The sequence below is a fragment of the Oryctolagus cuniculus genome, chromosome X (genome assembly GCF_051225735.1).
Source record: "Oryctolagus cuniculus isolate XC-2025 breed Fujian yellow rabbit chromosome X, ASM5122573v1, whole genome shotgun sequence".
Lineage (NCBI taxonomy): Eukaryota > Metazoa > Chordata > Mammalia > Lagomorpha > Leporidae > Oryctolagus > Oryctolagus cuniculus.
In genome coordinates, this window is record NC_142888.1 from 119,584,239 (window position 1) to 119,728,417 (window position 144,179).

The following is a 144,179-nucleotide window of genomic DNA, read 5'->3' on the forward strand; positions in this document are numbered from 1 at the left end:
TTCATTTACATTTATATAATGTTTATTATGATTCATGGAACACGGCCCAAGAAGAGGAAGAGGCAGGGATGGGAGCTCAAGGAAACATAATATCTCAAGTACCATATAAGAAGAAAAAAATGTATCCCACTCCATATGTGAATTTGGAAAGTCACAAATGTGATGGAAAGTATGAAAACTCTACAAGGAACAGGATTTGAGACTAAGTCCAGGAAAAGCTCATTAGGCTTCTTTGTTGCATTCTATTTCTACTCATTGGGTCCATTCTCTGTGCAGATAGTTCTGACTGCAAACATGACCATGAACCTCAGGCAGAAAAGTGATCTACCATGGCACAGACTCGTATGCAGGTTGTCTGCGTTAAGCTGGCCTGTTATGCTTCAACCTTGTGCTCATTTATCTATACAAGTTTATAATGCTTTCTAACAAAATCAGATACTACAATTGAAGAGCAGCCCTAGTCTATCTATTCTGTTGATTAGTAATTCATTGTAACGAAAATTTTCTCAACAAGGTTACTGATGAAAGTCTTTTGGCTCCACTTCTTTATCTTTATTTATAGAAAAAAGATTCCAAAAAAATCACTGTTTAGCATATGTCACATATAAATATATATGTAACAGGGGCCAACACCATGGCAGAGTAGGTTAATCTTCTACCTGCTGTGTCAGCATCCCATATGGCCACCGGTACTAGTCCCGGTTGCTCCTCTTGCAGTCCAGCTCTCTGCTGTGGCCCAGGAAGGCAGTGGAGGATGGCCCAAATGCTTGGGCCCTGCACCCCCTGGGAGACCAGGAAGAAACACCTGGTTCCTGGCTTCGGATCAGTGCAGCTCCGGCCGTTGGGGCCATTTGGGGAGTGAACCAATGAAAGGAAGACCTTTGTCTCTCCCTCTCACTGTCAAATAAATAAAGTCTTTAATATATATATATATATATGTAACAAACATATGCACATATACACACAAGGGACTTCAAAAAGCTTGTGGAAAATGAAATTTAAAGATATGATTTGAAATCACTGTATAGGTTTTTCACAATGTGAATTTTCCATTAACTATTTGAAAATCCACTTTATTAATATATTTTAAGAAAATTTTGCATGAAAATACATTTATTTTAATGGCATTTTCTATGAATTCTTTTGAAGTACGCTCAAATGACTATGAATATGATTGGCATCTTGGACTATCCCATTTACTAGCCTCCTAAATTCCTGAACAACATTGCTCACTTGCTACTTATCCAATTTTCTGATAGGGAACCAGAAATCTGCATATAAATTTCAGATCTTACAATAAATAGCATGGTAAACCCTTTAATCATTAGTGCAAACAGCATTTGTCTGTTTTAGTTTTTTTGCAATTGTTTGGTTCTTGTTTTTTTTTTTTTTTTTATATATCCTATTTATGAGGTCCTTAGGTAAGTACTGATCTCCAAAACTTCTCTTGGCACCAATGCTACTCTCCGTGTAATTGAATTCCCATTCTTGCATGCGTGTTTATTCCTATTTTATAATTCTCATTGTAAGCCTGTGAAGTTGTGTTCACTATGCTGCTTCTATGAGTGTGAGTCAAAGAAGTTAAGTGACCTTCCCAAGATAGCAGCCAGGATTTATAATAAGGGTGGAATTGCAATCATATTGGTTTGACTGTCCCACTGGAGGCATGCCTTTCCATCTTAAACAGTATCTAGATTTATCATGGCATTGATTTCATGTCATATTGTATCTCTGCTATCACAGTTTATTCTATTAAATGTCCTCAATGAGGCATTTCTCTTTCTACAGTCTGGAGGAATGCACGGTGTTAAACCTCAAGGGCTCTCTCCCTCTCTCTCTCTCTCTCTCTCTCTCTCTATATATATATATATATATATACATGTACACTCATTCATTACATTTTATTAAAATTTTAAAATGGAAACAAAACTTATCTAACTCAAATTCAGCACAGGATTGTGCAGCATTTTGGGATTTGGAAACAAGCAAACTCTCAAACTATGATTTGTCAAGTATCGTGTATCTTTCCCTAACTGTGTTCTTTTCAGCTACATGCTGAGTATTGTGAACAAAATATGTGACTCTGTACCAGATGCTAATAAATAAGTGGTTTCATTAAAACTGTGTCTGGAAAATTTTGAGGCAGATTATACTTAATAATGCTATTGGTAATAATATCAAGTACTACTTAATTTGTTTTATGAAAAATAAGTTTAAACAAGATATTTTCCAATTCCCAAAAGTACGTGTTATTTTTTCAAGGTGCTTGATATAGGTGAATATATTGTTTAGTAACATTTTTTCTGATTGCACTTATTTATTTGAAAGAACCACAGTTCCTAACCACAACTTAAATTCAAGATATTTTGTATAGGGGCAGGATTTGTGAGACAGCAGGTTACGCCACCTACTTGAGATGTCCACATCCCATGTTGGAGTTTCAGTTTGAGTCCCAGCTGCTCTCTGTCTGATACAGTTTCCTGATAATGCTTCCTGGGAGGCATGTGATGAGTTCAAGTGCTTGACTTCTGCCATCCACTTGGGAGACCCACATGGAGTTCCTGGCTCCTAGCTTTGGCCTGACCTGGATTTTCTTGGCATTTGTAGAGTGAACCAGTAAATGAAAGATCTGTCTCTCCCTCTCTCTGCCACTCTGCCTTTCAAATAAGTAAACAAATCTTTAAAAAAAAAAAAACAGCTATTCTGCATAGTAAATTCAGTAACCTCCCTACTTCAGACAGAATGATATTTTATAAAGCTGAATCACTTTTTAAAAACTGTATAACAATCTCCATAAACCAAAAATGAAACAGAGTATATAGCCCACTAGGCTCTGGGTATAGAAACAGGCAAATTCACCTTCCTGCCTACCTTTTCTATCAGCAAAATAGCTGATAAAAAGCATGATTATAGCCCATAGCTACAAGTGTAACTGAAGGAAGCAGTTGTACTACCAGAAACTAGGGCAAACCCCTGTCCAACAGGCTAAAGGAATGTGCTTGTACCACCCTCAAAATTGCAGTACAATAGGACTATCAAGTTGCAAACCTCAGGCCTATCTCTGGAAATGGGGTTCCAAGGAGTCAAAGTGAAGGCAACCACAAAACTGTAATGCAGAGAAAGAGCAGAAGAATGAATACATTTCAACTGGAGGAAGGAACATATTGTGAGAAACTATGATATATAAATAAAATGGTTAAGTATTAAGGTGATAATAATTATGGATTATATCATAAAGAAATAGTATTTTTCTGCCAAAAAATGTTGAACTTTAACTCAGATAAAAATAAGGAATATGATGGAGAATGGAGTGGCATTCAGTGAGTGGGCAATGAGTTCTAAGTTATTCAGGGGAGAACAGAGATACTGTGACACAGTAGATTTTAGTAGAAAAAGATACAATTATGCATACATACTCATCTACATAATATGTTCATGTTGTAAAAGTAATTACACAAGGTCATCATGGCAGTGGTTGCTTTAGGAAAGTGAGGGAAAGAAATGAGAATACTGTGGGGAAAAATTAGTTCAACCTATAATGTTTTACTTCTCTAAGAATCAAGCATAATTCAAAACTAATTTTTTTAAAAAAGCATAAAAAGTGCCAGCGCTGTGGCGTAGCGGGTGAAGCCACCGCCTGCAGTGCTGGCATCCCATGTGGGCACTGGTTCGAGTCCCAGCTGCTCCACTTCTCATCCAGCTCTCTGCTATGACCTGAGAAAGCAGTAGAAGATGGCCCCTGCACCTGCATGGGAGACCCGGAGGAGGCTCCTGGCTCCTGGTTTCAGATCGGCACAGCTCCGGCCATTGTGGCCAACTGGGGAGTGAGCCAGCAGATGGAAGACCTCTCTGTCTCTGCCTCTCCTTCTCCTTCTGTGTGACTCTTTCAAATAAATAAATAAATAAATCTTTTAAAAAAATAAATAAAAAAGCATAAAAAGCAAAATAAAGAACAAGAATATGGAAGAAAAGAGAAAAAGGTACCAGAAACAACTCAAGAAGATCTTGACCGTCAAAATTCTAACAAAATTCTTGCATGGAATCATGAATGCATGTGAAACATGGCAGCCAGCATTTTCTTCCATGACAATTGAAGTCTCACCATATAACACAAAAGTAATGAAGGCTGACCAGTTATCAGTACAATGGAGAGCTCTGACAAAAACAGTCAGGACTGGATCTACCTAACCCTTGTGGAAGATTCTAGACCAAAAATCTGTGTCTAGAGAAAGGCAAGAGATTCCTCTGAGGAAAACTGAAGGAGGGCTTTGAACATATAGGAGAGCATTAGACCTGAGTGTGCATAATGTGATTTTCTTTTAGTTATTCAAGGGAAATCAAGGGTATTTAGCATTCAGAGCAGATCATTTTTAAATAATGCCTTCTCTATTTGATAAAATTATTTTATTACTACACATGCACAAATCAGTAATATGTACTTGATTTTTCCTTTAGTATTAGACACACTTTTGAAAACTTCAAATAGAAGAATGAGTTTTCATTTAAAGATGCTGTTCAAATACATTAAAATATTTCATTCATGATGTAAACTGTGTACTTACCACACAATAAAATATTTATAATTGTTAGTACATGTGCTGTTTTACTACTTGGAAATTTTTTTAAAAATTTTATTTAGTAAATATAAATTTCCAAAGTATAGTTTATGGATTGCAATGGCTTTCCCCCCCATAACTTCCCTCCAACCCGCACCCCTACCATGTCCTGCTCCCCTCCCATCTCCTGCTCCCTCTCTCATTCCACTCACATCAAGATTCATTTTCAATTACTTTATATACAGAAGATCGATTTAGTACATATTAAGTAAGGATTTCATCAGTTGCCCCCACACAGAACATAAAGTGTAAAATACTGTTTCAATATTAGTTATAGCATTACTTCACATTGGACAACACACTAAGGACAGATCCCACATGAAAGTAATTACACAGTGACTCCTGTTGTTGACTTAACAATTTGACACTCTTGTTTATGGCATCAGTAATCTCCCTAGGCTCTAGTCATGAGTTGCCAAGGCTATGGAAGTCTTTTGAGTTCGCCAACTCTAATCTTATTTAGACAAGGTCATAGTCAAAGTGGAAGTTCTCTCTTCCCTTCAGAGAAAGGTACCTCCTTCTTTGATGGCCCCATTCTTTCCACTGGGATCTCACTTGCAGAGATCTTTCATTTATTTTTTTTCCAGAGTGTCTTGGCTTTCCATGCCTAAAATACTCTCATGGACTCTTCAGCCAGATCCGGATGCCTTAATGGCTGATTCTGAGGCCAGAGTGCTATTTAGGACATCTGCCATTCTAGTGAGTCTGCTGTGTATCTCACTTCCCATGTTGGATCGTTCTCTCCCTTTTTTATTCTATCAGCTAGTATTAGCAGACACTAGTCTTGTTTGTGGGATCCCTTTGACTCTTGGACCTATCAGTGTGATCAACTGTGAACTGAAATTGATCACTGGGACTAGTGAGATGGCATTGGTACATGCCACCTTGTTGGGATTGTATTGGAATCACCTGGCACATTTCTAACTCCACCATGTGGGGCAAGTCCGATTGAGCATATCCCAAATTGTACATCTCCTCCCTTTCTTATTCCCACTCTTATATTTAACAGGGATCACTTTTCAGTTAAATTTCAACACCTGAGAATAATTGTGTGTTAATTAAAGAGTTCAACCAATAGTATTAACTAGAACAAAAAAAATACTAAAAGGTATAAAGTATTAAATTGTACATCAACAGTCAGGACAAGGGCTGATCAAGTCACTGTTTTGCATAGTGTCCCTTCTCTAAGTGGTCACATGGAAGGATAATATTGAAATAGCTCAAGATCCATTTCCTGTTTCTGAAATCACTATGTAGAATTTCCAATCCACTTCCTAGAGGAGTCTGAGACTGGCCAGTGCAGGATTATAGTAAAAGGAACCTTGATGGTTAGGCAAATTTATTGATTTTAAATTCTCTACAGAAAACACATCCCATATTGCCTGAAGCCTAGACAATCATTCCAACTGCTACCATTTTCCGAATTCTACCATCATTGATATTTTCTTTTAACTATATCATTTTTGACAATCCAGGAAAAATATTTACCTTTTTTTCAGGGGCCTTTTGCTGTTCACTTGTGATTACAAGAGATTTAGCCTCAGTGTGATGCTCAACACCCTCTACATAATCTCTAGTGGATCTCCTCCATTCTTCTGGCTGTAATCACCACCCATCTATTGGATCCTTAATCTATAACCAGAGATTATATTATCTGAGACCTCACACATAACAAAGCCCATTAGAAATCTTTATCTAGAAGCCTTATAATCAAAGAGTGTTACAAATACTGGAGCTAAAGCAAGTTAGAAAATCTAACACTGTAATAGTCTCCTCCATGTTTACTACCAGGAGCCTTATTACTCCCCACTCAGAAACCTAAGAAAAAGTCCAGTCTGAGATGTAATCTCATCTTCAGAAGGATTCTTCACAGGAAGTTGAGAAAGAGGGTCATAAACATAAGAACAAAATCTGAGAATAAATCATAGATGTCAAAGATGGGTGTGCTTTGAGAAGAAGTTAAGCAATAGTCTGAAGAGGTCAAGCATATATACTGTTTGAAAATTGTCACTGAGATTGGGGTTTGGTTTTCATTAGCAAGGGCACTTTTAGAAAATTGGGCTAATTTGTTGGGAGTAGTATATGGATATATTATAGATTATCTAATGTAATAACGTTGTGAAATAGGTATAATGTATTGACATTTAAATAAATTATATAGTTTTCCTAATACACACACACAGAGGGAGAATAAAAATGCAATAGTCACTTATGTTTTGTCAGGAAACTATCCAACATCGGGGCAACTATAGCTCATTTGATAGTCAATAGAGGACATAAGTCATGACTCCTGTATATAAAGGTGCAGAAACCTGACATGAAATGTCCTAAGCATGAAAAGGAATTCCTTGATTGATAGAATTGAAATGTACAGGAGTGCTTATAACTGCATATACAGACATTGACGTATCCAGGGGCTCATTAATGCCATTTGGGACCCATTTTTCACCCTCCTGCACTTACCTGTTTCGTAGAAACCACACACTTTTTTGTTTTAACCAAGTTAATTTAAGACTGATAACCACACAATTACCTGTACATGAATGTGTATAGCATTTTTATTCAGAATCACCAACACATGCTTCTGTAGGTGGAAAGATAAGCAAATTATGGTATATTCACACAATGGAATATTATTCAATGACAAAAAGAAATGAACTTTCAAGACACATTATGACAAGTAAAATCACTAAAAGTCTGTCACTAAGTTAAAGAAGCCAACTTGAGAAGGCTACATACTACATGATTCCAATTATATATAACATCTGGAAAAAGCCAGACTACAGTGATGGTATGAAATCAGTGGTTGCCAGGAGTTCAGGATGTGAGGGTGAGTAAGTGGAGCACAGAACGATATTAGGGCAATGAAACTATTGTGTCTGATATATTAATTTTGGATTCGTGACATTACATATTAGTTAAAACCCATTGAAAAGGGGCCAGCACTATGGCGTAGTGGGTAAAGCTGCTGCTGGTAGCGTCGGCATCCCATATGGGAGCTGGTTCAAGTGCTGGATGCTCCACTTCCGTTCCAGTTCTATGCTTATGTTCCTGGAAAAGCAGAAGGCGGCCCAAACCATTGGGAACCTGCACCCACATGGGAGACCCATAAGAAGCTCCTGGATCCTGGCTTTAGATGAGTCCAGATCTGGATGTTGCAGGCATTTGAAGAATGAATCAGCGGATGGAAGATTTTTCTGTCTCTTCCCGACTCTCTCTGTCTGCAATTATTCATTGCAAATAAATAAATACATCTTTAAAAAAATCGAAGATACTACACAAAGATTGAACCCTAATATAGGCTATGGATTTTAGTTAAAAAGCAAGGTGTTAATAATAGGAGAAAATGTGGACAGGTTTAGGAAGGAATATACAAGAAATAATCAAAAAGTGAAAATGTGCATTAGGAAAAATTATGTATGAATTTCAATATTATTTCACAATTTTTTACACCAAGATAATCCTTTTTTAACTTTTATATAATATAAATTTCCAAAGTACAGTTTATGGATTACAATAGCTTTCCCACCCTAAAATTCCCTCCCACTCGCACCCCTCCCATCTGCCGCTCCCTCCCCCATTCCATTCGCATAAACGTTCATTTTCAATTCTCTTTATATACAGAAGATCTATTTAGTATATATTAAGTAAAAATTTCATCAGTTTCCACCCACACAGAAACACAAAGTGTAAAATACTGTTTCAGTACTAGTTATAGCATTACTTCACATTGGACAACACACTAAGGACAGAGATCCCAGATGAGGAGTAAGTACACAGTGACTCCTGTTGTTGACTTAACAATTTGACACTCTTGTTTATGGCGTCAGTAATCTCCCTAGACTCTAGTCATGAGCTGCCAAGCTATGGAAGCCTTTTGAGTTCGCCAACTTCGATATTATTCCAACAGGGTCATAGTCAAAGCGGAAGTTCTCTCCTCCCTTCAGAGAAAGGTACCTCCTTCTTTGATGGCCCATTCTTTCCACTGGGATCTCACTCACAGAGATCTTTCATTTAGGTCCCGCCCTTTTTTTTCCCAGATTGTCTTGGCTTTCCATGCCTAAAATACTCTCATGGGCTCTTCAGCCATATCCACATGCCTTAGGGGCTGATTCTGAGGCCAGAGTGCTATTTAGGACATCTGCCATTCTATGAGTCTGCTATGTATCCCACTTCCCATGTTGGATGGTTCTATCCCTTTTTGATTCTATTAGTTAGTATTAGCATAAGCTAGTCTTGTTTGTGTGATCCCTTTGAATCTTAACCTATCAGTGAGATCAACTGTGAACTGAAATTGATCACTTGGACTAGTGAGATGGCATTGGTGCATTCCACCTTGATGGGATTGAATTGGAATCCCCTGGCATGTTTCTAACTCCACCATTTGAGCATATCCCAAATTGTACATCTCCTCCCTCTCTTATTCCCACTCTTATATTTAACAGGGATCACTTTTCAGTTAAAATTTAAACACCTAAGAATAATCGTGTGTTAATTACAGAGTTCAACCAATAGTACTGGAACAAAAAAATACTAAAAGGTATAAAGTATTAAATTGTAGATCAACAATCAGGACAAGGGCTGATCAAGTCAATGTTTCTCATAGTGTCCATTTCACTTCAAAATGTTGCCCCTTTGGTGCTCAGTTAGTTGTCGCCAATCAGGGTGAGCATATGATATTTTTCCCTTTGGGACTGGCTTAATTTACTCAGCATAATGTTTTCCAGATTCCTCCATCTTGTTGCAAATGACCGCATTTCATTGTTTTTGACTACTGCATAGTATTCTATAGAGTACATGTCCCATATTTTTTTTATCCAGTCTACTGTTGATGGGCATTTGGATTGGTTCCAGGTCTTAGCTATTGTGAATTGAGATGCAATAAACATTAAGATGCAGACAGCTTTTTTTTTTGCCATTTTCATTTCCTTTGGGTAAATTCCAAGGAGTGGTATAGCTGGGTTGTATGGTAGGGTGGTTATATTCAGGTTTCTGAGGAATCTCCAGACTGACTTCCATAGTGGCTTAACCAGTTTGCATTCCCACCAACAGTGGGTTAGTGGTATAGCACTGAATCTATAAATCTATAAATTGCTTTTGGGAGAATGGACATTTTGATGATTCTTCCAATCCATGTGCATGGAAGATATTGGTCTGTAATTCTCTTTGAATGCTGCATCTTTTTCTGGCTTAGGGATTACAGTGATGCTGGCTTCATAAAAAGAATTTGGGAGGATTCCCTCTTCTTCGATTGTTCTGAATAGTTTGAGAAGAATTGGAGTTAGTTCTTCTTTAAATGTCTGGTAGAATTCAGCAGTGAATCCATCTGTTCCTGGGCTTTCTTTGTTGGGAGGGCCTTTATTACTGTTTCAATTTCTGTCTCAGTTATGGGTCTGTTTAGGTTTTCGATGTCTACCTGGTTCAATTTATGTAGGTTGCATGTGTCCAGGAATCTATCCATTTCTGATAGATTTTCCTGTTTGCTGGCATACAAGTCCTTGTAGTAATTTCTAATGATTCTTTTTATTTATGTGGTGTCTGTTGTTATGTTTTCTTTTTCATCTCTGATTTTATTGATTTGGGTCTTTTCTCTTCTTTGGGCCAGTGGGTTGTCAATTTCGTTTATTTTTTCAAAAAACCAGCTCCTCATTTGGTTGATTTTTTGTAATTTTTTTGGATTCATTCCTATTGATTTCTTCTCTAATTTTAATTATTTCTCTTCTCCTACCTGATTTGGGTCTGGTTTGCTGCAGATTTTCTATATCCTTGAGATGAATTGAAAGCTCATTTATTTGGTGCCTTTCCAATTTCTTGATGTAGGCACCCATTGATATAAACTTTCCTCTTAACACTGCTTTTGCTGTATCCCATACGTTTTGGTATGTTGTGCTGTTATCCTCATTTACTTCCAGAAAGTTTTTGATTTCTCTTTTGATTTCTTCTATGACCCATTGTTCATTCAGGAGCATGTTGTTCAATCTCCATGTGTTTGCATATGCTCTAGGGATTCCTGAGTTGCTAATTTCCAACTTCATTCCTCTGTGGTCTGAGAACCTGCATCCTATGATTCTAATTCTTTTGAATTTGCTGAGACTTGCTTTATGGCCTAGTATGTGGTCAATCCTAGAGAAGGTTCCATGTACTGCTGAGAAGAATGTAAATTCTTTATGTGTAGGATGAAAAGTTCTGTATATATCAGTTAGATCCATTTGGGCTATAGTCGTTTAAATCTATGGTCTCCTTGTTGATCTTCTGTCCTGTTGATCTGTCTATTTCTGAGAGTGGAGTATTGAAGTCCGCCAACACTATTGTATTGGAATCTAAGTCTCCCTTTAAGTTCCTTAACAAACACTTTAAATAAACCGGTGCCCTGTAATTAGGTGCATATACATTGATAATCATTTATTTTCCTATTGAATTGATCCCTTAATCATTATATAGTGCCCCTCTTTGTCTCTCTTAACAGTTTTTGTGTTAAAGTTTATGTTGTCTGATATTAAGATGGCTACGCCCGCTCTTTTTTCATTTCTGTTGGCATGGTATATCTTTTTCCAGCCTTTCACTTTCAGTCTGCATGCATCTTTGATGGAAAGATGTGTTTCTTGTAAGCAGAAAATAGATGGGGTTTACACTTTAAACCAATCAGCCAATGGGTGTCTTTTAACTGGACAGTTCAGGCCATTAACATTCAATGTGACTATTGATAAGTAGTAACTTTGCCCTGCAATTTTTCCAAAGATATTTCTAATATATGCTTTGAACTTCCTGTGATCTTTTGCTGTGAGGTTTCCTTCCTTTACTTTCTTTCATATTGATGACCGTGTTTCTGTGTTTCTGTGTGTAACACAACTTTAAGCTTCTTTTGCAGGGCTGGATGACTGGCGACAGATTCTTTCAATTTCTTTTTGCTATGGAAGGTCTTTATTTCACCTTCATTCACAAATGAGAGCTTTGCAGGATATAATATTGTGGGCTGGCAGTTTTTCTTCTTAGTACCTGGGCTATGTCTAACCATTCCCTTCTCGCTTGTAGGGTTTCTTGTGAGAAGTCTGCTGTGAGTCTAATTGGAGATCCTCTGAGAGTAATCTGATGTTTCTCTCTTGCACATTTTAGAATTTTTTCTTTATGCTTCACTGCGGTGAGTTTGATTACAACGTGTCGTGGTGAGGATCCCTTTTGGTCATGTTTATTAGGGGTTCTATGAGCTTCCTGTACTAGGATGTCTCTGTCCTTCTCCAAACCCGGCAAGTTCTCTGCAAGTATCTCACTAAAAAGACTTTCTAATCCTTTCTCTCTCTCCATGCCTTCAGGAACTCCTAGAACCTGAATGTTGGGTTTTTTAATAGTAGATTCCCAACAGTATTTTTTAGATTTCTAATTTCCTCTTCTTTTCTTTGGTTTGACTGTATCCTTTCCTGTGCTCTGTCTTCTAAGTCCCATATTCTCTCTTCTGTTTCACTGACTCTGTTTTTAAGGCTCTCTAATCTGTTTGTCATTTGATCTATTGAGTTCTTCATTTCATTTTGATTTCTCTTCACTATCACACTTTCCTGTTCTTAGTTTCTGTGTTTCATTTTGATACCTCCTTAAGATTTCATTTTCTCAAAGGAGAATTGCTATCCTGTCCAGTAAGGAATTCCGTAGCTCAAGCATTTGTTTTTGAGAACTTCTAATTGTTCTTATCATAAATTTTTTGAAATCAATCTTGCATTTCTTCTGTCTCATCATCTTCATAATCTTGGCTTGGGGTGCCCTGTTCATTTGGGAATGTCATAATGTCTTCCTTGTTCTTGTTACCTCGGTTTCTGCATTTGTTGCTTGGCATTGTGGAGATATTCTTTGGATTCTTCTTCCCTTGCTGTGGTGTTTTTTCTTGTTATACTATGACTGTATTAAGTGGACTATCTGCTTTTGATGGAGCCTTAGAGGCTTGAGATGGGTGTGGCCTGAGAGCTCTGTTTAGTTCCTCAGGGTTAAGGGTGTGCCAAAGGTGACACTCCCAGTTTAGGCGTGGTAAATCTCTCTTTCTTCCTTTTTTTGATTCAAAAGGGTAGTAATTCCTCACAGTTGAGAGGAATTGAAGGTAGTTAGCAGGCAAATGATATATCCACAGGAGCCAGAGATCTGAAGCTCTTTCCCAAGGACCACACAGGGAATCTGTTCTGCCCTCAGTGTGGGCTCAAATTCTCCTGCAATCTCCCTCTGGGTTGCCAAGGTTACCGAATTGTAGCATCTCTGGAGAGTACTCTAGTGAATTCCATGAGTTCTCTCACCCACCGTTTCTTTTTTCACAGTCTCAGTTCATTAGCACCACATATTAACTAGGTCCTAATCTCTTGTTATTTCACCCCCCCCCCACCAGAGTCAGGTTTTTCTGCTTGGCTGAGGGCTGGTGGAGACCTGAGGTCACCCCGCTTATGACGTATGTCCAAGATGGTGCCTGCTCTTTGTCTTGCTCACCTTTGAGAGGTGAGCAGAGAGAGAGAAACTCGTGTCTATATCGGTCGCTTTTTTTTTTCCTCTCTCTTCTAGTTAGCCTGGTGAACTTTTCCCCATGGGGTTTCAAGCCTCGTTCCCTCTAGTCTCCTCTTTCTGCTTTCTCGCCTGTGTCTTGGGCTATTGAGGTTCGGCTCACCTCGCATTCCAGCACTGATGCCTTGATTCTGCCACTGGTGTCCCAAGCCATGGGCTCCCATGCTCTCCACACAGGTCCACTGTGAATCACTAGTTCCGGAAGAGTTTCCTCTGCTGTCTCTTCCCCTACTGTTCCTTGAACCTGCAGTATCTCCACTTTTATTAAACTGCCTCTTCCCGGACTATCAGTGTACTCCCTTTCTATTCCTCCATCTTGCCACTCTCCCGAAGATAATCCTTTAAGTTCATATTCTAAGACCTCTCTAAAGTCTCCTCATAGAGTAACTATCTGTATTTTCAACACATTTACTCTGTAAATCCAACATTTCTCTAAAAGTAAATTTTGCCAATTTAAATTGGATTTGAAATAAGATTTTAAAAAGGAAATGAAATAATTTTATTAATAAACTTATTCATTAATGTTTTCAATAAATAATTTAAAATATTTTAATTTATTGGAAATGGAAAGAAAGTGGGAAGAGGGTGAGAGAGCAAAGTGAGAGAGAGAGAGAGAGAGATCTTCTATCCACTGGTTCAATCCCCAAATGCATGCAACAGCTGAGACCAGGGTGAAGCCAAAAGCATGGAATGCTGTCTGGGCTGCCATACTGATGGCAAGGACCCATGTACCTGAATTATCACCTAATATCTGCAACAGGTGCACCATTAACAGGAAATTGGAATCAGAAACAGAACATGTACTGTAACACAGACAATCTGGTATGAGATGCTAACGTTCCAAAGGGCATCTTAAGCACTGTACCAAACACATGCCCTCAGTAAATATTTTTAGTAAATACTATTTACTAGACACTGTAGCTGTATTTTGGGATTATGTAAGAAAATAATTACATGGTGCTTGTTCTGCAATACCTTATATTGTATTGTTTGATGTTGTCTATTAAGCATGTTTTCTGGTTCGTGCTACATAGGAGTGAGTACAGAGTGATATAGGGCCACATACAAAAAACAGCTAATTTCTTATATGCATATCAGGAAAGCCTTTCCATATGGAACAATTTCAGGGAACCATTTCAAAGCTAAATTAATTTATCTCTTTCCCCATACATATTCTCTAACTAGCTAACAATTTTCTTTAAGGCACTTAAATTTTGCCTAAAGCAAGATATGATGTGGTATGTTGTGGGTGATCTGTACCTGGCAGGGAGTCTGCCTGCCCTGCCCATGCAGGAGGTAGAGAGGGCGTGGCACACCATGCCTCCCGGGAAGGACCCCACAACCTGACTGCTGGCAGGGGGTAGGAGCCCCAGGCACCTTTTCCCACCCTCGCTCCCTGTTAAAAGGCCCTGTAATTGCCAATGAAGTAAACAGCTCCTGGGTGTGGCCCAGGCCCACCTGGAAAGCTACCCTAGCTAAGTGGCCTTCAAGCTGATTGGAGAGGCATATTGGTGCCACCTTTGGTTCTGTCCTATAGAGTTAGTGTTGCCCTGAATTAGTTATGCCCCTTCTGCCTGCCCTTTAAAAGTGTACATGGTCCTTAATAAAAGCAGACATGTTCACCAAAACTTGTCTCCGATGCTTCTTGTGGAAGAACACTGTCCTCTATATAAAAATAATACTTTCTTTTGCTCACTTTATGATAATTGTCATGAATCCCACACTATATGATATTAATATCCCTACTTTCAAGGAAAATAGTATGTATGTGTATGTATATAATATCTACATAAGAAATGAATTGGTAAAATGATAAAAGGTTACATGTTAAAAATAAATAAATATAATTTAGAAAATGATGTCTAAAATAAGTATTTGGAGAACTATAAAAAATTGAATACAAGACACAGTTTAGAGATTAGGGAAAAACAAAAGTGAAGAACAGTGAAGCATAACAGGACAGTGGACACCCTAGGGAAATAGCATTGGCATAAAATTATTACTGCCTATTACTGATCTTTGCAGAATTTCTGATGATGATCTTGTGCCAAGGGGCATCATCCATTTAAAGAAACCTATAGTGAACAGACAACATGATAAAATATCAGAACTAGCCATAAAGATCTTTCAATCTATCCAGCATCTGCCATTTCTATAGCAGTAATAACTTAGTGTGCAGGACCTAGTGCAAAATGAAAAATAGAGGCTCTTTGTTCAGAAATTAATAACAATTTCAAGTTGATGACAGCAGATATTTATACCAATTGCAAGTTTTTTATAGGAGCAGAACCTTGTGCAACTGTGTCAGTCCACTCATGAAGCCTTTCCTGCTCCCACTACGTCCTTACACAGTCATGTTCCAAATATTTCATCTCCACTAATGAAAATCTTAAAATTTTTAGCTTCTCTGGAACTTTGACAAAACCGGAGGGAAATCAAGGTTTATTCATCTAGATTGCAAATGTTCACTCTTCACATTGTACTAATTAAGTGAGAACGTCTCCCATGGGAACAGATAGTCTTTGACATTTTTATAACCTGAATTTTGAAGCTACATTTAATTTTTCCATGCACATATATTTACAGGAAGACAGACTCCTCCAATATCTTGGGAATAAATAATATAATAACAGTGCTTGGCACATACTGGATATCCAATTAAACCTACGTTGAGTGAATAACTGAAAGAAATTTTCTATTTTATAAACTTTACACCTTACAGTCTAGTATCTCCACTCTAGGAATGCTTCTTAAGAAAATAGGACAGCATGCATAGAAATGATTATCTATGAAGATATTTACAGGGGCCAGCACCGTGGCTCACTTGGTTAATCCTCCACCTGTGGTGCCAGCATTCCATATGGGCGCCGGGTTTTAGTCTCGGTTGCTCCTCTTCTGGTCCAGCTCTCTGCTGTGGCCCAGGAAGGCAGTGGAGGATGGCCCAGGTATTTGGGCCTCTGCACCTGCGTGGGAGACCAGTGGGAGACACCTGGCTCCTGGCTTCAGATCGGCGCAGCTCCGGCCATAGTGGCCATTTGCGGGGTGAACCAACGGAAGGAAGACCTTTCTCTCTGTCTCTCTCTCTCACTGTCTAACTCTGCCTGTCCAAAAAAAAAAGATATTTACAAACAATATTTATAATTACCCAAATTTTATAATAACCTAGCACTTCTATAGTTTTAAGTGACACGAGAAAATAATCTGTTATAATTTTAGCTGAAAATGATATAAATCTAAACATAAAAATAAAAGGATAAGAGTCAAATGCAAGGATCTGAGCAAAAGGAAATTCATCAAAATGACAACAGTAGTTTCTCCTGAATGATGAATTACAGACACCTTTTCCTCCAGAATATTCATATGAACATAAGAATATGAGCTTTCAGGGGCTGGTGTTTGGTGCAGTTAGGCTACCTCTTGTGATACGGGCATCCTATATCTGACTGACAATTCAAGTTTTACCTGCTCTGCCTCTGATCCAGGTTCCTGTTAATGCACCAGAGAAGACATCAGAAGATGACTGAACTTTTTGGGGCCCTGTCATTCATGTGGGAGGCCTGGCTGGAGTTCCTGACTCATGGCTTCAGCCTGGCCCAGCCCTGGCTGTTGCAAGAATTTTGGAAAGTTAAGCAAATGATGAAACTCTCTCTCTCTCTCTCTCTCTCTCTCTCTGTGTGTGTGTGTGTCTCCTTCTCTCTCTCTGTCATCTGCCTTTCAAATAAATTAGCTAATCTTAAAAGCAGAACAGAACATTTCATATTTACATTTGTTCTGCTTTTGCTACAATCTAACAAGGTTTTTCAGAACTTTGTAAATGCTTGACTCAAGTTTGCAAAACCCAGTACCAAAGTAGCACATAGCTACGGCCGTTACGGCCGTATCTGATTGCTCACAGAATTCTAAATCCAACATAGAGCTATGACTACGTTTACGTAAGTGGAATCAGTGAAAAACAGGAAAAAAAAAAAGTGAAAGCTGTCTTTGAAGAGCAGGTGAGGAGAAAGAGCTCTTCAGTCTGGGAAAAACACAGATATCTGGATTCTGAGGTAGCAGGGACCTTAATCAATCTTAGATAAGGAGCTCCAAGAAGATGGCAAGACCCCACATGTGGAATGACCCCCATTACCATGATGGGCCAAAGGACAGGTTAGACACCAATCTACCATTTCCTTTTTTTCCCACAACTCTTTAAATTTTGATTTTAACTTGGCAGGAAGAATGGAAACCATAAATGAAGGAATTTTCTGCCAACACAGAATAAAAAGTCATATAGAACAAAAATACATTGATTGAAAGAAAATAATGATATTTAGATTCATTCTTATTCTACATATTTTGCAAAATTTCTGCATTAAGTGTGCATTCATTTGTCATCAGAAACAATCTAGTAAGAGTTAGCAAAACCAAATAAAGTATTCCCATACTAATCTTAGATTTCCTACATGTTCAACCATGACCAAGCAGCACAGAAATGAAATTTTAAGAACTCAAAAAAAATTCATATTCATGATTGTCTCTAAATGTCACAATAATCCCACAAAGTTTACAGACCTGGATATTATTATCCCTATTTTTTTGTCCAGAGGAGAAAATGAGGATTTAAGGAGATTTAATACTCTGTCCATGACTATAAAATTTGCTAGTGTCACGACTCAATATATGGTGGTGAAAAACATTGTGAGTTGTGTGAAGTATTTTCCAACCTGTAAACTAGAGATAACGACTCTTTCATAGGGTAGAACTGTAAAGGAGAAAGATGATTACATTCTAAAAACACGTAGTGTATAATCCAAGTCCAGATAATTGCTACCAGCTTTTTGTTTCCTGGATGTTTTGATCCAATATTTAGACATGGTTGAATTTCAGCATTTCTCAAAGCATGGTCTCTTAACCAATGAACTGGAACCTTTGATACAAAATTATTCTGACTCTACTTCAGTACTACTGAATCAGAGCTTCAGTTCTACTGCATCAGATGTGGGGCCTAAGAATTTGGATGTTATTATGCTCTTTAAATGGTTCACATGCACAGTACAGCTTAAGAGTAACTGCAATTCTCTATAAATCTAATGATAAAGAATACGGCTGGGTTTTAAGAGGCTTACCTTCCTGAGAAATAGCTTGTTAAATTCATCTCCTGTGCCTGTCTTTCCTTCTTACAGAGGTAATTTATATGCTATTGCTTATCTTTGGCAAACACATATTTGTGTTTACTAAATATTCAGAATTTTTTTAACAGGTGAAATTCCTAACCATACACTGAAATCAAACCTATTGTTAGTGCAAGGAAGAATCCTCTGCCACTGTTCTCTTCTAAGATTGTCAAGATACTGAAATATGATATATTTTAGCACTCAAAGTCAAAAGTTCATATTCTTATATTTAGCTTCATCCAAGCAATTGCAATAACTTGAGTACATGTGTCTTCCCAATTTAAAAATTGTTTTGGCTGAAATGGGGAGGGGGTAGGGGAGAGTGGAGAAAAAGTGGGGAGACAGAGACGGAAGCAGAAAGAGAGAAGCTCTCAGCCACTGGTTCACTCCCTAGTACTAACAATGGCCGCAAGACAGAACCAGAGAACTCAATCCAAGTCTCCCATGAGGGTCATAGGAAGCCAATCACTTGAGCTGTCACTGTTGTATTAGCAGAAGTTAAGAGTTAGGAGCAGGTGCCATGGATTAAAATCAGTTATTATAATGTGGGACATGGATGTCTTAACCACTAAGCCAAATGCTTCTCTGCCCAAAATTTATATGGTGAAATCCTAATCTTCAATGTGATGATTTTAAAAGTTAGAATTTTGGGAGGTGATTAGATCATGATGGCAGAGCCCTCTTGAATGGCATTAGTGGCCTTTCAGAAAGACCAAGGGAAATCATTTGCATAGTCTAGCATGTAAGGATGCAGTGAGAGGACACTATCTAGTAATCAGGAATTGGGCTCTGAGCAAACACTGAATTTCGTGGAGCCTTGATCTTGGAACACCTAGCCTTCAGAAGTACATAAAGCAGCTTTCTGTGGTTTATAAGCTACCCAGTTTATTTCATCACAGCAGTCCAAATGAACTAAGTCAGCAAGAGACGTAGTCTGGGATTTTATCTTTCATGAAGGTGAAATCAACACCAAGAGTAGTGCTCAGAATGGCAATGATTCTAATTCTAGTGAGTCCTCACAACAGTAAGAAGAAATAGAGTAGACACTTAGCACAGAGGCTAAGATGCCACTAGGGACATCGACATCCCGTATCAGTGTGTCAGGGCTCAAGTTCCTGATCTGCCCCTGGTCCCAGTTCCCTGGTAATGCACAACCTGGGAGGCAATAAGTGATGGCTCAAGGAGAGTCCCTATCAACCACATGAAGGATTCTACCTGCAGCCTGGACTAGCCTCAGCTGTTATGGGTATTTGAGGAGCAAATCAACGGATGAGAAATTTCTCTGTCTCCCTCCATCCGTCTCCTTGCCTTTTAAACAAAGGAAGGGGAAGGAGAAGGGGAGGAGAAATAGGTACAGTAATGCATGTAGAGTTAATTATTTTATAGTGAATCATAATAACATGAGATTTATCTCTTTAAAATACTTCTTAAGTCGTAACATGAAGAAGATTAATTTAAGGGTGTGGTTAAAATGCAGATTCTGATTCAGACAGATTAATCCAAAAACCCCATTAAAATACGGATTCTGATTCAGAAACAAATGGGAGTTCTAAGTGATATCAGTGTTGCACCATGGATTGCACATCGGATAGCTAGCAAGAGGTTTTAGGGCCCTAGTGTTCCCACTTGTTAATTGTTCCATTTTTCTTCAACGTAGTTTCTTTAAATTGACAAATGATAAATATTTTGGGGGAAAGATATGATGTTTTGGTCTATACATGCAGTGTAGAGAGATTCAATCAAGCTAACATCACCTCACCAACTTATATTTTTTTGGGTGAGATCATCAAAAGTTTATTCCAGCCATTTTTAACTATATAGTAAATTTGACTTGGACTCTAAAAGCTTAGTTATTTTTCATTTGCTTCATTTTCTCTCAAATGAAAATAATTGTTCACATATATAATACTTCAATAAGTTTGCAATAACTTCAAAGATAAAAACCATGTCCATTTGGTTAAAACAAATATTTATTGAGCATTTGCTGTGTTACTAAGCACTGTAATAGATGTCTTCACTTAAATTCTCTCATGTGAGTATTGTAAGTAGTTGTTTAAAATAGATATTAATATCTTAATTTTTCAGTTAACGAAACTGAAACTCAGAATGATCTGCCAAAGATATAGGTTTAAATGGAATCATTTCACTCAAAATCATGTTTACTGTCAATCATAAAAACACTTAATTACAATCATGTAGCTAGTGACTCTTATGTCCCCTAGCAAGAGGTATACAGACATGAGAAAAATATACATTTAATCAATGATTGAATAAAATAAAAACTTGAACATTTTCTTGCTTAGATGACTACTGAATAAAATGGAAAAGCTGTTTGTGGTGCAGATGGTGCAATTTAAACCAAAATGTGTTTTCTTGTTCATTTTTTCCATAGCTTGTTTCATTGGGTATATTTACATTGATTACTTTATCCATTCAGACAGAATTTATTGAAAATCTATGCAGAGAAGAGTACATGGGTTATAATCATCTGCATGAAATAATACAGAGTCTCTGCTCTAAAAAGCCCATAATCATATAGGAAAAAAGGGAAGAATTAATTGGAAAGAGACAACTGGTAGAAATATGTGACCGATGGTGATGTTCAGAAAGTACTAAGGAGCACAGGGAAGAAAGTCTCTGTGGGGGTTGGTGAGGAGGACTTTTTGAGAGGAGTGGTGTCTCTGCTACATCTCAAAGGACAGCTAATACAAAGGCCAAGAGAATGGCATTCTGTATCACAGTGCACCAAGTGGCCTGAAAGTTATCAGAGAAAGCAGAGATACATGAATGAGCATGGTGTATTCAACACTATATACATTTCAGGAATATTGGTGCATAAAGTATGCCAAGTCAAGGAATGGTAAGAAGTGTGACTGAAGACAAATGTAAAAAACAGATATGGATGGGAAGCTGTGTATGTCCTACTTAGGAGGTTTCAATCCATCCAGAAGATTATTTCTTATTAAGGCGAGGTCCTCAGATACCTTTGGATACCTAAGATATTTTAAAGATTCTAAAAAGCCAGAACAACTTTCAGATTAATATATATGCATTGTTTCCCCTTTTCAATATGTTGACACTGATGGTGAGTAAAACTTCTGCCATCTCAGCATACATCAAGACTAACACCAAAATGCCAACACACACTACAAAATGTGCTACTCATCCTATATTTTTCATTGCCATACTTTCAGGTTTTTTTAAAAGAACATCTCATCTCACATACGAATGCCCTCAGTAAAGCAGAAAATATCATTAATTTTATTCAATATTAACTCTGAGCACATGCCTTTTTAATATCCTGTATGACGAACTGAATGATGCATAAATCACTTCTGTTGCAAACTGAAGTACGATGGTTGTCTCTGGGAAAAGCATTTGTGTTATTGTTAGGGATGCCGGCTGAACTGGCTGTGTTTTCCATGACAGAATGTTTTTGTTTGAAAGAATGACTGACAGATAAACTGGTTGTTCAGACTGAGTATTTGGCAGATATTTTCTCAAAAATGAATGCAGTAAGCCTGTCACATCAAAGGAAACAACTGAAAGTGCCTGCTTTCAATGACGCAATTCAAGTTTTCAGTCAAAATTAAAATTTGTGAAAACATATCTGCCACAGTGAGCTTGACAGGACACCAATGCACAAAAGCTCTTCTGAGGAGGTTAGTGATTACATCATCAGATGTAAGTTTTTGATGAACATAATGAAATACACTAACACTTGGAAGACCAACATAATTTAGTGAAGCAGTACATTCTAAATGGCTAGTACTTGATGTGAAAAAGAAATCAGGCATGGTTAACATCCATTCAAGGGGTAAAACCAATTAAGGGATTTTAATGTAACATGGTACCAAAAGTTTGTTGATAGTTGGTAGTAAGATTCTGCATTTACTGCTAGCCTTTAAGAAACTACCACTTGTCTATGTTTGTTGTGATATCTAAGAATGGTGATCAAAATTTGCTGTAGATGCTAAAAAAATGCTCCTTTTTTATCCAACTGCATCTCTGTAAGGCAGGATTTTTCTTTTCATGTACACAACTGAATTGATAAGTTGCAAGAGAGTGAATGCAGGATCAGATATGAAACTCCAGCTGTCTCTTATTAAGCCAGACATAAAGGGAATTTGAATAAAAACAAAACAACCTCATTCTTCTTAATCGTATATGTTAGTGTTCGAAAATTCAGTTATTCTTAATAAAATATATATTTTAAATTGTCATAGGCTTCTTATTGCTGTTTGTATTTTAATCACTTTTAAAATAAAGACATTTATTTCAAAAAGACATTTATTTTAAAAACAGAGTGGCAAGAAGAGAGAGAGAGAGAGAAAGAGAGAGAGAGAGAGAGATGGATGAATCTTCCAACAACTGGTTGATACTCCAAATGCCTGCAATAGCTGAGACTGGGCCAGGTCTAAGACAAGAGCCAGGAGTTCCATTTTGGTGTGCCCTAGGGATAGTAGGAACCCAAGCACTTGGTCCATCTTCTGCTGCTTCTCAGGATATCAATTAACAGGAAAGATGCATTGGAAGCAGAGACTGAACTCATCCTAGGCATTTTGATATAGAATACTAGCTAGCATTACAAGTGGTAGCATGGCCTGCTGAATGACAATGCCCACCCTATTTTAATTACTTAAATGGTAAATATTGATAGACACAATCTATAAAAACACTTTCAGCCCTTAATATTTCTAAGAATATAAAGAAGCCATAAAACCAAAAAGTTTAAGGACTGGCGCCGTGGTGCAGTAGGTTAATCCTCTGCTTGCAGTGCCAGCATCCCATATGGGCACCGATTCTAGTCCCAGCTGCTCCATTTCCAATCCAACTCTCTGATATGGACTGGGAAAGCAGCAGAAGATGGTCCAAGTGCTTCAGCCCCTGTACCCACATGGGAGATCAGGAAGAAGCTCCTGGCTCCTGGCTTCGGATCTGGCCATTGCGGCCATTGAGGAGTGAACCAACAGATGGCTTCTCTCTGTCTCTCCCTCCCACTATCTGTAACTCTACCTCTCACATAAATAAATAAATCTTTTTAAAAAAGTTTGAACTACTGTCATAGGTGATAGAAAGCTACAGAAGTGCTTAGTGGTCAAAATTAATGTTTAAATATACTTCTCTGTGAGTGAACATTTGGTGTAGCAGTTAAGATGCTCACATCACAGGGTAAAGGTGCCACCTGTAGTACACCATCCCATATGGGCACTGGTTCACGTCTTGGCTGCTCCACTTCCTATCCAGCTTTCTGCTGTGGCCTGGGAAAGCAATAGAAGATGGCCCAAGTCCTTGGGTCCCTGCACCCCTGTGGCAGACACAGAAGTTCCTGGCTCCTGGCTTCAGATAGGCACAGCTCCTGCTGTTGCAGCCAACTGGGAAGTGAACAAGCGGATGGAAGACCTCTATTTCTCTCTCTCTCTCTGTGTAACTCTGACTTTCAAGTAAATAAATAAATCTTTAAATAAAATAAAATAAAATAATTCACAGGGATTATATGTTACTACAATATTAATGATTCTGTGAATTTTTTTACAATTTTTTTATTTAGTAAATATAAATTTCCAAAGTACAGTTTATGGATTACAATGGCTTTCCCCCCATAGCTTCCATCCCACTCACAGCCCTCCCATCTCCCGCTCCCTCTCCCATTCCATTCACATCAAGATTCATTTTCAATTCTCTTTATATATAGAAGATCCATTTAGTATATATTAAGTAAAGATTTCATCAGTTTGCACCCACACAGAAACACAAAGTGTAAAATACTGTTTCAGTATTAGTTATAGCATTACTACACATTGGACAACACACTAAGGACAGATTTACCACATGAGAAGTAAGTACACAGTGACTCCTGTGGTTGACTTAACAATTTGACACTCTTGTTTATGGCATCAGTAATCTCCCTAGGCTCTAGTCATGAGTTGCCAAGGCTATGCAAGTCTTTTGAGTTCGCCAACTCTGATCTTATTTAGACAAGGTCATAGTCAAAGTGGAAGTTCTCTCCTCCCTTCAGAGAAAGGTACCTCCTTCTTTGATGGCCCAATTCTTTCCAGTGGGATCTCACTCATGGAGATCTTTCATTTAGGTCTTCTTTTTTTTGCCAGAGTGTCTTGGCTTTCCATGTCTAAAATACTCTCATGGGCTCTTCAGCCAGATCTGAATGCCTTAAGGTCTGATTCTGAGGCCAGAGTGCTGTTTAGGACATCTGCCATTCTATGCGTCTGCTGTGTATCCCGCTTCCCATGATGGATCGTTCTCTCCCTTTTTCATTCTATCAGTTAGTATTAGCAGACACTAGTCTTGTTTGTGTGATCCCTTTGACTCTTAGACCTATCAGTGTGATCAACTGTGAACTGAAATTGATCACTGTGACTAGTGAGATGGCACTGGTACATGCCACCTTGATGGGATTGTATTGGAATCCCCTGGCACGTTTCTAACTCCACCATTTGGGGCAAGTCCGGTTGAGCATGCCCCAGATTGTACATCTCCTCCCTCTCTTATTCCCACTCCTATATTTACCAGGGATCACAATTCAGTTAAAACTCAAACACACAAGAATAATTGTGTGTCAATTACAGAGTTCAACCATTAGTACCAGAACAAAAAAAAAATTACGAAAATGGATAAAGTATTACATGGCACATCAACAGTGAGGACAAGAGCTGATCAAGTCACCGTCCCTCACAGCGTCCATTTCACTTCAACAGGCCTCCCCCTTGGCACTCAGCTAGTTGCCACTGATCAGGGAGAACACACGATACTTGTCCCCCTGGGACTGGCCTAACTCACCCAGCATGACGTTCTCCAGACTCCTCCATCCCGTTGCAAATGACTGGATTTCATTGTTTTTGGTTGCTGTATAGTATTCTATAGAGTGCATGTCCCATAATTTCTTTATCCAGTCTAATATTGATGGGCATTCGGGCCGCTTCCAGGACCTAGCCATTGTGAATTGAGCTGCAACAAACATAAATGTGCGGACAGCTTTTTTTTTTTTTTTTTTTTTTTTTTTTGCCAATTTAATTTCCTTTGGGTAAACTCCAAGGACTGGTATGGCTGGGTTGTATGGCAGGGTTACATTCAGGTTTTTTGAGGAGTTTCCAGACTGACCTCCACAGTGGCTTAACCAGTGTGCACGCCCACCAAGAGTGGGTTAGTGTCCCTTTTTCCCCACATCGATTCCAGCATCTATCACCGGTAGCTTTCTGAACGTGAGCCACTGGAACCAGGGTGAGTCGAAACCCCATTGTGGCCCTTATTTGCATTTACCTATAGCCAGGGATCCTGAACATTCTTTCATGTGTCTGTTGGACATTTGGACATCCCCCCCTGAAAAATGTCTATTGAGGTCCTTGGCCCATAACCAAATGAGTTGTTTACTTTGATGTTGTAGAGTTTCTTGATTTCTTTATAGATTCTTGTTATCAACCCTTTATCTGTTGCATAATTTGCAAATATTTTTCCCATACTGTTGGTTGCCTCTTCACTTTCCTGACTGTTTCTTTTGCAGTACAGAAACTTCTCAATTTGATGCAATCCCAAATGTTAATTTTGGCTTTGACTGCCTGTGCTTCTGAGGTCTTTTCCAAGAAGTCTTTGCCAGTGCCTATATCTTGCAGGGTTTCTCCAATGTTCTCTAATAGTTTGATGGTGTCAGGTCATAGATTTAAGTCTTTAATCCATGTTGAGTGGATTTTTGTGTAAGGTGAAAGGTAGGGGTCTTGCTTCATGCTTCTGCATGTGGAAATTCAATTTTCCCAGCACCATTTATTGAATAGACTCTCCTTACTCCAGGGATTGGTTTAGGCTCCTTGATCAAATATAAGTTAGCTGTGGATGTTTGGATTGATTTCTGGTGTTTCTATTCTGTTCCATTGGTCTATCCATCTGTTTCTGTACCAGTACCATGCTGTTTTGATAACAACTGCCCTGTAGCATGTCCTGAAATCTGGTATTGTGATGCCTCTAGATTTGTTTTTGATGTATAAGATTGCTTTAGCTATTCGAGTTCTCCTGTGTCTCCATATGAATTTCATTATCATTTTTTCCATATCTGAGAAGAATGTCTTCGGTATTTTGGTATTGTATTGAATCCATAAATTGCTTTTGGGAGAATGGACATTTTGATGATGTTGATTTTTCCAATCCATGAGCATGGAAGATTTTTCCATTTCGTGGTATCCTCTTCTATTTCTTTCTTCAAGGTTTTGTAATTCTCATCGTAGAGATCTTTAACGTCCTTGGTTAAGTTTATTCCAAGATATTTGATTGTTTTTGTAACTATTGTGAATGTGATTGATCTTAGCAGTTCTTTCTAAGCCGTGGTATTGCCTGTGTATACAAAGGCTGTTGATTTTTGTGCATTGATTTTATATCCTGATACTTTGCCAAACTCTTCTATGAGTTCCAATAGTCTCTTAGTAGAGTTCTTTGGATCCCCTAAATAAAGATTCATATCATCTGCAAAGAGGGATAGTTTGAGTTCTTCCTTCCCAAATTGTATGCCTTTAATTTCTTTTTCTTGCCTAATAGTTCTGGCTAAAACTTCCACAGCTATATTGAATAGCATTGGTGAGAATGAGCATCCTTGTCTGGTAGTAGATCTCAGTGGAAATGCTTCCAACTTTTCCCCATTCAATAGGATGTTGGCTGTGGGTTTTTTATAAATTGCTTTGATTGTATTGAGGAATGTGCCTTCCGTACCAAGTTTGCTTAGAGTTTTCACCATGAAAGGGTGTTGTATTTTATCAAATCCTTTCTCTGCATCTATTGAGATAACCATATGGTTTTTCTTCTGCATTCTTTAATGTGGTGTATCACACTGATTGATTTGTGAACATTGAACCATCCCTGCATACCAGGGATAAATCCCACTTGGTCTGGGTGGATGATCTTTCTGATGTGTGTTGCATTTTATTGGCCAGAATTTTATTGAGGATTTTCATATCTATGTTCATCAGGGATATTGGTCTGTAATTCTCGTTCAATACGAATTAAGGTGATGCTGGCTTCATAGAATGAATTTGGGAGGATTCCCTCTTCTTCGATTGTTCTGAACAGTTTCAGGAGAATTGGAGTTAGTTCTTCTTTAAATGTCTGGTGGAATTCAGCAGTGAATCCATCTGGTCCTAGGCTTTTCGTTGTTGGGAGGGCCTTTATTACTGTTTCGATTTCTGTCTCAGTTATGGGTCTGTTTAGGTTTTCGATGTCTTCCTGGTTCAATTTATGTAGGTTGCATGTGTCCAGGAATCTATTCATTTCTGATAGGTTTCCCTGTTTGCTGGCATACAAGTTCTTGCAGTAATTTCTGATGATTCTTTTTATTTCTGTGGTGTCTGTTGTTATGTTTCCTTTTTCATCTAAGATTTTATTGTTTGGGTCTTTTCTTTTTTTAGTTAGTTGGGCCAATGGGTTGTCAATTTTTTCAAAAAACTAGCTCCTCGTTTGGCTGATTTTTTGTAATGTTTTTTTTTTTTTGATTCAATCCTGTTGATTTTTCTCTGATTTTAATAATTTCCCTTCTCCTACTAGATTTGGGTCTGGTTTGCTGCAGATTTTCTGGATCCTTGAGATGAATTGAAAGCTCATTTATTTGGTGCCTTTCCAATTTCTTAATGTAGGCACCCATTGATATAAACTTCCTCTTAACACTGCTTTTGCTGTATCCCATACGTTTTGGTATGTTGTGCTACTATCCTCATTTACTTGCAGAAAGTTTTTTGATTTCTCTTTTTATTTCTTCTATGACCCATTGTTCATTCAGGAGCATGTTTTTCAATCTCCATGTGTTTGCGTATGCTCTAGGGATTCCTGAGTTGCTAATTTCCAACTCCATTCCTCTATGGTCTGAGAAGCTGCATCCTATGATTCTAATTCTTTTGAATTCAATGAGACTTGCTTTATGGCCTAGTATGTGGTCAATCCTAGAGCAGGTTCCATGTACTGCTGAGAAGAATGTAAATTCTTTATGTGTAGGACGAAAAGTTCTGTAGATATCAGTTAGATCCATTTGGGCTATAGTGTCGTTTAAATCTACTGTCTCCTTGTTGATCTTCTGTCCTGTTGATCTGGCTATTTCTGAGAGCAGATTATTGAAGTACCCCAGTAATATTGTATTGGAGTCTAAGTCTCCCTTTAAGTCCTTAACAAATCTTTTAAATAAACTGGTGCCCTGTAATTAGGTGCATATACATTGATAATCATTATATCTTCCTGTTGAATAGATCCCTTAATCATTATATAGTGCCCCTCTTTGTCTCTCTTAACAGTTTTTGTGTTAAAGTTTATTTTGTCCGATATTAAGATGGCTACGCCTGCTCTTTTTTCATTTCTGTTGGCATGATATATCTTTTTCCAGCCTTTCACTTTCAGTCTGCATGCATCTTTGTTGGAAAAATGTGTTTCTTGTAAGCAGCAAATAGATGGGTTTTGTTCCTTAACACAATCAGCCAGTCTGTGTCTTTTAACTGGAGAGTTAAGGCCATTAACATTCAATGTGGGGCCTTGCGGCGCCGGCACACCAGGTTCTAGTCCCCGTCGGGGCGCCGGGTTCTATACCGGTTGCCCCTCTTTCATGCCAGCTCTCTGCTGTGGCCCAGGAGTTCAGTGGAGGATGGCCCAAGTGCTTGGGCCCTGCACACACATGGGAGACCAGGAGAAGCACCTGGCTCCTGGCTTCTGACAGCGCGATGCGCTGGCAGCAGCGCACTGGCCGCGGTAGCCATTGGAGGGTGAACCAACAGCAAAGGAACCTTTCTCTCTGTCTTTCTCTCTCTCACTCTCTACTCTGCCAGTCAAAAAAAAAAAAAAAACATTCAATGTGACTATTGATAAATAGTGACTTGCCCTGCCATTTTCCAAAGATATTTTCTAATATATGCTTTGAACTTCCTGTGATCTTTTGCTGTGAGTTTTCCTTCCTTTACCTTCTTTCATATTGATGACCGTGTTTCTGTGTTTCTGTGTGTAACATATCTTTAAGCATCTTTTGCAGGGCTGGACGAGTGGCAACAAATTCTTTCAATTTCTGTTTGCTTTGGAAGGTCTTTATTTCACCTTCATTCACAAATGAGAGCTTTGCAGGATATAATATTGTGGGCTGGCAGTTTTTCTTCTTAGTACCTGGGCTATGGCTCGCCATTCTCTTCTACCTTGTAGGGTTTCTGATGAGTAGTCTGCTGTGAGTCTAATTGGAGATCCTCTGAGAGTAATCTGATGTTTCCCTCTTGCACATTTTAGAATCTTTTCTTTATGTTTCACTGCGGTGAGGTTGATTACAGCGTGTCGTGGTGAGGATCTCTTTTGGTCATGTTTACTAGGGGTTCTATGAGCTTCCTGTATTAGGATGTCTCTGTCCTCCAAACCTGGGAAGTTCTCTGCAAGTATCTCACTAAAAAGGCCTTCTAATCCTTTCTCTCTCTCCATGCCTTCAGGAGCTCCTATAACCCAAATGTTGTTTTTTTTTTTAATAGTATCCTGTAGATTCCCAACAATATTTTTTAGATTTTTTAGATTTTAATTTCCTCTTCTTTTCTTTGGTTTAACTGTATACTTTCCTATGCTCTGTCTTCGAATTCCCATATTCTCTCTTCTGTTTCACTGACTCTGTTTTTAAGGCTCTCTAATGTGTTAGTCATTTGATCTATTGAGTTCTTCATTTAATTTTGATTTCTCTTCACTATCACACTTTCCTGTTCTTAGTTTCTGCATTTCATTTTGATTCCTCCTTAAGATTTCATTTTCTCGAAGGAGATTTTCTATCCTGTCCAGTAAGGAATTCCGTAGCTCAAGCATTTGTTTCTGAGAACTTCTAATTGTTCTTATCATAAATTTTTTGAAATCAATCTTGCATTTCTTCTGTCTCATCTTCACAATCTTGGCTTGGGGTGTCCTGTTCATTTGGGGGCATCATAATGTCTTCCTTGTTCTTGTTTCCTCAGCTTCTGCGTTTGTTGCTTGGCATTGTGGAGATATTCTTTGGATTCTTCTTCCCTCGCTGTGGTGTTTTTTTCTTGTTATACTATGACTGTATTAAGTGGACTGTCTTCTTTTGATGGAGTTAGAGGCTTGAGATGGGTGTGGCCTGAGAGCTCTGTTTCATGCCTCAGGGTTAAGGGTGTGCCAAAGGTGACACTCCCAGGTTAGGCATGGTAAATCTCTCTCTCTTTCTCTCTCTCTCTCTCTCTCTCTCTCTCTCTCTTTCTTGATTTAAAAGGGAAGTAATTCCACACAGCTGAGTGAAATTGGAGGTAGTTAGCTGGCGAATGATATGCCCACAGGAGCCAGAAATCGGAAGCTCTTTCCCAAGGACCACAATGGGAATCTGTTCTGCCCTCAGTGTGGGCTCAAATTTGATTTAAAAGGGAAGTAATTCCGCACAGCTGAGTGAAATTGGAGGTAGTTAGCAGGTGAATGATATACCCACAAGAGCCAGAAATCAGAAGCTCTTTCCAAGGACCACAATGGGAATCTGTGTGCCCTCAGTGTGGGCTCAAATTCTCCTGCAGTCTCCCACTGGGTTGCCAAGGTTACCAAATTGTAGCGTCTCTGGGAGTACTCATGTGAATTCCATGAGTTCTATTACCCACCGTTTTTTTTTTTTTTTTCACAGTCTCATTTCATTAGCACCATACATTCACTCCTGTTATTTCACCCCCCCCCACCAGAGTCAGGTTTTTCTGGTTGGCTGAGGGCGGGTGGAGACCTGAGCTTGCCCCGCTTATGATGTATGTCCAAAATGGCGCCTGCTCTTTGTCTTGCTCACCTTTGAGAGGTGAGCAGAGAGAGAGAAACTCGTGTCCATACAGGACACTTTTTTTTCCTCTCTCTTCTAGTTAGCCTGGTGAACTTTTCCCCATGGGGTTTCAAGCCTTGTTCCCTCTAGTCTCCTCTTTCTGCTTTCCTGCCAGTGTCTTGGTCTATTGAGATTCGGCTCACCTCGCATTCTAGCACTGGTGCCTTGATTCTGCCACTGGTGTCCCAAGCCGTGGGCTCCCATGCTCTCCACACAGGTCCACTGTGAATCACTAGTTCCGGAAGAGTTTCCTCTGCTGTCTCTTCCCCTACTGTTCCTTGAACCTGCAGTATCTCCACTTTTATTAAACTGTCTCTTCCCGGACTAGCAGTGTACTCCCTTCCTAGTCCGCCATCTTGCCATTCTCCCGATTCTGTGACTTTTAAAATTTATCCTATATTAATACAGTTAAACTTTTAAAAATTTTATTTTTTATATCCCTCACCTATTGTTTTGCTGGACAATGTCTTTTACTTTTTATTCTCAAACTATGGAACTAATAAAGGGTTAAATATCCAGAATCTCTAAGGAGCTCAAGAAATTCAACAACAAAACAAACTATGCAGTTAAGAAATGGTAAAGACGTGAAAAGGCATTTTCAAGAGAAGAAATCGAAATGGCCAACAAACAATTGAAAAAATGCTGAGGATCACTAGCCATCAAGAAAATGCAAATCAAAACCACAATGAGGTTTCACCTCACCCCAGTTACAATGGTTCTCATACAATAATCAGAAAACAACAAATGATGGCAAGGATGTGGGGAAAAGGTACCCTAAACCACTGTTGGTGGGAATGTAAACTGGTGCAGCCACTGGGGAAGACAGTATGGAGATAATTCAGAAATCTGAATATAGACATATCATATGATCCAGGCATCCCACTAATGGGCATTTACCCAAACCAAACGAAATCAGTATACTAGAGTTATCTGTACCCCCATGTTCATTGCAGTTCAATTCACTATAACTAAGATATGGAATCAATCCAGATGTCCACCAACTGTTGAATGGATAAAGACATTAATGGCATATATACACTATGGAGTGCTACTTAGTTATAAACAATGAAATTTGTGGAGCCATTAAGCCTTTGAGTATAATGTAAGTTAAAAGTTGCTATATCAAAAAATAAAAGTATTGTAATTACTAAGTTAAAAGAAAAAATAAACATTTTGGTATATGAAAAATAAAATCCAGGAGGAAAAATAATTTAACTCTCATACGTCTGACTTCAAAATCTGCAACTTTTACCTGGGTATTATATTATCATTTCTTTTCATTCTTCATTACAAAGCATAAGCATGTCATTCACTTTGAGTACTAGATATCTCTCTCATTTAGTTAAAGAATTTTAAAAGTTGTTTCTAGTTTTCTTTCTCCATCATTGCATTCAGGGGACCATATAAGCCAGATTACCAACTTACTTCCAGGCAAGCACATACTCAGTAACTGGAAAAACAATTCTATTGCATGATAAAGTTTTCTTGGTCATGAGAAACAGAAGGTAAAATTGCGCCTTGTGCTTCCCCAAAACACACATATATGGGCATAACACGCACATAGCTAAAAAGGAGTAATTGTGTTAGTTTTCTATTACTTCTGTAGCAAATGTCCCCAAATTCAGTAGCTTAAAAAGATGCAAATTTATTATCATACAGTTCCACAGTCAGAAGTCCAAGACAAATCTTAATGGGCTAAAATTATGTGTTTATGGATTGTGTTGCTTTTGGACACAGAAGAACATTTATTTCCTTTTTTTCCAGCTTCAGGAGTATGGACACATTCCTTCACACAGTGCCGCCTCTATTGTCAAAGTCATAAATCACATAATACTCACATCTACACGCATCATCACATCTTCTTAGACTCTGCCTCTTCTATATCCTTGTTCACTTATAGAACTCTGGAATTACATTACACTCATATGGATAATTCAGAATTACCCTATGCCCATTTCAAGGTCAGTGGATTAATAGTCTTAATTCTATCTACAACCATACACTTCCTTGTCATGTGAAAGCATGTTGAAGATCTGAAGGAGTATGATATAGACATCCTTGGTGAAATTATTCTTTTCTCCAAAGTACTTTTTTGCATAATTCAATTCAATTTAACAAAACAAACAAGTAGACTACTGTTCTTACTTTACTTGGCACATGGCCACACATACATGTGTATGGTTGCACACACATACACACAAACACATACTAAGTAGTTTTCAACTTGGGGATCTACTTGTCAATACTATATAAATGCCACTCCAACTTACATTGTGTCTTTTTTTTTTCTTTTATGACCTAGTACTACCTAGAAATGCACACTTGTGTGACAAGAAATTGATTGCACTGAGTTTTTCTGAGGATGAGTTGTTAATAATTGGTTCTTTGAATAGACTGAATGCAGTGAGCTAGTTTCAGCTTTCAATTGAAGAGGAAAATATTCATGTAAGCAAAATACATATATATTCTTTTGCTTGATTTGGTATATTGCCTTTTCACTTGATCAGAAAGTTTTTCAAGCCAGATATTTCAATAGAAGAGAGTATGGGCGAGAAGATGAACCTGATGCATGTGCCCTAAACAGACACGCCGATTCCATCGGGATATTCTATGTTAAATAAGGTGCTGATGCTTTTCCAGCAAATCTAAAAATGGCAACAAGCTTCTGACTCTATATCCACCAATATTCTACTCATATTCATCTCACTCATATTCCTCACTAATTGTAAAAAGTTGCTATATTTTGATTTTGGTGCATTCAAAAATATTTAAATAGGGCCCGGTGCTGTGGCACAGTGGGTTAATGCCTTGGCCTGAAGTGCTGGCATCCCATATGGGGGACGGTTCGAGTCCTGGCTGCTCCACTTCCAATCCAGCTCTCTGCTATGGTCTGGGAAAGCAGTAGAAGATGGCCCAAGTCCTTGGGCCCCTGCACCCATGTGGGAGACCCGGGCAAAGCTCCTGTCTCTTGGCTTCGGATCGGCACAGCTCTGGCCATTGCGGCCATCTGGAGAGTGAACCAGTGGATGGAAGTCCTCTCTCCCTCTGTCTCTATCGCTCTCTGTAACTCTGTCTTTCAAATAAATAAAATAAATCTTAAAAAAAATAAAAATATATATTACTCTGCAGTTTTAAATGGGGAAGTGACTTGTCCAGAATCCAAGGACATTTCCCCCAGCCCTGGGACTTGCCCATCTCTCTGAGATCTCAGTCCAGAATTCTTTCTAGCACTGCTGGCTCCTGGCTTTATATCGGCACAGCTCAAGCTGTAGCTGTCAATTGGAGAGTGAACCATCGGATAGAAGATCTTCTTAAGAATATAAAATAAGGCCTGTTCCGCAGTTCAATAGGCTAATCCTCCTTCTGCGGCGCCTGTACACTGGGTTCTAGTCCTGGTTGTGGAGCCAGATTCTGTCCCAGTTGCCCCTCTCCCAGTCCAGCTCTCTGCTGTGGCCCAGGAGTGCAGTGGAGGATGTCCCAAGTCCTTGGGCCCTGCACCCGCATGTGAGACCAGGAGAAGCACCTGGCTCCCGGCTTCAGATCAACACGGTGCGCCGGCCTCGGCAGCTATTGGAGGGTGGACCAATGGCAAAGAAGACCTTTCTCTCTGTCTCTCTCTCTCACTGTCCACTCTGCCTGTCAAAAAAAAAAAAAAAAGAAAGAAAGAAAAAAAAAAAGAAAAGAGAGAGAGAGAGATTGCATTGAATCTGTAGTTTGGATATTTTGAAGATCTTGATTCTTCAAATCCATGAACATGGAATATTTTTCCATTTTTTAATATCTTTTTCTATTTCTTTCTATTTCCCTAGTTAAATTTGTTCCAAGTTATTTAATATTTTTGTGAATGGAATTGATCATAAAAGTTCTTTCTCAGCCATGGCATAGTCTGTACATGCAAAGGCTATTGATTTTTTATGTTAATTTTATTTCTTGTCACTTTACCAATCTGTTCTATGTGTTCCAAGAGTCTCTTAGTGGATACTTTTGAATCCTCTAAGTACAGAATCATGTCATCTGCAAATAGGGATAGTCTTGCCTAATGACTCTGGCTAAAACTTCCAGTACTGTACTAAATATCGACGGTGAGAGTGGGCATCCTTGTCTGGTTCTGGATATTAGGGGAAATACTTCCAGCTTTTCCCCATTCAATATGATGCTGGCCGTGAGTTTGTCATAAATTGCCTTGATTGTGTTGAGGGATGTTCCTTCTATACTCAATTTGCTTAAGGATTTCATCAAGAAAGGATGTGGCGCTACAGGCAGTGGTTTTACCTGCTATGCCACAGTGCCAGTCTGTCAATGACAGTTTTCTTAATAGCATTTTTTTTATTTTTATTTTTATTTTTTTGACAGGCAGAGTGGACAGTGAGAGAGAGAGACAGAGAGAAAGGTCTTCCTTTGCCGTTGGTTCACCCTCCAATGGCCGCCGCGGTTGGCGCGCTGCGGCCGGCGCACCACGCTGATCCGATGGCAGGAGCCAGGAGCCAGGTGCTTTTCCTGGTCTCCCATGGGGTGCAGGGCCCAAGCACCTGGGCCATCCTCCACTGCACTCCCTGGCCACAGCAGAGGGCTGGCCTGGAAGAGGGGCAACCGGGACAGAATCCGGCGCCCCGACCGGGACTAGAACCCGGTGTGCCAGCGCCGCTAGGCGGAGGATTAGCCTAGTGAGCCGCGGCGCCGGCCGGTCAATGACAGTTTTCTAGGAGCAGTTTAAGTCGCCTCATACAAGTGTTCTTAGTCCTTTCCCTTATGTCTTCTAGGCACAGCCCAGAAACACATATGCAGTCTAAATAGGGTTTGCAGTAGGGATCGAGATGATCATGGAATTTAACATTCTCTGAATCTCAATTTTCTCATCTCTACGGTGAGAAAAGCTGAAATGACATCTCCAGTTCCATAGTAGATGCAGTGAGGTCAGTGGGGCAACCATAGCACTTGGTCCTACTTAACTGATCTAGTCTATGTTGGAAGCTAGCAGGATACTGCAAAGAAGTCAAGCTATAGTTTAATCATGGAAACACTAAGTGTCTTCACGAACCAACTTCTAAGCTGGAATTACTTATAAATTCATCCTCAAACTAAATTACCCTATGCCAGATAACATTTATAAGGGTCTGTGAAGAAAAAAACTATATCTGTAATAACTACCAGAATTAATAGCATACAGGATTGTTAAATAACACATCAATTTCTTGAATTTCCTTTATATTAATTTTTTCATTAGTCATTTCCATTGATAATGTGTAATACTAAATTTTACAGTTCTTTAGGAAAAATTCAGTCCCTTAAGACTGATTTAACTGAAATATGAGATGATTCTTTAACACAACTCTAATTTGCAGCTAAGTAGACTTTTAAAGTATAGCATTTCATTTTTAGAATAAAAAAGCACAATGTAATAGCTAGGCAATCTTGTTGAATCTTATGCTATGATGTTATTTCTGCCCTGAAATGATCACTTATCTTCATTTTGCCAAATTTATCGCCCCAAAAGGATACCAAAAGCACAAATTGTTACCTGCAACAAATGTTCTAATAGCTTTAACATCTCCACTACAGCAGCTTCAACACTACTTTTGGAGTCATTATTCAAAGAAAAAGTATCCTTTCATTTCACTTATCTTTCATTTTTCTAAAGGTGAGTCAAGCAGTTGGATCATACATCCTGCAGCATTTTATCAACAGATGAATAAAAATCTGGTAACCGGGACCAATGACCCTATGAAATGCTCTTAGCAAATTCTTGCATCACACTGATTCACAGCAACAGAAGAACAGAAATTTATTAGAGTACACAGATATTAATGCAGGTAAAAATGTGCCCAGGAGGAAAAGGGCCATATTACCCATCGAAGTATCTGTCAATGGATGATGCTAGGAGAAAGGAAAGACAGATTGTTTTCTAGGATGGTGCGAAAGATAGTCTGCAGGTAGAGAAGATAGTGAGGTCATGTAGGAGTTCTTATAGCCTCCCAATTTTATATAACACTTCCAGGTGTTAAAAATACATGGCAAATGAATGAAAGACATGTGTTATATTCCAGAGGATCTCTACTGGAGGAATGGTTGGGCAACTTAAAAAGGCAAAATCTCTTGGGGTTGGCATTTCATCTAGTGGTTAAGACACCTGTATCCCATACTGGAGTCCCTGAGTTCAATTCTTGGAAATGCCTCCTGATTCCAGCTTCATGGTAAGGCAGACCCTGGGAGGCAGGGGTGATGGCTCAAGTAATCATGTTCTTGCCATCTATATGTGTTCCTGGCTTTAGTCCCAATACAGCCCTGGCCATTACAGGTATGTGGAAAGTGAATCAGTGGACAGAAGTCTCTGTCTTTCTCTTTTTCTGTCTCTTGTTCCTACTTTCTCTGTTTTTCTGCCTCTCAAATGAATACATAAAACTTATTAAAATATTCAATCTCAGTTTCTTCTCTGTAGACAAATAGCACCTTGGTAGATTAGATGCTGAAACATCTTATTTCCTTTAAATTTTATGATGAGGTTTATACATAGTGAAACTCTGTCTTGTAAAGCATTAAATTGCTATTTTTAGCATCATTGGATTCTGAGGTGTTTGTTCTTCTGCATGTAAAAAAATCATTTTTAATAATATTTGTGTTATGTTGACAATGTAACAGTGACTGTAGGCAGTGGGTGCTTTGAGTTAGCTCATTTTAAGCATTCTACATTTTCTAACTAAACTGTGGAATCCCAGCAGCTTCATAACATTCAGTATAAAATTAAGCCAGGAAAATAAAGAGTGTTGACAGCCAAGGTTATCCCCTGATGAAGCTTAACAGAATGTCTTTCTCTTATTCCATTTCATGGAAGAAATTATAGGGAATTCAAAGAGAAACACTGAGCCTATTGATTTCTATAAAAGTAGGAAAGTTTTACATATTAGAGTTCCCAGTAGTAGAAATTCAGTTCCTTAAAATAGCCATGTGCTCAAGATTCAATCTACACTATCCATCTGAGTAAAGCATCTTTGAATTTAAGTTCGGTATCTGCTGTTTATTTACCGTGTGATATCAAAGATTACAGATTTAAACATCAGTTTCCTTGTGTGTAGAATGGAATAATGCCCTATAATTAATTTCTGTATGTTTTGTGTCAATTCAAGATAATAAATACAGAAGGTGGTGCTGTATAGTAGGTGAAGCCTTAGGCACAGGCATACCATATGGGATGGGTTTGTGTCCTGGCTGCTCCTCTTCCCATCCAGCTCTCTGCTATAGCCTGGGAAACAGTACAAGATGGTCCAAGCGCTTAGGCCCTGCACCTGTGTGGGAGACTCAGCAGAAGTTCCCAGCTCCTGGCTTCAGATGGACCCAGCACTGGCCTTTGTGACCATCTGAAGAGTGAACCAGCGAGTAGAACTCCTCTCTCTCTGTCTACCTCTCTCTGTCTTTAACACTTCTTCTCAAAAATAAACAAATAAATCTTTAAAAAATAACAAATGTAAAGCATAGCAAAATTTGTGACATGTAAGAGGCCTTTACCAAATGTTAGCTGAATGTATAAATGCAAAAATGATTCTGGGAGGCAGTTGAGATAATTTTTACATTACAAATAGAAAAACACATTCAGAGATGCTATCCAAGGTCACATAGTTTCTCAGGCCACTTAACAATGTTTATCCTTGACTTTTCTTTCTCTTTGACTACTGCCTCTTCCTAGTATCTAATACATTGCATAGTTCTACCTAACATTTGCTCTCAAATCCTGCCATGTGTAACCATCTCTGCCACAGCCATCCTAGTCCAAGACTCTACACTGTTATCTCTCACCTAGCTTCTTTCCACACCCTTTTACCTACTCCTTGCATTTCACTCTCATGTACCTTACCATCTTTCCCCAACACAGCAGAAAGAATGACCTTCTGAAACTATAAGACAACAAGCCATTTCCCTGCTTAACACTGGACAACGTCTTCCACTGTACATAGAATCAAAATCCAAATCCCTTAGCAGAGCCTTTAAGACTCTGTTTTATGAGATCTCTGTCGTTTTCTCATTTAGTCTCGTATGACACTTCTTCTTGTTCACTTTTTCAGTTATACTGGCCTAATTGCAGCTCTTCATGCAGCCAAAACACTTTGTTGCCTAAGAGCTTTGATACTTGCCTTTTTTCTGCTTGAAAGGCTTCCCACCGGAACTTCACAACATTTCTCCTCCTCATTCAGGCATCTGTCCAAAACCAGAGGCATTCTCTGACCATCCTACCTCAAATAGCATTGTGCCACACCCAGTCTTTGACTCCTCATCTTGCCTTCTTTTCTGTCTAGCTCTTACCTCTATTGAAAAATAATATACCTGTGTTTATTTCCTTCATTTTTTACTTGGTTGTTTTACATTCCACCTTCCTCCCAACGGCTATGCCATTTGATGAAAACTACAAAATGAAACAAAATAAAATAAACAAAAAAGCCCACAACCATTTAAATGGAAAGCAGATTCATTTAAAAGTATTTTTTTCTACACTTAACTAAAAAAATCTTTCAACTCAGGCCAGTAGACAAGTTTCTCACAGTAGACACAATCTAAAGCAAGCATTTTTACAAAGCATTCAAACCCTCAGGACACCATTTAGCAAAACAGATATCAGCCAACCTTCTGCCCATTCAGGAATCAGGGATACAAATAGCATGGATGATTTCCTCTCATTTTAGCCATTAGTTGTAAAAACTCTTTGCATCAAGTATTTTGCCAGAACTACTAAGAAGAAGCCAAATTGATTAATTTGATCTTCACCTTCTCTCTCCATCCCTGAGCAGTGAATATTGGAGGTGCTAATGAACAACAAAGTGGTTCCAATGCATAACCGCAAGAGGCCCGAGGAGGAGCAGAACGCAGATTATAGAACATGCTGGTTAATATGGTTTGTATTTCTCATTTACTTTCTTGGCTAAGAATGTGAAGCTGTAAGGCCTGGTTCACTTACCTTTGATTATGTGCTGATAGAAAGAGATGACCAGGCCAATTAGAATTAGCAAGAAATGGAAAAGTGGCTTAAGGCCAGTCCAGATCCCCAGAGAGCAAAGAAATTAGAATGTCTAACTTTAGGATCAACATGCATCATGATTAACTACCTCAGGGTTCCACCCAAACCTTAATACAGTGAAAATGGAAGTTTATATCAGTCCCATACTGTGATAAGGACTGTGCAATATTGTCACTGCTGCATACATACAAAAAAACTGTTTAGTAAATGCTATAATTCATTTTAATTTAAAAAATAATTTATTTTGTTTGGAAGATTGGGGGGTAGAGAGAGACACACACAGAAAGAGAGAGAGAGAGGCAGACACTGGTTACTTCTCAAATGGCTGCAATGGTCAGGGCTGGGCCAGGCCAAAGCTAAGAGTCAGGAGCTTCTTCCAGTTCTTCCACATAGGTGTAGGAATCTAAGCACTTAGGCCAATTTCTGCTGATTTCTCAGGTGCATCAGCAGGGGCCTGGACCTGAAATGGAGCAACTGGGACTTGAACCAGCACCCATATGGGATGCTGGCGCTGCAGGTGGCAGCTTTACCCACTACGCCACAGCACCAGCCCTTATAATTCATTTTTAACTAATTCTGAACATGAATCTAGCCAATGACTAAAGTTACTCCCCAGAGTGGATGTATAATATTGGCAGAATTTCTGCTGAGTAGAAAGAAACTTTTGGAGTAATATATTCTTCACTTTTCTGCTACATATTCCCTGACAATTAAAGTCCTACCCAAAGGTTACAGTAGCAGGAAGGATTGGCTTTACTCTTTGAGCCTGAGATTAGAGCTCTCATTTCAGTCAAAACATTTTGAGATGCTATTTAAAATAAACCCAAAGCATGCTGGACAATGGCAAAAGAGAGTCTTCACCAGTAATACTGTCTCCCACCTCCAAGATATACAAGAAAAAATATTGTGGCTTCTTTACTTTTAAATCTCATAATTCCTGAAATAAGCAGAAACATTTTTAAGATTTATTTCATTATTTGAAAGACAGATTTACAGAGAGAGACAGAGAGAGGGAGAGGCAGAGAGAGAGAGAGAGAGATATTCCATCCACTGTTTCACTCCCCAAATGGCTGCAACAGCTGAAACTGGGCCAATCTGAAGCCAGGAGCCAGAAGCTTCTTGCGGGTCTCCCACAGCAGTACAGGGGCCAAAGCACTTGGTCCATCTCCCACTGCCTTCTTAGGTGGATCAGCAGGGAGTTGGATTAGAATTGAAGCAGCTGGGACTTGAACTGGTGCCTGTATGGGATACCAGTGCCTCCGGCAGCTGGCTTTTACCTACTATACCACAGCATGGGCCCCAGCAGAAATTCTTTACAGTGAAACAAAACAAAATGTTTCATTTGGATCTCTGAGTTTTCCAATTTGGTCACATACATAGAATGAGCAAAGAAAATGGTAGTAGGTCAGACTGTGCTGTGTTGGCAAGACAGCCTCAGAGTCCCAGATTTCATTCCCAGTGTGAGATTTATACTGCTTAGCAGCCACTGCAATGCACCTCTTTTTGCATTGCTATTTAAACAAGTGTTTGGATAAATGCTTTGATGTCATTGCTCAAAATAAAAACTGCTGCAAGACTCAACAGCAAGAATTTGTTTAACATTCTGTGCACATATCCTGCAAGGCCAGCACATTCCCAAAGTTATTTCACAGCACAAATCTTCATCACAAGAGAGTACTTTGGTCCTCCACACAAATTGGCTGTCTGTAGAGCACTTTTTCTTGGCTACTAATTTGTCATGTGACAGAGAATGTTGTGTCTTTACTTCTCATGTCAATCTGTTCATCTGTTCCAGGAACATCTGTCCTTCTAGTAATGAGTGTTTTTGTTTTGTGAGAGGATATAACTACCCCTTCCCAGAGAAGACATGTCTCTTTAACCAAGGATGGAAATTCATTTTTAATGAATCTACACTTAATCACCCACACAATACCTAACCATAAAGTAGATATTTTTCTGGAGCTCCTAATCTATTCCAAGACCCATGTCTGTCTCCATAATTTGCAGGGTCAAGTGTAAAATTACACTATAGAACCTGTTTAAAGTAGTATGAATTTCAAAATGGTGACAGTAATAACATTAAAGCAAATATGAGGCCCTTCTAAACAGGAGGCCCTATGTGACTACACAAATCAGACATGTATCCATCAGCCAGTCCAGTCAAGAGATAATTTATCTCTAATTGTCCTTTGAAGAAATCAGTTATTTCTATTTTTTAAGGAAAAAAAACACATCAAAAATCACACAACTAGAAAGTTGTAGAAACAGGCACATCTTACTCAAAAACCTGTCATCTTTCCCATACACAAAAGGTTATCAAAGTATACATAGCCTGCAGACCAAATGTAACTCATGGTTAAAAAATGGATTTTATACTTTTAGATGGTTGAAATAGCAAAAAAGATAATATTTCATGACAATTGAAAATTACATTAAGATTTCAATATCCATAAGTAAGTTTTTGAAACACAGTATGAGAGTTAACTAGTTACAATTGAGACATGCAGCCAGTAAAGCCTAAAATATTTACTCTTTGCAGAAAGTTGCCCTGTGGCATGCAGCCAGTGAACACAGAGTCATTAGAAAAGACACTTAAAATGTATGGATGTATATTTAATTAACTGGGCATTTCCTTATCCTTAGCATATTACTTACCTAGGTTGCCATAACAAAGTACCACGGACTGAATGGCTTAAATGGGAAATTATTTCATTATTTCATTATTTCACAGTACTAGAGCTTAGATGTCTTAAATCTAGGTGTGTCCTTTTGAGAGAACTGAAAGAGAATGTGTTCCATGCATTCCTTTTCTACTGGCTTACCAGAAATCATTGCCACTTTTTGTCTTGTAACAGCATCACTCTCAGCTCTGCTTTCATGTTCACATTATGTTCTCCTTATATGTGTGTGTTGGTATCTGTATCCAAATTTTCCCTTTTTATAAGAACATCAGCCACAATGGAATAGAGCTCATCCTAGTGTTCTCATCTTAATCAGATCGTCTGCGAAGATCCTATTGCCAAATGGCAGCCACATTCACAGTTTCTAGGAGTTAGGACTTCATATTTTTTTGGAGGCTGATGGTGGTGATTACATACTTCAACCCATAAAAAGTTGGTAAAATAAATAAATAGTAATCAAGCAAATAAAACATTAATCAAATAACTTACAATCTTACATCATTCTTTTTTATTTTTTTTTACCTTTATTTAATGCATATAAATTTCCAAAGTACGACTTATGGATTACAATGGCTTTCCCCCCATACCGTCCCTCCCACCCACAACCCTCCCCTTTCCCACTCCCTCTCCCCTTCCATTCACATCAAGATTCATTTTCGATTATCTTAATATACAGAAGATCAGCTTAGTATACATTAAGTATGGATTTCAACAGTTTGCTCCCACACAGAAACATAAAGTGAAAAATAATAGATGATTTTTTAAAATGATGATGAAATCAGATTAGACCTATTGTCATGTTTAATCCCAGTGAGAGTCAAGTTGGGAATTGATAATTTCTTTCTTTTTTTTTTTTTTTTTACAGAGGATCAGTTTAGTATGCATTAAGTAAGGATTTCAACAGTTTGCACCCCCATAGAAACACAAAGTGAAATATATTGTTTGAGTACTCGTTATAGCATTAAATCCCAATGCACAGCACATTAAGGATAGAGATCCTACATGAGGAGTAAGTGCACAGTGACTCCTGTTGCTGACTTTACCAATTGACACTCCTGTCTATGGCATCAGCAATCCCCCTATGCTCCAGTCATGAGTTTCCAAGGCTATGGAAGCCCTCTGAGTTCTCCGACTCTTATCTTGTTTAGACAAGGTCATAGTCAAAGTGGAGGTTCTCTCCTCCCTTCAGAGAAAGGTACCTCCTTCTTTGATGGCCTGTTCTTTCCACTGGGATCTCACTCGCAGAGATCTTTTGCCAGAGTGTCTTGGCTTTCCATGCCTGAAATACTCTCATGAGCTTTTCAGCCAGCTCCGAATGCCTTTAGGGCTGATTCTGAGGCCAGAGTGCTATTTAGGACATCTGCCATTCTATGAGTCTGCTGAGTATCTCACTTCCCATGTTGGATCACTCTCCCCTTTATTTACTCCATCAGTTAGCGTTAGCAGGTACTAGACTTGTCTATGTGCTCCCTTTGACTCCCAGTCCCTTCACCATGACCAACTGTGAACTGAAACTGATCACCTGGAACAGTGAGATGGCATTGGTACATGCCACCTCGATGGGATTGAATTGGAATCCCCTGGTATGCTTCCAACTCCACCACTTGGGGCAAGTCAGCCTGAGCATGTCCCAAATTATACATCTCTTCCCTCTCCCATTCCCACCACCATGTTCAACAGGGATCACATTTCAGTTAATTTTCAACACTTAAGAATAACTGTGCATCAATTACAGATCTAAACCAGTCATATTAAGTAGAACAGATAAAAAAACTACTAAGAGGTATAATGTATTTAGTTGTTCATTAACAGTCAGGGCTATGCTGATCAAGCCACCATTTCCCATAGTGTCCACCTCACTCCAACAGGTTTCCCTCTTGGTGTTCAGTCAGTCGTCACCGATCAGGGAGAACATATGGTATTTGTCCCTTTGGGACTGGCTTATTTCACTCAGCATGATGTGTTCCAGATTCCTCCATTTTGTTGCAAATGACTGGATTTTGTTGTTTCTTACTGCGGTATAGTATTCTAAAGAGTACATATCCCATAATTTCTTTATCCAGTCTATCGTTGATGGGCATTTAGGTTGGTTCCAGGTCTTAGCTATTGTGAATTGAGCTGCAATAAACATTAGGGTGCAGACCGCTTTTTTATTTGCCAATTTAAATTCCTTTGGGTAAATTCCAAGGAGTGGGATGGCTGGGTCGAACGGTAGGGTTATCTTCAGGTTTCTGAGGAATCTCCAGACTGACTTCCATAGTGGCTTGACCAGTTTGCATTCCCACCAACAGTGGGTTAGTGTCCCTTTTTCCCCACATCCTCGCCAGCATCTGTTGTTGGTAGATTTCTGCATGTGAGCCATTCTAACCGGGGTGAGGTGAAACCTCATTGTGGTTTTGATTTGCATTTCCCTGATTGCCAATGACCTTGAACATTTTTTCATGTGCCTGTTGGCCATTTGGATTTCCTCTTTTGAAAAATGTCTATTGAGGTCCTTGGCCCATCTCTTAAGTGGGTTGTTGGTTTTGTTTTTGTGGAGTTTCTTGATCTCTTTGTAGATTCTGGTTATTAACCCTTTGTCTGTTGCATAGTTTGCAAATATTTTTTCCCATTCTGTCGGTTGTCTTTTCACTCTCCTGACTGTTTCTTTTGCAGTACAGAAACTTCTCAATTTGATGCAATCCCAATAGTCGATTTTGGCTTTGACTGCCTGTGCCTCCCGGGTCTTTTCCAGAAATTCTTTGCCTGTGCCAATATCTTGAAGGGTTTCTCCAATGTTCTCTAGTAACTTGATGGTGTCAGGTCGTAGATTTAGGTCTTTAATCCATGTGGAGTGGATTTTTGTGTAAGGTGTAAGGTAGGGGTCTTGCTTCATGCTTCTGCACGTGGAAATCCAATTTTCCCAGCACCATTTATTGAATAGACTGTCCTTGCTCCAGGAATTAGTTTTAGATCCTTGATCAAATATAAGTTGGCTGTAGATGTTTGGGTTGATTTCTGGTGTTTCTATTCTGTTCCATTGGTCTATCCATCTGTTTCTGTACCAGTACCATGCTGTTTTAATTACAACTGCCCTGTAGTATGTCCTGAAATCTGGTATTGTGATGCCTCCGGCTTTGTTTTTGTTGTACAAGATTGCTTTAGCTATTCGAGGTCTCTTGTGCCTCCATATAAATTTCAGCACCATTTTTTCCAGATCTGAGAAGAAGGTCTTCGGTATCTTGATTGGTATTGCATTGAATCTGTAAATTGCTTTTGGGAGAATGGACATTTTGATGATATTGATTCTTCCAATCCATGAGCATGGAAGATTTTTCCATTTCTTGGTATCCTCTTCTATTTCTTTCTTTAAGGTTTTGTAATTTTCATCGTAGAGATCTTTAACGTCTTTGGTTAAGTTTATTCCAAGGTATTTGATTGTTTTTGTAGCTATTGTGAATGGGATTGATCTTAGAAGTTCTTCCTCAGCCATGGCATTGTCTGTGTATACAAAGGCTGTTGATTTTTGTGCATTGATTTTATACCCTGCTACTTTGCCAAACTCTTCTATGAGTTCCAATAGTCTCTTAGTAGAGTTCTTTGGGTCCCCTAAATACAGAATCATGTCATCTGCAAAGAGGGATAGTTTGAGTTCTTCCTTCCCAATTTGTATCCCTTTAATTTCTTTTTCTTGCCTAATAGCTCTGGCTAGAACCTCCAGAACTATATTGAATAGCAGTGGTGAGAGTGGGCATCCCTGTCTGGTTCCACATCTCAGTGGAAATGCTTCCAACTTTTCCCCATTCAATAGGATGTTGGCTGTGGGTTTTTCATAGATTGCTTTGATTGTATTGAGGAATGTTCCTTCCAAACCCAGTTTGCTTAGAGTTTTCATCATGAACGGGTGTTGTATTTTATCAAATGCTTTCTCGGCATCTATTGAGATAATCATATGGTTTTTCTTCTGCAGTCTGTTAATGTGGTGTATCACATTGATTGTCTTGCGCACATTAAACCATCCCTGCATACCAGGGATAAATCCCACTTGGTCTGGGTGGATGATCTTTCTGATGTGTTGTTGCATTCTATTGGCGAGAATTTTGTTGAGGATTTTTGCATCTATGTTCATCAGGGATATTGGTCTGTAATTCTCTTTCAGTGCTGCATCTTTTTCCGGCTTAGGAATTAAGGTGATGCTGGCTTCATAGAAAGAATTTGGGAGGACTCCCTCTTCTTCAATTGTTCTGAATAGTTTGAGAAGAATTGGAGTTAGTTCTTCTTTAAACGTCTGGTAGAATTCAGCAGTGAATCCATCTGGTCCTGGGCTTTTCTTTGTTGGGAGGGCCTTTATTACTGTTTCAATTTCTGTCTCAGTTATGGGTCTGTTTAGGTTTTCGATGTCTTCCTGGTTCAATTTAGGCAGGTTGCATGTGTCCAGGAATCTATCCATTTCTGATAGGTTTCCCTGTTTGCTGGCATACAAGTCTTTGTAGTAATTTCTGATGATTCTTTTTATTTCTGTGGTGTCTGTTGTTACATTTCCTTTTTCATCTCTGATTTTATTGATTTGGGTCTTTTCTCTTCTTTTTTTAGTTAGTTGGGCCAATGGGGTGTCAATTTTGTTTATTTTTTCAAAAAACCAGCTCTTCGTTTGGCTGATTTTTTGCAATGTTTTTCTTGATTCAATCCTGTTAATTTCTTCTCTGATTTTAATTATTTCTCTTCTCCTACTAGATTTGGGTCTGATTTGCTGTAGGTTTTCTAGATCCTTGAGGTGAATTGAAAGCTCATCTATTTGGTGTCTTTCCAATTTCTTGATGTAGGCACCTATTGATATAAACTTTCCTCTTAACACTGCTTTTGCTGTGTCCCATAAGTTTTGGTATGTTGTGCTGTTATCCTCATTTACTTCCAGAAAGTTTTTGATTTCTCTTTTGATTTCTTCTTTGACCCATTGTTCATTCAGGAGAATGTTGTTCAATCTCCATGTGTTTGCGTATGCTCTAGGGATTCCTGAGTTGGTAATTTCCAACTTCATTTTTTATGGTCTGAGAAGCTGCATCGTATGATTCTAATTCTTTTGAATTTGCTGAGGCTTGCTTTATGGCCTAGTATGTGGTCAATCCTAGAGAAGCTTCCATGTACTGCTGAGAAGAATGTAAAATCTTTAGCTGTAGGATTGAAAGTTCTGTATATATCTGTTAGATCCATTTGGGCTATAGTGTCATTTAAATCTACTGTATCCTTGTTGATCTTCTGACCGGATGATCTGTCTATTTCTGAGAGTGGAGTATTGAAGTCCCCCAGTACTACTGTATTGGGGTCTAAGTCTCCCTTTAAGTCCGTTAATAAATCTTTTAGATAAACTGGTGCCCTGTAGTTAGGTGCATATACATTGATAATTGTTATATCTTCCTGTTGAATTGATCCCTTAATCATGATATAGTGTCCCTCTTTGTCTCTCTTAACAGTTTTTGTGGTAAAGTTTATGTTGTCCGATATTAAGATGGCTACTCCCGCTCTTTTTTCATTTCTGTTGGCATGGTATATCTTTTTCCAGCCTTTCACTTTCAGTCTGTATGGATCTTTGTTGGAAAGATGTGTTTCTTGTAAGCAGCAAATAGATGGGTTTTGTTCCTTAACCCAATCAGCCAATTGGTGTCTTTTAACTGGACAGTTCAGGCCATTCACGTTCAAAGTGACTAATGATAAGTGGTAACTTTGCCCTGCCATTTGCCAAAGATAAGTTCTAATATATGCTTTGAATTCCCTGTGATCTTTTGCTGTGAGGTTTCCTTCCTTGGTTTCCTTCCTTTACCTTCTTTCATATTGATGACCGTGTTTCTGTGTTTCTGTGTGTAACACATCTTTAAGCATCTTTTGCAGGACTGGACGAGTGGCAACAAATTCTTTCAATTTCTCTTTGCAATGAAAAGTCTTTATTTCACCTTCATTCACAAATGATAGCTTTGCAGGATATAATATTCTGGGCTGGCAGTTGTTCTCTCTTAGTACCTGGGCTACATCTCGCCATTCCCTCCTAGCTTTTAGAGTTTCTGATGAGAAGTCAGCTGTGAGTCTGATTGGAGATCCTCTGAGAGTAATCTGACGTTTCTCTCTTGCACATTTTAGGATCTTTTCTTTATGTTTCACTGTGGAGAGTTTAATTACAATGTGTCGTGGTGAGGATCTCTTTTGGTCATGTTTATTAGGGGTTCTGTGGGCTTCCTGTACTAGGATTTCTCTGTCCTTCTCCAAACCTGGGAAATTTTCTGCTAATATCTCACTAAAAAGGCCTTCTAATCCTTTCTCCCTCTCCATGCCTTCAGGAACTCCTAGAACCCGAATGTTGGGTTTTTTAATAGTATCCTGAAGATTCCCGACAATATGTTTCAGATTTCTAATTTCCTCTTCTTTTCTTTGGTCTGACTGTATCCTTTCCTGTTCTCTGTCTTCTAAGTCCGATATTCTCTCTTCTGCTTCACCCATTCTGTTTGTAAGGCTCTCTATTGTGTTTTTCATTTGATCTATTGAATTCTTCACTTCAGTCACTATCCCAGTTTCCTGTTGTACTAGTTGTTTCGTTTCATTTTGATTCCTCCTTAATATTTCATTTTCACGAGAGAGATTTTCTATCTTGTCCAGTAAGGATTTGTGTAGTTCCAGAATTTGTTTTTGAGAACTTCTTAATGTTCTTATCAATTTTTTGAGATCTGCTTCTTGCATTTCTTCTATGTCATCATCTTCATAATCTTGAATTGGGGTGTCTTTTTCATTTGAGGCCGTCATGGTGACTTCCTTGTTTTTATTACCTCGGTTTTTGCGTTTGTTATTTGGCATATTGGAGATATTTGGTTTCTTCACTGTGGTGCTTTTTCTTGTTATACTATGACTCTAGATTAAGTGGACTATCTGTTTTTGATGGAGCCTTAGGGCTTGAGATGGGTGTGGCCTGAGAGCTCTGTTTGGTGTGCCAAAGGTGACACTCCCAGGTTAGGCGTGGTAAATCTCTCTCTCTCTCTCTCTTTTTTTTTTTTTTTGATTCAAAAGGGAAGTAATTCCGCACAGCTGAACAAAGTTGGAGGTAGTTAGCAGGCAAATGATATACCCACAGGAGCCAGAGATTGGAAGCTCTTTCCCAAGATCCCCACAGGGAATCTGTTCGGCCCTCAGAGTGGGCTCAAATTCTCCTTCAGCCTCCCACTGGGTTGCCAAAGTTACGGAATTGTAGCGTCTCTGGAGAGTGCTCACGTGAATTCCGTGAGTTCTCTCCCCCACCGTCTCTTTTTTCACAGTCTCAGTTCAGTAGCACCACATCATTCTTTTTTATTTTTTAATTTTTTTTCATTCTTGATTCTATTTTTCTCTATCCTTTGCATGACCACCAGTCATGCAGGAAATAATTGTAGCACTTCTCCAAATCAATATTCTCAGCCTTTCTTTTTTTCCCAAACATATTTAATTATTTATTTGAAAATTTAAATATAAAGAGACAGAGAGAGAGAGAGAGAGAAACAGGGAGAGAAAGAGAGAGTATGAGTGATTTTCCATCTGCTGGTTCACTCCCCAAATGACCACAATGGCTGGATGGTGCCAGACAGAAGCCAGCACGAGCTCAAGTGCTTGAATGATCATTTGTTGCTTTCCCAGGGGCATTAACAGCTAGCTGGATCTTGAACCTGAACTCTGATATGGGATACTGCAAGTGGCAGCTTAATATGCTGTACCACAATGACGGCTCCATTCAGTCTTCCAGTCTTCATTTTACCTAATTCCTCTCATCCTGGTAAGTCATCTTTGATGGTCATTGGATTCTTCCTCTGCTCCCTTGTGCTGGCATTTATGAACTCAAGACAAAGACATGCAGTTGAGGATTGTTACCTTACCCACCTTCTGAAAACAAGATATAAATCATGATGAGGCTCCTTGCTTTGTTCATTCTGTCCATTTAAATCCCGAGTTTATCCTGAATATGTGCGTGTGTATTTCTCTTTTAGATATCATATTCTAAATAACAGAGTAATGCTTTGCTGAGAAACCAAGGCTATAGCAATACTAATTGTGTCGCTTGAATTTACAGCAAGGGTCTTTTGCAATTCTAAAGCATTGTGATGAGCTTTCGATTCCTGGCACAGTGCTGTAGACTGCATTGTCCCCACAACTGTTGGATACTTATCTAGCACTGTAACACTTAGCAACCAGTTTTATCTTCAAAGCTCTGCCTTCTGATTTAATTAGTCTTTCTGATTTTCTATGAAGTACATGTGCTATCCTTCTTACTTAATAATAATGTAAAATGAAGTAACAAGAGGAAATGATTTTTAGAGCATTGTAGATCGCTTCTAATGAGTCAGAAACTAATTAAGGTGGCACGAATTTTGAGAAAACAAGTAAGGTCTTGGTCTCAGGGGCATTATGAATCCTCATTATACTTACAAGGACCCTCTACTCATCACATAGCATGTTATGCAGCAGGTGGCTTCTTATCAATTATTGAGTGAGTGAATTAACTAAGGAAACAAAGTATGCATTAATATCTATGCTGCATCAAGCACTAACCAAAGCCATGTAGTTTGTCTTTCTTTTTATTTTCAGATTTATTGAGGTATAATTAAAAAACAAAAGTGATATATATATATATAATATAGAAAATACATGCATGTATGTAGATATATGTGCATATATGAAGTTGCATATAAAATCAATTTTTATTTTTTTATTGAGACATCAGTACACCTACTTGAGGCATTTCTAAAATAACTTCTTCTTACTGTCCAACTCTTCTCTGCTGTTTCACTACCTCAATGCCTGGCATAATGATTGTATATGGAGAGTTCAATGATTGATTGCAAATGACATGAAATAGGCAGAAGCTAGCTAAGTCTGTTGAGCTGGAAGTCACAAGCCCCCGAGAAATTCTATTTTACCATTTGAATCTCAAAACCCACCTTTTCTGGGGATGCATCTACTTCATTCAAGAGCTAAGGAGGGACACCATAGAAATATGGGTGGGGGCCAGTGCTGTGGTGTAGGGGGTAAAGCTGCCGCCTGCAGTGCTGATCCAGCTCTCTGCTATGGCCTGGGAAAGCAGTAGAAGATGGCCCAAGTGTTTGGGCTCCTGCACCCATGTGGGAGACCCAGAAGAAGCTCCTGGCTCCTGGCTCCTGGCTTCAGATCTTCCCAGCTCTGATCGTTGTAGCCATTTAGGGAGTGAACCAGCAGACTGAAGATTTTTCTCTCTGCCTCTGCCTCTGTCTCTGCTTCTGCCTCTCTGTAACTCTGCCGTTCAAATAAATAAATATTTAAAAAGAAAGAAAGAAAGAAGGATAAGCTCCACCTGGAATTTGTGGAGATGCCATTTAATTCTCAGGTGGCTTCATGCCTGGGGCTACCACCCCCAACCTTACAAAAGGAGCAACATCAGGGGAGGAGTTCTCGTTCCACCACCTGCAGGAGCTGTTTGGGTACTCTCTCTCTTCTCTCCTATACCCCTCTCCTTTGAGGTAGATCTAACACACCACCCTACACGGGACAACCAATGCCCCCATGTGTTTGTTTTTACCTTCTCATCTTTTTAATACGTTTTATCACTTTGTGCACTTATTCATGTCAGTATTTAGCATACTTGTCTTCATGCATGATAAGAGCCTGAAGCGGGGTCAGCACTGTGGCATAGTGGATAAAGACGCCGCCTGAAGTGCCACCATCCCATATGGGCACCAGTTCAAGTCTCAGCTGCTCCACTTCCTATCCAGCTCTCTGCTATGGCCTGGGAAAGCAGTGGAAGATGGCCCAAGCCCTTGGGCCCCTGTACCTGCGTTGGAGACCCAGAAGAAGCTCCTGGCTTCCAACTTCAGATTGGCCCAGCTCTGGCCATTGTGACTATTTGGGGAGTGAACCAGTGGATGAAGGACTTCTCTCTTTCCCTGCCTCTGCCTTTCTATAACTCTACTTTTCAAATAAATAAATATGTAAAAAAGAGCCTGGAGTAAGACAATTAATAACCCCTTATCTATATCACCATATCCAAAGTACTTTGAAATCGTAGCATATAAGAGAAACCACCCAACACAATTTTGCTGAAAGTAATTTTCTAGGTAATCACGATCTTTTTGGCTCTGCTTTTTTCTTTCCTTTTTTAAAAAAAAAGATTTTACTTATTTGAAAGAGTTACAGGACAGCGCCGCAGCTCACTAGGCTAATCCTCCGCCTGTGGCGCCGGCACCCTGGGTTCTAGTCCCGGTCGGGGCACCAGATTCTGTCCCGGTCGCTCCTCTTCCAGTCCAGCTCTCTGCTGTGGCCAGGGAGTGCAGTGGATAATGGCCCAAGTCCTTGGGCCCTGCACCCGCATGGGAGACCAGGAAGAAGCTCCTGGCTCCTGGCTTCAGATCGGCACAGTGCCACTTGGGTGAACCAACAGAAAGAAGACCTCTCTATCTCTCTCTCTCTCTCTCTGTCTAACTCTGCCTGTCAAAAAAATAAAAATAAAAAATAGAAAGAGTTGCAGAGAGAGTGTGTGAAGGAGACACCCACATACACACACACAGAGAGAGAGAGAGAGAGAAAGAGAGAGAGATCTTCCATCCACTGATTGACTCCTCGGAAGATCAAAATGGCCAGGACTGAGACAGGCTGAAGCGAGGAGCCAGGAATTACATTCAGATCTCCCATGTGGTTGGCAGGGGCCCAAATACGTGGGCCATCTTCTGCTTATTCATCTGGTGTCTTACATATTAGCATCTGACACCATACACTGCTCTCTAGCATAGGCTTATCATTAGTTTGCAAATTTCAAAATCCACATAGATGATAATTAATCACTCTAATCTTTCAATTGCTTTACCTCCTCACTTCCAAAGATCTTGTCTTCCATTTCACCTTGGGCACTCTTTTCACAATACTGCTCCTACAGTCAACCCATCACTGTTCATCTGAAAAGACTTAGCTAACATAGAAAATGTGCCCAATGCGGATTATTTCTGCAGTCAGGACAAAATACAATGACTCCCCAAGTAGTGAGATAGCAATGCAGAGGGTATAGAGCAGTAAATTTTGGATCGACTAACATTACAAATTCCTATAGATTTTGATGTTAAAGCCAACAATATTTGCTGATGCATTGGACCGGAGTTGTGGGATAATGAAAGGTCACAACATATTTGTCCTTAGCAACTGGGTAAATCATGGTATCAAATTCTGATGTGAAGATGTAGTTCTGGAATTTCTACTCTGTACAATTGGTCTACAAGTCTGTTTTTTGTGCCCATACCAAGCTGTTTTGATTATAGCTGCCCAAAGAATCCATGCATTTTCAACCAACTTATATTTGACAGGGAACTAAAATCAATCCCTGGAGCAAGAACCGTCTCTTTAACAAATTGTGCTTGGGAAACTGGATCTCCACGTGTAGAAGTATGACGCTAGACACATGCCATACACCTTACACAAAAATCCACTCACAATGAAACAAAGACCTAAATATATGACCTGATACCACCAAATTACTAGAGAATATTGGGGAAACACTGCAATACATTTGCATAGGCAGAGACCTCTTGGAAAAGACCCCAGGAGCACAGGCAACCAAAGCCTAAGAAATGGGATTACATCAAGCTGAGAAGCTTCTGCATTACAAAAGAAGTCAGAAAAGTGAAGAGTCAACCAAGAGAAGGGAAGAAAATATTTTCAAACTGTGCAACTGATAGAGGATTAACAACCAGAATCTTTAAAGAGCTCAAGAAACTCAACAACAAAACAAACAATCCAATTAAGAAATGACAAAGGACTTGAACAGGTATTTTTCAAGAGAAGAAATTCAAATGGCCAACAGACACTTGAGAAAATGCTGGGGTTCACTAGCCATCAGGGAAATGTAAATCAAAACCACAATGAGGTTTCACCTCACTCCAAGTGAGTTAGAATGACAAGTTAGTATGGCTCTCACACTGAAATCAACAAACAATAAATACTGGCTAGGATGTGGAGAAAACGGTACCCTGGTCCACTGTTAGTAGGAATGTAAACTGTTGCAGCCACTGGGGAAGACAGTGTGGACATACCTCAGAAATCTGAATGTAGACCTACCATATGACCCAGCCATCCCACTCCTGGGAATTTACCCAAAAGCAAAAGAAATCAGCATATGAAAGAGTTGTCTGCACCCCCATGTTCATTGCAGTGCAATTCACACTAGCTAAGATATGGATTCTACCCAAATGTCCACAACTGTTGACTGGATAAAGAAATTATGGTATATATTCACTATGGAGAGTACCACTCAGTTGTTAAAAAAAAAAAAGAAAGAAAGAAATCCTGTCTTTGGTAACAAGATGGATGCAATTGGAAATCATTTTACTTAGTGAAATAAGCCAGTCCCAAAAAGACAGTTGAAATGCAATGTACTGGAGTGAAACAGACATTTTGAGATTCAAAGATTGGTTACAGTCCTTGTTTCTTCTGTTGAGGAACAGTGTTTTTTTTTTTTTCTTCATACTATTTGTTGAACTCTTTTACTTAGTGTAGGGTTAAGTATAAGATTATTAACTAAATTAAAATATATTTGTAAAAATTAAGAGTGAGAATGTGAAAGGGAGGAGGAAGGTTCGGAGCATGGGCAGAAGGGAGGGTAGAGGAAGAATTGTCACTATGTTCTTAAATCTGTATATATGAAATACATGAAACTTTTATAACTTAAATATTTTTTAAAAAATTCAAAATGAAAAAAATAACAAAAAATGTATAGTTCTGGTGGAAAAACTGCTAGGCTTTGGACAAAAAGAAATGTCAAGTAACTGTGCATATGAGTATAGAGTTCAAAAAAGACATCAAATTTGGAAGGCAATAGTACATAGATGATAGCTAAATCTATGAAGCTGAAGTTAACTAGGTTGTGATTAGAAAGAGCAAAGAGAACAGAATAAAGCACAAAGCTATGAAATACTACAACTTTGAACATTTGCAGAGAGGAGGAAGGAGCAGAAAAGGATAATGATGAGTGTCTAATGAGTTTGAAGGATCATACATCATGATTTATTTATTGATCTATGCTACTATAATAATCCATATCAAAGGATATGATCATAGAAACACAAGTAATAAATTATTGAATCTTAGTGTGAAAAAAGAAATTCACTGTATGTTCCCTGGCCAGACTATATAGGTCAGCTCACCAATGAGTATATTAATCAGTATGTATTAGTATATTAATGAAATCTTCAAAATCGAAAATTCAAATGTATTTGTGTTAAAGCAGTCATGAAATTAAAAAGTTAACACATATACACAAAACAACATCAATATACACTTGATTCTGTTCAGTTGATAAAATTAATATTTAGGAGTAAACTAAGAGGAGCATAATTCATATCTTTGGTTTTATTTCATAGGTCTTTACATCAACAATTTCTAAAAATAAGATTACCTAAATCTAGATTGTTTTAAAGAAAATATCAAATGTCTAGTATACTTTAACAACTCCACATACTTGAATTTCGCTAGCAACCACCATCCTTTCAGTTCAAATTGAGACTAAGTTCTCCTCCTCTGGATGGATTAGACATCTACTTTATTTTTTTATTAAGCCATTATAAATTCCATTCCTGTTATCTGCTTATGTGTCCCTCTTTGCCCACATTTGAAACTCCTCAAAAATAAGAAGTAACTTTAAAAGGAGCTTTAAAAAATTATGAAACTATATTTATTTGATATAAAATTGAAAACTATATTTTCCCATACTGTGTATCTGCATGAATTTTTGAAGACATGTTTACATATTCATATGTACAGTTTTCAGTTTGGTATATTCACTTATGAAGCATGTTCACAGCTTCTGGGAACTCCATTGTCAGAAGTTTTCCTTCATAAAGTACAAGTGCCTTGCAAGTAAGGTTAACCTGTAAAGAAGAAAGAAGGATTACAAGAGATGCTTAGATATCAACAAACAAACAAGGGAAACATTAAGGATCAATCCAGTATGATGTCTCCAAAAGAATATAGTAATTCTCCAGAATTAGATAACCCAAGGAAATTAAGTGAGATATGAAAGAAATGAGGAAAACAATATGTGATGTGAATAAAAAATTCAACAAAAATTAGAAATTATTAAAAAATCAGAAATTTTGAAGCTGAAAATTTCAACCAATGAAATAAAATATACAGTTAGAAGTTCAATAACAGAACAGACCAAGTGGAAGAAAGAATTTCTGATCTTGGGGACAAGACTTCAAATTATCCAGTGAGACAAAAATAAAGAGAAAATAATTTAAATGAATGAAGAAAAATTATGATTCATAAGGTATACTATTAAGTGATCAAATACAGGTATTATAGGGCTATGTGAAGCGTTGTTGTGGATTCCTTCTGAGAGAAGAAGCGCAGTGGCAGGCAAGAGGCACGGAGTCACCACACAGACCCTGGGAGTCAAGTGAAAGCAGGCTAGAGGTGAGCAGCCTGCAGACTCGTTTATTTCAGTTGGTACCACAGCTTATGTAGCCAAGACAGCCAAGCCGGTCAAGGGGCGGTTTTTGCCCTAACCAATCACTGCCTGTTGCCAAGCAGGCTCCTTTGCCAGGTGGATTCCGAAGCCATTCCTGAGTAACTGACACTTGCTTGCTAGCAACCATCTTAGCATGGCCTTCTGATTCCACCACAGTGAAGGAGAAGAGAGGGGAAAAGGACTTGAGAATATGTTTATGAAATAATTGTTGAAAACTTCTGAAGTCTTCAAAAGAGTATGGACATCCAGATATGGGAAGGTTGAAGGACTTCAATCAGAGTCAATGAATAAAAGCTTCTCTGTGGCATACCATAGTCAAATTGTCAAAATTTAAGGACAACTAGAGAATAATAAAGACAATGAGAGAATAATGTCAAGTTACATACAAAGAAAAACCCATTGTCCCAAGAGAAGATTTCTTAATAGAAACCCTATAGGCCAGAAGAGAGTGGGATGATATATTCCAAGTTTCAAAAGAAAAAATCTTACAACCAAGAATATTATATCCAGCAAAGCTTTTATTTAAAAATGAAGGAGGACCTTGAGAGCTTGTTTGGAGGTTCTAGCAGGGGAGCGCAGCTACTTGTATACCCTTGACCGAAGACCGGTCCTCCTCTAGCAGGGAAGGTCGTCCTCTTCGACCGAGCGTGCAGCTTCGGGAGGGACGCACATGGAGCAGTGAGGGAGGCAGGGACACCCGCCTAGCCAGCCAGATCAGCCGAATCAACCCTGGCGATCAATGGGGTGACAGATGTCACAGCCAGATCACCCTCACATCCAAGGAAATAAACAATTCGGGACATGCTCAAGCTGACTTACCTCAAATAGTAGAGTTAGAAACATATCAGGGGATTCCAATTCAATCCCATCAAGGTGGCATGTACCAATGCCATCTCACTAGTCCCAGTGATCCATTTCTGTTCACAATTGATCATAATGATAGGACTAAGAACCAAAGGGAGCACATAAACAAGAATAGTGTCTGCAAATACTAGCTGATAGAATAAGAAAGGGAGAGAATGATCCAACATAGGAAGTGAGATACACAGCAGACCCATAGAATGGCAGATGTCCTAAACAGCACTCTGGCCTCAGAATCAGCCCTTAAGGCATTCAGATCTGGCTGAAAAGCCCATGAGACTATTTCAGGCATGGAAAGCCAAGACACTCTGAAAAAAAAAAAACACCTAAATGAAAGATCTCCGCGAGTGAGATACCAGTGGAAAGAATGGGTCATCAAAGAAGGAGGTACCTTTCTCTGAAGGGAGGAGAGAACTTCCACTTTGACCATGGCCTTGTCTAAATATGATCAGAGTCGGTGAACTCAGGGGGCTTCCATAGCCTTGGCAACTCATGACAAGAGCCTAGGGTGATTACTGAGGCCATAAACAAGAGTGTCAATTTGTTAAGTCAACAACAGGAGTCACTGTGCACTTACTCCTCATAGGATCTTTGTCCTTAGTGTGCTGTACATTGAGATTTAATGCTATAACTAGTACTCAAACAGTATTTTTCACTTTATGTTTCTGTGTGGGAGCAAACTGTTGAAATCTTTACTTAATATATGCTAAGCTGATCTTCTGTATATAAAGAGAAACGAAAATGAATCTTGATGTGAATGGAAAGGGAGAGGGAGTGGGAAAGAGGAGGGTTGCAGGTGGGAGGGACATTATGGGGGGGGAAGCCATTATAGTCCATAAGCTGTACTTTGGAAATTTATATTCATTAAATAAAAGTTTAAAAAAAAATGAAGGAGGAGCAAATTGCACTCCTGAAAAGCAAAAACCGCAAGAATTCATCACCAACAGACCAGTCCCAAAAGAAACCTGAAGGGATTCCTACATTAGAATCAACTGTCATGAAAACACATCACATTATGAAATTCATTAACAGAGCAGATACACCAAAGAGAAATAGAATTAACAATATCATGACACAAAGCTACCAGAGGTCTAAATAACAATAGAGGCAGAAAGAAACAGGCAACAAATAAAATAATCATTAAGCAACAAGTAACATGACAATGGGTAGTTCTTTTTGAACTATATTAGCCTGGAATGTAAATAGTTTAAATTCTCCAGTCAAAAGATAAAGGTTGGGGCCTGCGCTGTGGCACAGGAGGTTAATCCTCTGCCTGCAGCATTGGCATCCCATATGGACACTGGTTCTAGTGCTGGCTGCTCCTCTTCCAATCCATCTCTCTGCTGATGGCCTGGGAAGGCAGTGAAAGATGGCCCATGTCCTTGAGCCCTGGTACCTGTGTGGGAGACCTGGAGGAAGCTCTTGGCTTCTGGCTTCTGATCAGCCCAGCTCTGGCCATTGCTGCCGTTCACGGAGTGAACCAGCGGATGGAAGACCTTTCTCTCTGTCTCCCTCTCACTGTCTATAACTCTACCTGTCAAATAAATAAAATAAAATATTTTTTTAAAAAGATAAAGGTTGATAGAAAACAATACCCAACTATATGCATAGTAAGAAAAATGAAGGATTGGAAGAAGATACACAATGCAAATATAAACCAAAAATGAGCTGAAGTAGCCATAATCCTATCAGATAAAACAGAGTTTACATTAAAAACTATAAAAAAAGATAACAAGAAACACATTATATGTTAATAAGGCAACCAGAGAGATTATACAGCAATCATAAATATATACATACCCAAGACCACCCAAACATATAAAGCAAATATTAGACACAAAAGGAGAGATAGATGCCAATATAATAATAGCAGGGGGCTCCAATATCCCATTATCATCAACGGACAAATCATCCAGACAGAAAATCGGGAAATATACATCAGTGTTGAACCAAACTATAGAGAAAGTGGCTGTAACAGATATTTACAGAACATTTCAGCAAGTAGCTACAGGATGCTGTGCAATTCATCTCTGAGATCAAGCTTGAAGTTTCTAGTTCAGAACTGCCAGGATTGGCAGAATTTAAGCAAACTAGATAACAAAACATTAGGTGCCATGAGCACATACTTCCCTATTCCCACCTCCAAGGAGTAAGTGTATTTCCAAACATAATTTCCTTCTAAAACAAGAAAATTATGTTTTATTTTTTTTATCTTAGGGGCTAAAGGATAACTTCCACCTCTCTTGAATGAATACAGAGATGTCTGTTGAATGGCAAGGGAGGCAAAGGGTGTGTTCCTATGAACTCAGTCATATGAGCCCAGAATTCTCATCAACAGACAATAGACTTTGAGACATGTCTTTGATTAGCTTAAAAGAGGGAATCGTGCATTTCACTGTGTAAGGTTCATTTTGACATGCACTTTAATAATCAGGCCAATGCTTTTCTTCCTCCTGCTTCTCATTTTAAGAGTTGAAGAAATTATGTTGGGATTCTGCCCAGCCACCCTCTGGCATGATCATTTGTTGGGACTCATAAGACTCAGAAGCTGTTATATTCAGGGTTGTAGTTCTTTATTATGATATGGAACAGATGAAATTAGTGAAAGTAAAATGTGCCCAGGACAAAGTTCAAGAGAAACAAGGAATGAGTTGCCAGGTGCTGTTGACCGGTAACGAATTTCAGCTGTATTGTTTCACCAATGCTCTAAATTGTTGTTCCACATATTTCTGTACAGAATAAGAAAGAACGATGGAGGAAAAAGTCATGGACCCTGCAAAGGAAGCCACATCAATTTTCTGGCTATTCTATTTCCATGTGTGTTGGCTTCTGATGATAGCTCCACTTCAACTTCCTGCTTAAATCTGACGAAGTTCCATATTTTGTTTAGATTTTCTTCCATTATTATCTTGATGAGTTAGTCATTCCTGCTTCTTATCTTCCATAGCGTTTTAACACAAGTCTTAATCCTGTTTGGTATGTCCTATTTCTTTATGGTTACCTGTTTTCCCTACATTCTTAAATGGTAATGCTTTGCTAATCTTAGGATAAGAATAGCAAAGGCAGTTAATACTTAAATGATACATAATATATTGCCATAAATACTTTAATATAATTTCTTACTTAAACCACATAAGGACTCTCAGAAAGTACTATTTCATATTGTTGCTGTAACAACTTGTCACAAACTAAATTATCACACTAAAATAAATCAACACACATCTATTAGCATACAGCTCTGAAGGATAAAATTCCAATATGGATCTCATTTTGTTTATATCAATGTGTCAGGGCTACATTTCTTTCTGGAGGCTCTAGGAAATAACCAATTTCTTTGCCTTTTCTTGTTTTTAATAACAATTTGCATCTCTTGACTGGGACCTGCTTCCACCATCCACCATCTTTAAAGCCAGCAAAGGCGAGCTGAATTATTTTCCTGATGATGTCTTTTTGGTTCTCACTGTGATCACAGCCAGGAAAGATACTCAACTTTTAAGGAAATGCATGATGACTTTGAGCATCCAGGATAATTTTGCCATCTCATAAGATCTCTGCAATGTGCCTTTTGCCACGTAAAGTGATGTATTCACAAGATTTGGGAATAGGGATGGGCATATCTTGGGAGACATTATTCTGCATACTACAGATACAAAGCATTTTATAGATGGAAACTTGAGGTGCAAAGAAGTTTGATGACTTATCCAAATTATAAATGTTGAGGCCAGAAATCAAAGGTAGTCTGGGGGCAGCACTGTGGCTTAAACTGCTGATTTGGATGCCACTATCCCATATTGTGTGCCCGTTCAAGTCCTGGCTGTACTGCTTCCATTCCAGCTTTCTGATAATGTGCCTAGGATGGCATAAGTATTTGGGATCCTGCCACCCATGTGGGAGACCAGGATGAAGTTACTGGCTCCTGGCTTCTGCCTGGCCCAGATCTAGCTATTGTAGTCATTTGGGGACTGCACTAGTAAATGGAAGATCACTCTCTCTCTTGCTCGCTCACTCTCTTTCTCTCTTACTCTCACTATCTCTATTTTGCTCTCTCTTTCACTCTGCCTTTCAAAGATATAAATAAATAATAAAGCTTTAAAAAAGTTCAGTATGGCACCTAAGATGGTACAAAAGTAAACAATAGTTCAGTTTAGTTAGGGAACCATAACACTGCCCACTCATTCTCATCCTTAGCTTTCCCTGATTCTCTTTGCCATCATTAAGAGTTATTTTCGTTTCAGTGCGATTCATTGTAACTCACTGTTACTGTTAAAAGTGAATTCCATTCTGATATTACCTCAGGGATTTGACTTAGCTCAGAGTTTTTTCCGAGGAATATTTACATTTCCAAGAAGATCTAGATAGGTCCAGAAGATCTGTGTGTGTTTAGAGGGTTTGCAATAGGTCATCAGTTACACAAAGCTCCGAAAGCGTCTAGAGAAAAATCTGGTTCTAGGCTTTCTGAAGTCTTTAGATGATATTCTCAGCTTTCTTGAACTTTAACACTTCCTTGAGACCCTTCTTAGAGCATTGAAACAGAGGATAGAAGTCTAGAAAACTTTTGTCTAATGCAAAATATGTTTAATATGTATTATTCTTCACATGTATCTTTCTTACTTAGTATTCTTCAGGGTCCTTTTACCAGGCAGAATGCAATTTCTTGGGTGTCTTCTGTATAAAAGCTGTGATTAGAATATTTATGTATTTTAGGAAAATAAAGGAATAATTGAACATCTATATCTGGAAACACAATATTTGCATAATGAAGTCTTGTCTGTCTTGTGGTCCCTAGACAGCCTTTTTTGTGTCTTGACAGTTGCATTCTCTGGAGGTCAGTCATCACTATAAATTTAAAGTGACTTTTACAAGAACTCAATTAAGAGCAAACTCAGAGGAATGTAGGGCACATGCAATTCGTGTATTTACTTGGTTATACAAAGAGTGAAACAATGACTGGCGATGTGTAACTTCAGAAAATTCAGCACTGCATAGTTGTTAGCAGTTTGAGTATCCAAACAAATGTGAGCAGAAATGAATCATAAACTATTTATTTGGAGAATGCATTTGGAAATATATATTTGTACCTTTACTGTAGGGCTTAAAGTATTTACGAACTCAGCTCTAAAGTATTTTTAAATCATTTAAGTGAGTACTCATGTATGTATGTAGTAAAATGAAACCTATTAGACTCTGAGAACTAGTGGAAGAAATATAGTAATGTTATTTAAGATGCTTGTCACAAAGTATCTGTGTATTGAGGGACACACTTTCAAATTGAAATAAATCTGATTTCCTCCTTGGTTCCCATAATAATAAGTGGTGAATTAGTCTATTGGGACAAGTGCCAATGAATGAATTACTGTTTGTTATATTTTTAAAATTTTATTTGAAAAGCAGAGGTACAAAGACAGAGGGCCAGAAAGAGAGAGAGAGAGATCTCCCATCTACCAGTTCATTCCCTAGGTGTCCACCACAGCTGGGGTTGGGCCAGGCTGAATCCAGGAATAAGGAACTCAATCTAGATCTCCCACATAGGTGGCAGGGACCCAAGTGTTTGTGTCATTATTTGCTTCCTCCCAGGATGCACATTAGCAGGAAGCTGAACAAGAAGCAGAGTAGCTGGGACTCGAACCAAATACTCTGGTATGGGATGCAAGTGTTGCAAGTGGCAACTTAACCGCCGCACAAAACACTCATCTCTGATAAAAGAAAGCACGACCCCCACCTTGCCCTTTTCATTTTCTTTGTAGTGTTCCCTGAATTGTCAATACTGCCCTAAGTTCTCCTTCACTGCAGCGGGTACTGAGCCTAGTGATTAAGATGCTACAATGGAGTACCTGGGTTCCATTTAGGACTCTGAATCTTGACTCTATCTTCCTGCCAAAGCAGACTCTGAGAGGCAGTAGTGCGAGACCTGCGTTGCATTTCCAGCAGGAACCAGCAAATGAGTGCTCACACTATGTCTCTCTCACTCTGTCTCTCAAATAAACAAAATTTTTAAAATTGTCCATCATCTTCTCATCCCCTTTGCACTTCCACAAGAAAGGGGGTAAAATTGAAAGCAATTAGTATCCATAAATTTATTAGCATAGGCTGAAGAAGAGATTGAAATAATTGATTTATTAAGCAATTGGCAATAATTAGGTATGTAGATTTTAGATAAGCATTGAATAACCCTGTTTAAAGAAAAAATCTGCAAGGTGACATAATACCTCTCATTTATATAAATTGCTTGTGTAGGTATCAAAAGCAACATGGGCCTCATTATGCAATATTTTAAGCTAATTAGCTATGTAAAATAAAGGAAATTATATTGAAAACTTTATATATGAAATGCAGGAAATATTTAGGAGGGTTCCCTACTATTAGTGTCCTGCTGCTTCTTTTTCTACTACTATGGTGACAGAATAAATTGCAGCTGGAGAAGTTAGGATAGAACAGTAAGACTCCCTTGAAACACTAACCCATTTATGAGCAGTTGGAACACCAGAAGGACTGTTGTGTATCATTTTGCCTCCTACAGTCTGCCAAAGAGAAATGCAATGCCTGAATATGTATCCCACATACATTTGTATGCCAATTACTGCATTCTCAGATTTTAAAGGTAACATAGAATGAAAATCTCATGCTTTCTTTTTCAAGTAGGCTAATGAAGTATCAGAAATCCCAACTAGCATGCAGGGTAAGTTGAATGTTAAAATAATCATAGAATCGTCATTTAGCTCTTCAATTTGAGGAAGTATTTAGCCTTGGATAATAACAACTTTCAGAAACATGAAGAAATGGAAATAAGGACTCCTGTCTCTCTCTCCATTATATGATGCAGCTGTCTTACAAATTTGCTTTCTTCCTAGCTAGAAGGACTAGTACAGCAAACAATCTGAGAAAGAATTAGCATTTTAAAGCTCAGTATTTTAATGTATTAAACTTTTTATTCCAAAAAAGAGTTTTAAATTTACACAACAAAGAATGTGAAATAGTGAAGAGTTCCCATACACCCTACACCTAGAGTCCCCTAGATGCGCCATCTCATATTAGCATGATATGTTAGTCACAATTAATAAAATACTCTCAACTTCTATTTTTTATCCAAATCCCCTCTCTCCATCCCACCCATTTCCACCTCTAGTGATCAACATTCTGTATCCATATTGAGGCTTTCTTTTTAATTTTAGTTCCGACATATAAGGGAGAACATGCAATGCTTGTCTTTCTGTGAATGGCTTGTTTCATTAAACATGATGTCCTCCAGTTGCATCTATTTGTCTGCAAGTGACCAAATTTAATTTTTTTTATTTATAGCTTGACAATATTCCATTATGTGTATATATCACATTTTCTTTATCTATTCATCTGATGATGGATGCCTTAGCTGATTTGATGCTTTGGCTATTATGAACAGTTCTGCTATAAACATGGTGGTGTAAGTATCTCTTTGATATAATGTGTTCATATCTTCCAGATATACACCCAGTAGTGGGATTGCTGGATCAAATGGCAAATCTACTTCTAGTTTTTAAAGAAATTACCATTCTGTTTTCCACAATGGCTGAATTAAGTTACATTCCCAGCAATTGTATATAAGAGTTGTCATCATTTTGTCTTTTTGATAATAGTCATTCTAATTTGGATGAAATGATATCTCATTGTTGTTCTGATTTGCATTTCTCTGATGACTAGTGGTATTTAGCATTTTTTCATATTTTATTGACTATTTTTATTTTTCTTTTGCATTTATAGAGCGACAATTACAAAATAATGATTATTTGATGTGGCCACTAATAAATTGTTCTCAATTGAAAATTTAGTTGTAGTCCTGGTTTATGTAATAACTTGTTATTTTTGTGGTTGGCCATGATCTCTAATCAGTGTGGCCACTAGTCTTCCCTACCAACTAGTCACTTCATTAGTTAGAATTACTACTTTTGATTGTTAGTTACAGCTAGTAACAAGCAGTGATCAATAATTGCATTCAATAAAAACTTGTGATTGTTAGTTACAATGACCAAGTAGCAATGTCAAGTAGACCAGTAAGTAGTTATGTTTACTAGTTGTGAACGTAGGTTGGAGTTGATAGCTACCAGTGCTCACAAACTACGGCCATAAACGCTGATGAATAATTATTGTTGTATTAAATAGCTATAACTACCAATTTGTGGGTACCAGTTTCATCTGTTACTTACATCTGAATTAGTTATGATTACTAATTAGTTGTAGTTGTTATTGATATTAGTTATTGGTAGTCATATCACTTAGCTACGGTTATTAACTAGTTGGGGATACTAGTTGTTGCTGAAAATTATTATAAACTAATCCTGCCATGTAAATACAGCTACTAATTTGTGTGCCTAAGAAATATGATCATTTTCAGTTGTGCTTGTTTACTAGCTATAGTTACTAATTATCCTCAGTGATAAGTTCAGAAACTCAATATGGTTAGATATAGTTAGAGTAAGTTAAATTAAGGTTATGGTTCATGGTGGTCATTAACATGTTATGATTAATATTTGTGTTTGTTAACCATTTGTGCTTACTTGCGAATTTTGAATATTTTTATGGTTCCCTGTTGCTATTTATAGTTACGATTAGCCATAGATTTGATTAATTGTTGCCTACAGATGCATTTATTATTGTGTATATTTAATTACATGTAGTTATAGGTAGCTATAGGTGGTTGCAGTTATATGATGGCTTATTTTCAATCTCATGGAAAATGTTGATTAACTTTGAATTCAGTTTTCAAGAACTTTATAAAATCCCTGTGTAGTTGTAGAGTGCTGGAATTTTTGAGTTATGATTATTTGATTTGTAATCTCACAGAATTACCTTCAAGTATTCCTCAGATTTTGTCAAGTAGACCTGTTTTGTTTCATATCATTCAGTTGACTCATCATTACCTCTAGAGAATATAAACTATAATGTACTTCAGTGTAGACTCACATTTAGGAGTTTACTCATATAGTAAACTCCTGGGGTGTTTCTTATCTTTTTGTACCCATTTTTTTTTTTTGCTGAAACTCTATGAGGTTCATGACAAGTATAAGTCCAAGCACCTGTGTAAATTTTATTCTTAGATATTGCTCCCACTCAGCATCTTTGGATTCTGTCCAATTCCAAATAAAAATGATCTAAAATAAAACTATGAAGAAACGTGTTCAGTTTTCCAATCCCTTAAAACAACCTGGTTTGAGTCCCTAATCCAGTGCTTTCTTCATCAAATATGCTTTCATGACCCTCTAATTCAGCAATGCCTTTAGTGCAACTTAGAGATCAAGATAGAAATATAAGGAAATTGATCATATTGTGTACATCTTTTTCCAAGGCCCTGCTAATTTAACAAATCAAAATTAATATTCTACCTCTTCCAAAAAGTCTTCCCCACTGCCTAAGATCAAGATTTATCTCTTTTTCTTCCTCAAGGCTTGGGTTGTAGGTCAAGTGTAGAACTGAATGCATTCTAGTTTGTATTGACTTTAATATCTATATTACTGTTTTCCTCAGTAGATGATGCACTCTTAAGGACAAAGCCACATGCATTATTCATTCCTTCAGGCATAAGATAGAACATGGAAGTAATTCTAAAATATTGAGTTGTGTCATACTTGTAAAAATCAATCAAAATTAACATTACTAACAGAATATAAAAGTTTGGAATAGCTTATAACATATGAATGACAAAAATATCATCGCTGGTTCATTTTGATATGTCTTCATTCATTAATTCAACAAATATTTATCAAGCACCTACTTGGAAACAAGCACTATTCCAGGGAATATGTGAAACATATCAGTGAACAGAGCAGATGAAGATCTAGTGGCATGAGACAGACAGCAGAATACAGCCAGAATAATGATTTGATTTTAGAGTAGGTTGGAATGTGCTAAGGACTCTGGAACAAAGTAAACCTAGACTCAGGTAAGGCAAAATGGATGGGACTTGGGGCAATGGACAGATTGCAGTTTGAAAAAGGGTGTCAGTGTAGGTCTCAGTGAAAAGGTTGCATTTGATTTGAAAGGCATGCTGGGATCCTATAGAAGTATAGGAGAACATCTTATAGGATGAAGGAACAGCCAACACAAAGGCTTTAACTATAGACAGTCTCATCTAGGTCAGTGGGGCTGAAGTGAGGTTTAGTAACTACTGCCACCCCCCTCTCCATGCACCAGACTATCCTTCACCCCAACAAACTGCTCCCCTCCTCTATTTTCCCCACTCTCCCCTTCACCATACTATTTTCTAAATAGCTGTCACTTCTTGTTCATTCACGGGACTGGGACAACCAGCTTTCACATGTTGAGACAATTTTGCCTCAGTTCTCTGGGAATCACCTACCTCTCCTTCAATACACAAGCCCCTGGACTATGGCTAATTTCTTCATTCTGCTGCATGGATGAGGTTATTCTATCATGCAAAGACCACCAGACTGCTCCAGAGTCACCCAACAGACAGGTGTGCATGGAAGAGAGCCTTACCGTGGCCTTGGGAAGAAGGCTATGGAGGTGGTATGATTACTGGGGTTTGAGGGGGCAAGGAAGGAACACAAATTCAGGGGATTCCTGAACCAGCCTTCAGTTGAGCACAAGGGCTGACAAGCCCAACATTAGGTCTGTTATAAGGTGTCTGTGCTTGACAGACACTGCATCAGTCATATTAACCCATTTCAGCTACCTGAGATAAAGGCCAGGGACCTCAGCGGACTTTTCCAGGCTCACCTAGCTTGTGAGGCTTGCAACCAGGATTTGCATGGGAATCATGGTTCCAAGCCCTTAACCAGTGTGCTGTGCTCACTCTAGCATCAGGTAATCAAGGGGTAAAATGCAACAACAGAAGTAGACATTCTTTGCCATCTACCTCTAAAGGGTTGTAAGGAGTAGAGATTAGGCCTGTTGGTTAAGATGCCCATGATCCACATCAGAATACATGGGTTTGATTCCCAGAATCCACTCTTAACTCCAACTTATTGCTAATGTAGATCCTGAGAGATGGTGATGATGTCTGCTTAAGTACTTGAATCCCTGCCACCCATATGGAGATCCAGATTGAGTCCAGGCTTCCAGTTTTATCTCAGCCCAGCCCCAGTTGCTGTGGGCATTTGGGGAGTGAACCAGTGGATAGAAACTCCATGAATCTCAGTTTCTCAGTCTCAAGTAAATATTGCAAAAATAAAGGTTGCAAATCTAGTCAAAAGAGAAAGACCATAGGAAGATCTTCTCGCTATTCTTTTCTAATTTCTTAATGTATAAGACTTGGGTAGGATACTTGGCAGCCTATGCTTGTTATTTGAACAGGGACTCCCTCTTCCTTGGGAAGTAAGCCAATCTATTAACTTAGAAGGAATATTTCAATTATATTTTTAATAGGGGCTATTCCTGCAAGGGCTGAAAATCAGGGATATAAATTAAATAGCAGCGAACTTCAGACATCTTCAGAAGGTAGACTTCCAACAGCTGGGTACAGACGTCCACAGGAAAGGAAAAATGAGTGACAGCCAATGGCAGTAAAGCAGCCTTGGGAAAATATGAACATTTTTGTTGAAAAGAGTGTTCAATATGTTGGTAGACGTTTTGTTGCATGGAGGATGAAAGTATTGATTTGGTAGATTCATAAATAAGCATACATGATACATGATACTTTATAAGAGTATAACACCTGCAGATAAGCTGAGCTAGAACCCAGCGCCCATATGGGATGCCGGCGCCACAGGCGGAGGATTAAGCAAGTGAGCCACAGCGCCAGCCCCTACTTTGTTCTTGATTTACCCTGTAAACAGCACACACCACAGCGATGACACACTAATTACACATTTGCAACAGCTCAATCCCATGACTTCATACCTTTCTCACAGAATGAATATAGAATCTGCCATCAACTGCTTTGCCTTAAAATATGTGCTCACCGCTCTGTGCCAGTTTTTCTTAATTTCCCTAGGTGTGTTATTCTTCTTCCTTTTCATGCGTACTCTACACATATGTTGTGATTCAGTCTAGGATTTGCTTTTCAACTTTCACCAGGTCGTAACCTTGGATGTCGATCACTCCTTCCCCAATTCATTTTACTCAGCGATTGGAAGTCAGTTTTCCAATGGAATTAATCATGATTTTGTCTATGCCAATGGTTTACCTAGCCTGCAGGGATCACTCAACTGAGGTATACAATCCCAGAGCGTAGGCTCAAGACACAGCTTAGTCTCTGCAGATTCTACCATTGCCTTCCAAACGCTCCAGTGGGCTCTTACTCCTAGGGCTGAAGCTACTCTACATTTATTCCCACAGTCATAGAATCCAGCTCTGCAAATGTATCTTAGACTGACAGCATTCATGATGCACGCATCACACTCACATGTTATGAACTCCATTTAGCAGCATCTCCCATATGGAATTTATGTTCACCCTTTTCCCCCTCACCCCATGTGGTACATAGGCCAAATATTTGCTTGTTACCAAATATGAGGTAATAATCATAATCCTCTGATAAATATTAGCTACTATCACTATTATTAAGATGTGCATTGGGCTTAATAATTAACCCTCATTGAATAAAATATAAAGTATATGGATACTTTAGAGATTTCTGTTTAATTAGGTTCAAATACACTCCTCATAGACATGTAGCCACAGAAATAAAATCTGAACCCAAGTCTGCATAACAATAAAATTTGTGTTCTCTGCCACTATACTATTCTCTATCCTTAAATGCTTGAATACAAAGCAAATGATCATGTTTTTAAAAATGAAGGGGAATAACTCCTGGAGAAATTTTCCCTGATATGGGACTGCTTTGATAATCGAAAGAAAATCTCCAGAATAAAGAACTACATATATCTTGAAACTGTACCAACCATGATGGGGGATGAGGAACCTAAGCTTGGGAGTAAATTGATATCAACAACAATGCTCTAGAATAATAAGTGTTCCAGTGGAATATGACATATTAAATGTTATATATTAAAAATGTATAGCTTCTGGGGCTGGTGCTGTGGCGCAGCAAGTTAAAGCCCTCGCCTGGCCGGCACCGCAGCTCACTTGGCTAATCTTCCGCCTGCGGCGCCAGCGCTCCAGGTTCTAGTTCCGGTTGGGGCGCTGGATTCTGTCCCGGTTGCTCCTCTTGCAGTCCAGCTCTCTGCTGTGGCCCAGGAAAGCAGTGGAAGATGGCCCAAGTGCTTGGGCCCTGCACCCACATGGGACACCAGGAGGAAGCACCTGGCTCCTGTCTTCAGATCAGCGCAGCACCAGCCATGGTGGCCATTTGGAGGGTGAACCAACAGCAAAAGGAAGACCTTTCTGTTTGTCTCTCTCTCTCACTGTCTAACTCTGCCTGTCAAAAAAAAAAAAAAAAAGAAAGAAAGAAAAAGAAGAAAAAGCCCTGTCCTGAAGCGCCAGCATCACATATGAACACCAGTTCTAGTCCTGGGTGCTCCTCTTCCCATCCAGCTCTCTGCTATGGCTTGGGAAAGCAGTAGAGGATGGCCCAAGTGCTTGGGCCCCTGTACCCACATGGGAGACCCTGAAGAAGCTCCTGGCTCCTGGCTTCGGATCTGCACAGCTCTGGCCATTGCAGCCACCTGGGGTGTGAACCAGCTGATGGAAGACCTCTCTCTCTGTCTCTACCTCTCTCTGTAACTCTGTCTTTCAAATAAATAAAATAAATCTAAAAAAAGTATAGTTTTTGTCCACTAGATTTCCTGAGGACTGTATTTCTCTTTATTTTTTCCATCCCTTTTCATTATCTTTTTGTATTTCTGCTAAATCATTAGTACTCATTAAAGTTCAACAAACTGATAAATATTGAGAAATGGGGGAATAAATGCATATTTGTAACTTTTTTTCAACTAAAAACGGTAAAATGAGAGAAAAGAGAATGGCTAAATAGAAAGAATTTAAGAATGGTGACAGTCTTGCAAACAAAAGAAATGAAAATAGTTCATCTAAAAACAACTTCTAACATAAGTAGTTTTCTACCTACTCAATAAACAATCATTCATGTTTAGTGTTAAGGAAGCAAATGAATCAACTATTTTGATCAAATTGTTTTTTGAAGATTCTCATTATATCCCTTTTAAAGATAATGTTTCTCAGATCCTACAGTCAGTAAGTAGCAGCATCTGGATATAGGCAGCATTCCTGTGATCCCAGAACCTACACTATTTCCACAATATTTTCCAAGAAAATGCTGACAGGTACTATACAAACACATGGGAGGAAGGGTCTCATTTTGTCTGCAGAATTTAAGGACACCTCCAAGGAGAAGGTAACATTTGAGTTAACTCTTAAAGACTGAAAAGGCATTTTCCAAAAGATGAGGGTGAGGAAAGACATTTTAAATATGTGTCTGTGAGATGCACATTTATGTGTCAAAGTAAAAGTAGTGACAATTTAGTATGTACATTTCAGGATATTCAAGATGGAAGTGTATGTTAAGATGCAAGTATATGTTGTACACTAGCAACCAGGGAAATGCAAATCAAAACCACAATGAGGTTTCACCTCACCCCGCTTAGAATGGCTCACGTTCAGAAATCTACCAACAACAGATGCTGGTGAGGATGTGGGGAAAAAGGGACACTAACCCACTGTTGGTGGGAAGGCAAACCGGTAAAGCCACTCTGGAAGTCTGTCTGGAGATTCCTCAGAAACCTGAATATAACCCTACCATTCAACCCAGCCATCCCACTCCTTGGAATTTACCCAAAGGAAATTAAATTGGGAAACAAACAAACAAAAAAAATGGTCTGCACCTTAATGTTTATTGCAGCTCAATTCACAATAGCTAAGACCTGGAATTAACCTAAATGCCCATCAACAGTAGACTGGATAAAGAAATTATGGGATATGTACTGTAGAATACTATACAGCAGTAAAAAACAATGAAATCCGGTCATTTGCAACAAAATGGAGGAATCTGGAAAACATTATGCTGAATGAAATAAGCCAGTCCCAAAGGGACAAATATCCTATGTTCTCCCTGATCGGTGACAACTAACCGAGCACCAAAAAGGAAACCTGTTAAAGTGAAATGAACACTATGAGAAACAGTGATTTGATCAGCTCTTGTCCTGACTGTTGATGTATAATTTAATACTTTATCCATTTTAGTATTTTTTTTGTTTTGTTCTAGTACTATTGGTTGAACTCTGTAATTAACACACAATTATTCTTATGTGTTTAAATTTTAACTGAAAAGTGATCCCTGTTAAATATAAGAGTGGGAATAAGAGAGGGAGGAGATGTATAATTTGGGACATGCTCAATCGTGCTTGCCCCAAATGGTGGAGTTAGAAACGTGCCAGGGGATTCCAATACAATCCCATCAAGGTGGCATGTACCAGTGCCATCTCACTAGTCCAAGTGACCAATTTCAGTTCACAACTGATCACACCGATAGGTCTAACAATCAAAGGGATCACACAAACAAGACTAGTGTCTGCTAATACTAACTGATAGAATCAAAAAGGGAGAGAACGATCCAACATGGGAAGTGGGATACAGCATAAACTGTACTTTGGAAATTTATATTTATTAAATACAAAAATAAAATAAAAAACAAAAAATAAAAATAATAAAATAGTTTTCCAGGTATAGCTCCTAATTGAACGGAAATCTAAGAAGTGCCTGAAAAAGAATTAAAAAAAGGATGACAAGGAAATTGAAATGCAATAGAATACACAAAGTATTCTTGTAAAGGAGGCCTAACAAATCTCTTCCATTCTGCAAGAACACAGCTAAATGGAGCTTTCTAAGAATTAGGAAGTGGGTGCTCACCATAAAAAATGATCTGCTGGATGCTTGATCTTCTGTGTTGCAGTCTCAAGAACTATAAGAACAAAATAGTGTGGGTTAGAAGTTCCCCATTTTAGGACATTTTGTTAGAGCAGTTTAAATGGGCTGAGACAATTTGACGGGGCTAAACCACAAAGAGTTTGATACGCCAGGCTAAAGAGTTTAAATCTCCTATATAATGGGGCTCCATTGGAGGATTTTAATCAGTGAAGTGAAAAAAATTAGGTTTATGTTTTGGAGATATCTGGCTGTGTGGTGGAATGAGAAGGCCATGCCAAGATGGCCACTGGCAAGCGAGCGTCAGTTACTCAGGAATGGCTTTGAAACCCACCTGGCAATAGAGCCTGCCCGGCAACAGGCTGTGATTGGATGGCTTTGGATACTGCCTGGCACCAGGCTGTGATTGGTTGGGGCATAGACCGCCCCTTGACCAGATTGACAGGTTTTGGCTATATAAGCTGTTGTACCAACTAAATTAAATGAGTCTGCGGGCTGCTTGCCTCAAGCCCACTTTCACCCGACTCCAGGGTTTGTGTGGTGACTCCGCACCTCTTGCACCCACCACGCTGATCCTCTTAGAAACAAATCCACTGCAACATTGTTGAGAAAATGAACTGCAACATGGCTGCAGTGTGGAGATTGAAAAAGAAGAGAGAAACATGACCTAAAAAGCTATTGAAATAGTCCAGGCAAGAACAGACAAACAATTGAACTCAGCAGCAGAAGTAAGGAAAGTAATTGAGAGAAGTAAGAAAATTAAGGATTTGGAACATCTCAATAGAATTAATAAGATATGGTAACTGATCGGATTTGGGGAAGAAGTTAGGGGGAGTGCAATTGAGGGAAAATGAGGTTTAGATTGACTTGATTGTCAGGGTGAGTGTTGGCATCATTTGTCAAGAGAGAGAATATAAAAATAGGAGCAGGTTCAGAGGTGAGGAGAGTGCAGTGTTGCGAGGAGAACTGGATCAGACTGAGGACCTGATTTTGTTTTAATCGCAATTTTGCCTCTTACTACTTAGACAACTTATTTAGTCACCTGGAGCCTCTGGTTTTCGTTTGTTTGTTTTTCTTTTAATTATTGCAATCACCGCCAAGCATTGATGGAAGGTTTAAGTGAGAAAATGTCTACCACATGTTTGCACAAAGGCTGGTTCACTTAGTAGAAGCTGAAAATACAAGTTGGACTCATTGCGAGTTGATTTTCCACTAACACATCAGACAGAGAAGTCTGTTGAAATCAGAATCACTCTGCTCCAGGAAAGTGAGGGTTTCCTTTATGCCTGGAATAACAAAAAGATACATATTCTTTGATTTGGTCTTAAATGATTTTTTTTGACAGGCAGAGTGGACAGTGAGAGAGAGAGAGAGAGAGACACAGAGAAAGGTCTTCCTTTTCCGTTGGTTCACCCTCCAATGGCCGCTGCGGCCGGCGCACCGGGCTGATCCAAAGCCAGGAGTCAGGTGCTTCTCCTGATCTCCCATGCGGGTGCAGGATTAAATGATTTTTTAAGGTAAAATATTTTTTCTTCACTAAAACCAGAAAATATTCACACAAAAACTGAAAATAGAGAGAACAAAAGAAAATGATTTTAATTGCATGAATCCTTAACACACATTATACCACTGCTAAAACTTGTTGCTATTTACTATCCTCTTCTGTGTTTAATTTAATGTTTTCCTTTTCTATTAATATGTGTCAGCATTCTCTCTTCAACAGACTGCTTCCATTAACTTAAGTATTAATATTTTATGGAGGGCCCCAATTTATTATTTCTCAAACATTCTTTGGCTGTTCTATTATGTTTATTCTTTTTGATAAACCTTAAATTTGTGGCAATTTATGGAAATATTGTTATGTTTTTTCCTCTGAAAAAAATGTTAAATTTTAAAATGAATTTGTAGAGAATTAGATATCTTTGCATCATTAAGCCTTCTAATATAGGGTTATTATACATCTTTTTAATGCATGACATTTTATAACTGTGTGACCTTGGTATGATGTTCGATTTCTAAATTTCTCCAACTACGAAATGGTGTTGTTTAGAGGATTAAATGAGTTAACACAGGTTGTTTGAACATGTAGTTTAAAGTGGTTTGAACCACACCTAGCACATATTAAGTTTTCAAAAACTTTGTTGTCATTTTTATGTCTTCTGTAAAAATGTGTTCAGTTCTGATCAAGGGCTAAGACTCAGTTGCTTGGTTAAGAAAGTATACTCTTAGTTGAGGTTACAGCTTGTTTACACATCAAGCCATTTTGCAGTTCAATGTGTACAGTCTCCAGGCCAAATTTTATGACCAAAGTATGGTGGCAAGTTTAGATTAAACTTAATTCAACATTCTCAGCTAGCATATTGAAGTCTCTAGTACTTCATCATTACATGTACTATGCCTATTGTTTAAGAAATTTTTGTCATCTGAAAGTGATTAGTTTGAAAAGTTTGATAAATGAATGTTTATCAATATGGTCATATTTTTCTCCATATCCCTGTTCATACTTCAGATTACATAAATTATTTTTAAATTTAAACCAAGTTTATATTAACATGTTCTACAAATATAGTCAAGACGTATTTATGTTAAAATACCACTGAATTCTTTTGTTTATATTTTAATTAGCATATTTAATGTCACATTTGAATTAGTTTTTTTTTTTTTTTTAATAAGAAACATTGTTATGAGCTGGCGCTGTGGCACAGCAGGTTAAAGCCCTGGCCTGCAGTGCAGACATCCTATATGGGCACTGGTCCGAGTCCTGGCTGCTCTACTTCCTTTTTTTAAAAAAAGATTTATTTATTGTACTTGAAAGTCAGAGTTACACAGAGAGAGGAGAGGCAGAGAGAGAGAGAGAGAGAGAGAGAGGTCTTCCATCATGGTTCACTCACCAATTGGCCGCAATGGCCGGAGTTGTGCCACTGCAAAGCCAGGAGCCTGGAGCTTCCTCCGGGTCTCCCACATGGGTGGTGGTCTCCCACGTGGGGCAGGGGCCCAAGAACTTAGGCCATCTTCCACTGCTTTCCCAGGCCACAGCAGAGAGCTGGACAGAAAGTGGAGCAGCCGGGTCTCGAACCAGACCTCACATGGGATGCCAGTGCTTCAGGCCAGGGTGTTAATCCGCTGCACCACAGTGCCGGCCCCGCTACTCTACTTCCAATCCAGCTCTCTGCTATGGCCTGGGGAACCAGTGGAAGATGGCCCAAGTCCTTGGGCCACTGTACCCACATGGGATACCCGGAAGAAGCTCCTGGCACTTGGCTTTGGATCTATCCAGCTCCGGCCACTGCAGCCATTTGCAGAGTGAATCAGTGGATGGAAGACCTTTTCTGTTTCTCTCTCTCTCTGCCTGTAACTCTACCTCCCAAATAAATAAATAAATCTTTTTAAAAAATGTTATTTCATAAGCTTGGGCAATTTACTATGTGTCTCAAAGCCTCAGTTTTTAGCATTTCTTTCTTTCTTTTTTTTTTTTTTTTTTTTTTTTTGTAGCCAGGAAAAGTGTGTTTCGTATCTGATACATTATATTTTCAACGTACTTTTAAGTAATTACTTCCCAATATTGGATTCTATCTGAGTGATGCCTAAGTCTCCTTTATTTTTTTGTTTTTTTATTTATTTATTTTTTTAACTTTTATTTAATGAATATAAATTTCCAAAGTCCAGCTTATGGATTACAATGGCTTCCCCCCAATAACGTCCCTCCCACCTGCAGGTTAAAATTGCATTGATCTGAACAATGCTTTGCAATACAATAAATTTACCTTTTAATTCCATTTTTCATGAGCTTTTCAACATACTCTTGTAACAGTAATGGTTCTTACAAACACATTTGTCTTTCTTTGGGCCAGGTGTGGAGTAATCATTTTTTGTGTGGATTTAGCTTATTTTGTCATTTTAGCTCTTAGCCACATTCTAAGCACAGTAGCTGGTACGTTAATTTAGATAAATATAAAGCATTATTAACATCAACATCAAATTGGGAAAAGTGACTATTTGCTGAATTGGCTTAATAACAATTAAAGAAGCCATATGTTGATCAAATAATTACACACACACACATACACACACCTATACCACAAAGAGGCATAATCCATCTGCACACATGAATGGCAAACTGCAACCTCCACAATTACTAGAAGGTTAGGAGGGCCTATAATGACATTGAATGATCTGAGAAGCTATTTCCAAGGAAGTAATGCTTGAGCTAAGAACTAAAAGTACAATTAAATATGTGCAAGAGTGGCAAAAGAATCTCAGGCAGAGGGAAGATCAGGTTCAGAGACCTTTTGAATAAGGAAATATTAGGATTATGGATGAATGAAAGGAGATAGGAGTGATTCTAAGAGTAGGAGCAAGGGCTGGAAGTTGGTGGTTGTGTGAAAAGATTAAAATAAGGGACTGGGTTCAAATCACCCAGCACCTTGAAGACCCCCCTGAGCATTTTTTCTTTATCTTTTGAGCTATAGCTTATGGGAAGCTTTATTATGATGATATATGTATTCCAAACAGATCCTTCTAGCTGTTCTGATAAATGTTACAGGAAAATGGCAGCAAAGAAATTATTATTGCCTCCGTTCTTTGTCTCACATGGAAGAAGAATTTCCAAGCAGACAAGGCAAAGAGGAAAGTGAGATTTAAAGTTTAAAAGCAAGATGTATTAGAGTCAAAGACCTCCAGCCAGAGTGTGATGGAGGGGCCTGCAAGAGAAGCAAAACCCAAAGGACCCTGTGGCCCTGGGGTTTTTAAGTACAATTTCAGGGACTAAACTGTCAATCAATAAGGTGGGGGACAACCCCAACAATAGGACTGATTTACAATCCTTTATCCTATTTGGCATCACAAGGGTGGGATAGGTAACTTGTTTTTATAATAAACTGTAAACTCAGAAAGATGTAATCACTCCCTTGCTATTCTCATAGTAAATTTGGAGATTCTGAAGGAAGGAGGATGGACATTTTGTTCCTACTAAAGATAACCTTTTGGGGGGAAGCAAGCATTTTACACCCCAAATTCCACTGGGACCACTCTAATAACCCATCTGACTCCGCACATAGGTATAAATTGATTTTGTCAGTTGTATAATTAAGGCCATCTTAGTTCCACGGCTTACTAGCTGGATTGTTCTGAAAAATTATTATAGGTTCTGTAGACTTCAGCGTTTTCGTGTGTAAATTGGAAATAATACTGACTTCATCCTTTCAATACATACATGCTGATCACTCCCCTTTTTTAGACATTGGCATCCTGTAAACTTTTGAAGATTAATTTGTTAAGTTTCTGAAAAAGAGCAAGTGCTCTGTTAATGTACATGATTGTTGTAGTATGTTATAACTTACTAAAAAATGAAATGGGAAAACTTACTCTCATTTTTCTTACTCTTAAAGAATTTGCACATCAGAGAGCAGCAGCATGTCATGGTTAAAGGTGTGGACCATCCTACCAGAGAATGTATATTCTATTTCTTCCTGTATTACTTATCAGATATGTGTCCTTAAGGTTTTCACCCTCAGTGCTGTGAGGATGAGAATAACAGCAACCTTGTCATGTTATTGTTACTCAGATTAAATAAAAAATTGCATATAAAGCACCTAGAACAGCGATGTGTACAGGGCTATATTCATTTTATCTATTTTTCATAAATTTTCTATTGACTTATGGAAATCACATATTTTGTTAATGTTGTTTTACATTGAAATGTTTTATGCCACAGAGAAATTAACAAGTCCAATAATTCCAACCAAAATATATTTTCAGTTCTTTGAGAAAAAATAAAATTCAAATTTACTGAGGAAAATTTCATTAAATAACATAAAGAAGTCATTCCATGCCAACAAAGCTTCCCATAATATTACTGAAAATGGATACAAAGAAGAAGTAATGTAGTTCTATGCCTTTTGTAGGTAAAACAGTGGGCAGCCTTCCAATTTTTCATTCCTAAGTCTACTTTCAGCTTAGTATATGCTGTTACTAGCTTCAGAAATTCATTTGACCTTCTTTTCATCACTCCAAATGTCTTTTACTTTACAGTCAGATATCTTGATTAACCCAAAAGCTGTCTCTTGTTTTTTGCTTGTTTGTTTTTCTGCTTGGATCAACTTGATAATAATCCCAGGAAGCTGATAAAAATGAGCCTGGGATTTAGGGGAAAAAAAAGCCCACTGAGAAAAAGATCTGAAAGACTCCCTTTGTGAGTGTAGATGATTTTACAGAGAGAACAGCATTGGAACTGAGACGGAACAAGGGCAAAGCTTCAGCACCACGTGTTCGTTCTGTGTGCATGCTGGCAATTGACCATCCACGTCTGTGAATTTATTTTTCTTGAATAAATTTCTTCTGTCTGTGAGCTCCTATCCTGTCTCCTCTCTGTTCTGCACTCCTTTCCCTTGCAAATTGAAACTCTCTAGAACATCAACATTTATATTTCCAATAGAAGAAGAGGGAAAACAAATATATTTTAAATGCTATTAAAGCCCATCAACTGGATAGGGAAAGGCTTCAGGAAGATGGAAGACATAGTTTTTTTTTTTGTTGTTGTTGTTTTATGTCTAGCTCTGTGCATGGGGCTTTATATTTCCATATAAAATACATCTGAAATATTTTGCTGGACAAGAGTTTATCTTTGAATGAGTTAAATAAAAAACATGAGAATTATTTTTAGAAGTCTGAGTTACTATCTGGAGACTGAAACACTCCAGTACTATTTTACAGCATACTTGTGTGATTCTGTTTACTGAAAAAAACATTATTGAAATTTTATTATTTGGCATAAATAGAGAGGATGTGTTGAGTAAAGAATATTCACCCTGTGAAAAATAATCTAGTAAAAATTGTGCTTAATTGTTTCTGACAACTCGTAGTTAAAACAACTATGATGCTTAGTGGGCGTATATCATTTATCATCAGAAAGTCTGATGCACCTAGTTTTTCACACCAGTAAATATCTTTTTGTGGTTGGCTGCCTCACTGAATTTAAGAATGTTAAGAGAATACAGAAGGAATTAGGTAATAGCATATAGGGAAATGCTTATAGAGCAGCTCAGCTGTATGTCTAGTCAGATTTTCCTCATGTTTCAATTCTGAACTTGAGTTGAACTCAATTCAATTCAAAACAACTAAACTAAGAAATATGCAAAAGACAGGAGAAGTGACTTACAAAGTGAATTTGCTTTAGATAAAGAAGGACTTTTGATCTTTTTGCTATTGTTGCCAATACTCTGGGTGTATTTTGTCACTTTTGTGTTTTTTTGAAATGTAGATAAGCTTTAATGACATTGAAACAAAAATTCTGCTGCTTACTACACCATCATTCAGAAAATTTTGCCTTGCATAACCAGCATTTTTGATGGCCATTGTTAGTGAGGAAAAAAGTGTATTAATAATAAAAACACGTATGATATCTATGATGCATTTGAAAGAGTAAAGTATATTCCAGAATTTCATTAAAGGGCAATGTACCTGATATGTCAGAGAACATAATTAATGTAACAGAAAACCAGCCACAATCATATTTTGCCTATTATAAAAATGGTTTCTCTATCACCTTACATTTCTGCCTACTTTGGGCAGTCCAATTAGTTTCTTTTTGAATTTTCTCCACCTTTCTTTTTTTTTTTTTCCTTTTATTTGGCAACTCTCATTTTAATTACCAGAGAAACCTCTATGAATTTTTCTCCCAAGAGACTTCTAAATAGTAGTAATATAGCATTGGCTATCTTTTGAGAAAATGTAAGTACTGATTGAAAATCAGTTCTATTTCTGTTCCTCTGTGTTGCCTGTTTCTTTAAATTCTATTTAAGATTTCAAAATAAGCTTTTTATTTGCATGAAGAGTTTAGGGACTAAAACTCTCCATGGTTTGTGATAATAAACAAGCTATTCACCTATTTTCAAAACATTCTTAAAAACAGTAATATACATCTTTTCCACAATCATATATCAGAGCTTACTTATGATTAATCCTTTGAAATTCATCTGGTGGATGATTTCAAGAAAACTTTCAGGATATTAGGGCAGGTGTTATGGTTAATCTCCAGTTGTCATTGATAGAAAGCTAATTACTTTTGGAGAAGCCATTTTACACTTGAAGAAGGGAGGTGAGTGATTTATTTTCATTACAAACTAAGTACATGACTGAACCGGGACTAGAACCTAGGACTACTGTTTCCTCAAGCTTTCCTTTCCTAAATATGAAACTGCATTGTTTAATATTCCTTAAGTGATAGAGATTATATTTAGAGAGATGTTTTAGCAGTTTATTTACACAACTTATGCAGTTCATGTTTTCAAAACACATCTTCTCTGCAGTTGTGAGCATTGTCTTAAAAAGATAAGCAAAACTGAATAGTCACACAGGTGGTATTTGAATAAATGAAAAGAAGCATGTCATTGGACAACACTTCGGTTTTAGCTTCTTCTGCTGCTACCACTACTACCGTTCCTAGGGAGACAATAACATCACTGTGGAAGTGATGGCAGCAGTAAGCAAGATAAAATATAAGATCTAAGTGTAAGTCAGAAACTCGGGGACAGAAGACACAGCTTGGGCCCACCCCGTGACTGAAGGGCAGTTAGAAGGCAACGTTAGGCTAGGACGGATATTCTAAGTATGTTTGCCACAGAGGGCTATAAGCAGAGAGCAGTAGAAGAAGAGGAAACACTGAAAATACACTTTCTAATCCATGGGTTATTTCTCTTCTCTCCGGCTTCCACTCACCAGTGTTATTTGACATGAAAAGCAATGCTTTTAGGAATGACTGGCCTGTGAACTGAGAGGGACCCTAAAGACAGGAACCACAGTGGTGCGTGTGTGCAGCTTGAGCTTGGCTGTTAGACCTGGTTTCAGAAGCTGTCTCCGTCATTTTAAAGCTGTGTAATTGTGGGTAAATCATTTACATTTCTGAGTCCTCATTTCCTTATCTGTCCAGTGGACATAATATAACAACTGAGTCAGAGACGATCTATTCGCCAATAGCATTATTGACACTCTTGCTAATCTCTAATATTTATGAATATGCTAAAATGACATTCTACAGTGACTAAACAGATGTGTGGGATGCTATTATTACTTATAATATCTATAAATAATAATTTATTGCTATTATTTATACATCAGTTGCTATATGTCAAGCAATATCCTAAGTACTTTCTACATAAAACTCATTTATTCCTTAAAAAATTTCCTTACATATCCATTTTACAGATGAGAAAGTTGAGATATGGAGAAGTTAAATGACTCATCCAAGGTCAAGGAGCTATTAAATAGTAGACACAATATTTGAATCTCAGAAATCTTACTATTTTTTTTCTCTTTTTAATGTTTATTTATTTCAATCTACTTGAAAGAGAGACAGAGAGACAGAGAGACAGAGACAGAGACAGGTATCTTCCATCCACTGGTTCATTCCTTAATTGTCCAGAACAGCCAGGCCTGAGCCAGGCAGAAGCCAGGGGCCTGGAACTCCATCTGGGTCTCCCACATGAGTGGCAGGCATCCATGCACTCGAAGCATCTCCTGCTGCTTTCCAAGTGAAACAGCAGGGAGATGGATTAGAAGTAGAGTAGCCAGGACACAAACTGGTATTCTGATATGGGATGCATGCTTTCCAAGTGGCACTTTAACCCACAGCACCATAATTCTCACCCTAACTGAAGTCTCACTTTTAACTTCAATGTTAACTGTATTTACTTCCCCACATCTTAATATTGAGAAATTTTTTTCATGCCTGCATGTAACAAATCAATAGCTCCTTTAAAAATTTTATCAAGAGTCAAATGGCCAGACATCACCAAAATTATCCTCACTTTCTACTTTATTCATTTTAATGCTTATTCATGCCTAGTGGAAAAACCCCATCTTTGAAATTCATAGCCCAACCCCAACAATGAATATTAGTTCTTATTATGTCTTCAGGATAACAATGTTAAAACTGATTTTAATTTCCACATTATTATTATTTCATATGGATCCTGTTACTGAGATCTCCAATGACTTTCATTACATTTTCTCCTTAGGCATCAAAATAGGTTTTTACAATTAACTCAAAAGTCTCATTTCATAAAGAGGCTTTATTTCTCTAATCCACCTTCTCCATTCCCTTTACTTTTTGTCCCCGCTATTTCAGGGAGAAAAGTACAACATCCTCTTTAAAAATCACTTTTACTTTCCCTTACCAATAAGATCAAATGTCAAAGCTATGTCTTATTTTATCTTTGTTTCAAAACAAAGAAATATTTAAAAAACTGTAATTCTGAACATAAAATAAATATTTGAATAACATTATATAAAACTAAAATTTTTCAAGTATATGAAACAAAGGAGTAGCAACTTCAAATTACTATAAGCTTAGCAGACTCAATTGGATGATTAAAGTATCTATAGGGATCCAAATATTTAAAAGGGTTGGGGGCAAGTATTTGGCCCAACAGTTAAGATGATAATTAAAAAGTTGGTGGCCCATATCCGAATGCCTGGGTTAAATATTTGGCTGTCATTTCAGAATGCAGCTGCCTGCTAAATGCAGACCCTGGGAGGCATTGGTAATGGCTCATGTGATGAGGTTCCTGCCGCACACATGGGAGACCTAGTCTGAGTTCCCAGCTCCTGGCTTTGGCCCCCACCCTGGCTTGTAGACCTTGTGGGTATTTGGGCAGTGAACCAGCAGATAAGCACTTTCTCTTTATGTATATCCATCTCTCTCTCTCTCTCTCTCTCTCTCTTTCTCTCTCTCTCTCTTTCTCGGTCTCTTTGTCTCTTCAGAATCCAATGGCCATTATAAGGGGTCTCTAAAATATGTTCTAGGAATATTTTATTCTGTTTCAATGCTTATTAAGCGCATCATGTCATGTCAGATGAGGCACTATATGCTAGCCCAGACATAACTACAACTAGTATATTTTAATGGATACTATATTGTAAGGCATAATTGGTTTAACTGTAATTCAGGAAGAAAATACACACACACACACACATATCCAATTGTGAAAGATATGGCTGATCAGTCATGGCTATCTTTTCTAGTGGGCCTTGACAAATTCTCAAAATCCTTCTCAATCCTGTGTACATGGAAGCTACTATCAATTGATTAAAGTTCACACAATAAATGCAATATATTTGTCCATGCCAATTATAAAAATGATCCTCTACATATATTTTAAGAAAATCAACCTTTTGCGTTCAATTATATTTGTAATAGAATAAGAATCCTACAGTTAGAAATTATACTACATGCTAAGATTTTATCCTATTTGAACACTGGCAAGATCCATTGCATAACATTGTTTTGCCCATAACATTTTAGATCCATGAGGCAAAATAAATGGAATCAAGGTGGTAAGGCTCCTTTGATTTCACAAATTCTGTATGCCTTCCAGAAAACTCAGTGGAGAACGACACACAATTTTCAGTGGTTCCCAAAGGTCAAGAACTGATGGATGTATATGTATATACTCCATCTTGTCAATATCTAGAAAGGGCAAGCAACAATTTTTAGTAAATTCTTGAAATTTAGGACAGCTTTCTGATGGAAGAATTAAGAATTCTAAAGACTTGTAAGTTGCTAAATCAAACAAGAATGTCAGATCTCGTTAGAAATAAGCCATGGCATGGAATCATAACAAAGAGAAAAGGAATCAATGAAACCAAATAAGGATTTTTTTTTCAGTGACCATTGAAATATGAAGCTGTCCAAGAACCTACTTGAAAGAATGCCCATAGATGTAGACTCATATATAATAATTATAAAAAAGACATTACTTCATTTATAATAAAAATTTTTCCTAATAAAAGTATTAAGGATTATTCTGAGGATGATAGTAAGCCTGATTAACATAAAGGATTGCAAAAACAGATAATACTATACATTTGTAAAATGTTCACATGAAGCTATGACATTATATATAAAGAACATTTAAACCTTCACATCATTTCATAAAATTTGTACTTGTTCATTCTAGAAGTCTTGTAAAGATAAATAATTCAGGAATAACAGAAAAGTCAGGGAAATCTGTTTATTATAGTATTATTCTTGAAACAAAAATCAGGAAATGACTGAATAGTAAAGAACTCATAATTGTTGCATATACTAAACTACATCGTACAGTAAAATAATTAGATTTAGTGGTAATATTTCCAATGATAGAGTAACAGGGTGAAAATAATTGTTATTATATTGTCTAAAAATACAAGGCACAATGGTATATATAGTATGATCTTTATTGAATAAATAGCATAATAATTATTGCCAAGATATTAACAGCAGTCACTTCTGGGCAGTAGATTTGCATATTACTATTTTTTATTTGTTTATAATTTTCAGCACATAAGAAATAATATAGACTTCTGTCCAAGATGACAAAATAACTGCAATAATAAGTCAGAAAGCACAGAAAAAAAGAGAGAGTATACAGATCTATATTCAGCTAAACTATCATTCAAGAATGCATGGTTAATTAAAAAAAAAAAGTATGTAAATATAGAGACCTATAGACTTTCAATGGGGAATAAAAATAGAAAAACAACAATAAAATAAAATAGTTTTATTCCAACATAAACAAACGTAAACTCCAACAGAAGAAATGAAATGTAAGAAGCAAAGGTAAGGAAAGAAACCAGAGCTAAAAAAAGTCAAAAAACATAAGTGTTTTACTTATGTAATTAATGGATTATTACATTAGCTTTATGAAATTCAAGATTGGGACCGTCACTGTGGCACAATGGGTTAAGCTGCCACTTGCAACACCAACATCCCATGTGAGCCCCAATTAGGAGTCCCTGCTACTCCACTTCCGATCCAGCTCCTTGCTAATATGCCTAGGAAAACAGTGGAAGATAACAGTGGGCCCCTGCCACCTGCATGGGACACTGGATGGCGCGCTGAGTTCCTGGGTTTGCCCTGGCCCAGCTCTGGCTGTTGTAATAATTTGGAGAGTAAAGTAGCAGATGGAAGATCTCTCTCTCTCTCTCTCTCTCTCTCTCTCTCTCTCTCTTTCTCTGTGTGTGTGTGTGTGTGTATGTGTAACTCTGCATTTCAAAAAATAAGCAAATATATATTAAAAAAGAGGATTGTTTCTATGGAATGCTTTGGAACAACCATACAGAAGCAAGTTGTTTTACGAAAATACACCTTCAGATTAGAAGTGGTTTTAGACAAATCTAAAATCTTACTGTATATATATATATATATATATATAGTCAACACTCAGCAGGAATTCACATTCATATAGTTTCATCTAAATTCTCACTGTACCCAGAAGAAATAAACACTAAATTTCATGGAAATGTAGTGCTGGTGTGGCAAATACAAATTAAACCAATAGATTTTGTCAAATGTTTTTCTTTTCTGTATATACTGAGATGAACTTTTTTTTTTCCTTTTCAGTTTCTTAATATGCAGGTTGCATTGACTGGCTTTCAATATAAAATCAACATCATGTTCAAGGGATAAACTCCACGTGATTGTCCTTTTCATATATATCCTGATTTGACTGTTAGAATGATAGTAATAATTGCATTGTTATGGATTTTTCAGGTCATTTCTTCCTTCCTTGGGCCTGTCACACAATAACCATTCTTTGGGTCCCTTTCAAATCTGTTTTGTTTGGATCAGTGGTGTTGATGATGAAAAAGTCTACAAGGAGTTTGGACTCCACTGTTTTCCCTGAATCCCTTCAGAGGATTTAGAATATTCTATTAAGCTCCTCTTGGCATTCACTAATTTCACAAATATTCTATTTGCATTCTTACCAGTGTCTGGCTTGATCTATCTCAGCTGTGAAAGAGCTCGTGACTCCAGACTCTGAAATCATAATCTCTCAACCTTAGCTCTCTAATGCATTTGAAATTGAACGAGAACATAATGTCATCTTGATTCTTTTTCATTGTAAAATCAAGAGTAACGCTCTTACTATCTCTCTATGTCATATAGCAGAACTGGAAAAGTTTTCAACTTATCACAAACTACTTTCAAGTAGTTTTGTACTATTCCACAAGTAGTTTAGAAATGTTGAAATAATGCTTTATCATTTCTGCACATTTAGTTTTGTGCTATTGCTTTACTTTACACTATTATATTTTATGTATATATATATTATGCAACTCACTTTACTTTACATGGTAGAATATATGCAACTATGAAAATGAGCAAAAGGGATATCTTCCCATGATATGGAAAGAGTAATATCAAAGAAAAATACTTCTAGGAGGCAATATCAGTGCTGAGAATTGAAAATGAATAGGAATTAGGTGAAAAATGTTGAGTGGTCAAAGTGGAGGTAGTACTAGGCGAAGAAGACAGTGGCTTTTGATGAATTTGAAGAGAGAGGCAGGAGTCAGAATATTCTGTAGCAACTAGGCCTTGGTAAAGAGTTTAAACTTCATCCTAAGCACAGTAAACTTCATCCTAAGCACAGCACATCCCATAGAAAGGCTTCAAGTAGAAGAGTCGCATGATCCAATTTTTATTTAATATATTACACTGGCTGCTGGATGTAGAGTAGGTTGTTCCAAGGAATTTAAGTAGACAGAAGCAGCTATGTGGAAGCTGAAGTAGCTGGAACTAGTTATGTGTAAATTGAAGTAGATAAAAGCAGCTCTGTGCAAGATGGAATTGGGAACAGCCTAGTATGAAGGAATAACAAGGACCAAATCCCCAAGATAATAAAGAGCTTGGTTGAAAACAGAATGTTGCCAATGTAACTAAGTGTAGTAAATTAAACTGAGTGGGGTACAATCAGATAAGTTTAGACTAAATCAAGGACCAGATTATACTAGGTCCAGTAGAACAAGTTTGATCTTGTGTTTCTGTTATGTATTTATTTTTCAATAAAGAACATGTGTTTATTATTTGAACCCCTATATTTCTCAAAAGGATATATTCTGATGATTTAGAAGGTGGTGGATTTATATTTATACAATTTATATGTAAACAGTTTCATTCACAACCTTAGCACACATTCATTTCTAGCACATTTGATTTGGGATGGGCAGAAAGTATTATGCCATTATTTGTATAAATCATTCACCATAGTTCCTATTCCTCTTTTAAACTTCAAATCCTCCTGATGAGGCTGACCTTTTAATTCCCAGTTGTTCAGTGAGAGTGAGTTAGGGAAGAAAGTTGAAAGCAGAAACTTAACCACTAGACTGTTGAAGTTTGCTGAGGGCTTCCCTGTATTTGCCCATGGAAACTGTGTTGTTTTTCACCTGTTTTGGAAGAGGTTGGAACCTTACGCTCCTCACTTTCAGAGCCGTGATTTCTGTTTCTCAAAAATCTCAGAATATCCAAAAGAAGTTCTCATTTAGATTATTATTTTTCTTAGCTCTGAGGATGACATTATCTCTTTTCCAGGTCATACTCGTGAAATTCACAAGATTGATTTCCTCTTCCGCTAACACTAAGGCAGTATCTTGTGTATCCATGTTGTTCCTGGAGGGAAGAAATAACAGGATTTTTGTGCATTTTTCAAATGGTTGCTGAGCTGTTGACCTGAATTGTGTCCACACAACCATTTAAGGGAATGGTTGTGCTCTGGGATCCAGGAAGGAGAGCGCTGATGCTCTGTCACTGGCACATTTGCCAGGCAGAGTGTTATCATACTGCGTCCTGAGGAACCAGTCTTCCCTATTCAGTGTTCTCAGAGGCTGCCAGGGGAGGGAGACCCAGGGAAGTTTGGGAATTTTGTGCTTCTTTTCTTCTTCAACTAGAAAAGGCCTCTTTCACCTATTATTTATTTAGAAAAAAAGGAAGCTTAGGGCCAGCATCATGGCAGAGTTGAGCCACTGCCTGCAATGCGAAAATCCCATGTGGCCACCGGTTCTTGTTCCGGTTGCTTTGCTTCCAGTTCAGCTCCCTGCTAGTGGCCTGGGAAGTCATCAGAGGATGGTCCAAGTAATGGGTCTCTACACCCACATGGGAGATCCAGATGAAGCTCTTGGCTCTCCTGGCTTTGGCCTGGCCTGACCCATGTCATTGTGGCCATTTAAGTGGTGAACCAGTAGATGGAAGAGCAATCTCTCTCTCTCTCTTTCTCTCTCTCTCTCTCTCTCTCTCTCTCTCTCTCCCTGTCTTTAATTCTGCCTTTCAAATAACTAAGAAAATTTTAAAGAAAAAGAAAAAAAGCAAGCTTTTTTTTTAAAGTTTTCAAGTAACTAGACTATGAAGCATATTTGGAATTCACAGGTGCTAGTCCCAGGACAATGAGGCACAGAACAAGAATATTTCATTAGGCCAGATGAAAGAGCAATGGTGATTGCTTACCAAAGGAGAGCACGAGAGTCCATAACAAGAGCAGCAAGCCTTTGAAAAGGGATAGCTGGGGCCGGGGCCGGCGCTGTGGCGCAGCGGGTTAACACCCTGGCCTGAAGCGCCAGCATCCCATATGGGGGCCGGTTCAAATCCCGGCTGCTCCACTTCCAATCCAGCTCTCTGCTATGGCCTGGGAAAGCAGTAGAAGATGGCCCGAGTCCTTGGGCCCCTGCACCCACCTGGGAGACCAGGGAGAAGCTCCTGGCTCTTGGCTTCGGATTGGCACAGCTCTAGCCGTTGCAGCCATCTGGGCAGTGAACTAGCGGACCAAAGACCTCTCTTTCTCTCTGTCTCTCCTCTCTCTCTGTAACTCTGACTTTCAAATAAATAAATAAATCTTTAAAAAAAAGAAAAGGGATAGCTAAGATATCTCACCTGGTCTCTCTGTATTGGTCACTGTGGAGGTGATAGAGTTTTATGGATTTTCATAGAAACAGATTATGAGGAAAAGGAACTGCTACCTATCATTTTACTTATCCCTCTCCATCCTCTTCTTTCTGTTTGTCTATCTCTGCTGCTTCTACTTTCCATTCATTCATGATGGGCAAATATGCTGACCAGGTGGTGAGACTTTCTGGAACAGCTAAAATGTGATTATGAGGGATTTTTTTGCCGTGTAAAATAATCCCATAAAAGACGTCTGATTCCTAACAGGGTTAAATGACTTGCCTCTCTCCTAAGGCTTATGAATCCATTCAGTCTTTGCTGCTTTAGAACTAAGAAGAACCAGTTAATCAATTTATTTTCTTTATAAAGCTTTTAATCCCATAACATTATTTAAGGGTACCCAGGATGGAAAAGCACTTTGATCTAAATCTCTTCTTGCTAGCCATTCTATGTCGGGTTGTTCCTGGTGGGCTTGACTAAGCCACAATAGGTATTATCAAATTCAAGGTAACAGGAAAACTCTGTCTACTCTGCTATGCAGTTGGCTCCTAGATGGTGAAAATTCCATCTTTGGGGCTTTTTCCCTCAAATTTCATAATGATAAATGACAATTTAATAGAAAAAGCTCTTCTACAAATCATGTTTAACCTACGTCATAGTATTCAGCATCAAGATGAGTATATTATCTTTTCAAGATGACATTTACTAAGAATACCCTTTCTTATAATGTTTTCCAATCAGCCACTAGTCTGCCTAGAAGTCTTGGGAAATTACTGAGAAGTAGTAATGTAATGGTCATACTCTGATATACGCTTTTAAATTGTATATATTGATTAACATAAATGAACCAGGAAGAGAGAGATGACAAGAATATCTCCTAGATTTCTTGCTTAAATACCTGGATGAATCCATTTGTTGAGACAGAAAGCAGTAGCGGGGACCTATGTTTGGGATAAAGATTGTATTTCCCTTCACTCCACACAGAGCCAAGTTGCACATGTCCTCTACAATTTAGCTTTCCAGCAGTATATTGTAGAGTCTGGCAGGAGAACATTTTCCATTTGGTCTTTAAAAGCAAGGGTCAAGAAATCTTGCCAAGAGATATTGTACTTGCTTAAATAGGTCATTGATTCTTTTATCCTCCAATAAGATTTGTGATGTTGCTTTGGCTAGCACCACTGAATCCCTGCTGCCCCTCTCTCTTTGGCATGAGAAGCTCTCAAAAGAAAGCTACAAACTCATAGAGCAAAGTTTCAAAAATCAATCAACATAACAACTATCATACTGTCTGAACAATATCAGGAGACAAAATCAGGGCAGACAACACAAAATGTTGGACAGAAAATATTGTGCAACTACCCCAAAACTTAAATATCACCAGAAAAATAATGCAAAGGCAACAGTAATGGAAAATACTTGAATATAGTTATTACTGGAAGTAGAGCATTGCTTAACCATTTCTGAATATTTAGTGATCATCAAAATGTATACCTTTTTAAATGGTAATCATTTCCAGTGGATGAAATCAGGGAGATAGAACTCAGAGTTTAAGGAAATGTAAGTAAGGAGAGTAACATTAAAACATATCAAAAACAAGCTAATACTTCTCTTTTCTTTCTTTGTATCAAAGAATACTATTCAATTCTTTTTTTTTTATTTTTGACAGGCAGAGTGGACAGTGAGAGAGAGAGACAGAGAGAAAGGTCTTCCTTTTGCCATTGGTTCACCCTCCAATGGCCGCCACGGCTGGCGCGCTATGGCCGGCGCACCACGCTGATCCGATGGCAGGAGCCAGGGACTTATCCTGGTCTCCCATGGGGTGCAGGGCCCAAGCACTTGGGCCATCCTCCACTGCACTCCCTGGCCACAGCAGAGAGCTGGCCTGGAAGAGGGGCAACCGGGAAAGAATCTGGTGCCCCGACCGGGACTAGAACCCGGTGTGCCGGCGTTGCAAGGCGGAGGATTAGCCTAGTGAGCTGCGGCGCTGGCCCATAAGTTGCTTTTCATATAAGACTAAGGTAATAATGAAATTCCATAGGATCCAGATAATAATAGATATAAAGCACATGTGATATGAAGACATAGTTTACTTGTAAACAACACTTTAATCCCATTTTCCATGAACCACTTGAGGTATGCTCATATATGCTGCTGTCAGTGCATTTGAACTGCTCAGAAAGAAAGGAAAGTAAGGGCTCTTAAAAAAAAAAAAAAAAAACTTAAAACATAAACAGGCAGATCAGCTTCCACAGGAATGAGAGGGGAGGATGCATAGCCTCAAAATCAGTGTGGCTTGTAAGAAGTTTAATTCCTGATCGAGAATCTGAAGAATAGGGAACTGGAGGTCCTATCTCAATTGTTTTCCTCTGTGAACTTCCATTTTAGTCTAGTAGAATCCCAAGAAAGGGTACAGTTGGAGCTTCTGCTGTTTATTGGGAATAAGCATAGCTGCACTTGGACAGTAAATGCAGAAGTAGAACCTAAGAAACAACTTAAAGAGATACAAATAGTTACTAGAGATTAAAAGTTGTTTAGCCTGCAATAATAAAGGAATTTAATTTGAAATTACAATATATAATTTTTCTTTATTAAATTAACAAAAAATTTAAACACCAACACTCTTTGCTGGCTAGGAGATGAGGATACTTTCATAACTTGTTTAGGGTAATGTCAACACACACACATACACACGCACACACAAACACATAAATACAGTTTCTGGGAAAAATGATTAAATGTATCAGAGCCTATAAAATGCTCACAGGTTTTGAATATGGAATTTAAGATTAATACGGTTGGAAAAAGTCGATTATTATATATACTATTTACCTTACAAAAGGGCCTACTCTTAGCCAAGACACAGTGAAGCCACTGCCCTGTTGGGACATCTGTATCACATTGCTGCTGGGAATTTGAAAGAGTTCAATGCTATTGTGATTGCATTTAGATCCTAAGGCATTTTTAGCTTTGAAATATTATTTTAAAATCTAAAAATTAAATGGATAAAACAATGCACAGATGAATAGTTCTTTAAGTCAAAGCCCAATGAAAATGCTTAGATCTACTGTTTTATCTCACGGAAAGTGAATTCACTTAATTGAAGTAAATCTCCAAAGATCACATCAGTAAGGGGTGCTTCATAACAAGTGAGAAAGAGACTGTTTATCCCGCAAATAGCATAGGACATATTAGAATAAATTGAGTTCATTTTAATCAAGTAAGCAGCCTTGAAAGAATGGATTCCTGTAGGCAGCCTTCAAAATGTCAATAATGTAAATGCTTAGCAAGAAATGCGTCCACACATTTCCTTGTGTGGCATCTAGGGTTGTTGTGAATGCTCTTCACTTTGCTTCACTGCACACCAACAATTGAATTACATTTTTGAATCCTGTGCGAGTTAGTGCTTGGCTCTCTACAGGTGGTGAATTTAAAAGGATGTACAATAAACACAGCTAGAATGGTCATGATAGAGATAATAACCTTTTAAAAATGCACATGAAATGTATCACAGGTCTTAGAAAGCAATGAATCACGTATGTTTACCTGGTTGAAAAGCCTGCAAAGCCACAATGTGCAAGCTCTTGAACATAGTTCTACATTCTCACTTCTGATTTAAAACTAAATAATGGCTTGGGGAGAGTGATGTGAGAATCAAAATGTCATGCTGCACTGGTACTAGAAAGGATCAGGTTGCTCTGGTAATTAAGAGTCTGTCAGTTTGACATGAAGGGAAAAAAATCACACGAAATGCCAGATATCTGGGAAAGCCATGTGCCTGTGATTTCCATACACAAACAAGAGCAAACCAGCTCCATCAGAAGAGTGTGCTTTGCAAAAAAAGAGTATTTTGTGTTTTTTTATACCTTGTATTCTCACAAATATTATTTTTGACAAAAAATAGTAAAAATTGCCCATTAGCAGTTCTTGCAAGTATATCTAGACAGAAAAGAGCATTTACAGAAAGCTGAAACCTAGGGTAATCCATGCCTTTGTAGTATTGGGCAGTGTCTTGAGTTCATTAGAACTGACTTATACAGCATATCACTTTTGACTTAAGTGGAATATGGCTCTAAAGAGATGCAGTTGTTTTGATGTCAGATTGCCAGAGTTAGAGACACTTGGATAATGTGACCACAGTAATGTAACTTTTCTGAGAATACATGCATCTTGCATTCTCTTTAAAGTTGTAAAAAATTGTTTTATCAGAATACTTTAAGACATTATCTAATTCAATAGCATCAGTTTTATAGATATGAAAACTAACCACCAGAAAAGTCAAGTAAATTGTCCAAGGTCATATAGTAGCACAGGAAAATGGGAATTTTTGTTAAGGTTTGTTGGACATTAACAAAGCTATATAATTTCCTTTAAAGTATTGTGACTGTAAGAATACTGATGTAAAAGTAAAGAGTTTAGACCTGAGGTCTATTGTCAGCTATTATTGACTCAACATGTGACCTTAGGGAGACCAGCCCATTAATGACTGTTTACTTTTCCTCCTGTCTACTTGTCATTTTATATGCCACTTCTTTTCCACTATATCCCATGATGTTCATTGGTTTATAATTTCTTTCATTTCACCAGCATGATTCCTTAATAAATACTTTTGGAATCAGACTGAATAGGAGGTTGAATTAGCTCCCACAGGCTTCTAGGATAATTACACAAAGAAAGTTCCCCCAGAGAGCTATATCAAGCAGGGCAAAAAGAAAAGAACAAAATTTACTACCTTTGTCCCTCCTTCTTAGGGGGAATTGGTTTGATTCCCTGAGCCTGTCATCATTTGGGAGGTCACTGGAACTTAGGCTGTGGAGTAGAAGAGCAGAAAGCCCTAAAGAGATGATTTCATTAATTGTGTTATCTCTGCTAATAGTCTCCTGCATTATCTGGGATAATTGAAACTTGACTGCAATAATAATGGGGTTACTGCTGAAAATGGGTGGGATCAATGTCACAGAGCAAAATGGACAAAGTTACCAAAGATAGAAAGTTACTTTGCATCCAGTGCTTCCATGGAAAAAGACAAATAATGCAGGCTACCTTGTAGCCCATTAAGAAACAGTTCCTCTCTAAAAAGAATATGATTAATGTTCAAAAAGTTGCTTAATATTTACTAACATTCTTGTAGCTAGCTAATAGATGATACTATCAACCACCATCATTATGAGTATAGTGATGAAAATCTGGGGTACATTCTTAAGACTTCTGAGGGTAGTATTAAATCTGGGGCAGGCAGACACATAGATTTCCTAAGTGTCTGCAGATGCCAGGGGAACCACCACAAAGTTGATTATGTACTTGTACTTTATTTCATTTTAATCCAGAAAGCAAAACTTGCATTTTGGGTCCGTTTCTCATCCCTTCACAGATGAAATAACTGAGAAGCATAGACATTAGCAACTTGCCCAGGGTCCCACAGCTTATGCTGACAGAGCTTTAAGGACTTCAGAAGCCTTTGCACTTTCCACTACACAATGCTATGGCATCTGTGCTCTCGGCTGGTCCTCCTTAGCTTTCTTGATTGAAGAGACACATTTAACAGATGGGGCAAGGTGCACTTTGTAGTTTCTAACAGAATGCAGTATCCCTCTCTATATAGCCAACTTCTCCTGTCCCTCATCATCACTAGAATCTAACCAACTGAACAAACTAACCCAGATTTAGAATCAGGAAAAAAATGAAAGTGCTGCTTAGATGCTGGCACAAACGTGTAATTAACTCCATTAACAATTCTTTGAAGAATAGAGGTTGCATTATCAGCCTCTTGACGATAAGGAAACTGAGTCAAGGAGAGTTGAAATAATTCATCTAGCATCACCAAGAAGGTAGTTAAAGAGCTGGGAAGCACCCCATGGCCTTTGAACTCTTCTTTCAGCCTATTGACATGAGCATTTCAGGAGCAGCATTTGGTGCAGTGGCTATGGCTCTGCTTGAAATGACAGTTGCCTTGTCCAAGTGCCTGGTCTGAGTCCAGGTCTGTCTGCTTGTGCCCTGGTTTCCTGCTGATGTGCATTCATGTAGGAAGCAGGTGACAGCTCAAGTACCTAAGTCCTTGCCACCATTGGGGAGATATGGATAGAATTCCTGGCTCCTGGCTACTCTGTGGCCCAGTCCTGGGTAATTCAGGTATTTAGGGAGTAAACCAGCAAATGAAAAAATCTCTCTCTCTCTCTCCTGATTTAAGAAAAAAAAGAAAAACAGTATATACTGTTTAAAAAAAGAACATTCCACATCAAATGCAAAGCACCATAATACACAGAACAAGTTACTTAGTCCAATTATTCCTGATAATGAGATATAGAAATCTACTTTCCACGAAGTGAAAAATGGTGGCTTATCTTCTATGACAGTCTTCCAGGTTTTGCAGAAATAGCTAACCAGTAGATGTGGACCTGATCTTTAATGTAACAGATAAGTTAGACTTTTCTACTGATGTTTTTTATCAAGATGTGCTGTACTGACTTTCAGCTATTTGGAACAGATGCATTCAGAATAAATAATGCATGTTTTGTCAAGGCCCAAAATATGTCTAATAAATGAAATGTCATGGTAGGAACCAAGCATCAGACCAAATCTCACTTCTCCATATAAACAAAATAAGAATTGAGAAGAGACCATGACTAATTTTATGTCGTATTATTTTGCCCCCCTTACCATCTTTGGCTTTTTGGTTCTCTGTAAACACAATCAGAAGAAATTTCAGTGCTTAATGCTTGTACAGAACTCAAAAACTCATAGTTGACTCATGGATGGAAAGATGGCTTAGTTTGAGATCTGATGATATCATTGCTACTGTTAGAAATGCCGATGAGCACTATGATAAATTATGCTTGACATGCATTATTTTAATACTCACAGGAAACCTCAGAAACAGTTATTATTATTTTGTTATCATTTGTATTTTGCAGATGTGAAAGCTGAGGTGCAACTTATTGATGTATTTCACACGGCTATGAGAATCAAACAGGCATACAAACTCAACTTTGATTCTAGTGCCTGAGTTCTTAACTAATGTTCGATGTAACAGTTTTGCCAAGAACACTATACAGAGATACAGAGCCTAAGTGTCTGCTGAATAAAGCAGTGCAAATCCCTAAGTGAATATCAGACTGGGCTGTTAGCCAGGATACTGTATTATCCCTCATACTCTGCAATAAAGACTACAAGCCATTGACTATCAGTCAACAGGCATTTATGCGGTGTACACTGTACTTGGATCTCTAGACAAAGGACAGCATGAAAAGCAAGGAAGATTGGAAGAGAACAAAATTTGCAAAAAATTCAGAGTTCTACAATTTGGCTTGCTGAAAGGATGAAGAATTGGCCACATAAAGTATTCCTAAAATGAAAATGAGATTGTTACTGTCCAAAACATACTTTGGGAAATATAAATTCTGTCATTCATATATTCTAAAGACACTAGTTGAATTTAAAAAAAATCCAGCTAAAAACTGTATAGCAATAGTGTATTACTAGTACTCTTTACTTAACTAAATTTATTATTTTACTTCTAAAACAGCATTTGTGTGTGTGTGTGGGTGGGGGGAGGTGCTTGTGTGTTAGAAAAACAGGAACAAAATCAAACAAAGGTTGTTGGTGACTAACAAGCATTTATATCGGCTGTCTAAAAACTCTTACATGTTATATTTGGAATGCATCTACACAGTTGGTATAGAAATGAGTTCAGAAATTCCTTGAGACAGATGAACTATATAGTACATAAAAATCATAGCTACCCTTTTTGTGTCCTTGTATTTACCAGGGCATACAGGAAAAAAATAAAGCTGAAAGTAGCATATAAAATATAATTTATGTGGTTGATATCATCTGTAAAATGATTTTTAAAAGTTAATTTCATGCATTCAAATTGCAGTAATATAACATTACTTTTGGCATATAGTACTTGATTTTACAGCACTAAATGACTGAATAAATAAGTAAATGCAGACAGCACCAACAAATGTTGCAACTGGTAAAGGCTCAGTTTTAACCACTAATGAATGTACCACTCATGCCAACAATGGGAAGACTCTACCTTTAATTCATATTTCATTAGGTCTAACTCATACTCTTTAATGTGTGCAAAATATATTTGATTTTTCTTTATAAACTACTATTATTGTAAGGCTGGCATATAAAAATCAGTCTCCTTGTATAGAAATACATAAAAATGAATTTGTAACCTTGGAATAACAGCTTTCTGGATTTTTAAATTATCTAAGCAGTGAATTTAAAACTCATCTAAGCTGTTTTCAAAAATACTGATTCCTGGAACCCAGTTCACAGGTTCTCATTTATTTGTCCTACTGTTAGGAGTAGGCGTTTGTTATAATAGTTAAGATGCCACTCAGGATACCACAACACATATCAGAGTTCCTGGATTTGAGTCCTGACTCTGCTCCTGATTCCAGCTTTCAGCTGATGTGTACCCTGGGAGGCAGCAGGTGATAGCTTAAGTGCTTGGTTCACTGCCTCTCATGTGGGAGACCTACACTGAAATCCAGACTCCTGACTTTGATCTGGTCCAGGCTTAGCTGTTGCTGGTACATGGAGAGTAAACCGAAAGATAAAAGATATCTCTCTCTCTCTCTCTCTCTTTCTATCTCTCTCTCTCTCTCTGTGTGTGTGTGTGTGTGTGTGTGTGAGAGAGAGAGAGAGAGAGAGAGAGAGGAGATTTTCAACTAACTAAAAATAAATTTAAAATAAATTAATAAATTAATTGTCCTGGAGTTAGGCAAGAACACAGTTCTGTTTTTGTTTTTATCTTTCAGATGCTTTTTAAGTCTGAGGCAAGATCTGCAAAACATTGATCCAGAGAAATCAGAAATTTTGAGTGACCAATAATAATGACTCTTCCTCAAAATTGCACACTTATGTAATGGTGGAAAAGACATAACTCAAGAAGGGAGTCCTCCTGCTTTTCAATCTGTCTCCCTACTTTTATGAACTATGTTTTGGCCTTGGGAAGTATTTGTCTTCCTAAAACGTAAATAGGTGGGGAACATCCACTTTGATCCTCTGTTCCTTCTGTTTTCCAGATGAGGAAACAAAAACAAGATTTCTACTGAGATGGTATGAACTGTGGAAATATTGTAAACTATAAAATAATTGAATTTATGTATCATTTAGCTCCCAAGAAGTTATTTAATAATGAAACATACAATCCATTAAAATGTTCACCATTTCTTATTTACATAGCTTAATGAATGCTTACTGTGTGCAGGACGTTAAAAGAGGTAGATACATAGCAAGAAACAAAACTTCTGTCCACAAGGTGTTTGTGTTCTAGTTTGTGGGAGTGGATGTCTTAACAGTAAAAAGATAAACAAATAGTATTTTGGGTAATGATCAGTGCCATAGTGAAAATGAATTGGAGTATTAGAAAACAGAGGAGATGAGCATTATTAGATAAAAGGCTGAGGGAAACACACTACAATGAGGTAACACCTTAGCTAAGGAAATGTGAATGATGAAGAGAAGGCAACACAGAGATCTAGGGGAAGGATTTTTCCAAGTAGAAGGAGCAATCAATATAAAGGCTCTCAGGCAAAAATTAGTTTGTCATGCTTGAGGAACACAAAGAAGGCCAATGAGCCTTGTGTGTTGTGAACAAAAAAGTGAGCGATAGGAATGAAATTGGGGAGAAAAGCAGAAGCAAGATCATCGAGTAAACTCACAGACCATGCGAGTCCATCAGGTATTAACATGGAACAATTCAGTGGTTTCTCACAGGCTTCATTTCATATTGCCCACATGTTTGTGTGACTGAGTTGAGTCTCAGCAAGATGGATCTACTTCTTGATGGCAGATCTGCAGGCTGGCTTAGGCGGCTTTGTTTCAGGCCCTGGCATACAGGTGGCTCCACTTCACAAGGTTCTCAGCTTCCCATTGAGACCTGCAGGGCAGCTGGGTGTACTTTTCTGGAGATGGAAGAGGAACTGAATGTGAGCAGAAATAGATTAGGGCTCTTAAAAATGAGGCCGGCGCTGTGGCTCAATAGGCTAATCCTCTGCTTTGCAGCGCCTGCACACCAGGTTCTAGTCCCGGTCGGGGCGCTGGATTCTGTCCCAGTTGCCCCTCTTCCAGGCCAGCTCTCTGCTGTGGCCAGGGAGTGCAGTGGAGGATGGCCCAAGTGCTTGGGCCCTGCACCCCGCATAGAAGACCAGGAGAAGCACCTGGCTCCTGCCATCGGATCAGCGCGATGCACCAGCTGTGGCGGCCATTGGAGGGTGAACCAAAGGCAAAAGGAAGACCTTTCTCTCTGTCTCTCTCTCTCTCACTGTCCACTCTGCCTGTCAAAGACAAAATAAAAAAAATGTATATCCAAATGGTACATTGGCATTTTTACCTACCTATATGGCATTGGCTGCAGCAAGTCACAGGGTCATGCTTCAAATCAAGAGATGGGGATGTAGGGATAGATAAAGAATCAACTCAATCTACCACAAGATGACAAGGAATTCGTATGCTATTCTAGGTCTAACAAAACTGGAAAACTTTACAAGTGGAGTGACATGATCTGACTTACATTTCATAAGGCGCCCACATGTGGCTGTGTAGGGAATAGTAAAGGGTGATGGTAAAAGCAGAAAGGCCACTCACAAAGCCATTTCCATAGACTATGTACAAAACAGTGTCACTTTGATTAAAACATAGTACTAATAAATGTCATGAAAGGAAGTCTGACTCAGGACACACTTTGAAAAATAAGTTAGCAGGATTGCTGATGCACTGAATGTGAGGCACTGGAGAAAATGAAGGTGCTCAATGACATCCAGGTAAATAAGGCTTTCATTTATCAAGATGGAGAGAAACTAGGGTATAGGAGTATGTTTCAAACCACTGTGTTAAAGATGGGTTCGGCTTTGGACCTATTGAATTTCAAGTGCTTATTAGACATCGAAATGGGGATATAAAGCAAACAGCTAAATATATAGAGGAGTACAGCAAAAACTGTCAGGAAAAGTGTATGTTTAGGAGTATATCAAGTAGAGTAGTTTCAACTGCAATTAACAGAAGGGTCAACTGAAAGTATTTTCAACCTTCAGAACTTGTTCCTTCACTAACAAGAAGTTCAAACATGAGCAGTTCAGATTTAATAAATTTAGTAATTTGGTTACATCATTAGAGAAGTTCTTTTTTATTTTTCTGTGTTGTCATAGTCAATGCAGTAATTAATAGTGTCATGGTTAAAGGATGGCTACTGTAGGGCCTGCCCTGTGGCACAGCATGTTAACGCCCTGGCCTGAAGTGTTGGCATCTCATATGGGCACTGGTTCGAGACCCAGGTGCTCCACTTCTGATCTGACTCTTTGTTATGACCTGGGAAAGCAATAGAAGATGGCTCAAGTCCTTGGGCCCTTGCACCAGCGTTGGAGACCCGGAAGAAGCTCCTGGCTCCTGGCTCCTGGCTCCTGGCTTCGGATTGGCACAGCTCCAAACACTGTGGCAAATTGGGGAGTGAACCATCAGATGGAAGACCTCTCTCTCTCTCTCTCTCTCTGACTCTCCTTCTCTTTCTGTGTAACTCTGACTTTCAAATAAATCAATAAATCTTTAAAAAAAGTTACTGCAGTCACAATTATCACACAATGATAAGAATGGCAGAAGAGAGCATTTCAGAGATGAGAGACAAGCTGAAGTAAATATTATTCATAGCTTAAGCAAGATGGTGTCTGAAAGCTGATTATTGCATTTAAAGTCATAGAAATCATGAAAGAAGAAAGAGATCTTGGAGCAGCAAGATGGCAGAATAGGAAGGGAGCACACTGATAGTCCAGGAAGAAACAGTATAATAAAAGTGGAGACACTGCAGGTTCAAGGAAGAGTAGGGGAAAAAACAGCAGAGGAAACTCTTCTGGAACTAGTGATTCACTGTGGACCTGCATGGAGGGCATGGGAGCCCACAGCTCGGGACACCAGCAGCAGAATCAAGGCACCAGCACTGGAACGCGAGGTGAGCCAAATCTCAATAGCCCGAGACACTGGCAGGCAAGCAGAAAGAGGAGACTAGAGGGAACAAGGCTTGAAACCCCATGGGGAAAAGTTCACCAGGCTAACTACAAGAGAGAGGAAAAAAAAGTGACTGGAACGGACACGAGTTTCTCTCTCTCCGCTCACCTCTTAAAGGTGAGCAAGACAAAGAGCAGGCGCCATTTTGGACATAGGTCATAAGCAGCACGATGTCAGGTCTCCACCTGCCCTTAGCCAAGCAGAAAAACCTGACTCTGGGGGCGGGGGGGGGGGAGGGGAATAACAGGAGATTAGGACCTAGTGAATGTGTGGTGCTAATGAACTGAGACTGTGAAAAAAGAGACGGTGGGGGAGAGAACTCACGGAATTCACGTGAGTACTCTCCAGAGACGTTACAATTCGGTAACCTTGGCAACCCAGTGGGAGACTGCAGGAGAATTTGAGCCCACACTGAGGGCAGCACAGATTCCCTGTGTGGTCCTTGGGAAAGAGCTTCCGATCTCTGCCTCCTGTGGGTATATCATTCGCCTGCTAACTAACTTCAATTCCGCTCAGTTGTGCAGAATTACTTCCCTTCTGAATCAAAAAAAAAAAAAAAAAGAAAGAGAGAGAGAGCGATTTACCATGCCTAACCTGGGAGTGTCACCTTTGGTACACCCTTAACCCTGAGGCACCAAACAGAGCTCTCAGGCCACACCCATCTCAAGCCTCCAAGGCTCCATCAAAGCAGACAGTCCACTTAATACAGTCATAGTATAACAAGAAAAAACACCATAGCGAGGGAAGAAGAATCCAAAGAAAATCTCCACATAGCCAAGCAGCAAACTCAGGAACAGAGGAAACAAGAACAAGGAAGACATTATGACACCCCCAAATGAACAAGACACCCCAAGCCAAGATTATGAAGATGATGAGATGGAAGAAATGCAAGATACCGATTTCAAAAAATTTATGATAAGAACAATTAGAAGTTTTCAAAAACAAATGCTTGAGCTACGGAATTACTTACTGGACAGGATAGAAAATCTCCTTCGAGAAAATGAAATGCAGAAACTAGTAGAACAGGAAAGTGTGATAGTGAAGAGAAAACAAAATGTGATGAAGAACTCAATAGATCAACAGAATGCAACAACACATCAGAAAGATCATCCACCCAGACCAAGTGAGATGTATCCCTGGTATGCAGGGATGGTTCAATGTTCACAAATCAATCAATGTGATACACCACATTAAAAGACTGCAGAAGAAAAATTATATGATTATCTCAATAGATGAAGAGAAAGCATTCAATAAAATACAACACCGTTTCATGATGAAAACTCTAAGCAAACTGGGTTTGGAAGGAGCATTCCTCAATACAATCAAAGCAATTTATGAAAAGCCCACGGCCAACATCCTATTGAATGGGGAAAAGTTGGAAGCATTTCCACTGAGATCTGGTACCAGACAGGGATGCCCACCCTCACCACTGCTATTCAATATAGCGGTGGAAGTTTTAGCCAGAGCTATTGGGCAAGAAAAAGAAATTAGAGGGATACAAATTGGGAAGGAAGAATTCAAACTATCCCTCTTTGCAGATGATATGATTCTTTATTTAGAGGATCCAAAGAACTCTACTAAGAGACTATTGGAACTCATAGAAGAGTTTGGCAAAGTAGCAGGGTATAAAATCAATATACAAAAATCAACAGCCTTTGTACGCACAGGCAATGCCACGGCTGAGGAAGAACTTCTAAGACCAATCCCATTCAAAATAGCTACAAAAACAATCAAATACCTTGGTATAAAATTAACCAAGCACATTAATGAACTCTACGATGAGAATTACAAAAGCTTAAAGAAAGAAATAGAAGAAGATACCAAAAAATGGAAAAATCTTCCATGCTCATGGATTGGAAGAATCAACATCATCAAAATTTCCATTCTCCCAAAAGCAATTTATAGATTCAATGCAATACCAAACAAAATACCAAAACATTCTTTTCAGATATGGAAAAAATGATACTGAAATTCATATGGAGACACAGGAGACCTCGAATAGCTAAAGCAATCTTGTACCACAAAAACAAAGTATTTGGTATTGTAACAACAAATTTGAGGACATATTAGAGGGAAGTTGTAATCAAAGCAGCATGGTTTCTGGTACAGAAACAGATGGATAGACCAATGGAACAGAATAGAAACACCAGAAATCAATCCAAACATCCACAGCTAACTTATATTTGATTAAGGATCCAAAAACAATCCCTGGAGTAAGGACAGTCTATTCAATAAATGGTGCTGGGAAAATTGGATTTCCACATGCAGAAGCATGAAGCAAGACCCCTACCTTTCACCTTACACAAAAATCCACTCAACATTGATTAAAGACCTAAATTTACAACGCGACACCATCAAATTATTTGAGAGCATTGGAGAAACCCTGCAAGATATAGGTACCGGAGAAGACTTCTTGGAAAAGACCCCGGAAGCACAGGCAGTCAAAGCCAAAATTAACATTTGGGATTGCATCAAATTGAGAAGTTTCTGTACTGCAAAAGAAACAGTCAGGAAAGTGAAGAGGCAACTGACAGAATGGCAAAAATATTTGCAAATTTTGCAACAGATAAAGGGCTGATAACCAGAATCTACAAAGAGATCAAGAAACTCCACACATCAAAACAAACAACAAACTTAAGAGATGGGCCAAGGACCTCAATAGACATTTTTCAAAAGAGGAAATCCAAATGGCCAACAGGCACATGAAAAAATGTTCAAGATCATTAGCAATCAGGGAAATGCAAATCAAAACCACAATGAGTTTTCACCTCACCATGGTGTGACTGGCTCACATTCAGAAATCTACCAACAATTGATGCTGGAGAGGATGTGGGGGAAAAGGGACACTAACCCAGTGTTGGTGGGAATGCAAACTGGTTAAGCCACTATGGAAGTCAGTCTGGAGATTCCTCAGACACATGAATATAGCCCTACCATTCAACCCAGCCACCCCACTCCTTGGAATTTACCCAAAGGTATTGAAATTGGCAAACAAAAAATTGTCTGCACATTAATGTTTATTGTAGCTCAATTCACAATAGCTAAGACCTGGAACCAACCCAAATGCCCATCAACAGTAGACTGGATAAAGGAATTATGGGACATGTACTCTATAGAATACTATACAGCAGTCAAAAACAATGAAATGCGGTCATTTGCAACAATATGGTGGAATTTGGAAAACATCATGCTTAGTGAATTAAGCCAGTCCCAAAGGGACAAATATCATATGGTCTCCCTGACCGGCAACAACTAACTGAGCACCAAAGGGGAAACCTGTTGAAGTGAAATGGACACTATGAGAAACAGTGACTTGATCAGCTCTTGTCATGACGGTTGATGTAAAATGTAATACTTTATCCATTTTAGTATTTTTTTGTTCTAGTATAATTGTTGAACTCTGTAATTAACACACAATTATTCTTAGGTGTTTAAATTTTAACTGAAAAGTGATCCCTGTTAGGAATTTGGAAAACATCATGCTGAGTGAATTAAGGAAGTCCCAAAGGCACAAATATATGTTCTCCCTTATTGGTGACAACTAACTGTGCACCAAAAAGGAAACCTGTTAAAGTGAAATGAACACTATGAGAAACGGTGACTTGATCAGCCCTTGCCCTGACTGTTTATGAACAACTTAATACGTTACCCCTCTTAATATCCTTTTTTGTTTGTTCTATTTAATACTTTTGGTTGAATACTGTAATCAATACACAGTTATTCTCAAGTGTTGAAAATTAACTGAAAAGTGATCGCTGTTAAATATAATAGTGGGAATAAGAGAGGGAAGAGATGTGCAATTCAGAACATGCTCAAGCTTACTTACCTCAAACGGTAGAGTTAGAAACATACCAGGGGATTCCAATTCAATCCCATCAAGGGGGCATGTACCAATGACATCTCACTAGTCCCAGTGATCAATTTCTGTTCACAATTGATCGTAATGATAGGACTAAGAGCCAAAGGGAACACATAAAGAAAACTAGTGTCTGAAAATACTAGCTCATAGAATAAAAAAGGGAGAGAACAATCCAACATGGGAAGCTAGATACACAGCAGACCCATAGAATGGCAGATGTCCTAAACAGCACTCTGGTCTCAGAATCAGCCCTTAAGGCACGCGGATCTGACTGAAAAGCCCATGAGAGTTTTTCAGGCATGGAAAGCCAAGACACTCTGTCAAAAAAAAAAAAAAAAAAAAAAAAACCTAAATGAAAGATCTCCGCGAGTGAGATCCCAGTGGAAAGAACGGGTCATCAAAGAAGGAGGTACCTTTCTCTGAAGGGAGGAGAGAACTTCCACTTTGACTATGACCTTGTCTAAATATGATCAGAGTCGGTGAACTCAGGGGGCTTCCATAGCCTTGGCAACTCATGACAAGAGCCTAGGGTGATTACGGATGCCATAAACAAGAGTGCCAATTTGTTCAGTCAACAACAGGAGTCACTGTGCACTTACCCCTCATGTAGGATCTTTGTCCTTAGTGTGCTGTACATTGAGATTTAATGCTATAACTAGTACTCAAACAGTATTTTTCACTTTGTGTTTCTGTGTCGCTGCAAACTGTTGAAATCTTTACTTAATATATGCTAAACTTATCTTCTGTATATAAAGAGAATTGAAAATGAATCTTGATGTGAATGGAAAGGGAGAAGGAGCGAGAAAGGGGAGGGTTGTGTGTAGGAGGGAAGTTATGGGGGGGAAGCCATTGTAATCCATAAGCTGTACTTTGGAAATTTATATTCATTAAATAAAAGTTTAAAAAAAAAACAGGAGTCACTGTGTACTTACTCCTCATGTGGGATCTGTCCTTAATGTGTTGTCCAATGTAAAGTAATGCTATCACTAGTACTGAAACAGTATTTTACACTTTATGTTCTGTGTGGGTGCAAACTTATGAAATCTTTACTTAATATATACTAAATTGATCTTCAGTATATAAAGATAATTGAAAATGAATCTTGAGGTGAATTAAATAGGAGAGGGAGCAGGAGATGGGAGGGAAGCTATGGGGGGGAAGCCATTGTAATCCATAACTGTACTTTGGAAATTTATATTTACTAAATAAAAGTTAAAATAATAGAGAAATTACTAGTGACATGAAAAGAATAATTTCACTGCCTTGTGAAGAAAAAAATATCTAATGGTAGTCAGGTTAGGCAAGATGTAGTTGGCAGGTAGAAGACAATTCTTTTGAGGAATTCTGGAGAATATGTTCAGAGAAAATGGTAAGGCAGAATATATGTTACTGGAACATAGTTATCATTTAGAATCCTTGAGAGTGGCTATGAATGTTGAATGCCTCAGAAATCATAAAGACTTTTGAACCAAAATTGCGATTCTCTATTCTCACCCTGAAAGTAATGTAACTATATGAAATGATCATTAAATCTTCCTTTAGCAGTATTATTGCTAAATCCTGTATTATTTTATGGATTTCTTTTGAGTATTTGCAGTATTTTCCAACCATATTACAGTGTGGTAATTCTCAGTACAGCATGAGGCATTCTTATGGTTTGAACAGACTTTGGCTCCCTAAACCTGTGCAGATGTTTAGATTCCCAAGTCTTTTGTTAACAGTTAACATGTTATTGACTCCAGGTTCTTTGACTCCCTTGCAATCAAAATTTTCAAGAGGTCAGTGTGCACCCCAGACAAGGCTTATTGGAGATTATGCTCTAGCACAAGGGACACAGTATAATAGAAAAGGTTCACCAGCTAGCTCAGTGTCAGGATCTGGGCAGCAGGTGGGGAGGCATGGTGGTTCACCCTTAGAATACAGCTCTTTGTCCTGCACCCAATCATAGTTCTGGCTCATCACCCATAGCAATGGCACTTCAGTTTGCACCCAGTTTGGTGTTCTGTGCAAGTGCTATTTCCACTTCTGTTTCTTTTATGCACATAACATACTCAAAATGATGGTGTTGCTTACTACCCTTACTACCTCTATGCCAGGAAGCTCACATGTCAGTTGTGTTGGGCTGTTCTGGGCAATTGTACGGGTTGGAGAAGTCCCTCACAAGGCAATAGGAAGTTTTTGCAGTTAGAATCTGAATGTTCTTTGCTCTTCATTTGTTTAGGTATGGAATTGAATACACAGTAAGTTGAGGAGATGGATATATGTCAGGTTGGGAGAAACTTGATTTAGAGACTCCTATTTCTAGTCAATCTCAAATGGATTAATACCAATGGTTGGTGAACTAAGACTGGGGTCATGATCTAATTATAACATCCGGGAAGTGGGCCTAGAAGAAAGTCCTTTAGGTCACTGGGACTTGCCCTCAGAAGGAAGTTCTCATGAGATGGCTGGTAACATAAGTTCAGACCCATTGTTCTCTCTTTGGTTCCTACTTATCATGTTATCTTCACTGTAGATGTTTTATCCTTATCAGATACCAGACTAATGGGGCTGCAGGATATTGGACTGTGAACCTCCAAAACTATAAGCAGAATAATACTTCTTCCATCCTAAAAGCTCCTGTAAGACATTTTAGTTAAAGTAATGAAAATCTGACTAATACAGGCATAGTGGCAAAGGTAGTATATATAATAGCATGTAGGTTATTCCCTTTTAAAATTTAATTTTATGCTGCTACAGGGATATACTCGGCTCCCCACCCAGAAGACAGCGGCTAGTGACGACGTCGTCTCATGCCAGCAAAGAGTACCTTGTCACCCCATGTCAGCAGGAAGTAGAAGACAGATCATCATCCCTCTACCCCTCCTGGAATTTTGGGACTAAGGCAATCCCATACAACCCTTGCTTTATAAAAAACAGAAGGGGAGAATGTTAGTAAAATGGCACAGTTTATCTATGGCATGATCTACACCCTGACACCATCCTAGGCTCTAGCCCCCACTGCCATTGCTAGAAGCCAGGTGACCACAAGACCCAACCACTGGTGTCAGCCCCACTCCCATCCTAATGGGATTCGCTGCTCCTACTTCCCTGCCCACCTCCCTGGCAAAGTATTAAAAGGACCTGTTCCTGAACATGTGGCTCTCTTTCTCTCCATCTCCTGTCTCTTGATCTCTCTCTGTCTCTTGATCTCTCTCTGGATCTCTCTCTTACATTCTCCTTCTCCCTCTTTTTCCTTCTTTGCCCCTTCCCTTTGGTCTGTCTGGTTTCCCCCAATAAACCCTTTTCCCTTAAAAAATTAATTTTAAATTTCAAACTAATATACTGAGAGCCTATAAAGGTAAACTAATCATAGATACAAAAATTAAATCCTATTCTCTGATAGTATAAACATTTTCTCTTTCATTATATACCTATATAGATAGAAACATACATATATAACTGTCTGTTTATCTATCATCCAACCATCTACCTATGTGTGTGTATTTGAGCATACTCCATAAACTTAAAAGTTCTACAGATTGCCTGCATCATGAGAATCAGATGTTCATTAAACCAGAAGTGAAGCTTCCTTCCCCTCATTTTGTCAATACCACAATAACAATGTTGCCAATAACACACATAAAAGGAATATTTATAGATAGATAATGACAGCTTCCATTGAGATGATATCTCCATTATTGATATGGCTCACAAATAGAAACCTAAATGCACAGGGAAATCAATAGAATTAAAAAAAAAAAAAAAACAATGCTCAGTTCATTCTTAAAGATAGCAGACTAAACAACAATTCCAAAACATTGATGTGCAGTGTGATTAGGAGACTTTAAAATTCTGAATGCCTTATTTTCATAAACTCACTGCAAATGCAGCATTGATTTTTTTAAAAAAATATTTATTTATTTGAAAGACAAAGTTACAGAGAGGCAGAGGCAGAGAGGGAGAGAGATCTTCCATCCACTGGGTCACTTCCCAGAGACCACAACTGCCAGAGCTGTGCCAATCCGAAGCCAGGAGCCAGGAGCTTCTTCCAGGTCTTCAACGCTGGTGCAGAAGCCCAAGGGCTTGGGCTGTCTCCCACTGCTTGCCCAGCCCATAGCAGAGAGCTATGGGATGTTGGCACTGCACACCAGGGCTTTAACCCACTGTACCATAGCACAAGCCTCAACACTGATTTTTAAAAAAGGCATGCACACATACACATATACAATTGTATCATCTACATTGTATAAATGAAAAATAATTTTCATTAAGGCTCAAGTTTGAGTTCTTTAGGTTTAGATCAGCCATGACTATTCTGTTGATATATATTTGCTACAGAGAGGGTTTCATAATATATGTCAGTTTTCAGGGGTAAAAATCAATCCTCCTTCTCTTACTATTCTATACTTCAAACCAATGACTAGTAGGGAAATTAGAAACATTCCATACCAAACATTCCATCAGCTCAACTTAAAGTCATTTCCTATATGCAGTTCATTAAGTACATTCAAATTCAAAAGCCCTACATGTTTCCATTATATGAGCTCTCTGGAATTGCTCTATCCCCATAATTGTACTTGCCACTGAATAGCAGACTTTTGGAGTAATTTTAAAGAAGATTCTACTCTATTTGAATAGACACATTAACTCTTGATTTTTCGTGGTGTGACATCTTGAATATACACCCACACTGTGCACAGAAGCCCATGGGCTGGGGGATTATTGTGTTAAAGTAAAGGATTACAAATTGAAATTACTTTGGTGATATTGAAACCATCAAACCCTGAGCTTATCTTGCAAAACAATCTGAAATTTTGTTGAAATTCTTAGATAAAACTGATTGAAATCAGTCAGAACCAAAGAAAAGTAAACAGAATATGTGCTACTGATCACAGTATGCAATTATGAAACTCCGAGCCAAAATCTCCCCCAACTAAGCATAGTAAGACTGCCATTTTGAACATGCAATGAATAGACATGTAACTCACTTGTTCCTTTGCAGAGGGTTACAGATCTCCCCTTCTTAGCTGATCAGTTAGCTTCCATGCCCCATCTCCACCCTTCACTGCCTTCCCAATAAATATCTTCTCTAGAACCTATTCAGAGAATCATATTTGAGCATCACTCCTAATTCCTTGCTTGTCCATCTCCTAATAAACTTTATCACCAAAGACTATGGCTTTGGTGTTTGACTTTCTGATGAGCATGAGCAAACAGACTCATCTTGGTTTGCTAACAGTTTTGTACTTTACTTAAAATGCACTGTGGCCTGCTTACCTGCCTGCCTGCCTGCCTTCCTCAATTCATTCCTTCTTTCCTGGATGTTTTTGCTTCCTTTTATACATTTAGGTGAATTATGGAAAAGTGGTAAAATTTAAGATTCATAGCCACACAGAAAGCCTTAGGGTGAATTGTGGAATTGTCATTTTCTAGTTTTAATAATTTGAGTAAGTTCAACATTTCTTCACCTGTAAAATAGAAATTATGATATATATACATGATGGAATACTACTGAGCCATACAAAAGAATGAAATCTTGTCTTTCACCACAAAATAAATGCAATTGGAGACAATTATGCTTGTGAAATAAGCCAGTCCCAGAAAGGCAAACATCACATTTTCCCTGATTTGTCCTAATATACAGAGCACAAAAAGTAATGTGTTTCAGTGAAGTTGACATTTTGAGATTTTATTATTGTTTATAGTTCTTGTCTATGTTCTTAAGGGGCAGTGGTTTTTCTACTTACTATTTGTTGAATTCTGTATTTAGTGGAGAGTTAAGCTTGTGATTGTAAATAAAATTGAAAATATGCCATTGTAAAAATTTAAAGAAAAATAAGAAAAGAAGCAGGGAAGGTGGGAGTGAGGGAGGGGATGGTGGGAAGTGTCACTATGCTCTTAAAACTGTGTGTATGATATACATGAATTCTGTCCCCTTTTTAGAAAATAATTCAAAATAAAATATAACCCCACAAAGTTATTTTGAGAAATAATTTAAAAAATGCATGTAAAATGTGCAACAGTGTTTGATAGGTTAGACACTATCAGACATTAACTGCTACTGTTGTTACTACTATTACCATCATTACCAATGTCATTACCATGACCACAATTATTAGTGCATATTTCATTACTTTGAAGAAAAATTTGGTGAATGGGAGAAGAAAGGAATTCTTTCCATTGTTTGGATTGGAAAGAAAGCCTTAGCAAATGGAGCACTTTTTTTAATACAGGCAGATTCAAAGAAATATTTATCAAATCTGATATTATATTTCAAATATTAGGCTTTTAGCAGAGCTAGTTGTTCAAACAGCTCATTTGGCTTCTGAGACAAAATAATTGATTAATTAACACAACTATTATACTAGTTTGCATAAGGAAGACCAAGCCAATTGGCAGGATAGAATGATTTATTTTTCAACTGAGATAGGGCAAAGCTGCCAAATGATCTCTGTGATGCAATTGTAAAACTTTACCATCTTGTTTTCTTTTGTGTTTCTGCATTGAAGGAGTATTTTTTCTTGGAAATTACTAACATAGATATTTTGCAAACAATCTGTAATAACAATAAAACATATTATGGATGGAATGCAACTTCAGTTCAGTGACTTTTTATCTATTTTTTATGAGGGCTTTGAAAAGCATAGGATAGGGTATAGCAACGAAGCTATAATAAGTAAGTTTCCATTCTGTTTATTATCTCAGTGTCATAACTAGAGAAATAAATCTACAAAGACAAATATCAAGAAAGGGTTGTAGTTATTGCTAGAGCCAAAACATGGGCCCAGTTTCATTATAAATTTCCAATTTTTTATTTTTTATTTATTTAAAAGATTTATTTATTTGAAAATCAGAGTTACAGAGAGAGAGAGAGAGAGAGAGAGAGAATCCCCATTCACTGATTCGCTCCCCAAATGGCTGCAATGACTAGGACTGAAGCAGGCAGAAGCCAGGTGCCAAGACCTACTTCCAGGTCACCCACGTGGGTGCAGGGACCCAATCCGTTGGGCCATCTTCTGCTGCTTTCACAGGTATATTAGTAGGGAGCTGGATAAGAAGTGGTGCAGCCAGGACTCAAATCCATGCCTAATTGGGATGCTGGAATTGCAGTCAGCTGCTTTACCTGCTATGTCACAAAGCTACCTCCTGTTATTATTTTAAAGGGAGACAGAGACAGATTGAGTGATTGATCTTCCATCTGCTGCTTCACTCTCCAAATTCCCACAACAACAAGAGCAGGGTCTGTCCAAAACCAGAAACACAAAACACAATCTAGGTCCCCTGTGAGGGTGACAGGGAACCAAATGCCTCAGCCATCATCTTCTGCATCCCAAGGTGCACAGAAACAAGAAATTGGAGACAGAAGTAGATCCAGGACTCAAACTCAGGAACACTAATGTGGAATGTTGGAGTCCCAAGTGGTGTCCTAAGTGCTGTGCCAAATGTCAGCCCAACTGTTTAATGTTAAATTTAAAAATACGCAGTTAAGTCAGTTAAATACTTATGAAGCCTATTCTATGAAGGCTTGTATATTTTTGTGGCAGGAACAGAGTGAGTAGAGAGAGGAACATCCCATTGGTTAACTTAGCATAGTAGAAAGATAGATTTTAAGATATTTCATAGAACAAATGAAGCAAGTCTAGATAACCTGTAATACCTAAAGTCTTTTAAACTAATATTCCATAAAAAATACAGTATTTTGGATTGGTTATTTGATGCAGTGGTTAAAATGGTTCTTGAGATGCCCAGTTTCATATCAGAGTGTCTGGGTTTGAGTCCTGGCTCCGCTCCCAATTCTGGCTTCTTGCTGCTGCATACCCTAGGATGCAGCAAGTGATGGCTAGAGTGATTCTATCCCTGACACCAGGATGAGATATACAGTTTGAGTTCCTGCTCCTGGCTTCAGCCCAGCCCAGCCTGAGCCATTATGTGCATTGGGGAAAAAAAAGCCATGGATGGGAGATCTCTGTCTGCACCTCTCTCTGTCTGTCTTTCACATAAATTAAATAAATAAGAGACATTAAAAATATTCAGTGCTTTGATAGTGGAAACAAAATTCAAAAACTGTTCCAGGAGCCAGCATTGAGACATAGCTGTTTAAAGAGCTGCTTGTGACACTGTCATCCCATATGTGTGTCAGTTCGTGTCCAACTGTTCCACTTCTGATCCAACTCCCTGCTAATGGCCTGGGCAAAGCAGCAGAGGATGGACCAAGTGCTTGGGCCCCTGCAACACACATGGGAGACCAGGTAGAAGCTCCTCACTCCTGGCTTCAGCCTGGCTTCTGGGGAGTGAGGCAATTAATAGAAGATCTCTCCCTCTCCCTCCTTCTGTGTAACTCTGATTTTCAAATAAATAAATAAGTCTTTTAAAAATCTATTACAGTTTAGAAGAAGCATTTCCAAAATGCTGGTATGAAAGCCTCTAAATAATCTATTCCTCTATAAAAGCGGTGAGGACACTTATAAAACTATTTAAAATCAATATTCTCAAATTTCTGGAAATTAGCAAAAAGATTACAAAAATCCAATGGATGCTTATTCAAGAAAAACAGCTGAATATCTGGGAAAGATTCTGTTTTGTGATGTTTAAGCTTGACCTTTTTCTATTTCCCACTCCAGTTTTGCAACAGTCTTAAAGACTAACAGGAATGTTTGCTGTGAAAAACAGCATCCCAGAAGGCACCGGGGAGGGGTTGGGGCTGGTCTAAAATCCCTGCATCCAAAACATTGTCACTGTTTGCCTGGTCTGGCAGCTCCTGACAAAGCTCCACTTAATTCGACCCGACTCAGGATGACCTGTGTAAGTTGCCCTATAGCTAGTGCATTTGTTGAAGACAGCCACACTTGCTTAACACCCTAGCAGCTTGAGATGATGGTATCAGTAACAAAAACAAAAAACATAAAAGGAAATCTGAGAAACTAAATGCTCGCAGAAGTCTTTGAAGAGCTCCAACACATTTCTGAGAATATATAAGACACATGTAAGGCTATGTCATATCCAAGAAATATATGAGTACCCCCTAATCTCCCACTTCAAGCTGATCTTGAGTCTGCACAAGTAAGAAGTGAAGGCTTTCAAAGCTTTATAAATCAGTGATTACAACATACGTAAGGCACACCAGAATATATGCACAGAGCTCCTAGACAAAGTCGAGCAGTCTTTTTGGTTCAAGACATTTAGGAAAACTACTGTTCAGTGATCTGCTGATCATTAAGCTAAGAAAAATGAAATGCTAGTGGACTCACAGGAGAAAATAATATAGACTTTGTAGAATTATCTTAGGCAAGCAATTAAATAAACAACAAAAGTAACAAAACAAGACAAGAGTAACAAGAATCAATCATTTTTGGAAAAAAATTTGTTTATCAGAGTTCAACCACTATAATATGAAAAATATCCAATTTTCAACCAAATTATGGGACATACAAATAGGCAAGCCTACCTTACACAGAAAAACAGTTGATAAATAGAAGTGTAATCTTTAAAAAGCCCAGATGTTAGGCTTAATAGACAGATTCTAAATCAGTTGGAAAAAAAGTTCAAAGAACTAAAGAAATAATATTGGGGCCGGTATCGTGGTGCAGTAGGTTAAATCATGGACTGCCATTCCAGCATCCCATAGGAGTGCCAGTTTAGAGTCCCAGCTGTTCCACTTCCCATCCAGCTCCCTGCTAATGTTTCTAGGAAAGCAATGGGAGATGACCCAACTGCTTGGGCCCCTGTGGTCCATGTGGGAGACCCAAGTGTAGTTCCAGGTTCCTGGCTTTGGCCTGGTCCAGCCCTGGCAGGTCATGGTAGGCTTTTTCAAGGGTTGAACCAATAAGTGGAAGATTTCCCTCTCTCTCTGTAACTCTGCCTTTCAAATACATAAATATCTTTTTAAAAGAGAAATAACATCTAATTAAATTAATGTGTGGAAATGATGTCCAATCAAATAGGAAATTAGAGATAAATTATTAAAAATCCACCTTAAAAAGTAAATCCTGTTATTTGTGACAACATTAATGAATGTCAAACTAAGTGAAATGAGCAAGTCACTATGACTTCACTTATATGAGTTATCTTGGTCCATTTGTGCTGTTGTAACAAAGTATCTGAAACTGGGCAATTCTGCAGAGCAGAAAGTTATTTTCTCACAATTCCAGATACTGGGAAGTCCAAGGCACCAGCATCTGAGGATGACCTTCTTGCTGCATCATTTAATCACCAAAGGTCAGAAAGTAACAGAAGAAGAGAGATGGGGAGAGACAGAAAGGTGGGGAGAGAGACAAAGACAAAATTCATCCTTTTATCACAGACCTGTTCTCACGATAATAACATTAATCCATTCATGACATCCATCATGACCCATATAACACTTAAAGGTCCTGCTTTGTTTTAGATTTATTTATTAGTTTGAAAGGCAGAGTTACACACAGAGAGACAGAGATCTTCCATCCCCTGGTTCACTTCCCAAATGGCCACAATGGCCAGGGCTGGGCCAGGCTGAAACCAGGAGCCAGGAGCTTTCTCCAGGTCTCCCACATGGATGGCAGGGGCCCAGGTACTTGGGCCATCCTCCACTGCTTTCCCAGGCACATTAGCAGGCGCTTGTTCTGAAGTGGAATAGTCAGGACTTGGTGCCTGTATGGGATGCCAGCATCACAAGCAGCCGCTTAATCCGCTGTGCCACAATGCCAGCCCAAGGTCCTGCCTTCTAATACTGTTACCATGGGAATTGAATTTCAACATAATATTTTTAGGAGATAAACATTCACACTGCATCATTCCATCCCTAAATTCCCAAAGCTCATGTCCCTCACATGTACAAAATACATTCATTCTATCATACTAGCCCAAAAAGTCTGAAAGTCTCTGCATCTCAAACCAAAAGTTCAAAGTCCAGAGTGTCATCTAAATTATAGATGGGAGAGATTCAAGGCTAAACCCCCTCCAGCTGTGAGACTGAAATTAAACAATGTATGTGTTTCTAAAGCACAATGGGGATACAGGCATAGAACAGAAATTTTTCTATTTATTGTTTATTAAATGCTTTGTTTAGTGGAGGGTTAAGCTTGTGATTCAAAAAAAAATGAAAAGTATGCCATTGTAAAATTTAAAAGAAGAATAAGAAAAGGGAGGATGGGAGTGAGGGAGGGCAAAAAAAGGATAGGGTGGGAAGTATCACTATGCTGTTAACACTGTATATATGAAATACATGGAATTTTTCTCTTTATATAAATAAAAAATACATAAGATAGACATTCATATTCAAAAAAGGAAAAAATACGCAAGAATAAAGCAGCAACTATTCCCAAGTATAACCAAAAGTCAGCAGAACAAACATCACTAAATCATAAGGATGGAGAATAATCTTTATTGATTCCTTGTCCTACCTTCCAGGTACATGGGGGTGGCAGTTGGGACTTCCAAGGCCTCAGACAGTACCATTCCTAGGGTTTTGCTAGTCTGTTGCTCTCGCAGGCCAGAATTATACACTGGTAACTACAGTACTGGGGTATCACAAAGTGACCCTTCCCTTATGACCCCAATGGACATCACCCTAGTAGAGTATCTGCAGCAGCACCCCCAAACTCCACACACACTTCTTTTGAGCATTGCCCTATTAAGTGTTCTCTACAATGGCTCTGCCTTTATGAAGAGTCTCAGCCTTGGTGCCCAGCACATCCTCAGCATCTTTGACATCTCACTGGAGGAAGCCATGCCTCTACAGAAGTCTATGTGCTTAGAGAACTAGCACTACCTGGAGGGTGCCAAGATTTTGACTTGAACCTTCAAGATCAGTGGTTTGTGCTGTACCTGGGATCACATGTGGGACAGCTGAAGAGAGTGGAACTGGAATATGAGGAGCAGAAATATGAGGTTGTTCTGGGCAACAAGTCCCAACGTCCAAAGGATTTCTCTTTTGATCTATTTCTTACCCCTAGGTTTTGCCATTCTGGACTTGTGACAGGAGGAAAACATTGATAATATGCGAAGTACCTTTGGGACTATTCTCCCACGGTACTGATGAATAGAATCTGGCTTCATTTGACCCATACTAATCTCCTTATAAAAATGTTTGCTTACAACTTTGTTTTCATCTCTTGAAAATATTTTCATTCTCCTCCAAAGGACCAGGCTCAGAACCTTTCAAATCCCTAGGTTGTGTTTCTCTTTTAATATAATATTGTCTTTAAATGATTTCTTTTTTCTTAAATTTTATTATATGCACTTAAAGGCAGACACAGCTAACTGAATGCTTTGCTGCTTAGATATTTATTCTGTCATATATCCTAGGTCATCACTCTTAAATTCTGTCTTCCACAAAGCCCTTGGGCATGGACAGAATTTGAGCTAATTATTTGTTAACAGGGGCTTTTATTTCAGTTTCCAATAACTTAGTCTTCATTTCTGCATGAAGCCTCATTTGAATTGCTTTTTCATACACATTTCTGTCAACAAGCTGATCATTTACACTGAAGTAGTTTTTTAGAAGATTCAGACTTTGCCTAGAGTTCTCTTCTAATCCCTCACCAAAAGGAACTACCCTTAATGCTGCACTTAGGACAATCTAGTTCCTCCAAAATTTTAGAGCATATACCTACTCATTACCCACTTCCAAACTGTTTCTACATATTCCAACTGTTTAATTTAGTGGCTCTACTTCCGTCTTAGTTCACTTGTGCTGCTATAAAAATACCAGAAAATAAATAATTTGTGAAAACAAAAACTTATTTTCTCATAATTCTGAGGCTGGTAAGTCCAGATGTGCTAGCATCTGTTGCAATGACAATTAAATTTCAACATGAGTTTTGGACAACCTGAGGCACCTCTAATAGTCAAACTCATAGAAGCTGAGCTTGCAATCATGCTTTCCAGGGGCCAATGCCTGTAAAAAATGGACTTTATTGTTCAGTTGATGTAGAATTTCAGTTATTTTAGGTATGTTCTAGTGCTCGGTTGGATAACAAAGTAACTACAATTAACAATACTTTAATGTTCACTTCTTAATTTAAGAGGGTAGATCGCAAGTTAAGTGTTCTAACCACACACAAAGGAAAGAACAAAAATCAAAAATAAAGGAAACAAAGAACTTTAGGAAGTGTTGCATATATCATCTTTATTTTGGCGATGACATCACAGATATTTAACTTGTCCTGACTCAATCAAATGGTATACATTAAATATGCACATTTTTCTATATCAATCTTACCTCAGAGAGTTGTTCAAAAAGTTGAACCAAGTTGAATGATTAAGATTTTGCAATGTTTAAACTTACAGCAGAGATAAAATCATAAATAAGTATGGTATTAATATATGAATAAGTATATATACCAATGGAATATATTTTAAACTCTAGATAGAAACCCTAATGTTTATGGTGAGCTTTCTTTGTTGTTGTTTTTTAAGTGTCAAGATAATACAATGTGGAAAAAACAGGTTTTTCAACCATTGACGCTGAGAAGATTGTATATTCACATAAAAAGGAAGCTGGATCTCACCTTGCAACATACAGAAATATTAACTCAAAAGGGATCAAAATATAACACTTACAAACAAAATTACCAGAAAACAATAAGAGAGAAGCAAATATTCATGATCTTAGGGTAAACAAAGCCTTCTTGTATATGATACCAAAACTGTACAAGCAATTATAGAAAATAATAAGTTGGTTGTATTCAAAAGTAAAAGTGCTTTTATTTCAAAGAATACCTTTAGAAAAGTGAAAAGACAATCATAAAATGGGAGAAAAATAGTTGCAAGCATATCTGATAAGGATCTAGAGGATGTATTTTCTATAGAAAATATAAAGAGTTTTTACAAATTAAGAATAAAAAGGTATGGAACTGCACTTACAATGGGAAAATATTGGGGCCAGCACTGTGGCGCAGTGGGTTAAAACACTGGCCTGAAGCGCCGGCATCATACATGGGCACCAGTTCTAGTCCCAGCTGCTCCTCTTCCAATACAGCTCTCTGCTGTGGCCTGGGATAGCAGTAGAAGATGGCCCAAGTCCTTGGGCCCCTGCACCCATGTGGGAGATCCAGAAGAAGCTCCTGGCCCCTGGCTCCTGGCTCCTGGCTCCTGGCTCCTGGCTCCTGGCTCCTGGCTTCAGATCGGTGCAGCTCTGGCTGTTGCGGCCATCTGGGGCTCTGTCTCTACCTCTCTCTGTAACTCTATCTTTCAAATAAATAAAATAAATCTTTAAAAAATGGGAAAATATTTAAACAGACCATTCTATAAACAAATATACAAATAGCCAGTATGCACAAAGAAAGATACTTGACATTATTAACCGCTACAGAGATGCGAATTAAAATTACAATGAGTTAGCACCACGTACCTACCAAGAAAACTATAGTTTAGAAAATTAAAAATAAAAACTGTAGGTTAAAAATTGAAACACTCACATATTGCTGATAAATTGGTAAGTTGTGCAGCTGTTATACAATAAAATTTGGTTATTTTTTTTAAGTAGTTCAACATCGAGTTACCATTTGACCCAAAAATTTTACTCCAAGTTATATACTTAAGAAAATTAAAATGTCTATGCAACATGAATGATCCTCAAGCAGCATTATTTTAATCACCCAAAAGCAGAATCAAATGTCTGTCAAATGATAAATGAATAAACAAAAGCTGGCATGTTCATATAATGACATTTTGATTGGCCATAAAATATAAAATGTTGATTCTTGTTGCAGTGTGGGTGAAGTTTAAAGAATGATGCTAAATAGAAGAAAGCAGATTAAGAAAGCCACATAACTTGTGATTCAACTAATATGAAATGTCCAGAATAGGCAAAGTCATAGAAACAGGAAGAAAGTTAGATTAGATTAGTGGTTGCTAGGTGCTGGAGACCAATGGGAATGTAGAGAGTCTGTGAATTGCAGTTTAAAAATTTCCTGCAGGCAATGGTAGAAATATCCCCAAACTACATGGTAGTGATGCTTGCACAACTCTGTTAATATAGTAAAACCCACTGAATTGTATACTTTAAAAGGATGGGATTTATGGCAAATGAATCATATCTCAAAGCTGTAGGTGCTTAAGTTTACATGACATTTACATGACACTTTGACTATGACCTAATCTAAATAAGATCGGAGTTGGAGAACTCAAAAGGCTTCCATAGCCTTGGCAACTCATGACTAGAGCCTAGGGTAATTACTGATGCCATAAATAAGAGCGTCAATTTGTTAAGTCAATAACAGAAATCACTGTGCACTTACTCCCCATGTAGGATCTCTGTCCTTAATGTGTTATACTATGAGAATTAATGCTATAACTAGTACTCAAACAGTACTTTACACTGTGTTTCTGTGTGGGTGCAAACTGTTGAAATCTTTACTTAATATATACTAAATTGATCTTATGTATATAAAGATAATTGAAAATGAATCTTGATGTGAATGGAATGTAAGAGGGAGCGGGAGATGGGAGGGTTGTGGGTGGGAGGGAGGTTATGGGGGGAAAAAAGCCACTGTAATCCAAAAGCTGTACTTCGGAAACTTATATTTATTAAATAAAAGTTAAAAAAATGGATGCTGCTTATAAAGATTAAACATTTCTTATTTGTCTTGTTTATTTTTAAATGTACTCAATAACTTTCAAGTGAATTTCAGTATGACTTAATGAAAGAAGATGGCTTTGTATATATAGGTGTCTGATCCAAAATCAAATTGTCCTAACATAAGTAAATCTAAGCTTCAGCTTCAACATCTGTGAAATAGAGACACAATAGCTGTTATAGGGTTTGATTGAAGGTGAAAGCACCTAACACAATATTTGGTATGTGACGCAAGGAACTCACTATATATATATATATATATATATATATATATATATGGAGAATATGGAGAGAGAGAGAAATCTTTTTTTTGTTGTTGTTTTTTTTTTTTTGTTTTGTTTTGTTTTGTTTTGTTTTCTTACTGATTAAATGAGATTGACCGTGGTACTGGTTACACTACTGGCTTTCTTTTCTTTTTTTTTTTTTTTTTTTTTTGAGAGAGAGAGAAATCTTATGTCTACTGTTCACACCCCAGATGGCCACAACGGCCAGCAGTGGGCCAGGCCAAAGCCAGGAGCTTCTTCTGGGTCTCCCACATGTGTGGCAAGGGCCCAAACACCTGGGTCATCTTCTCCTGCTTTTTTCAGGCCATTAGCAGGGAGCTAGATCAGAAGTGGAGCAGCTGGGACAAGAACTGGAGCCCATATGTGATACCAGTGTTGCAGGCAGCAGCTTTATCTGCTACAGTACAAACCAGCCCCAGGGTTAATCTCAAAGGAGTATTATTTCCAAAGCTTATTGGAGACAATATTTTATATCAGAGTATTTTTTGCTAACACCTGTCTTAGGATGAGGTAGGATGTGGTAGGATGTGGCAGAATATGTAAAATAGGTTAATATTTAATGCTATTCACATAGTGATAGTGCATCTATCCAAAATAATCTAACCACAAACTTAGAAGTCATGAACAAAAACATCCATGTGATCTTTCCACAGTAACCTTTTTTGTGCTTAATTCAGAGGGCTTTTTATTCAACAGAATTTGTTGTATATATTTCAGTTTAACAGCAACAATATAGGCCGTCAGCCAGGATATGAAAATAAAGTTCAGCAGTATCATAATACTGGCATAAGTTGCAGAATGTCTCTTTCATTTTTTTTTTCTCATTAAAATCCTTCTTGGTCTTTAATATCCAAATTTTATTGAACATATGTGTTCGTCAGTATATTTTTCTGATGTTTACATAGGAAGAATGATATTTAAATGCTGAAATCTTTTTTTTTTTGACAGACAGAGTGGGCAGTGAGAGAGAGAGACAGAGAGAAAGGTCTTCCTTTGCCGTTGGTTCACCCTCCAATGGCCGCCACGGCCAGAGCACTGCGGCCAGTGCACCATGCTGATCCGATGGCAGGAGCCAGGTGCTTCTCCTGGTCTCCTATGGGGTGCAGGGCCCAAGCACTTGGGCATCCTCCACTGCACTCCCGGGCCACAGCAGAGAGCTGGCCTGGAAGAGGGGCAACCGGGACAGAATCCGGTGCCCCGACCTGCACTAGAATCTGGTGTGCCGGCGCCGCAAGGCGGAGGATTAGCCTATTGAGCCGCTGCACCGGCCCTAAATGCTGAAATCTTAATTCAACATATCAAGAAAACAATTTGAAAAGGTGTCTTAACTTCTATTTTTTAAAAATGTATTTATTTATTTGAAAGGCAGAGTAACAGAGAGAGAGAGAGAGAGAGATCTTCCTTCCTCTACTTCACACCCCAAATGGCCACAAGAGCAGGGACTGGGCCAGGCTGAAGCTAGGAGCCAAGAAGCTCATCTGGGTCTCCCACATGGGTGGAAGGTAACCAAACACTTAGATCATCTTCTACTGCTTTCCCAGGCCCATTAGCAGGGAACTGTATTGGAAGTGGAGTAACCTGCACTCAAACCAGCACGTTATGGTGGCTTAAACCAATAAGCCACACAGCAGGCTCCTTAACTTCTTTTGTAAACACAAATGGTAAAATGCCAGATTCCTGTGCAGATGTTTGAAAAGTATGCTCATTCTTCCCAAAGGTCATGGGAACTTTGTAAGCTGCTACATCCACAACAGAAAGCTTTTGTTTGTTTTGTTGCTATTGTTTATTACGTTATAATTTACATGAATTAAAATCCACAGTTTTAACAAGTTTTAAAAAGCTGGGACTGCTGCTGTGGTGCAGTGGGTTTAGCTGCCACTTGAGACACAAACATCCCATATTGCAACACTTGCACACATCCTGGCTGCTCTATTTCTGATCCAGCTTCCTGCTAATGTGCCTCAGAAACAAGTGGGAAGTGGCCCCAATAACTTGAGCCCCTGACATCTATGCAGAATTTGTGGCTCCCGGCTTCAGCCTTGCCCTGTTGTAGCTGTTGCAGCCATTCTGGAAGTGAACCAGTGGATGGAAGATTCTCTCTCTCTTGCTCTGCTTTAAATATATATATATTTTTAAATTGCACAATTCTCCATGTTTTTACAACAACATAACCATACCATGATCAACATGTGAAATATTTAAATCACTCTAAAAATTCCCCTCTGACCTTTTGTGATCAACTACTCTTCACACACCCAACCTCTGGCTCTCTCTGATCTGTTTTCTGATCGCATGATGGAATGATGCGTTACTGATTCGTTCAACGTGCAGTGGTAATATGTTCATCTCATCCTGTTGCCCAGAAAAAACATGTTTAACAGAAGTGAGGTGAAGTGAACAATGACAATAGCTACTTGCTCTGGGAAGAAAAAAAAGAAAAACAAGCATGAATACAAACGTGCTCATTATAGTTTGTAAGAAAATGCTACCAAAGAAGGGAACAGGCACTGAGATCATGAATAGTGGGATGGTGGGCACTTGAGATTAGATAATGAGAGAGAAATCCTTGAAGAATCCATATTTGACATGAAACTGTTAAAGGTATTTAAAGAATAGATCAACCAGGGTGACTAGAATGTAGTAAAAGAGTACATAATCTTCAAATTTTAATTCAGGGAGGTAAGACGGGAATGTAGAAAACTCAACTTTATAGGCATGATAAAGATTTTTTTTTTTTAAATTAAATGTGATGAGAAACCTTGGGAGGGTTTTAGAAAGATATTAACATACTTTAATTTATATTTTAACAATATCACTCTAGCTTCTTTTTTGTTGTTAATAATGTGTTATTGTGGGGCTGGCACTGTGGTTTAGTAGGTTAAGCCCTTGCTTGCAGCACCAGCATCCCATATGGGCTCCAGTTCAAGTCCTGGCTGCTCCACTTCTCATCTAGCTACCTGCTGATGGCCTGCGAAACCAGTGGAAGATCCCCACGTGCTTGGGCCTATGCACGCATGTGGAAGAAGCTTCTGACTCCTGGCTTTGTCCTGGCCCAGCTCTGAACGTTGTGGCCATCTGGGGAGTGAACCAGCAGATAGAAGACCTCTCTCTCTCTCTCTCTCTCTCTCTTCTCTCTCTCTGTATGTAACTGCCACTCAAATAAACACATTTTAAAAATTGTGTAATTTTACTTGTTTCCATTTGTTTCTTCTAGACTTTTCAGAGCTGTACTTATTTTCGGTTTATACTGTAGAGGATCCTGCCTAAATGTCCCCCAAGGTGAACTGACCACTAGTCACCTAGGGACGTGTGAAGATGCTGATGGCTTTTGCACAACGACGCCTGGCTCAGGAACACATTGCAGAGACTCCGGGAACTTTACTTTCTACTAATTTTGCTCAACTTACATGCAGTTCTACTTTGATCTTTTTAATCATCATGTTATGTTTTCCCCTCCCTGTTGGCTCTTACTGTTTAAGCACTATTACTCCTGAGGTCAGGATACCTATAGGAAAGCCCTGTGTTGCGCTCCTGTTTTTGGTATTATTCTCACCCATCTTCCTGGGGGAGCTTACCTGTATTTTAGAAAAAAAAAAACTGCCAATGCCACTGTTACTGCCTTATCTTATATTAATTCGAAGTTAAGTCAGATTCGTGAAGGTGTTTTACAAAATCATACTGTTATTGATTACTTGCAACTTAAGCATCATATTGGATGTCAACAATTTCCTGTATTATGTTACTTTAATTTTTCAGATAATTCTAAGGTTACACAATAAGAAACTGAAAAAAATTAAAGAGGAGATGTCTCATTTACATGTTCAACCTGAATGGTGGCAATTGGGATCCTGGTTAAACTGTTTTTTGCCCTTGGCTTTACCGTTGCTGGTGATATTAGTCCTATGTCTTTTCGGATCATGCGTTATTACTTGTATCTCTACACTACTATCCTGAAACTACGAGCTCTGATTAAAACAAAGAAAGGGGGGATGTAGAGAATACTGCCTAAGTGTTCTCAGGGGCGCACACTCCCTGGGAATAGGACATAGCGGCAGTCCTGTCTCTGCCTATGCAGGCTGGGTGAGGGCACATCCTACCAATGGAATGCAGAGGCAGAAGGCAGAGGGTGGGTAATATGTAACTAATGGTAAATACTGGTTTCGGCAGCTCAAGATTGTAAATAAGATTCTGGATCCTCCTACTACATGATAGGGATGGCTTGCTGTTCCCCATCCCAGAACACAGGGTTTGGTTTTTCCTGTTCATATGGTGGGCTTTGGGTAATGTATTGCTGTGCCTACATGTTGCTAGCTTGTAGAATTGCTTGTACCCTCTAATGAAAAGTGCTGGCTGACAGTTATCTAGCAGCGCACTCCTCTGCACAAGACTCCCGTGTTCCATCTCTTCATTCGAAAAACCCCACATTTTATTAGTTGTTTTCCCAAAGAATCAACTCCTACACTGTTCAATTCTACTCTATTTCATAAGATCTGGACAGAGTTCTAATAATCATTGGACATTGTATTAAGAGACATGGCTGCTTGACTTCCAATCCAGCTCTCTGCTAGGGCCTGGGAAAGCAGTAGAAGATGGCCCGAGTCCTTGGGCCCCTGCACCCACGTGGGAGACCTGGAAGAAGCTCCTGGCTCCTGGCTTCGGATCGGCACAGCTCCGGCCTTTGTGGACAATTGGGGAGTGAACCATCAGATGGAAGACCTCTCTCTCTGCCTCTCCTCAATCTGTGTAATTCTGACTTTCAAATAAATAAATAAATAAATAAATCTTAAAAAAAATCTTTCTAGCTTAAAATATTTTGTTGACTCTAGGGTTAGCAAAACTTTCTTAGGACACAAAAGATACTACATTTAAAGAATAATGAAAAAAATAAACTAGACACCAGGAGCAAAAGCACTACTCATTGAAGTTCACAATAAAAAAAAAAAAAAAACAGTAAAAGATATACTCAGAAAAGTATTCATTATGCATATATCACACAATGGAGATTTATTCTAAATGTGTAAAGAATTCTTCTTACAAGCCAATAACAACAATAAACAACTAAGCAAAGACATTCAAAATAGCTAGATGAGAGGATTTTGAATATTCTGACTGCAAAGAAATAAATGTTTGAGGTGATGGATATTCTAATTACTCAAATTTGAACATTTCACTTTATGTGCACGCATGAATACATCACTATAAACATATACAATTATTACGTGTCAGTTAACATATAAATGAGCAAATATTTGAAAAACACTTAGCAAAAAAAAAAGCATAGGAATAACAAATGTGTTTAAGAATAAATACTTTATATTAGTAGTATTAAGGAAAATGCAGATTGAGCCACAATGAGATTCCACTATACACACGTCATAATGATAAACATTAAAATTAATGACAATATAGGGCAGGCATTTGGCCTAGCCTTAACACAACGCTTGGGATGTCTGCATCCCATATCAGAATGCCAGCTTCCTGTATTGGCTCCACTCTGGATTCCGGCTTCTTGCTATGGTACATCCTGGGAAGGACTACGTGACGGTGCAAGTAGTAACTCCTGGCTTCAGCCTGGCTCAGCTTAAGTCACTGTGGGCATTGAGGAAATACTACCCAGCAATGAAATAATAAAGTAATGATATATGAAATGAATCACAGAGCTTATTCTAAGTGAAAGAAACCAAAAATATACTATATTTTATGAGTATGAACTTCAAAAACCAAAATAACTGTTTATAATAATAAATATAATAGTAGTTTCTTTGGAAGTAGGTATTGACCCTAAACATACACAAAAGGCCGGCGCCGTGGCTCAATAGGCTAATCCTCCACCTTGCGGCGCCGGCACACCGGGTTCTAGTCCCGGTCGGGGCGCCGGATTCTGTCCCGGTTGCCCCTCTTCCAGGCCAGCTCTCTGCTATGGCCAAGGAGTGCAGTGGAGGATGGCCCAAGTGCTTGGGCCCTGCACCCCATGGGAGACCAGGAAAAGCACCTGGCTCCTGGCTCCTGCCATCGGATCAGCGCGGTGCGCCGGCTGCAGCGCACCGGCCGCGGCGGCCATTGGAGGGTGAACCAACGGCAAAGGAAGACCTTTCTCTCTCTGTCTCTCTCTCTCACTGTCCACTCTGCCTGTCAAAAAAAAAAAAAAAACATACACAAAGAACTTTCTGAAACACTAGACAGTTTCTCCCCACCTTGATGTGTGTGATGATAATTCATATGTATACATTCCCAAAACTCATCTTACTCTACCCTTAAGATCTGTAGACTTGAATGTGTGAATTACACCTTTTTGTTTTCATTTAATTTTTACATAGTTATGTAAAATATTTACATGGTTCCAAAGTCAAATTGCTTGATTTAATATCAATCTCTCTCTGTATATTTTATTTTTGGAAGTTTTTCTCTAGCAGATTCTCCAAGAAAGGCTCAAGGGAACAATATTATATGGTTACTTCCATGTCCATAAGAGGTTTTCTGTGGCCTATGTCCCTGGGAGCTAAATGTATAAAATGGTCACTTCATATTTTCCTCAAGTTTCTTATATAGATTACATTCCTGCCTCCTCATACAAAAAATTGCTGTTGCCAACTTTGATGAGAACCTGACTTTCTTTTCCTTTGTGAACATCTTGCTGCTTGGGTTTCTGAAGGTGCTATTTTCCCTTGTATCAGATTTGTTTTGGCTAGAATATCATGTCATTCACCATTTTTTAACATTTTTTCCTATGTATACCATTAGCTCTTGCAATATTAATTTTAAATCTTAATTTATCCAAGGAAAACTTTCTTGCTTTAAAGTGTTTGTTGGTTTGCTTGCTTGGATTTTTATTGATTTCACTGACTGTTTTGTTTCTGTGGTGGAAAAAGAAACTTATAAATAAAATATATGTTAAAATTTTCTATATCTGACATTTTTTCTTGAAGTCCTTATTATCTTTTTCCCTTTTGTTTAGAGTGAAAAGATATTCTTTTCCATATTTTCTTTTTCTTAAGGTATTTCCATGACTTTTATATTATTTGTACTTCATTCTTCAATTCTGGCACTTTTTTTTGCATTTTCCTTTTGATTTTTTCCTGGATGCTGATATATTTTCCCCTTTTCTTTATTAATCTTATTTTTGAGATTTGAAATTCTATTTCATGCTGTTCTTTTATAATTTCTATAACAATTTTGTGAATATTGCTTATACTTTGTATTTAATTTGTGAGTCTTACTGGTGTGCCTTCATTATCTCTAAGGACATTATTCTGTTCTTTATTCTCTTTTTCTTATAACATTGTTTTTTTTAACTTTTATTTAATGAATATAAATTTCCAAAGTACAGCTTATGGATTACAATGGCTTCCCCCCCATAACGTCCCTAACACCCGCAACCCTCCCCTTTCCCACTCCCTCTCCCCTTCTATTCACATCAAGACTCATTTTCAATTCTCTTTATATACAGAAGATCAGTTTAGCATACATTAAGTAAAGATTTCAACAGTTTGCTCCCACACAGAAACATAAAGTGAAAAACACTGTTTGAGTACTAGTTATAGCATTAAATCTCAATGTACAGCACACTAAGGACAGAGATCCTACATGAGGAGTAAGTGCACAGTGACTCCTGCTGTTGACTTAACAAATTGACACTCTTGTTTATGGCCTCAGTAATCACCCTAGGCTCTTGTCATGAGCTGCCAAGGCTATGGAAGCCCCCTGAGTTCACCGACTCTGATCATATTTAGACAAGGCCATGGTCAAAGTGGAAGTTCTCTCCTCCCTTCAGAGAAAGATACCTCCTTCTTTGATGACCCGTTCTTTCCACTGGGATCTCACTCGCGGAGATCTTTCATTTAGGTTTTTTTTTTTCTTTTTCCGCAGAGTGTCTTGGCTTTCCATGCCTGAAATACTCTCATGGGCTTTTCAGCCGGATCTGCATGCCTTAAGGGCTGATTCTGAGGCCAGAGTGCTGTTTAGGACATCTGCCATTCTATGGGTCTACTGTGTATCTCACTTCCCATGTTGGATCATTCTCTCCCTTTTTTATTCTATCAGCTAGTATTTGCAGACACTATTCTTGTTTATGTGCTCCCTTTGGTTCTTAGTCCTATCATTATGATCAATTGTGAACAGAAATTGATCACCAGGACTAGTGAGATGGCATTGGTACATGCCACCTTGATGGGATTGAACTGGAATCCCCTGGTATGTTTCTAACTCTACCGTTTGAGGTAAGTCAGCTTGAGCTTGTCCCGAATTGCACATCTCTTCCCTCTCTTATTCCCACTCTCATATTTAACAGCGGTCACTTTTCAGTTAAGTTTCAGCACTTAAGAAGAATTGTGTATTGATTACAGTATTCAACCAAAAGTATTAAATAGAACAAACAAAAAAAATACTAAGAAGGATAACATATTAATTTGCTCATCAACAGTCAGGGCAAGGGCTGATCAAGTCACCGTTTCTCATAGTGTTCATTTCACTTTAACAGGTTTCCTTTTTGGTACTCACTTAGTTGTCTCCTATCAGGGAGAACAAGTGGTATTTGTCCCTTTGGGATTGGCTTATTTCACTCAGCATAATGTTTTCCAAATTCCTAACAGGGATCACTTTTCAGTTAAAAACACCTAAGAATAATTGTGTGTTAATTACAGAGTTCAACCAATGGTACTAGAACAAAAAAAAATACTAAAATGGATAAAGTATTACATTGTACATCAACCATCAGGAAAGAGCTGATCAAGTCACTGTTTCTCATAGTGTCCATTTCACTTCAACAAGTTTCCCCTTTGGTGCTCAGTTAGTTGTCGCCGTTGTCTTTTTCTTATAACATTGTAAGCCTCACAGTATTTCATTTATGTTGCTCATTTTCACTGAAACTCTTTTTCTTATGTTTTTAAAATGAAAGTTGGAAAGGTTAAGAAAAAGGTGGAATAGACAATTCCAAGGGCCCTTCCCTACAGAAAAATGGTGTAAATCCAAGCAAAACCCAGCAGGATCAACTTTGTTACAATTCTGGAAAAATAGTCAACGATCTACAGCAATCAGGAGCATGCTGAATAGGGAAAAAGGTAACTTCAAAACAGTAGGAAATATGTGTGTTGGTTTAATTGGCCCTTACCCTATCCTTCTTCCCAGCTCAATGATGATCTTGAAGCCAGCAGCCCACATTCCAGTATGATACTGATTTCTGGTTCTAGTAAAGAACAGATCTTATTTACAATGACTTTTGTTCAAGTATTCTATCCCATCCGTATAGGGACGACTTGGAAGACTAATGAAAGATGCTTGTATCTGTTTCACTGAATTGAACACTCACTAACGGCAGAAAAGTAGTGAGCACTCTTCAATCATAATGTTAAGGCAGATGAACAATCTGTAACTGCCTGGGACAAAACTTGAGTACCAAAAGTGTGAGAGGAAATCTGGCGATAGAGCTTCTTTGGCACATTGGGGCAATAAAGAACTCTCGCATAGACTGCACGGTGCAGGGTGCAGTCTCACAGAAGACCTAAGAAGATTCTATGCTTTTACCTCTGTCTCATCGCTAGGCCGGGTTCAAATGGGAAGTGAAGACTATGGAAAAGTTATAAAAATTGTTTAGGGATACTTCTAGATTAGCTTTGTAAGTCTGCGTTCCTTGCAAGTTTGTGGTCTCTAAAGTTTCTGTTCCTTTGTCTGTGTTCAGTTAGTATTTGGAGAGAGATTTTGTTGAATATCTGGAGGAGAGAGAGAGAGAGAGAGAGAGAGAGAGAGAGAGAAACTATCACAGCCTTTTCAGATTGCCTGTAATGATGTGACATTCTTTGGCATCAGAGACTGATTTTAAATTACTATTCCGTTGTGCACTTTAATCATTATTGTCCGGTGACTGAGGCCATTATTCTGCTTAAGCCTGCGCCACAATTATTGTTTTTTATAAATTTTTTAAGATTTACTTATTTATTATTTGAAAGGCAGACTTACAGAGAGGCAGAGAGAGAGAGAGAGAAAAAGAGAGAGAGAGAGAGATCTTTAATTCACTGGTTCACTCCTAAAATGTCTGCAATGGCAGAGCTGGGCCAATCCAAAGCCAGGAGCCAGGAGCTTCTGAGTCTCTCATGCAGGTGCAGGGGCCCAGCACTTGCGCCATCTTCTACTGCTTTCCCAGGCCATAGCAGAGAGCTGGATCGGAAGTGGAGTAGCAGGGACTCAAACAGGAGCCCATATGGGATGCTGGCACTGTAGGTGGAGGCTTTACCTGCTAGGCCACAGCCTAGAAACTTTTATCATATAGTTCTTCATCAAGTCGTTGTCCTAATCTTGGGTTTCCTGTTATCTGATTTTATTGTCAATTTTCTTTGTAGGCTTTCAGAATTTCTGTCCATCTTATTCTGCCTTGTACAACAATTTGTTAAACACACCCATACACACACACATACACACACACAAGCAATCCATTATGACTGCTGTCTTCCTGGAATCCTCTCTTTATTCAAATTTCCTATGAATTGCACTATCTAGGTTTTCTTGCTAAAGAATGAGCTAGATCAGGCAACCAGTCAAACTATCATTTCTGTGGCTAGAGTCAACAGTTTTAGAAGGAAGATAATTCGCCATTCATGTGAATATTCTAGAAATGAAGGTTTCTTGAAGCTGTGAACAAGATTTTCCAGGATTAGATATGCATCTCTCAGTCACCTCTATTTTTCCTTCCTCTAGTTTAGTGTGTATTTGCATAAAACACTTTGTAACTGACTACCAAATTTGGGAATAACATTGAAATCTCAGTTAGGTGTGGATTTGCACCGCACTGAGATTTCCCATCGGTAGCTTAATTCATGCCCCAATAGTTTATTTAACATTTTTTTCTGTTCTTGAAGCACAGTGTCATCTGTTTGAAACTATTGTTTTAGTTACTCAGTGAGTTCTTGCCTGAATGATTTGACATACTCAGCAGCTCTGTTTAAAGAAAGGACTCTGTTTAAGGTCTTTTCTTCTTTGGAGGCATAATGTGTGTCAGAGGGGAATTAGGAAGGAATTACCATTGTTTAATGAATACTAAAGTAAAAAAGGATTAAACCTCTCTACAAATAGCCGGATCTCATGGGTCTTTTGACTTTAAAGATTGGGGAAGGTAATTATATAGTTTAATTAAATTATTATAATTCAATTTCAAATTTTGTTTCATGGGCTGAAAATATTCCCTGTTATGAATAGGGAATACCTTTCATTCAGCAAAATCCTCCTTTGGGATTGAAAGGAATTCATCATTCAAATGCGAACAATAAAGGACAAAGTAAATTTCAAAAATAACCCCAGAGATATTCACAGTTTTGGTCTCTTCCATTTTGTAAATTTTGGATTAAATTTAGCGTCTGTAGGTCATGTTGTTTGCCTGAAACTCTATTAAACCTATTACAAATTGGCTCAGTATTAATATTCAATCATTGTATTCTAAAGTATATAAATAATTTATATATATATATATGTATATGTGTGTGTATATGTGTGTGTTTAGAATAGTGCAGGAGTTTTGGAAGATTGAGAAAAGTAAATGGACTTAAGAAACATTTATGAGATAATTGGCATAATATAGAAGTGGGTTTAAAACTGAGGTTGATTTAGAAGGATAACCAAAGATTACTCAGCTTTCTGACTAGAGTCACCAGATGGATTTAGGTACTGATCAAAGAAATGAGGACTAGTGGAGGAGGATCAGGTTTGAATCTAGAGAAAATGTTAGGTTCTGAGAAGGGTATGTTAAATTTGAGGGAAAGTGCTGGACACATGGAATTACAGCAAGGAGGAAAGATCGATCCTAGAGATAGAAATTGGAAATCATCAAGATAGAGGTAGTTATCAAAGTGGAAAAAAACATTCAGATTAGCGTTCCATTCTCTACTTCATTTCCTGAAAATAGTCTGGGAATGTAAAATCCACAGCTAAAGAAAAAGCTCCCTGAACTCATAGTCAGAAAATAGAGGCTGTGTTTAGCAGTTCCACTCCAGTTCATATTGTGATTTCTCAAAAGTCACTTCTTTTATATGAACTTATCTTACACAGATAAGAGAGGAGAGGAAGGAAAACGATTCATTGAATATGAAGACTCTCAACTCAGCTTTCCTATGCGTCTGTGAAAGTTCCAAATGTAAATATCAACTACCAAGATGCTATAAGGTTCAGGGAGGAACACGTCCACATTGTCAATATTCCAACACATTTGTTTTATTTTCTCATACATTCCATGATTCCTGAATACCAGAATGCAGTGCCAGACATTTTGGATACAAAAATGAATGATACTTTTTCTTTTCATTCATGTATGGATGGAGAACAACGAACAAATATATAAACAGAAATAATGCAATGAATGAATACCTAAATAATACTTGAATTAAGTTGGAAGTACTTTTGAAAGCTAGTTGGAAAAATGTATGACCTATCTTACCCTTGGGAAGCAGGTGACTTGAATCTATACAAAGTGTGGATGGGACATAATTGGAAGGAAGGGAACTAGTCTTCAAGAGTACAATTTGTGGCAATGGTAGGGGAAGATCCCAAGGGTACATAGAATTCTGGGAATCATGCGCAGAATAAAAACACTACTTTGGATAAGTTAAATATTATCATTTAGGCAAAAAAAGAAATTGGTTTATTTTGTTGTGCCAAGATGATTTTCAACTTGCCTTTAAGTTTTGCAAATGTGACTACATCCAAGAAGGACCCTGAGAGGGAAACAACCTGCCAGCTTAATTAAGTTTCTGAAATGCTTCTGGGAAAACACAGTGTATGTGGACAGTATCCCAAATCATCTGAACTGAACAGACTTCAGCTTAAACTCAAAACTCCAAAAAATGTGGGGATGTTACTAAGGTTTGAATATACCAATATTGGTAATGGCAGTAAGAGAATTGTTTATCTTTCCTTGGTTATATTTTTTCATTTGTTATGAGAGACAGAACATTTCCGAGAAAAATTAAAACCTCAGAGCCAGGTAACCATTTGACAAACCCTCCTTTGTATATCCTAGTAAATCCAAGTGGATAGAAACAAAATAGACTTCATTCTAATGTAAAGTTTGCTTATCCTTTGAAGAAGGTGTTGCTAAATATTAGTACTGAGTAAACTCAAATTCTCTTGCTGATCATCTCATTTGTGGGCCAACCAGCAAAACCAAGATCTTCTCTTGCTTCTGATGGCAAGATGTATTTTATCAATAAGGTAAAGAGATAATGTGGCCCTACATGTACACAGTCCTTTATGATTTGCAAAGCCTTTACACCTCTGTCATTTCAAATGGACTTTACATTCACTTTGTGAGGATGGTAGGATAGAAACTGTTGCCCTCATTTTACCTAAAAGAAAAAAAAAATGAGGCTCCAGGAGTTGATTTGCCCAATGTTACAATCAGAGTTGGAATTGGGACTAGCACTCCAAAATATAGACTAGTATCATAAGTATCACAGTGTCTGAAACATAACGAAGATTGTACAGGTCTTACAATGCTATTATGTTCAGCGATTCTACTTTAGCACTCTGATTTCCCAAAGGAATCTCAAACCTGAGATTTTACGAAATTTTCTGCATGGATGAAATTTAATAATGTGTTGTCTTACAGATGGTTTTCAACTGTATAGCATCAGATTTATAAAACTATACTCTCGAACTGCATTCTCATAAGACTCAAAATTTGCTCTATGAATGTGTTTTTGTTCTATTTATTATCTATAAATAGATAAATAGAAAGCTGTGGATGTGCATTGATTATCATCCGTACTATCACCTTATACTGAGCTACTGCCTTCAGGGCACCTGTATGAGTTTGTGGTTATGATGCAGTTGGCACCAACTTTAGCAGTCATCAACTGACTAGAAGAGCAGAAACACATTATGTCGTGTGTCATCTGCACAAAGGTTTCATAGTAATTGCAACACAAAAATTAGCAGAATTCAGTCTTCATCTGACACACTTTAACTCAGGCACCCAGTACTCACAGAGGCCTGTACCATGGCAATAAGTAGCACATTCATGTTGTGATTTCCAATTCAGTTTCGGTAAGATGTCATATACCACATTCAATTAATATTGCTACCTTAAAAATCATTGATTTTATAATTTTGCTTTCCGTTTCCCTTCCCAACATTTTTTTCATGTTATAGCCATATAAGAACTGTAGAAAACATTTGCACCTACTATTATGTTGGCATATATTCAAAGTGACATACGTTAACAAAAACATTGTTTTTATCAGATCTGGATATAAAGGATTGCCTTAACATCCCTGCAAATATAACAAGATACCACACACTGGTCATATTTAAGTAATATGAACTTATTTCTTACAGTTCTGGAGACTGGGAAGTCCAAAATCCAGACACTGGTAGATGAAGTGTCTGGTGAAGTCTGTAATCTACTTACAATCAGGCAGCTCATTCTGTGTCCTCCCATGGCAGAAAGGGAGTTGCAGAGGGGACTAGAGGGCTCCCTGCAATTTCTTTTATTTCCATTCTAATTCATTCACGATGGCCAAGGCCTAATGATTTAATCAGTTCCAAAATGAGATCTTTTTTTTTAACTTTTATTTAGTAAATATAAATTTTCAAAGTACAGTTTATGGATTACAATGGCTCCCCCCCCCATAACTTCCCACCCACTCGCAACCCTCCCATCTCCGACTCCCTCTGCTATTCCATTCACATCAAGATTCATTTTCAATTATTTTTATATACAGAAGATCAATTTAGTATATATTAAGTAAAGATTTCATCAGTTTGCACGCACAAGAAACACAAAGTGTAAAATACTGTTTCAGTACTAGTTATAGCATTACTTCACATTGGACAACACATTAAGGACAGAGACCCCACATGAGGAGTAAGTACACAGTGACTCCTGTTGTTGACTTAACAATGACACTCTTGTTTATGGTGTCAGCAATCTCCTTAGGCTCTAGTCATGAGTTGCCAAGGCTATGGAAGCCTCTTGAGTTCGCTGAATTCGATCTTATTTAGACAAGGTCATAGTCAAAGTGGAAGTTCTCTCCTCCCTTCAGAGAAAGGTACCTCCTTCTTTGATGGCCCATTCTTCTACTGGGATCTCACTCCCAGAGACCTTTTGTTTAGGTACCCCCCGCTTTTTGTCCCAGAGTGTTTTGGCTTTCCATGCCTGAAATACTCTCATGAGCTCTTCAGCCAGATCCGCATGCCTTAAGGGCTGATTCTGAGGCCAGAGTGCTGTTTAGGACATCTGCCATTCTATGAGTCTGCTGTGTATCCCACTTCCCATGATGGATCATTCTCTCCCTTTTTTATTCTATCAGTTAATATTCGCAGACACTAGTCTTGTTTATGTGATCCCTTTGAGTTTTAGACCTATCAGTGTGATCAATTGTGAACTGAAATTGATTACTTGGACTAGTGAGATGGCATTGGTACATGCCACCTTGATGGGATTGAATTGGAATCCCTTGGCACATTTCTAACTCCACCATTTGGGGCAAGTCCGATTGAGCATTCCCAAATTGTGCATCTCCTCCCTCTCTTATTCCCACTCTTATATTTATATTTAACAGGGATCATTTTTCAATTAAATTTAAACACCTAAGAATAGTTATGTGTTAATTACAGAGTTCAACCAATAGTACTAGAACCAAAAAAAAAATACTAAAAGTGATAAAGTATTAAATTGTACATCAACATCAGGACAGGGCTGAGCAAGTCACTGTTTCTCCTAGTGTCCATTTCACTTCAACAAGTTTCCCCTTTGGTGCCAGTATCATGCTGTTTTGATAACAACTGCCCTGTAGTATGCCCTCAAATTTGTTATCACAATACCAAATACTTTGTTTTTGTGGTACAAGATTGCTTTAGCTATTCGAGGTCTCCTGTGTCTCCATATGAAGTTCATTATCATTTTTTCCTTATCTGAGAAGAATGTCTTTGGTATTTTGATTGGTATTGCATTGAATCTATAAATTGCTTTTGGGAGAATGGACATTTTGATGATGTTGATTCTTCCAATCCATGAGCATGGAAGATTTTGCATTTGTTGGTATCCTCTTCTATTTTTTTCTTTACGGTTTTGTAATTCTCATCGTAGAGTTCATTAACGTGCTTGGTTAATTTTATTCCAAGGTATTTGATTGTTTTTGTAGCTATTGTGAATGGGATTGATCTTAGAAGTTTTTTCTCAGCCGTGGCATTGCCTGTGTATACAAAGGCTGTTGATTTTTGTGCATTGATTTTATATCCTGCTACTTTGCCAAATTCTTCTATGAGTTCCAATAGTCTCTTAGTAGAGTTCTTTGGATCCCCTAAATAAAGAATTATATCATCGGCAAAGAGGGATAGTTTGAGTTCTTCCTTCCCAATTTGTATCCCTTTAATTTCTTTTTCTTGCCTAATAGCTCTGGCTAAAACTTCCAGAACTATATTGAATAGCAGTGGTGAGGGTGGGCATCCCTCTCTGGTACCAGATCTCAGTGGAAATGCTTCCATCTTTTCCCCATTCAATAAGATGTTTGCCGTGGGTTTTTCATAAATTGCTTTGATTGTATTGAGGAATGTTCCTTCCATACCCTCTTTGCTTAGAGTTTTCATCATGAAAGGGTGTTGTATTTTATTCTTTAAATGTCTGGTAGAATTCAGCAGTGAATCCATCTGGTCCTGGGCTTTTCTTTGTTGGGAGGGCCTTTATTACTGTTTCAATGTCTGTCTTTGTTATGGGTCTGTTTAGGTTTTCTATGTCTTCCTGGTTCAATTTAGGTAGGTTGCATCTGTCCAGGAATCTATCCATTTCTGATAGGCTTCCCTGTTTGTTGGCATACAAGTCCTTGTAGTAATTTCTGATGATTCTTTTTATTTCTGTGGTGTCTGTTGTTACATTTCTTTTTTCATCTTTGATTTCATTGATTTGGGTATTTTCTTTTTTTAGTTAGTTGGGCCAATGGGGTGTCAATTTTGTTTATTTTTTCAAAAAACTAGCTCCTTGTTTGGCTGTTTTTTTTTTTAAATTTTTTTGATTCAATCCTGTTGATTTCTTCTCTGATTTTAATTATTTCTCTTCTCCTACTGAATTTGGATGTTGTTTGCTGCAGTTTTTCTAGATCCTTGAGATGAACTGAAAGCTCCCTTATTTGGTGCCTTTCCAATTTCTTGATGTAGGCACCTATTGTTATAAACTTTCCTCTTAACACTGCTTTTGCTGTATCCCATAAGTTTTGGTATGTTGTGCTGTTATCCTCATGTACTCCCAGAAAGTTTTTCATTTCTCTTTTGATTTCTTCTGTGACCCATTGTTCATTCAGGAGCATGTTGTTCAATCTCCATGTGTCTTTTAACTGGAGTGTTGAGGCCATTAACGTTCAGTGTGACTATTGATAAAAGTAACTTTGCCTTGCCATTTCCCAAAGATATTTTCTAATATATGTGTCGCTCCCCCTCTTCGCGGAGGAACGGCACTAAACCCTGCACTGTTCTTTTTGTCTGCTCGGCCCTCCCCAGGTTTGCTGCTGGTTCTTCCCTGGTTGGCTGCTGATCCTTCCACCTCCATGGAAGGGCGGCTCCCCCTGCCACTTTCCCCACTTCTGCGGGGGAGCGGCACACCACCGGCCGGCTCTCTCGGGGGCTGCTCAGATGTTATTCGGATGTTCCCCTTAGATGTTCCTGGTGCATGTTGTCTCTCTCCTCCTTTATAGTCCTCTTCCACCAATCCCAACTCTGCTACCCACACGCCGAGTACGCTGCTCTCCTCCAATCAGGAGCAGCTCCTGCAGCTTGTCAAGTTGGAGAGAGGCAGCTGTGTAGAAGCTGTTTACTCCTCTCCCAGCGCCATATTGTGGGAGAGCAGATGCATAGAATAAGTCTTAATTCCAGTAACTTAGTCTAGTCCGAGTTGCTCCCCACAGTTCCCCCTTTCTTTATATTTTTTGGCGTTGATACGTGCCTGTCTTCGGTGCCCCACGGTGCACACTCTGCTCTGCTTGCTAGAGTTGCCCACAGGTGCTTACAAGCCCTACCAATCAGGCAAACCGAATCCGGGTCCTCTCTTCACCATGTTGTGAGGAGGTTTTTAGGCGCTGATGCGTGCCTGTGTTCGGTGCCCTGCAGCGCATGCTCTGCTCTGCTAGAACTGCCTGCAGGTGCTTACAAGCCCTACCAATCAGGCAAACCGAATCCGAGCCTTCTCATTGCCGTGTTGTGGGGAGACTTATTGGTGTTGATTCGTGCCTTTCTTTGGTGACCTGCGGCGCATACTGCCTGCAGGTGCTTATCGTCTTACTAATCAGGCAGATCGAATCCAAGCCCTCTCATTGCCGTGTTGTGGGGAGGCCTTATTTTTCTCTATTTTTCTATCTCCGGGCATTCCTATCTCTCCTATTTTACTTCTGTCTGCCAGCATTCCTATTTCTCTCATTTTACTTCTATACTTCTGTTTCTCTTATCCTTGAGGTTTCCCGGCGCCCGCCCCGAGGCAGCTTCTCGGCGCCTCGCCCCGTGGCGGCTTCCCGGCTCTGCGCAGCTTCAGCCCATGCTTCTCATCTGCACGGCTTCCCGGCTTTGCGCACGCTCCGTGGTCTCCGTGCCCTTCATGCCCGCACCATGGCCTCTGCGCCAGCCCCGCACTTCCTATCTACTCGCGCCCCTTGCGCTCTCTCCGCTCGTGCCCCGCGCGCTCTCTGCACGTGGTGGCTTCCTCGAACCACAGCCTAGCTCACGTTTCCGCTTCTCGGTTTTCAGTCTAAGTTCCCCAGGCTAACCTGATGAAATCCAACCTAGCTTACGTCTCCGCTTCGGTTTGGCTTCCCGTCTTTTACTCCTCGGGCTAATCTGACGGATTCCAACCTAGCTTACATCTCCGCCTCTGGTTTTGGATTTTCGCCTTTTGTTCCCCGGGCTGACTTGACGAATCACAACCTAGCTTATGTCTCCGCTTCGGCCTGCCCCCGCGGCTGCATCCTCCCTAACATATTTTTCTTTACCCGGTATGTTTCCTAACTTTTCTTCCAACAATATTCCCCTCTCTTTTCTCCTGGCTTCTCCCCACAGTCCGTATCCTACTCTAAGTTTCTTCTAGCTTTCACTTTCGCATTCATCCATAAATTTCTCCTAGCTTTTCTCCCACAGTCCGTATCCGAATCTATGCCTAGGCTTTCGATAGCTTCTTCCAGCACCTTTAACGTCCGGCTTTTCCCTAGGCTCTTTGCTAGTCTCTCTCTCCGGTATTTTCCCACTTTTTCCTGCTTCTTCCCTCCTAGGTTTCCTATCTGAGTCACGGCACCATTATGTCGCCTTTTATGTCTCCTAGGCTTCCTATCCGAGTCACGGCACCATTATGTCGCTCCCCCACGGAAGTGGGGAAAGGGGCAGGGGGGCCTGCCCCTCCACGGAGGTGGAGGGACGGCAGCCAACCTGGGAAGAACCAGCATCAAACCCGGGAAGGGCCGAGCAGACAAAAGAACAGCGCAGGGTCCTGTGTCGTTCCTCCGTGAAGAGGGGGAGCGACATATATGCTTTGAACTTCCTGTGATCTTTTGCTGTGAGGTTTCCTTCCTTTACCTTCTTTCATATTGATGAACGTGTTTCCGTGTTTCTGTGTGTAACACATCTTTAAGCATCTTTTGCAGGGCTGGACGAGTGGCAACAAATTCTTTCAATTTCTGTTTGCTATGGAAGGTCTTTATTTCACCTTCATTCACAAATGAGAGCTTTGCAGGATATAATATTCTGGGCTGGCAGTTTTTCTCTCTTAGTACCTGGGCTATGGCTCGCCATTCTCTTCTACCTTGTAGGGTTTCTGATGAGTAGTCTTCTGTGAGTCTAATTGGAGATCCTCTGAGAGTAATCTGACATTTCTCTCTTGCACATTTTAGAATCTTTTCATCATGTTGCACTGTGGTGAGTTCGATTACAACGTGTCGTGGTGAGGATCTCTTTTGGTCATGTTTACTAGGGGTTCTATGAGCTTCCTGTACTAGGATGTTTCTGTCCTTCTCCAAACCTGGGAAGTTCTCTGCAAGTATCTCACTAAAAAATCCTTGTAATACTTTCTCTCTCCATGCCTTCAGGAAATCATAGAACCGGAATGTTGGGTTTTTATATAGTATCCTGTAGATCCCAAACAGTATTTTTTAGATTTCTAATTTCCTTTTCTTTTCTTTGCTTTGACTGTATACTTTCCTGTGCTCTGTCTTCTAAGTCCCATATTCTCTCTTCTGTTTCACTGACTCTGTTTTTAAGGCTCTCTAATGTGTTAGTCATTTGATCTATTGAGTTCTTCATTTCATTTTGATTTCTCTTCACTATCACACTTTCCTGTTCTTAGTTTCTGCGTTTCATTTTGATTCCTCCTTAAGATTTCATTTTCTTGAAGGAGATTTTCTATCCTGTCCAGTAAGGAATTCCGTAGCTCAAGCATTTGTTTTTTTAGAACTTCTAATTGTTCTTATCATAAATTTTTTGAAATCAGTATCTTGCATTTCTTCCATCTCATCATCTTCATAATCTTGGCTTGGGGTGTCTTGTTCACTTGGGAATGTCATAATGTCTTCCTTGTTCTTGTTTATTCGGTTTCTGCATTTGTTGCTTGGCATTGTGGAGATATTCTTTGGATTCTTCTTCCCTCGCTGTGGTGTTTTTTCTTGTTATACTATGACTGTATTAAGTGGACTGTCTGCTTTTGATGGCGCCTTGGAGGCTTGAGATGGGTGTGGCCTGAGAGCTCTGTTTGGTGCCTCAGGGTTAAGGGTGTGCCAAAGGTGACACTCTCAGGTTAGGTGTGGTAAATCTCTCTTTCTTTCTTTGTTTTTTTTTTTTTTTTTTTTTTTTTTTTTTTTTTTTTTTTTGATTCAGAAGGGAAGTAATTCTGCACAACTGAGCGGAATTGAGGTTAGTTAGCAGGCGAATGATATACCCACAGGAGCCTGAGATCAGAAGCTCTTTCCCAAGGACTACACAGGGAATCTGTTTTTCCTTCAGTGTGGGCTCAAATTTTCCTGCAGTCTCCCTCTGGGTTGCCAAGGTTACTGAATTGTAGCGTCTCTGGAGAGTACTCACGTGAATTCCATGAGTTCTCTCTGCCACCGTCTCTTTTTTCATAGTCTCAGTTCATTAGCACCACACATTCACTAGGTCCTAATCTCCTGTTATTCCCCCTCCCCCCCGAGTCAGGTTTTTCTGCTTGGCTGAGGGTGGGTAGAGACCTGAGGTCGCACTGCTTATGATGTATGTCCAAAATGGCGCCTGCTCTTTGTCTTGCTCGCCTTTGAGAGGTGAGAAGAGAGAGAGAAACTCGTGTCCATACTGGACACTTTTTTTTTTCCTCTCTCTTCTAGTTAGCCTGGTGAACTTTTCCCCACGGGGTTTCAAGCCTCGTTCCTTCTAGTCTCCTCTTTCTGCTTTCCCGCCAGTGTCTCGGGCTATTGAGTTTCAGCTCACCTCGTGTTCCAGCGCTGGTGCCTTGATTCTGCCACTGGTGTCCCGAGCCCTGGGCTCCTACACCCTCCATGAAGGTCCACTGTGAATCACTAGTTCCAGAAGAGTTTCCTCTACTGTTTCTTCCCCTACTCTTCCTTGAACCTGCAGTATCTCCACTTTTATTAAACTGTCTCTTCCCGGACTATCAGTGTGCTCCCTTCCTATTCCGCCATCTTGCTCATGTTTTAATCACATCATCTAAAGTGTTTCATTTCACCATACTAGTTTTAGGCACATATATCAAAGCCATACCAACGCTAATTATTTTTCTCTTCATAAAGGTTCTGTACATGACTCAGTTTAAAGAAATACTGAACTATGCAGCTTCTTTCAGTCTAGCTTTTTAACAGCTGAAAGAAGAGTCTATTTCTGCCTCCTAATTTTATGGCTAAGAGTAACAAACAAAACTCAGTGCAACACATATCTGTTAGCTGGTGATATGTGCTTCAACATGCTTGTTTGGTAAGA